Source organism: Salmo salar, chromosome ssa05 (assembly GCF_905237065.1).
Source record: "Salmo salar chromosome ssa05, Ssal_v3.1, whole genome shotgun sequence".
NCBI classification, from domain to species: Eukaryota; Metazoa; Chordata; class Actinopteri; order Salmoniformes; family Salmonidae; genus Salmo; species Salmo salar.
The window spans coordinates 74,202,006-74,346,184 of NC_059446.1; the positions used below are offsets into that span (position 1 = coordinate 74,202,006).

Genomic DNA, 144,179 nt, shown 5'->3' on the forward strand with positions numbered 1-144,179 from the left:
TTACTTTAGTGCCTTGTTGCAAACAGGATGCCTGTACAGAATATTTTCATTCTGTACAGGCTACCTTATTTTCACTCTGCCAATTAGGTTAGTATTGTGGAGTAACTACAATGCTGTTGATCCATACTCTGGTTTCTCCTATCACAGCCATTAAACTCTAACTGTTTTATTGTCACCACTGGCCTCATGGTGAAATCCCTGAGCAGTTTCCTTCCTTTCCAGCAACTGAGTTAGGAAGGACGCCTGTATCGTTGTAGTGACTAGGTGTATTGATACACCATCCAAAGTGTAATTCATAACTTCACAATGCTCAAAGGGATAATCAATGTCTGCTCTTTAATTTGTTTTACCCATTTACCAATAGGCATCCTTCTTTGCAAGGCATTGGAAAACCTCCCTGGTCTTTGTGGTTGAATACAGTGCATTCAGAAAGCATTCAGACCCCTTCACTTTTTTCACATTTTGTTACTTTACAGCCTTATTCTAAAATGGATTAAAACATTTTTTCTCTCTGTCTACACACAATTCCCCATAACGACAAAGCCAAAACGGGTTTTTAGAAATATCACATTTACATAAATATTCAGACCCTTTACTCAGTACTTTGTTGAAGCACCACCAATCTTCTTGGATATAACACTACAAGCTGGACACCTGTATTTGTGGAGTTTCTTCCATTCTTCTCAGCAGGTCCTCTCAAGCTCTGTCATGTTGGATGGGGAGCGTCGCTGCACAACTATTTACAGGTCTCTCCAGAGATGTTCAATCGGGCTCAAGTCCGGGCTCTGGCTGGGCCACTCAAGGACATTCAGAGACTTGTCCCGTAGCCACTCCTACATTGTCTTGGCTGTGTGTTTAGGGTCGTTGTCCTGTTGGAAGGTGAACCTTCGCCCCAGTTCTGAGCGCTCTGGAGCAGGTTTTCATCAAGGATCTCTCTGTACTTTGCTCCGTTCATCTTTCCCTCAATCCTGACTGGTCTCCGAGTCCCTGCCGCTGAAAAACATCACCAAAGCATGATTCTGCCATCACCATGCTTCACCATAGGGTTGGTGCCAGGTTTCCTCCAGATGTGACACTTGGCATTCAGGCCAAAGAGCTCAATCCTGGTATCATCAGACTAGAGAATCTTGTTTCTCATGGTGTGAGAGTCCTTTTGGTTCTTTTTGGCAAACTCCAAGTGGGCTGTCATGTGCCTTTTACTGAGGAGTAGCTTCCGTCTGGCCACTCTACCATAAAGGCCTGATTGGTGGAGTGCTGCAGAGATGGTTGTCCTGGAAGGTTCTCCCATCTCCACAGAGGAACTCTGGACCTCTGTCAGAGTGACCATCGGGTTCTTGGTCACCTCCCTGACCAAGGCCCTTCTCCCCCGATTGCTCAGTTCAGCTGGGCGGCCAGCTCTAGGAAGAGTCTTGGTGGTTCTAAACTTCTTCCATTTAAGAATGATGGAGGCCTCTGTGTTTTTGGGGACCTTCAATGCTGCAGAAACGTTTTGGTACCCTTCCCCAGATCTATGCCTCAACATAACCCTGTCTCGGAGCTCTACGGACAATTCTTTCGACCTCGTGGCTTGGTTTTTGCTCTGACATGCACTGTCAACTGTGAGACCTTATATCGACAGGTGTGTGCCTTTCCAAATCATGTCCAATCAATTGAATTTACCACAAACATTTACCACAAACATCTCAATAATTATAATTTGAACAGGATGCACTTGAGCTCAATTTTAAGTCTTATAGCAAAGGGTCTGAGTACTTGTGTAAATAAGGTATTTCTGTTTTTTTCTAAATTAGCAAAATAATCAACAAAATGTTTTTCACTTTGTTATTATGAGGTATTGTGTGTAGATTGATGAGGAAAAAACTATATTTAATCAATTTTAGAATAAGGTTGTAACGTAACAAAATGTAGAAAAAGTGAAGGTGTCTGAATACTTTCAGAATACACTCTGCTTGAAATTCACTACTTGACGGAGGGACCTTACAGATAATTATATGTCTGGGGTACAGAGATGCGGTGGTCATTCATATCATGTTAACCACAACTATTGCACACAGAGTGAGTCGCTGCAATTTATTATGTGATTTGTTAAGCAAATTTGTACTCATGAACCTATTTTGGCTTGCCATAACAAAGGGGTTGAATACTTATTGACTCAAGATATTTATTAATTTATAAAAAATGTCAATCTAAATTCACCATTGACATTCTAGGATATTGTGTGTAGATTAGTGACACAAATCTCAATTTAATCCATTTTAAATTCAGGCTGTAACACCAAAAAAATTGGAAAAAGTCAAGGGGGTTGAATACTTTCTGAAGGCACTGTATGTGTATCTTGGTGTCAATCTGTCAGTCCTGTGGGATCAATAAAGTTTGTTCAAATCCAAATCATCTAACTATCCAAACATCTCATCCCCTCAGCTTTGTATCCCTGGAAACCTTTTGGCTCTGCTGGAGAAGAACAGAAACAGGAAGAAGTGGAAAATAGAGAGGGAGGAAGAGAGCAGGGACCCGTCCTCCTCTGAGTTTATGGACTGGAGGTAAGAGATGTGGAATTTTGAGAGTGTTGCACAATAAGTGCATTGAACTAAAGAAAGTATTATTGTCCCAGTCGTTGACAGCACCTGTCCTGTCCTACTATAGGTATAGAAACTAGAGATTATATTACATGGCTTCCCTGGGGTGCTGCAGGCCACTCCCATTAAAAAAATCAGTGGACCTCCATACATGTTAAAATGTGTTGAATGAGGGCACCCCCATAAGATACTGATTTTGGTACAGTCCAGTATGTGTCAGGAAGGAACCCCCCAGAGTTGATGTGTACTGTACAGTATATTGTGTCTCACTATGTCTTCTTTCACTGATACTGAGTCAGGGTTTTGGACTCAGTGTTTGGAATACGGTTCACTTGAACACGCAAATCCAAGGGCCAGCAATGGCTACATTTACATAAAGTCATTTAGCAAACGCTGTACTTAGACTTAGTGGGTGGGTGGGTGTGTGTGTGTTTGCGAGCGAGCGACAGATCATGTGATTGAGGCCTTGCAGAAGTGTGACCAGTGTGTGTGTGTTATAGTAGGGTGGTGTGGGGAGGGTGTAACAACAGTGAGTGGTCTTTAAAGGAAAGAGGAACGTTTAAGATAAGACACACACACACACACACACACACACACACACACACACACACACACACACACACACACACAGGCAGTCACCCAATTCCAGTAAGTATATGAATTAGGGCATGTGGCCCCGTATATAAATTCCCCCTGTTCACAATAGGGGTTTCAGTTTCAGATACATACAGTAGGCTGAGTGGGAGGACAAGACAGGGGGAGAAAGGGGAGAGAGGGGGAGGACAAAGTCCCCCTCTTTACTCAGCATCAGCAGATTTAAGAGCTTCCTCCCTCCCTTCCTTTCCTTCTATACCTTTACTCCTTCATATCAAATGTATCTTCCTCTCATCCCCCACCACCCATTCAGTCCTCCTTTATCTGCTCAGCTCCTTCATCCATCCATACTCCCTTTCCATATTCCCTCATTTTCCCCCTCTTAGAAGGGTTGAACTTTTCGACTACTCTCTTAGCGTCATCATAGAGTTTCTGCATATGATCCATTATTCCATTCACACACAATGGTCAGAGTCAGGGACATGTTCTGTTTGGTTATTACCATATAAGGGCAGTAAAAACATCTGAACCAATACACTTCATGTAAGCCTTAATCATAATGTGGAGATGCTGTGCCACTGACTACGGTACTCTACTGAATGTTCATGTACCCCACAGCCTAGTTTGCCTCCAGTAGATCTGTCTCACTAGAGGAAGTAGTGCATATGGCGTTTCTCCTTTTTTAGTCTCCAGTTTCTGTTCTGTTTCACAGCCCTATCTCTCTCTCGACCACCGGCCTGCCAGCCTACCAACTCACACCACCCGCCTACTGCCAGGGGGGATGGAAGAGCAGGAAGTTGCAATACTTTACTTCCTGTAAAGACAGACACCCCTTAAAGATGAAAAGAGTGTTAAAAGGTAGTGACAGAGAAGATGATTTGTTTTTCTGGTAATGGTGTAAATGTTGGTGTAGATAGTGAGGGGGTGTTGCTCATAAACAGGTACAGTGAGCCAGCGGTTCAGGGAAAGAGAGACAATGACACACACCACAGAGAATCATCTCCTGTATCTTGTTGTGAAAATGACCCCAAACCTTTTAGATCAATTTTGATGAGAAATGACAGCTTGATGATGTATCTGTTGTAAGTACAGTACCATGAGAAGGCAGTATTCGAGACATTGAGAGTGCGGTATTCGATGAGCTCTAATTCTCTAAGCACCAGTAGAATGTTCCCCGTGAACGTTTGAATCTTTTGTCAAAGTGCTGTACTGCTGTAATTACTGCTGTAATTGGACGAGAGATGGGTGGGTGTTCAGACCAGTGACAGTAAGGCAGACATTCTGTTGTGTTTCTCAGAGGACAGCTGAAATAACCTCATATTCTGTATCAACCCTTTCAGCCACGAATTACAGTACAAGCAACCGCTCTCCCCCTGTTGACAAAGCCCAGAAAACACTACTACAGTATCGTCCTGATGATGTCAATGAAGTGTTCCGCCTTTTGAGCTTTACGACCTCTGATTGGGACTGTTAAACTAAACACACACTGTTCGTCACATGTTGACATGGTCTGGAGAGGATATCAGACTAACTGTCATTGTTTTTCTATACTCTAGTTTCCATTTCCCTGTCCCCTACCGCTATCAATATCTCTCTTTCTCCCTGTCCCCTACCGCTATCAATATCTCTCTTTCTCCCTGTCCCCTACCGCTATCAATATCTCTCTTTCTCCCTGTCCCCTACCGCTATCAATATCTCTCTTTCTCCCTGTCCCCTACCGCTATCAATATCTCTCTTTCTCCCTGTCCCCTACCGCTATCGATATCTCTCTTTCTCCCTGTCCCCTACCGCTATCGATATCTCTCTTTCTCCCTGTCCCCTACCGCTATCGATATCTCTCTTTCTCCCTGTCCCCTACCGCTATCGATATCTCTCTTTCTCCCTGTCCCCTACCGCTATCGATATCTCTCTTTCTCCCTGTCCCCTACCGCTATCGATATCTCTCTTTCTCCCTGTCCCCTACCGCTATCGATATCTCTCTTTCTCCCTGTCCCCTACCGCTATCGATATCTCTCTTTCTCCCTGTCCCCTACCGCTATCGATATCTCTCTTTCTCCCTGTCCCCTACCGCTATCGATATCTCTCTTTCTCCCTGTCCCCTACCGCTATCGATATCTCTCTTTCTCCCTGTCCCCTACCGCTATCGATATCTCTCTTTCTCCCTGTCCCCTACCGCTATCGATATCTCTCTTTCTCCCTGTCCCCTACCGCTATCGATATCTCTCTTTCTCCCTGTCCCCTACCGCTATCGATATCTCTCTTTCTCCCTGTCCCCTACCGCTATCGATATCTCTCTTTCTCCCTGTCCCCTACCGCTATCGATATCTCTCTTTCTCCCTGTCCCCTACCGCTATCGATATCTCTCTTTCTCCCTGTCCCCTACCGCTATCGATATCTCTCTTTCTCCCTGTCCCCTACCGCTATCGATATCTCTCTTTCTCCCTGTCCCCTACCGCGCTATCGATATCTCTCTTTCTCCCTGTCCCCTACCGCTATCAATATCTCTCTTTCTCCCTGTCCCCTACCGCTATCAATATCTCTCTTTCTCCCTGTCCCCTACCGCTATCAATATCTCTCTTTCTCCCTGTCCCCTACCGCTATCAATATCTCTCTTTCTCCCTGTCCCCTACCGCTATCAATATCTCTCTTTCTCCCTGTCCCCTACCGCTATCAATATCTCTCTTTCTCCCTGTCCCCTACCGCTATCAATATCTCTCTTTCTCCCTGTCCCCTACCGCTATCAATATCTCTCTTTCTCCCTGTCCCCTACCGCTATCAATATCTCTCTTTCTCCCTGTCCCCTACCGCTATCAATATCTCTCTTTCTCCCTGTCCCCTACCGCTATCAATATCTCTCTTTCTCCCTGTCCCCTACCGCTATCAATATCTCTCTTTCTCCCTGTCCCCTACCGCTATCAATATCTCTCTTTCTCCCTGTCCCCTACCGCTATCAATATCTCTCTTTCTCCCTGTCCCCTACCGCTATCAATATCTCTCTTTCTCCCTGTCCCCTACCGCTATCAATATCTCTCTTTCTCCCTGTCCCCTACCGCTATCAATATCTCTCTTTCTCCCCCCCCCGCTATCGATGTCTCTCTTTCTCCCTGTCCCCTACCCGCTATCGATATCTCTCTTTCTCCCTGTCCCCTACCGCTATCGATATCTCTCTTTCTCCCTGTCCCCTACCGCTATCGATATCTCTCTTTCTCCCTGTCCCCTACCGCTATCGATATCTCTCTTTCTCCCTGTCCCCTACCGCTATCGATATCTCTCTTTCTCCCTGTCCCCTACCGCTATCGATATCTCTCTTTCTCCCTGTCCCCTACCGCTATCGATATCTCTCTTTCTCCCTGTCCCCTACCGCTATCAATATCTCTCTTTCTCCCTGTCCCCTACCGCTATCAATATCTCTTTCTCTCTGTCCCCTACCGCTATCGTTATCTCTCTTTCTCCCTGTCCCCTACCGCTATCGATGTCTCTCTTTCTCTCTGTCCCCTACCGCTATCGATGTCTCTCTTTCTCCCTGTCCCCTACCGCTATCGATATCTCTCTTTCTCCCTGTCCCCTTCCGCTATCAATATCTCTTTCTCTCTGTCCCCTACCGCTATCGATATCTCTCTTTCTCCCTGTCCCCTACCGCTATCAATATCTCTCTTTCTCCCTGTCCCCTACCGCTATCAATATCTCTCTTTCTCCCTGTCCCCTACCGCTATCAATATCTCTCTTTCTCTCTGTCCCCTACCGCTATCAATATCTCTCTTTCTCCCTGTCCCCTACCGCTATCGATATCTCTCTTTCTTCCTGTAGGCATATACCGTATCAGTTAGAAACTGTCTCTTTCTTCCTGTAGACATATACCGTATCAGTTATATACTGTCTCTTTCTTCCTGTAGACATATACCGTATCAGTTATATACTGTCTCTTTCTTCCTGTAGACATATACCGTATCAGTTATATACTGTCTCTTTCTTCCTGTAGGCATATACCGTATCAGTTATATACTGTCTCTTTCTTCCTGTAGGCATATACCGTATCAGTTATATACTGTCTCTTTCTTCCTGTAGGCATATACCGTATCAGTTATATACTGTCTCTTTCTTCCTGTAGGCATATACCGTATCAGTTATATACTGTCTCTTTCTTCCTGTAGGCATATACCGTATCAGTTATATACTGTCTCTTTCTTCCTGTAGGCATATACCGTATCAGTTATATACTGTCTCTTTCTTCCTGTAGGCATATACCGTATCAGTTATATACTGTCTCTTTCTTCCTGTAGGCATATACCGTATCAGTTATATACTGTCTCTTTCTTCCTGTAGACATATACCGTATCAGTTATATACTGTCTCTTTCTTCCTGTAGACATATACCGTATCAGTTATATACTGTCTCTTTCTTCCTGTAGACATATACCGTATCAGTTATATACTGTCTCTTTCTTCCTGTAGACATATACCGTATCAGTTATATACTGTCTCTTTCTTCCTGTAGGCATATACCGTATCAGTTATATACTGTCTCTTTCTTCCTGTAGGCATATACCGTATCAGTTATATACTGTCTCTTTCTTCCTGTAGGCATATACCGTAACAGTTATATACTGTCTCTTTCTTCCTGTAGACATATACCGTATCAGTTATATACTGTCTCTTTCTTCCTGTAGGCATATACCGTATCAGTTATATACTGTCTCTTTCTTCCTGTAGACATATACCGTATCAGTTATATACTGTCTCTTTCTTCCTGTAGACATATACCGTAACAGTTATATACTGTCTCTTTCTTCCTGTAGACATATACCGTATCAGTTATATACTGTCTCTTTCTTCCTGTAGACATATACCGTATCAGTTATATACTGTCTCTTTCTTCCTGTAGGCATATACCGTATCAGTTATATACTGTCTCTTTCTTCCTGTAGACATATACCGTAACAGTTATATACTGTCTCTTTCTTCCTGTAGACATATACCGTATCAGTTATATACTGTCTCTTTCTTCCTGTAGACATATACCGTATCAGTTATATACTGTCTCTTTCTTCCTGTAGACATATACCGTATCAGTTATATACTGTCTCTTCCTGTAGACATATACCGTATCAGTTATATACTGTCTCTTTCTTCCTGTAGACATATACCGTATCAGTTATATACTGTCTCTTTCTTCCTGTAGACATATACCGTATCAGTTATATACTGTCTCTTTCTTCCTGTAGACATATACCGTATCAGTTATATACTGTCTCTTTCTTCCTGTAGACATATACCGTATCAGTTATATACTGTCTCTTTCTTCCTGTAGGCATATACCGTATCAGTTATATACTGTCTCTTTCTTCCTGTAGACATATACCGTATCAGTTATATACTGTCTCTTTCTTCCTGTAGACATATACCGTATCAGTTATATACTGTCTCTTTCTTCCTGTAGACATATACCGTATCAGTTATATACTGTCTCTTTCTTCCTGTAGACATATACCGTATCAGTTATATACTGTCTCTTCCTGTAGACATATACCGTATCAGTTATATACTGTCTCTTTCTTCCTGTAGACATATACCGTATCAGTTATATACTGTCTCTTCCTGTAGACATATACCGTATCAGTTATATACTGTCTCTTTCTTCCTGTAGACATATACCGTATCAGTTATATACTGTCTCTTTCTTCCTGTAGGCATATACCGTATCAGTTATATACTGTCTCTTTCTTCCTGTAGACATATACCGTATCAGTTATATACTGTCTCTTTCTTCCTGTAGGCATATACCGTATCAGTTATATACTGTCTCTTTCTTCCTGTAGACATATACCGTATCAGTTATATACTGTCTCTTTCTTCCTGTAGACATATACCGTATCAGTTATATACTGTCTCTTTCTTCCTGTAGACATATACCGTATCAGTTATATACTGTCTCTTTCTTCCTGTAGACATATACCGTATCAGTTATATACTGTCTCTTTCTTCCTGTAGACATATACCGTATCAGTTATATACTGTCTCTTTCTTCCTGTAGGCATATACCGTATCAGTTATATACTGTCTCTTTCTTCCTGTAGGCATATACCGTATCAGTTATATACTGTCTCTTTCTTCCTGTAGGCATATACCGTATCAGTTATATACTGTCTCTTTCTTCCTGTAGGCATATACCGTATCAGTTATATACTGTCTCTTTCTTCCTGTAGACATATACCGTATCAGTTATATACTGTCTCTTTCTTCCTGTAGACATATACCGTATCAGTTATATACTGTCTCTTTCTTCCTGTAGGCATATACCGTATCAGTTATATACTGTCTCTTTCTTCCTGTAGGCATATACCGTATCAGTTATATACTGTCTCTTTCTTCCTGTAGACATATACCGTATCAGTTATATACTGTCTCTTTCTTCCTGTAGACATATACCGTATCAGTTATATACTGTCTCTTTCTTCCTGTAGACATATACCGTATCAGTTATATACTGTCTCTTTCTTCCTGTAGGCATATACCGTATCAGTTATATACTGTCTCTTTCTTCCTGTAGGCATATACCGTATCAGTTATATACTGTCTCTTTCTTCCTGTAGACATATACCGTATCAGTTATATACTGTCTCTTTCTTCCTGTAGACATATACCGTATCAGTTATATACTGTCTCTTTCTTCCTGTAGACATATACCGTATCAGTTATATACTGTCTCTTTCTTCCTGTAGGCATATACCGTATCAGTTATATACTGTCTCTTTCTTCCTGTAGACATATACCGTATCAGTTATATACTGTCTCTTTCTTCCTGTAGACATATACCGTATCAGTTATATACTGTCTCTTTCTTCCTGTAGACATATACCGTATCAGTTATATACTGTCTCTTTCTTCCTGTAGACATATACCGTATCAGTTATATACTGTCTCTTTCTTCCTGTAGGCATATACCGTATCAGTTATATACTGTCTCTTTCTTCCTGTAGACATATACCGTATCAGTTATATACTGTCTCTTTCTTCCTGTAGACATATACCGTATCAGTTATATACTGTCTCTTTCTTCCTGTAGGCATATACCGTATCAGTTATATACTGTCTCTTTCTTCCTGTAGACATATACCGTATCAGTTATATACTGTCTCTTTCTTCCTGTAGACATATACCGTATCAGTTATATACTGTCTCTTTCTTCCTGTAGACATATACCGTATCAGTTATATACTGTCTCTTTCTTCCTGTAGACATATACCGTATCAGTTATATACTGTCTCTTTCTTCCTGTAGACATATACCGTATCAGTTATATACTGTCTCTTTCTTCCTGTAGGCATATACCGTATCAGTTATATACTGTCTCTTTCTTCCTGTAGACATATACCGTATCAGTTATATACTGTCTCTTTCTTCCTGTAGACATATACCGTATCAGTTATATACTGTCTCTTTCTTCCTGTAGGCATATACCGTATCAGTTATATACTGTCTCTTTCTTCCTGTAGACATATACCGTATCAGTTATATACTGTCTCTTCCTGTAGACATATACCGTATCAGTTATATACTGTCTCTTTCTTCCTGTAGACATATACCGTATCAGTTATATACTGTCTCTTTCTTCCTGTAGACATATACCGTATCAGTTATATACTGTCTCTTTCTTCCTGTAGGCATATACCGTATCAGTTATATACTGTCTCTTTCTTCCTGTAGACATATACCGTATCAGTTATATACTGTCTCTTTCTTCCTGTAGACATATACCGTATCAGTTATATACTGTCTCTTTCTTCCTGTAGACATATACCGTATCAGTTATATACTGTCTCTTCCTGTAGACATATACCGTATCAGTTATATACTGTCTCTTTCTTCCTGTAGACATATACCGTATCAGTTATATACTGTCTCTTCCTGTAGACATATACCGTATCAGTTATATACTGTCTCTTTCTTCCTGTAGACATATACCGTATCAGTTATATACTGTCTCTTCCTGTAGGCATATACCGTATCAGTTATATACTGTCTCTTTCTTCCTGTAGACATATACCGTATCAGTTATATACTGTCTCTTCCTGTAGACATATACCGTATCAGTTATATACTGTCTCTTTCTTCCTGTAGACATATACCGTATCAGTTATATACTGTCTCTTCCTGTAGGCATATACCGTATCAGTTATATACTGTCTCTTTCTTCCTGTAGACATATACCGTATCAGTTATATACTGTCTCTTCCTGTAGACATATACCGTATCAGTTATATACTGTCTCTTTCTTCCTGTAGACATATACCGTATCAGTTATATACTGTCTCTTTCTTCCTGTAGACATATACCGTATCAGTTATATACTGTCTCTTTCTTCCTGTAGGCATATACCGTATCAGTTATATACTGTCTCTTTCTTCCTGTAGACATATACCGTATCAGTTATATACTGTCTCTTTCTAATAGCTGACATGGTTGTTCCTCCTTTACTTTTCAGTCTGTTTTGTCATCCGTTTATCTGTCCATCTCACCTCGTGGTTGTCAGTCCTCACTGCAGAGGAAGAGGAAGCCGATCAGGATCAGTTAGTTTTGCGACATCGGTGTGTGTGTGTGTGTTTGTAGGGGTTTGTGTCTATGTGCGTGGGTGTGTATGTGTCTGTGTGTGTTTGTAGGGGTATGTGACTATGAGCATGTATCTCTGTGTATGGGTGTGTGTGTATCCCCGTCCTAGCGTGTGTTTTGCGTCATCATTCTCTGAAAAGGGAGGTCATGTGTAAGACAGAGGAACAGCTGTCGAGACCCTCCCTAATGATGTGGTAACTTCACCCAGCAAGCAGACACACACACAGTGCATCAAATACACAAGTCACACACAGACACACACACTATCACATTGAATGACACACAAGCTTTTTTCACCTGATGGTAAAAACTCACAAACTCAAACAAGTTCTGCACATAAATGGACCACTCATTCACACTCTCCGCTGTTCACACATGTAGTCTTGGGGGTTGGCTGAAACTGCTGACCAGATACAGATAGAAGGTGTGAAACCACTTTGTCAGCATGTGTTAGAACTAGTAAAGACCTCCCATACACACACACACACACACACACACACACACACACACACACACACACACACACACACACACACACACACACACACATAATCCTTTCTCAGGCCTGTGTGTGTGTGTTCCCCATCTTTGTGAAACTCCCTTTCACTGATTGCTAATGATAGCGATTGCTACCACATCTCCCCTCAGACATCTGCAGACACACACACACACCTGCAAGGACTCACTGCAGCTACTTCCTGTCACAGTCTCTCGTTCCCTCCCCCTTTCTTTCTCTCTTCTAACATTCTCTCTGTTTCTCTAACCTCTGTTCACGTCACTGTTCCTCTCCCTCTCACCTCTCTCTGCCTTTCTGTCCCCCATTTTCCCCCCCCCTCTCTTTGTAACAGAACTCTTCTCTTATTTCTTCTCTCTGACACAGGTTGTTGGTAAAGGCTTGATTTACCCCCACCCTACCTCATTCTATACCTATCTTTACATCTTGTTTTACACCCACCCCTCAGTCACTCGTTGGCTGACAGTGTTTTACCACCTCTCCTCTCCCACTCTCTGCTTTCCTGGTATGTTCTCTAGGAGCAAGTCTATTTTGAAGTCAAACAAACCTCAGCCGTATTCTTCTCACCTCCTTGATCTCCCCTCAAATCTCAGACCCCCTTTCCTCTTTCCAACCTCACATTTCTCTCTTTTTCTCCCTCTTCTCTCCTCACTCCTGTTTTGTGAAGGTTCTGTACCGTTCGTCCCTCCTGAATAAAACCCTTGATTCCCATCGGTAAATTGGGATAACATGCAAAATGTCCTCGGTGTGGTGGGGCGTGGGAGGGCTGGGTTAAGGGCCTCCGCTCTGTACTGCTCTGCCAGCCAAATGAATAATGTAATGTGTTCTTGGAACTAAGACCTCAACACACACACACACACACACTGCCCCAGTTTAGCTGAGCAGAGGGGCTGGATGCAGGTACAAAAGGATCAGAAGATTGGAACCTTTTCCTGGATATGATTTGTGTGTTTTTGTTACTCAAATGCACTTTGTCACTATTAAGAATGTCCTCCATCCTGGCAGGTCTTTATTGCATGGTTGAGGTTGAGTGCAATTATTATTCCCTATATTATCACCTAGTTTTCTCTTTATAGAATTGCTTTAGCCACGTCTTGGAGGAAATGGATGTACCGGTAATTACCATAATGTTGTCTTTTATTCTCATTATCCAGCCTTTTAACGAATTCAAATGGAGATTCAAATTCTCTCTGGCTGGGTCTGTTTTTATATCTCTTTGTAAGATGCAAATAGCCGGTTCAGGGAGAGTTATCAGTGGAGAGAGTGGAGAGGGTCTGGGTTTTATTGTACTTCAGAAACGGTGCAGGGCCAAGATAAACTGTAAATGATGAAGATGATGATGGAGGAAGAGATGGAGAATAGGGATGTGTCTCACATTTAATAACAATTCATACTTGCAATAAGCCTTCATGACATCTTGAGAATGCTTTATAGCTGCTTTATGAATGCCTGTAAATGTATTCATAATTCATTACATACAGGCGGTACATAGTGTTGCCAACTGGTGTTGGGCTGAATAAGGTTCTGTGTGGGCAGGAGCTCTTCTCATCATCCCCTCTTTTACCTCTCTTTCACCCCTCCTCTGAGAAGATGCTCCTAAACCAACACCTCTCTCCCAGCCTCCTATGTTTAAGAGGGGTAGAGAGGCTAAAACGAGTGTGTGAGAGAAGGAGAATGAGAGAAAGAGAAGGAAATAGAGAAGCACTGAGAGCCAGAGGAGCACGTGGAGGAGGAGAAACGGTATGAACAGAGAATCATGACTTCTAATTTCCTTCTCTCAGGCCTTGTTGTGTTTTGTTTGGGAACAGCAGTTGTTTGGTTCCTACTGTGCTGTTCTGGTTGTCTCATGTAAATGATACATATTTAGACTTATTCTTGGTTTAACTGAGTTCTCGTTTAGTTTGGTTTGTGTGTAGTTGTGATGGACTGAAGTGACCTAGTATTGTTAACCTCCCATGAATATTTTTCATGTTGTGTGTAAAGACACATCTCCATAGGTCTGCTGTGGTGTTCATTCAGCCAACATGGAATAATACATTTCACTGCCACCCACACCTCTCTTTAGCTTTACATAATAATCTTTATAACATATTAAGAAATTCATAAATCGTTTTATTGTATCAGAACAAAAAAGGTAATATTTTATCACACACAATTTAAATACATTTTTCAGGGTTACAAATGTTGTTTACAAATATCCTAGTAAATTGAGTTTATGTTCGTACTTTGTGTAATTATTTCCAAAAACCTTGTTTCCTTGTTTTCTTTATAGTCATTTATTTAAGCCTTCACTGGAAAACAAATGTTATTTTCTAAATTAAACTAAATGAAGAAGTAGCTATATTTTGTAAACTTACACTGCATTTTACATTTGTACAGTATTTCTGGTAAGCTGAGGATTGTTAGGGCCTGTGAAACGTGGATGTGAAATACATTTAGAGCATTAGAAGTTTGCTAAAAACACTGCGAGTGAAACGCATTTGAACATATTATGAATGAACACACACACGGAAAGCGTCTGACATCAGAATTCATTTAAACACATTTCTGTGAATAGAGTAAAGACATATTTTCCCCCTGGGCCGTTCAGAGCCGAGCAGAGCTGATATAACTGATGTGGATTGGGAGAAGTTCCAGGCTGTAAGGGAATATAAACACCACTGTAATAACAGTCTGTCTTGTTTGTGTCAACTACTATTGATCTCTCACTTGGTGAACTCCGTTCAAGTTGCAGTCAAAAGGACAATACGTTTTAACCATTATTTTGATGGTCCAATCGTTTTTTACTTATTCATTCTATCAGGACCCCATTTAAAGTGTTGTTATTTCCTGTCCAGAAATATCTATATTCATCCAATACATTTTGAGTTAGAATTGGGCAATGAAGCATTATAAGAGGTTTTAGAGAGTGAGTGACGTACATAACGAAAGCGAGGGAAGAGGAAGCCGTATTGTCGGAGGGGAGGAAAGGTAGTCAACTGTCGACAGAGGAGTGGGAGTTGAGAATCCGCTCTGAAACGGAGAGATAAGTTGGCCACCAATCATTAAAGAAAAGGGGATGACGAAGTGTTTCATTAAAAAAAAAAAAAAACTAACTTATTTACTGCGTAAACAGTTTTCAACTGGTTCCGTTGTTATAGTTTTATTTTAATTTGTTGGTTTTAATTCACTTGAAGCATGAGGAGTGTGTCTTCCAGTGTAATACTGCAGTTTATACCAATTGTACAGCATATTTCAACAATAATTCTTAATATGGGTTTTAGTTACTATTATATTCATTTGTGACATTAATTTATCTTCACTACTTCCTAATGTCTTTCACATTTCCGCTAAGTGTTTTGTAAAGTGGTGTGCCGTTATGTCAGACTGTTATGTTGAGGAAAACATGTTTTTCCACATACTTTCCACTTGGGTTGTTTTTTTCTTCATTTTTACCTCATTGTTGTGGGAAAAGGAGCTGTGATTCAAATGATTTGTACTCATTTGAATGTGTTGATGAAACACACGTCAGTGTATGTTTGGGTGGCTGTGTAATCTATAGTGCTAGATGTTAGTTAAAGAGGATCAGCAGCTTCAGCCAGAGATGTCTGTCCCTGACTGTTAGAACAGGGGCTGCTGAACAACTAGAAACTAGAAACAGGGTGACTAAGAGAGAGCGAGAAAGGACAGGGGACGAGGGGAGAAAGAGAGAGAAAGAGAATGTCTTACCGTCAATCAAAGACCATTCCTACTTTTTAACTGTGTGCAATTGTGTGTGTGTGTGTGTGTGTGTGTGTGTGTGTGTGTGTGTGTGTGTGTGTGTGTGTGTGTGTGTGTGTGTGTGTGTGTGCGTGTGTGTGTGTATTTCAGGGTGTCTTGTTATTAAGTGACTCACAGTTGTTCGATTAACAGGAATCTCTTCCCTTTTTCCGAACAACACGTATACCCTTCTGAGGAATCGAAAACCACCCCTTACAGCGTTTTTACATTTTACGCCGGAAACTAAACACTAGTATGCTCTTCATATGTCTTTTTCTCTCACTCCCCCTCTTTTTCTCTTTTCACCAACTTAATCTCTCTTTTTATCTCCTCTGATCTCTAGGAGGTGGATTCTGTTAACACTGAGTTTTGTCTTAAACAAAACCTATATCTCAGCCTAGACAGTTGTCTTTTCTATTGGCTTATTGTTTTGTGCCTCATGACAGGTTCACACACACACACACACACACACACACACACACAGTGTTTTCGGTGGGGATTTTGACCTTTCTGGCAGCACCGTCAATGTCCTCCTCGGCTACAGCATTTTCCAGGGCGTTGTTTTAGATGTGCTTACGAGCGTAGGAGACACCTCGAACAAATCTCCCTGAAATCACTTCCTACCTGCTCTGAGAGCGGCGGTGGCACAAACCCATGCCAGCGTCGATAGCTTGATGCATCAAACCGAGAATGTTACATCTTAAGATTTGTTTAGTGAACAAGCTTTCATTTGGAGAAGACTTCACAGAGTCAGTCAAAGTTGCCTTATGGGTTGTTCTAAAGTGACTTTATCATCACAGACTGTCTGTAATATGGCATGTTGTTTCATCTAATACCTACCTTGATGTCTGTGGCTGGGTCTATTATGACTCACAGCACCAATATGATTTTGGTTCTTACGTTACTTCTTCTTTGACAATTTTGATGTTGGTTGAGTTGGCTAAATTTGCACATATCTGACAATGTTGTAGGGTATTTCTGTGCTTCGTTCAAGGTCCCTCATCAGTAATGTAGGTGCATAGAGATCCTTAATTCTGTGCTTCGTTCAAGGTCCCTCATCAGTAATGTAGGTGCATAGAGATCCTTAATTCTGTGTGTAAGTGGCTGATGGCTGAAGGATGAGCCCATGGGCTGCGTCTCAATAGTCCAGCATGGCTTCCTTCCTTCCTCTTCTTTCTTCTTCGAGGAGAAGAAGCCACTTTAGACTATTGTACCCAAGTTCCCACCACCTGTGTAGACAGATGGACAAACATCCCTCCTACCTGTCCATCAGCCAAGGTCAGAGGTTAGATCTGTGGTCAGGGAGGGGCAGGCCAGGAAGTAGTGTATTTCGGAAACTTACGATCGCTCGTTTCGGAAAATGGACCCGCTGTATTTTGGAGAGAGGGGCGCGTGGGCGAGAAGGGGGGAGGGGTATCTCTCAATCTCTCTCTCCGCCACCAAACACCTTCTTTTCATAAAACAGGAAGAGCGAGAGAGCGAGCGAGAGAGAAAGAGGTAGACATCCCCAAGGATGAACGCGTAACCCCAACTTCTCTGAACTTCGAGAGTTAAAGGTTTAAGGAGAGAGAGGTGAGAATAGAAGGCTGTAATATAGAAAGGAAGAAGCGAGTAAGAGCGAGGAAGACTGAAGGACAAAAACACTTATGCCATGACACAGACACAGCATGGCCTCCAGTCGACGGTCCCTCTATCAGCCATGAAGACAGGAAAGGTAGGGGTGCCGTTTGGGTTCAGACTCAGCTGGATGGGTTGAGGTTGGGAGGGTAAGGTCTGGGTAAGGTTCTGTTGGTACAGGTGGGATTGGGGTTTCTGTTGAAGAGCGACGATATGAACGTTAGTGTGTGGACTGTATGGGTGGGGTGTGTGTGTTTTTGACATTGCATGAAGATCAACAGACCACAAACTGAACAATGGGGACTCGGGAAGCCAAGAGAGAGACACGCAACGTGTGTGTGTGTGTATTTAATGGGGTGTGTCTTGGAGCAGGTTAGTCAGGCGAAACAGAATGTACTGTCGTCGAGGAGAGCCCCTCCAGGGTGCTATGTGGACAGTATTATAGGATGGTTAGGGGGCTGTTGGTGGTTGCTATGGGAGGGAGACGGAGGTGGGGGAGGAGGGGGGAGTTAGTGTTGTTTGTGGAAAATGTGGTCTGCTCAGGTGTGAGTGGTACTGTGGAACAGGAGAGGGGTTAGGTGAGAGCCAGGGGAACAGGAGAGGGGATTAGGTGAGAGCCAGGGGAACAGGAGAGGAGAGAGCCCTTGGGTGTTATAAATAAACCTCATCGTATGGATACATAGACAGTATAGACTTCTATAGACCTGGTAACCTACCTAGAAAGTAGTCTCTGGATTAGTACAATGGAGTAAGACACAAACTTCCGCTGTAGGCCTAAATTCTCTCTCTGTTTCACACTCTCTCTCTCTCACTCTCTTCCTCCATTATACACCTCCCTTGGAGGGCATGTGTGGAAGGAAGGACACGGAGTGGGTGATGAGGTCTTGAAAAGAAGGGAGGAGAAGAACAAGCTTCTGTTATCCTCACATAAACACTTCCAGACACGTCTTGTTTTACCCAACATTAACCCTTCTCTGTTTTCACTTTCCTAAAGGAAAAGTTGTGTTTCAGGGAATACCACACCACACACTGTTAAGGTTAGACTCAGTGGGCAGAATCCTGACTTGAAATACACCCATATAACTTGAATCTTCCTTTGATGATGTGACATACGCAAAAGCTGTAGCACCTTGTGTGTGTGTGGACGTCGTCCCCAGTACAGTCTGACTCCTCTCTTTCACCGTCCTCTTTCTGTCTCTTCCTCTCCTTCATCTTTCTCTCTATTTTTAATCAAGGAGCTAATACTATCAAGCACTGTCACACACACACAAACACACACTCTCTGGCACCCCCTTCTCCTCTACCCCCTCTGATCCTCCCAGTTGTCCCCCCTTCCCACCCCCTCTGCCAAAATCACTTTTTCCTGATGTCGTAATCTGGGGTTGAGGGGGTGGAAGATGAAGGGAGGAGTGATTGAAGGAGGGATAGCACTAAGCTCTTGTTTTATATGGTCCCTCACGTGAAGGAGGGCTCCTTGTGGAAGTCACGCTAGTAATGAAAGGCTACAGTACCAACCAAAATATCTCTGCACCGTGACTGCATTAACTAACACAGTTTTACTTGACAAAGGACGCGTCCATGCACTGAGGTATTCTAGGTATGTCAGCATTTGTTTCCTGGTATTCAAAGCCTTGAAATGTGATCTATATCAAAAGCATACAGAATATTGTTTTGATGTCATTGCTTGACATTCACCACCCCAGAAGAAATGTAAAACAACTTTGTCTGATTCGTATTTTTTTCATTGTAAAAAACCATCTGTGGCCACCGAATGATTTAGATTCAGCCTGAACTTCAAAGTGTTATTCTAACCAACTGTTCCGTCCTGCAGGTGGCGATGTCTCCAGGAGAGGACGGTCTGATCGGGATCCCCTTCCCAGAGCACAGCAGCGAGATCCTGTTCTGCCTCAACGCCCAGCGCAGGGCGGGGCTACTCTGTGACCTCACCCTGACCTCGCGCGGTGCCCGCTACCCCACCCACCGCTCCGTCATGGCTGCCGTCAGCCTCTACTTCCGCGGGCTGTTTGGGGCGGAGGAGGGGGCGGAGGCAGGGGGTGAGGCGGGGGGAGGAGGAGGGTTCAGTGTGTGCCAGCTGGACTGTGTAGCGCCCGATGCCCTGGATGCCCTGCTGGAGTTTGCCTACACGGCCACCCTGACCATCCGCAGCTCTGGCATGAGAGACGTGTTGAGAGGAGCTCAGTTACTGGGGATCCAGTGTGTGGTTGATGCCTGTAGAGACATACTGGGGGAGACAGCGGGGGAGGTAGAGTGGGAGACGGGGGGAGGAGAGGGTACAGGCGGAGAGGGAGAGAAGGGTGGAGAGGGGGATGAAGAAAGGCTCCCGGAGGAAGATAGACAGACGGAGAGTCACCAAGGTGGAGTCATCGCACCACCAGCCACTGCCTCATCGCCCCAACATCAACACACACCAGCACCCCTCCACTCCTCCTCCACACCCCTCACCTGTTCAAGACGGGGCCCACTCTCATCCCTCCACCCGACCCCCCAGCCCTGTGCAGGATGAACACCCCCCCACCACGGGACAGAACGGGGGAGCGGAAGCAGGGCAGGGATGCAGGGAGGGGGAGTACAGCAGTCAACGGAGGGGTGCACTGGCCTCAGGAGCGCCTCCTCGCCCCCCACCCCCCTCTCCTCCTCTCAGACGACAGGCTGTCAGAAGACGAGGAGGAGATGGAGGGAGTGGGGAACGGTGGGGTGCCCAGCTTTACTTCCGTCCCCCTGGCAGAGCAAGGGGTGGCCACGGGAGCAGGAGGAGGGGGTAGGAAGAGGAAGTCTCAGACCCCCCAGCAGTGTCCTGTCTGTCAGAAGATCATCCACGGAGCAGGGAAGCTACCCAGACACATGAGAACACACACCGGGGAGAAACCATTCGAGTGCTCTACCTGCGGGGTCCGCTTTACGTACCTGTGTGTTAAATTCACCAGGTATGTACCTGTGTGTTTTAACACTATTATCACCAGGTATGTACCTGTGTGTTTTAACACTATTATCACCAGGTATGTACCTGTGTGTTTTAACACTATTATCACCAGGTATGTACCTGTGTGTTTTAACACTATTATCACCAGGTATGTACCTGTGTGTTTTAACACTATTATCTAAAACAGATTACAGGGCTAGCGTTGTTCTACATATGATGCTGAGCCATTATCCTCTTTCCTTTCTCTCTCTCAGGAATGACAAGTTGAAGATCCACATGCGTAAACACACAGGGGAGCGTCCGTACCCTTGCCCCCACTGCCCCGCCCGCTTCCTGCATTCCTACGACCTGAAGAACCACCTGTCTCTCCATAGCGGGGCGCGCCCCTTCGAGTGCCCGCTCTGCCACAAGGCCTTCGCCCGCGAGGACCACCTCCAGCGCCACCGCAAGGGCCTCAGCTGCCTGGAGGTCCGTACCCGGGCACGGCCGAAGCGCGGGCCTGGGGCTGACCACAGGGAAGAGGACAGAAGGGCTAGAGGAGGAGGAAGAGGGTATTCTCCAGACCAACTCGACCCGCTGGAGAATCTGGCCCTGCAGCCCCACGCCTCAGCATTCCACCCCCGTGCTGGGATGGTTGGCCTGGGGGATGGGGCTGGGGCTAGAGGTCAAATGGTGTTCCAGGAGGAGGCTGACAGGGAGCAAGCTATAGCCCTCCTAGGGCCTCACAGGTTACCCTACCCTGGTCTGCTGTGGAGAGGCCTGGAGCTGGGGGTGAGAGGGGTGGAGGGGGAGGAGGCTGGCGGGGGCCACTCTCCTGCACTTCAGCATGCAAGATCAGAGGAGGAGGCAGAGGAGGATAAGGAAGACGAGTGAGAAGAGAGGAAGAGAAGAGCGTGCATGGATGTGTATGCATGTGTTTGTGTGCGCGTATGTGCATTTGTATATGCGTGTGTGTGTGTGTGTGTGTGTGTGTGTGTGTGTGGCACCCACAGTATGGATGGGGATATCACTCAGGTGACTGGACCTGCTCCTTCTTACAAAGCGCTTAGAGAAAGACTAAACGATAGAGAAAGACTAAACGATAGAGAAAGACTAAACGATAGAGAAAGACTAAACGATAGAGAAAGAATAAACGATAGAGAAAGAATAATGGAGAACGGGTTTTCTGATTTGTTATTGTTGTTTCATGGCTCTCTGTTTTTATTTCAGTTGTCTTTTATTTCTATTTTCCATTATTTCTATTTTATTTCATGCTGTGGTTATTCTTATTATCTGTACATAAAAAGAGGCTTTATTGAGGGAATGTTTTGTGCATAGATGTGCTGAAGGGGATATGGGGTTCTTTTCTCACTCTATGCAAACTGAAGTCAGGAGCTGAGGAAAATGAGGTGTCCAGATGTAAAGAAAGAAGATAAAACAAATCATGTATTTTTGAGCAGAGAGCTGTTAGAGTAATATAACAATCACATGTTATTGAAGTTCAAACAATGTATGTTCAACATCCATCTGGGCCTACTAAACCCAACCACTCTTCATGTCACTATACTAGCACTCTCAGCGGGGTAGTAAGAAACCGGAATCATCCGGTTTTCAGTGGGAAAGCAGAGAAGACACAAAGCCTGAAAACCGGTAGCTTCCGGTTCCTTCCGACCCGCTCAGGCGTTTGTTTTACGCCTGCTAAGTTAGGTAAGTATAGTAGTAGGTGTGGAATCTGCTGTTTCATTTTGGGTGTACTGTACTACCCTCTAGTGGTTATTGGTGGAGCTAGTCGCCAATGGCAACAAGTCACACAGGTTTCCTATTGAGCAATTATCTAACAGTAACAGTCTTATTTTCAGGCTTATTATTTTGCTGTCTGTTGTAAGTAGATTTTCATGCCCTTTTATGAGGCACTGATGATACCAAAGATTTCAGTTTATTTCTTCCTAATCAATCAGTTTGATCAAGCACAGGAGCACCAGAGCTATAGATTGAGATCCCTATGGGCACGCACTGGTTGAATCATTGTTGGTTCCACGTCATTTCAATGAAATTACAGTAAACCAACGTGGAATAGACATTGAATTGATGTCTGTGCCCAGTGGGATGGCTCTAAGGGTATTCTGGGATTTTAGAGCCAAGGTTTGGTTAAAAGACCTGTCTTCATTTGCCTGGTTCTCCGCTGCAGAGTGATAGAAGGGTTGGAGACTGCTTCCATAGGTTAGATTCTCTGTGGAGCTCTAGTGCTCTGTGAAAAATGCCTGACCAAAACTAGACTACATCTGCAGGGTCATTGGATGATTGTTAATGAGAGGTGTGTGTTTGTTGCTTTAGCGTTTACTTTTTGACATCGACGGGGGACAATTCCTTTCCAAAGTTTCCTTCTTTAGAATGTCTTCTGATCATGCACTCCTTGTTTTTTGTTGATTGCAAAAAGAGCGAGAGAAAAGGAGAGAGCGAGAGAAAAGGAGAGACCAAGAGGGAAGGAGGGAGTGAGGGAGAGACCTTGATCTCTTGATTGCTTTGTATTTATTTATTTATTGTTATTTATTGTGGCTTTCCAGTTGAAACTGTGTGTGTGACCTGACCCAGGGTATCCACAGTGACCTGACCCAGGGTATCCACAGTGACCTGACCCAGGGTATCCACAGTGACCTGACCCAGGGTATCCACAGTGACCTGACCCAGGGTATCCACAGTGACCTGACCCAGGGTATCCACAGTGACCTGACCCAGGGTATCCACAGTGACCTGACCCAGGGTATCCACAGTGACCTGACCCAGGGTATCCACAGTGACCTGACCCAGGGTATCCACAGTGACCTGACCCAGGGTATCCACAGTGACCTGACCCTGGGTATCCACAGTGATCTGACCCTGGGTATCCACAGTGACCTGACCCTGGGTATCCACAGTGACCTGACCCAGGGCTATCCACAGTGATCTGACCCAGGGTATCCACAGTGATCTGACCCAGGGTATCCACAGTGATCTGACCCAGGCTATCCTTAGTGACCTGACCCAGGGTATCCTTAGTGACCTGACCCAGGGTATCCACAGTGACCTGACCCAGGGTATCCACAGTGACCTGACCCAGGGTATCCTCAGTGACCTGACCCAGGGTATCCACAGTGACCTGACCCAGGGTATCCACAGTGATCTGACCCAGGGTATCCACAGTGACCTGACCCAGGGTATCCACAGTGACCTGACCCAGGGTATCCACAGTGATCTGACCCAGGGTATCCACAGTGACCTGACCCAGGGTATCCTCAGTGATCTGACCCAGGGTATCCACAGTGACCTGACCCAGGGTATCCACAGTGACCTGACCCAGGGTATCCACAGTGACCTGACCCAGGGTATCCTTAGTGACCTGACCCAGGGTATCCACAGTGACCTGACACAGGGTATCCACAGTGACCTGACCCAGGGTATCCTTAGTGATCTGACCCAGGGTATCCTTAGTGATCTGACACAGGGTATCCACAGTGACCTGACCCAGGGTATCCACAGTGACCTGACCCAGGGTATCCACAGTAACCTTACCCAGGGTATCCACAGTGACCTGACCCAGGGTATCCACAGTGATCTGACCCAGGGTATCCACAGTGACCTGACCCAGGGTATCCACAGTGACCTGACCCAGGGTATCCACAGTAATCTTACCCAGGGTATCCACAGTAATCTTACCCAGGGTATCCACAGTAATCTTACCCAGGGTATCCACAGTGACCTGACCCAGGGTATCCACAGTGACCTGACCCAGGGTATCCACAGTGACCTGACCCAGGGTATCCACAGTGACCTGACCCAGGGTATCCACAGTGACCTGACCCAGGGTATCCACAGTGACCTGACCCAGGGTATCCACAGTGACCTGACCCAGGGTATCCACAGTGACCTGACCCTGGGTTTGACACAGTGACCCGCAACACCACTCGGCTCGGTCCCCTTCTGGCACAGTTGAAGTGCTTCGTACCTGCTTCCTTTTGAGTCTTAAGAGAAACTGCATTGTGCTTAAAGTGACGGCTAAGAAAGACCCGTACACCCAGTGCCATGTTGGGTGATAGGTCCTCTGTTGGCTATTCTTCCTCCTTTTGCATTTGTTTTGTACAACACATCACCCCCTGAAAAGGTACTACAATAATACCGGCACATTCCATCCTCCGTGGTAGAAAGAAGGGATCAGAAAAGAGAGAGGGAAAAGAGACAGACCGAGCCTTTCTCTCTCTCTTTAGAGCACAAGACAACTGTCAACCTGTAGCCGTTTCACACTTTCAGTTAAAGAGATAAGCATCAACTGCACTTAGGGAGATATCTGTGTTGTTGATTCAACATGTACTGTATGTTATTGTGTAATCTGTCAGAGCTGTGTGTATAAGTCACAGATCGGCCCTTAGGGGGCCTGTCTCTAGGAGACCAGTGGCCATCTTGGGTGGCCCATTGCAGGAGTAAGGCTACTTTGCTTACAGATAATCAACTATTTCTTCAAAGTCTGTCACTCTTTAGGTGATAGTGAGTTATGTTCTTTATTTACAACTATTTACGAGGGCTGTAACTCTAGCCTGAAGCTTATGTAGCTCTAGCAGACTGGACCTGCGTGTGCTATCCATTCCACGCTATGTAGAAGAACTTTCCTTGTTTCTGATTTATTTGCACTAAAATATTGAGAGCTTTTATGTTTTTTTCTTTCACCTCCTTATCCATTCCATGATGTCACTCAGTATCGTTTATGATTGTAAGAGAAGATATCTATATATTGTTCCTTCAATTCCTGATAATAACATTAGTCTATATTCTTTCTACTGCGTAGTGTAATAATAATGATAAGAGATTGCTATGTAAAGGGGTGAAGCTGCCTTGGACTTTTGTTTTGTTTTTGTGCTGTAACTATTCTCAGGAAATCTTGAGCAATGCACTAAGTAATTATGCAAAATTGTGGGGGAGATATGCTGTGTATATATGTAGCCTATGTATTTTCATACATGTCTGAAGAGGTAGTGACACCTTTCACTCAAAAGTACGGTTCCAATACAACACGTTGTACCACATGACTATGAGGAAGTAGGATAAAAGCAAATCGAGAAATAGTAGATATCCATTTGTATTGTAAAACATGTACAATGTAGTGTACATCAATTGAAACCAGCCAGTCACACACATTGTGCTGAAAGGTTTTTTGTGCTGAGGGGTGTTGCTACCAGCATTTAGAGAGCTTGGTGAGTGAATGAGAGGGAAACATTATGCCAGCTGTGAAGTGTGGTGTTTCTATGGAACTTTATGTAGTTTTATTTGGCTTTGGTGAAGGGATCTGGGGTCTGTTTTGAATAGAGACCCCACTATCAGGGATACATTTTTGTCTTTCCGTTTTTAGTGGACCTTCTGTCAGAGATATGAATTCATTTTCCCATCATTTGTTTCAGATAATATAAAGAAAACAGATAAATAAACAAAGATATCTATCTCTGTCTGTTTGTGTTATTTATTTGTTTGACACTAATGCATGGTTCCATATCCATAGATGGTAGCCTAGGTAGGCCTAATGTATTAGTCTACAGCCTGTTTCCTACTGTATTACATTGTAGAAAATGAGTTGTAACTTCGATCTGTCATTTGGTCTCTGAACGTTTATTTAGTGCATTTATTCATCCAATACAAGATCAGAGCCTAATTCAAATTCCCAATGCAATAGATTTCCCACAGCAAAAAGTATTAAATTATAGTAGATTATTATTCACAACAAAAGTGTATGCACTGAGTAGGCCTAACTTCTCAGCTGCAGTCTTTCACACACTGTACCCAGATTCACTTCTGCCAATGTCAACCAGCCTCGACACCGGTGGCTTTGGGTTGTCGCAGGCGGACGGAACGTCATAATCCAATTAGCAGCACTAGTTGAGTTCGCTAACCCAACTAGCTAGCCTGGCCAACAACCGACTGCACTGCTAACTAAACTGAACGTGTGAGTGGTTTGTCATTTTTGAGACAGCAGTGAACAAGTCAAGGAGAGAAGCAACAACCAAAGAGGGAAACCTTTCAGGTTATCAACATCATTGGTCATCTAATGGCAGGAAGGTGAATGGAGATTAGTTAGCTAGAACATTTTTAGCAGCACAAAATAGCAGCTAAATTAGCTCAACTAGGCTAATTTATCTGGACCAGCAACAGCAAGTGCGCTTTTTAAAATGTGTTTAGCCAAATGTACATATAATAAGATGCCATATGCTGCTTAAAATATCTTACATACAACTTTATTCAAGTATAGATTGTTAAATGAGCACTAGGGCAATAACTCTGTCGCTGGCTAACTGGACTAGCTAGTTTGCTCCAAACAAAGTTCTCTGTTCCAGGATGCTGGCGCTACGCCGGATGCTAGGGAGCACAGGTGCGCACTCGGCCGCGGCGCAGCAGTGCGTCTCGCCTCATCTGGCCCAGCGCTACAGCACCGCAGCAAAGCAACAGGTAGCCTTCTCTCACCTAGTGTAGTTTAAACAATTTCTGTTTTCTAGACTAGGCTACATCTGCCTAGGTCTCCATCTAGCCTATTATCGTTACATAAATTATTATATGTCTGTGTGTTTATCTGGGTTGCTAGGAGAATCCAAAGAAGACTAAATTTGGGCCCTTGAGTGATCAAGACCGGATTTTCACAAACTTGTATGGCCGTCATGACTGGAGGTAGTAACATCCCAAACTTAACATCACTGTGCGCATACACACTCTGGATACCATCAAATCTATGCACATACAGTGCTCTTGCCCTCTTCTTCACCATCCATAAAGTGTCCTTGTCTCCTTGTCCCCTTCCCTCAACCTACCCAAGAATACATGATATGTGAAAACAATACATACATCAGGTACATAGGTATTATCAGGTGATAGTGGTCTATTTATAAGGGGATGTATATTTGTGTCCCCAGTCTGACGGGTGCTCTGCGTCGGGGTGACTGGTATAAGACTAAAGAGATCCTCCTGAAGGGGACCGACTGGATCCTGAATGAGGTCAAGGTGTCTGGTCTGAGAGGGAGAGGAGGAGCTGGCTTCCCCACCGGCATGAAGTGGGGCTTCATGAACAAACCCAGCGACGGCAGGTAAGAAAGAGAGAGATTGAGAGAGTGTGTGTGTGTGTGTGTGTGTGTGTGTGTGTGTGTGTGTGTGTGTGTGTGTGTGTGTGTGTGTGTGTGTGTGTGTGTGTGTGTGTGCAACAGTGGCGGTTAGTACCATTTTTTTATGAGCATATTTCTATTACAGCATATTGGATGACTGTCATTCATATTCCATTCACCCAGCTCAATGTAACATCGATAGGTTTAGGCTACTACTTGATACTCAAATTTTCTCTGTACCCATCATGAGATTGCTACAACCTAGCCTATGAATAAAAAGTTTACAACGTACGCTAGGTGAACAGGTCGAGAGAAATTTGAGTAATCAAGGTGACAAACATTGATACATTCAATACCGCCTTGTACACTCGTCTGCATCTAGCTGATCTAGGGTGTAATCATTAGTCCAACAGTTCACACACAAACACAGTTCACTTTCATAGCAGCCACATACAGTACCAGTCAAAAGTTTGGACACACCTACTCATTCAAGGGTTTTTCTTTATTTGTACTATTTTCTACATTGTAGAATAATAGTGAAGACATCAAAACTATGAAATAACACATATGGAATCATGTAGTAACCAAAAAAGTGTTAAACAAATCAAAATATATTTTATATTTGAGATTCTTCAAAGTAGCCACCCTTTGCCTTGATAACAGCTTTGCACACCTTCATATTATAACCGCTAACCTCTACACACGAAATAGTCAATATAGCTACTAGAACTAATGTGTTAGTAAACCTGCTACAATCATGCAATACAGTGTACAGTCAGCAAGGAGTTTAGTAATTACACCGGCGGGCCCCAGTGGCAGTAAATTAATAAAACCAAAAGCTTACCTTGACTTGGACGAGTTTCAGTGTTGGATAGCCATAGCCAGCTAGCTAACGTAGCATCCCTCTCTGTTTGAGCTAGGTGTTTGAGTAGGCTAGCTCAAAAGTGAGAACCCCCCCCAAATATAGCTATCTCTCTCTCTCTCTTGCTTCTCATTCACTTTTTAATAAATTAGTTTGTTCAAAACTGTTCAACTATTGTCTTTCTCTTTGAGTCAACTACTCACCACATATTATGCACTGCAGTGCTAGCTAGCTGTAGTTTATGCTTTCAGTACTAGATTAATTCTCTGATCCTTTGATTGGGTGGACAACATGTCAGTTCATGCTGCAAGAGCTCTTATAGGTTGGAGGACATCCTCCGGAAGTTGTCATAATTACTGTGTAAGTCTATGGAATGGGGTGAGAACCACGAGCCTCCTAGGTTTTGTATTGAAGTCAATGTACCCAGAGGATGACGGAAGGCATACCTCCAGGTATGCCTTTGACTCTACTCTACAGAGTGCTGTTGAGGCTACTGTAGACCTTCATTACAGAACATTGTGTTTTAATCAATTCTTTGGTGAGGTGAATATATTTAGTGTAGTTGTATCTAAAAAGGACAACTTTTTAAATGTTTAACTATTTACATTTTTCTGAAATTCACTGAGGACGATGGTCCTCTGCTTCCTCCCCTGAGGAGCCTCCACTGGTGTGTAACATACAGTATCTGTGTCTGTGTATCTCAGACCTAAGTACCTGGTAGTGAATGCAGATGAAGGAGAGCCAGGGACGTGTAAGGACAGAGAGATCATGCGTCACGACCCTCACAAGCTGGTGGAGGGCTGCCTGGTGGCTGGGAGGGCCATGGGAGCCCACGCCGCTTACATCTACATCAGAGGAGAGTTCTACAACGAGTCCTCCAATACACAGGTCAGAGTTCTACAACGAGTCCTCCAATACACAGGTCAGAGTTCTACAACGAGTCCTCCAATACACAGGTCAGAGTTCTACAACGAGTCCTCCAATACACAGGTCAGAGTTCTACAACGAGTCCTCCAATATACAGGTCAGAGTTCTACAACGAGTCCTCCAATACACAGGTCAGAGTTCTACAACGAGTCCTCCAATACACAGGTCAGAGTTCTACAACGAGTCCTCCAATACACAGGTCAGAGTTCTACAACGAGTCCTCCAATACACAGGTCAGAGTTTTATAACGAGTCCTCCAATACACAGGTCAGAGTTCTACAACGAGTCCTCCAATACACAGGTCAGAGTTCTACAACGAGTCCTCCAATACACAGGTCAGAGTTCTACAACGAGTCCTCCAATACACAGGTCAGAGTTCTACAACGAGTCCTCCAATACACAGGTCAGAGTTCTACAACGAGTCCTCCAATACACAGGTCAGAGTTTTACAACGAGTCCTCCAATACACAGGTCAGAGTTTTACAACGAGTCCTCCAATACACAGGTCAGAGTTCTACAACGAGTCCTCCAATACACAGGTCAGAGTTCTACAACGAGTCCTCCAATACACAGGTCAGAGTTCTACAACGAGTCCTCCAATACACAGGTCAGAGTTCTACAACGAGTCCTCCAATACACTGGTCAGAGTTCTACAACGAGTCCTCCAATACACAGGTCAGAGTTCTACAACGAGTCCTCCAATACACAGGTCAGAGTTCTACAACGAGTCCTCCAATACACAGGTCAGAGTTCTACAACGAGTCCTCCAATACACAGGTCAGAGTTCTACAACGAGTCCTCCAATACACAGGTCAGAGTTCTACAACGAGTCCTCCAATACACAGGTCAGAGTTCTACAACGAGTCCTCCAATACACAGGTCAGAGTTCTACAACGAGTCCTCCAATACACAGGTCAGAGTTTTATAACGAGTCCTCCAATACACAGGTCAGAGTTCTACAACGAGTCCTCCAATACACAGGTCAGAGTTCTACAACGAGTCCTCCAATACACAGGTCAGAGTTCTACAACGAGTCCTCCAATACACAGGTCAGAGTTCTACAACGAGTCCTCCAATACACAGGTCAGAGTTTTACAACGAGTCCTCCAATACACAGGTCAGAGTTTTATAACGAGTCCTCCAATACACAGGTCAGAGTTCTACAACGAGTCCTCCAATACACAGGTCAGAGTTCTACAACGAGTCCTCCAATACACAGGTCAGAGTTTTACAACGAGTCCTCCAATACACAGGTCAGAGTTCTACAACGAGTCCTCCAATACACAGGTCAGAGTTCTACAACGAGTCCTCCAATACACAGGTCAGAGTTCTACAACGAGTCCTCCAATACACAGGTCAGAGTTCTACAACGAGTCCTCCAATACACAGGTCAGAGTTCTACAACGAGTCCTCCAATACACAGGTCAGAGTTCTACAACGAGTCCTCCAATACACAGGTCAGAGTTCTACAACGAGTCCTCCAATACACAGGTCAGAGTTCTACAACGAGTCCTCCAATACACAGGTCAGAGTTCTACAACGAGTCCTCCAATACACTGGTCAGAGTTCTACAACGAGTCCTCCAATACACAGGTCAGAGTTCTACAACGAGTCCTCCAATACACAGGTCAGAGTTCTACAACGAGTCCTCCAATACACAGGTCAGAGTTCTACAACGAGTCCTCCAATACACAGGTCAGAGTTCTACAACGAGTCCTCCAATACACAGGTCAGAGTTCTACAACGAGTCCTCCAATACACAGGTCAGAGTTCTACAACGAGTCCTCCAATACACAGGTCAGAGTTCTACAACGAGTCCTCCAATACACAGGTCAGAGTTTTATAACGAGTCCTCCAATACACAGGTCAGAGTTCTACAACGAGTCCTCCAATACACAGGTCAGAGTTCTACAACGAGTCCTCCAATACACAGGTCAGAGTTCTACAACGAGTCCTCCAATACACAGGTCAGAGTTCTACAACGAGTCCTCCAATACACAGGTCAGAGTTTTACAACGAGTCCTCCAATACACAGGTCAGAGTTTTATAACGAGTCCTCCAATACACAGGTCAGAGTTCTACAACGAGTCCTCCAATACACAGGTCAGAGTTCTACAACGAGTCCTCCAATACACAGGTCAGAGTTTTACAACGAGTCCTCCAATACACAGGTCAGAGTTCTACAACGAGTCCTCCAATACACAGGTCAGAGTTCTACAACGAGTCCTCCAATACACAGGTCAGAGTTCTACAACGAGTCCTCCAATACACAGGTCAGAGTTCTACAACGAGTCCTCCAATACACAGGTCAGAGTTCTACAACGAGTCCTCCAATACACAGGTCAGAGTTTTACAACGAGTCCTCCAATACACAGGTCAGAGTTCTACAACGAGTCCTCCAATACACAGGTCAGAGTTCTACAACGAGTCCTCCAATACACAGGTCAGAGTTCTACAACGAGTCCTCCAATACACAGGTCAGAGTTCTACAACGAGTCCTCCAATACACAGGTCAGACTACCTGCTTAGACTGGTTGGAGTCCTGTCCTCTCCTTTCTCCTCCACAAACGAGCACACACACACTTACAGTATGTCCTGTCCTGTCCACCAGGTGGCGATAAACGAGGCGTATGCAGCAGGGTTGATAGGTAAGAACGCGTGTGGCTCTGGGTACGACTTTGATGTGTTTGTGATGCGGGGGGCAGGAGCCTACATCTGTGGGGAGGAGACGGCCCTCATCGAGTCCCTGGAGGGCAAGCAGGGGAAACCCAGACTCAAACCACCCTTCCCCGCTGACATAGGTGAGGAAATGACCTACCACCTTTGGATTTACCTAAATCTCGCAAAAAAATAAACGACGAAAATAATGATAATATGGTGTACCAAAACCCTAACAGAAAAACCACATGATTTCACATGTGGAAAATGTGTAGTTTCATGTTATCACATGTTGCTTTACATGTTGTCATGTTATCACATTAACTTGGTTCATGTGGTTTTCTCTGTAAGGGAAGTGTACATTGCATTTCTGACAGTTCAATTGTTTTCTGTAGATTATACTGTGAAAATAAATGCTCTTCTTATTGACTTTCTCTCAATGTACCACCTTGTCTTTGGGTCTCCAGGGGTGTTCGGATGCCCAACAACGGTTGCTAATGTGGAGACGGTTGCCGTGGCGCCTGCTATCTGTCGTCGAGGTGGAGCGTGGTTTGCGAGCTTCGGGAGAGAGAGGAATGCTGGGACAAAGCTTTTCAACATCTCTGGTCACGTAAACACTCCGTGCACAGTAGAGGAAGAGATGTCCATTCCTCTCAGAGAACTCATAGACAGACACGCAGGTGTGTGTGTTCATGCAAGTGTTAGTGTGACAAGTTTTCTAGTACTGTCTATATTTGTGTTACTGTGTGTGTATCCCAGAGTGGGTTTGTGTATGAGTGTGTATATTATTGGTGCTGCTGATATTTGTGCGCCTGACCCTCCCCTCGTCTCTGATTGGTTCAGGAGGTGTGAGGGGCGGCTGGGACAACCTACTGGGAGTGATCCCTGGAGGCTCCTCGACACCCATTATCCCTCGCTCTGTGTGTGATGATGTCATGATGGATTTTGATGACCTCGTCCGTGCAGAGTCCGCTCTGGGCACCGCCGCTGTCATCGTCATGGACAAATCTGTAAGAACACACTCTATTTACTTTATATTGATGAACATTATATTTAACACAAATCAAACTAAACAAATAGTTTCATCTATTCCTCCAGACTGATGTAATCAGAGCCATCGCCCGTCTGGTTGAGTTCTATAAACATGAGAGCTGTGGCCAGTGCACCCCCTGCAGGGAAGGTAAGGAACTACACACTCAGTCTTGATAATTGAATGTCCACAGGTTTTGCTCCTACATAGCTTATTGCTCCAACATAAAACCAACATCCCACTTCTGATAATCTGAGTGCCACAAAAATGACTGGTTGGATAAGTTGATCTCATCTCTCTCTCGCTCTCCTCTCTCCCTATTTCGTCCACCAGGAGTGGACTGGATGGATAAGATGATGTGGCGGTTTGTGCGTGGCGACGCAGCCAACTCAGAGATTGATATGATCTGGGAGCTGAGTAAACAGATCGAGGGCCATACCATCTGTGCTCTGGGGGACGGGGCTGCATGGCCTGTACAGGTGAGACTACTGGGGGACGGGGCTGCATGGCCTGTACAGGTGAGACTACTGGGGGACGGGGCTGCGTGGCCTGTACAGGTGAGACTACTGGGGGACGGGGCTGCGTGGCCTGTACAGGTGAGACTACTGGGGGACGGGGCCGCGTGGCCTGTACAGGTGAGACTACTGGGGACGGGGCTGCGTGGCCTGTACAGGTGAGACTACTGGGGGACGGGGCTGCGTGGCCTGTACAGGTGAGACTACTGGGGGACGGGGCTGCGTGGCCTGTACAGGTGAGACTACTGGGGGACGGGCTGCGTGGCCTGTACAGGTGAGACTACTGGGGGACGGGGCTGCATGGCCTGTACAGGTGAGACTACTGGGGGACGGGGCTACATGGCCTGTACAGGTGAGACTACTGGGGGACGGGGCTGCGTGGCCTGTACAGGTGAGACTACTGGGGGACGGGGCTGCATGGCCTGTACAGGTGAGACTACTGGGGGACGGGGCTGCGTGGCCTGTACAGGTGAGACTACTGGGGGACGGGGCTGCGTGGCCTGTACAGGTGAGACTACTGGGGGACGGGGCTGCATGGCCTGAACAGGTGAGACTACTGGGGTCAGAGGTTAGACAGGTACAGGTAAGACTACTGGGATCAAAGGATAGCTAGGTGAGACTATTGGAGTTGGAGAAAGTGTTGAAGTAACACCCTGACCTCCTCTCCCTCCTCCCTCACTCCACCCTTCTCTTCCTTGTTTAGGGTCTGGTTCGCCACTTCCGTCCGGTCATGGAGAGCCGCATCTCGGAGTACCACAAGAAGAACCCTGCCAGGGAGGCTGACATTGAGATGATCTGAGCTGAGACAGATATCAGACTGAGACTAAACTCCCTGCTCCTAACACACTGATCTTATCACTCCTCACTTCAAATCATTTCCATTGCTCAATGACTGCTTCCGTTTTATTGGCTATTTACTGTATGTTAATGAACCTAGCACCTATTCAATACCGACCCACTTTGTTTGTTTTTATGCATGTTTGTTATTGTGTTCATGTATTTATTCATTTCATGTATGTACTTCAGATGACCTCTGAATATACAAGGTTCACCACCTCTTTCTGCAGCTCCTCCACCTCTCCTTTCAGCTCCTTCACCTGGCTCTCACTGGCACTCAGTCTGGCCTCCAAACCTGCAATAACATGAAGAGAGGCCTTTTAATCCATACTGAATAAAAAATGTGCAATCCAATCCACTGCAAACATACACTGAAATTGAAATTAATATCACCTGTTTTCTCACTCTTCAGCCCCTCCACCTCTCTCTCACTAGCTGTCACTCTGGCCCCCATGGTTGACAGTTCTGCTGCTTGGACTGGAATTATAAGAAAACTGTGTAGAGATTTTGATCTGATATAAATCCATTTACAGTAACTAGATCCTTTTCAGTACTGCAAATAATGCATTACGTGTATTTTCACTCTCCAGTGATCCTCCAGCTGGCTCTGATTAGCTGTCACTCTGGCCGCCATGTTTCCCAGCTCCACTCTCTGTTTCACCACCATGTTTCCCAGCTCCACTCTCTGTTTCACCACCATGTTTCCCAGCTCCACTCTCTGTTTCACCACCATGTTTCCCAGCTCCACTCTCTGTTTCACCACCATGTTTCCCAGCTCCACTCTCTGTTTCACCTCCATGTTTCCCAGCTCCACTCTCTGTTTCACCACCATGTTTCCCAGCTCCACTCTCTGTTTCACCACCATGTTTCCCAGCTCCACTCTCTGTTTCACCACCATGTTTCCCAGCTCCACTCTCTGTTTCACCACCATGTTTCTCAGCTCCACTCTCTGTTTCACCACCATGTTTCCCAGCGCCACTCTCTGTTTCACCACCATGTTTCCCAGCTCCACTCTCTGTTTCACCACCATGTTTCCCAGCTCCACTCTCTGTTTCACCACCATGTTTCCCAGCTCCACTCTCTGTTTCACCACCATGTCTCTCAGCTCCACTCTCTGTTTCACCACCATGTTTCCCAGCTCCACTCTCTGTTTCACCACCATGTTTCCCAGCTCCACTCTCTGTTTCACCACCATGTCTCTCAGCTCCACTCTCTGTTTCACCACCATGTTTCCCAGCTCCACTCTCTGTTTCACCACCATGTTTCCCAGCTCCACTCTCTGTTTCACCTCCATGTTTCCCAGCTCCACTCTCTGTTTCACCTCCATGTTTCCCAGCTCCACTCTCTGTTTCACCACCATGTTTCCCAGCTCCACTCTCTGTTTCACCACCATGTTTCCCAGCTCCACTCTCTGTTTCACCACCATGTTTCCCAGCTCCACTCTCTGTTTCACCACCATGTTTCCCAGCTCCACTCTCTGTTACACCACCATGTTTCCCAGCGCCACTCTCTGTTTCACCACCATGTTTCCCAGCTCCACTCTCTGTTTCACCACCATGTTTCCCAGCGCCACTCTCTGTTTCACCACCATGTTTCCCAGCTCCACTCTCTGTTTCACCACCATGTCTCTCAGCTCCACTCTCTGTTTCACCACCATGTTTCCCAGCTCCACTCTCTGTTTCACCTCCATGTTTCCCAGCTCCACTCTCTGTTTCACCACCATGTCTCCCAGCTCCACTCTCTGTTTCACCACCATGTTTCCCAGCTCCACTCTCTGTTTCACCACCATGTCTCCCAGCTCCACTCTCTGTTTCACCACCATGTTTCCCAGCTCCACTCTCTGTTTCACCACCATGTTTCCCAGCTCCACTCTCTGTTTCACCACCATGTTTCCCAGCTCCACTCTCTGTTTCACCACCATGTTTCCCAGCTCCACTCTCTGTTTCACCACCATGTCTCTCAGCTCCACTCTCTGTTTCACCACCATGTTTCCCAGCTCCACTCTCTGTTTCACCACCATGTTTCCCAGCTCCACTCTGTTTCACCTCCATGTTTCCCAGCTCCACTCTCTGTTTCACCACCATGTTTCCCAGCTCCACTCTCTGTTTCACCACCATGTTTCCCAGCTCCACTCTCTGTTTCACCACCATGTTTCCCAGCTCCACTCTCTGTTTCACCACCATGTTTCCCAGCTCCACTCTCTGTTTCACCTCCATGTTTCCCAGCTCCACTCTCTGTTTCACCACCATGTTTCCCAGCTCCACTCTCTGTTTCACCACCATGTTTCCCAGCTCCACTCTCTGTTTCACCACCATGTTTCCCAGCTCCACTCTCTGTTTCACCACCATGTTTCCCAGCTCCACTCTCTGTTTCACCACCATGTTTCCCAGCTCCACTCTCTGTTTCACCACCATGTCTCTCAGCTCCACTCTCTGTTTCACCACCATGTTTCCCAGCTCCACTCTGTTTCACCACCATGTCTCTCAGCTCCACTCTCTGTTTCACCACCATGTTTCCCAGCTCCACTCTCTGTTTCACCACCATGTCTCTCAGCTCCACTCTCTGTTTCACCACCATGTCTCTCAGCTCCACTCTCTGTTTCACCTCCATGTTTCCCAGCTCCACTCTCTGGTTCACCTTCATGTTTCCCAGCTCCACTCTCTGTTTCACCACCATGTTTCCCAGCTCCACTCTCTGTTTCACCACCATGTCTCTCAGCTCCACTCTCTGTTTCACCACCATGTTTCCCAGCTCCACTCTCTGTTTCACCACCATGTTTCCCAGCTCCACTCTCTGTTTCACCACCATGTTTCCCAGCTCCACTCTCTGTTTCACCACCATGTCTCTCAGCTCCACTCTCTGTTTCACCACCATGTCTCTCAGCTCCACTCTCTGTTTCACCACCATGTTTCCCAGCTCCACTCTCTGTTTCACGACCATGTCTCTCAGCCGCTTCAGCTCAGTCCAGATTTCAGTACTGCAAATAATGCATTACGTGTATTTTCACTCTCCAGTGATCCTCCAGCTGGCTCTGATTAGCTGTCACTCTGGCCGCCATGTTTCCCAGCTCCACTCTCTGTTTCACCACCATGTTTCCCAGCTCCACTCTCTGTTTCACCACCATGTTTCCCAGCTCCACTCTCTGTTTCACCACCATGTTTCCCAGCTCCACTCTCTGTTTCACCACCATGTCTCTCAGCTCCACTCTCTGTTTCACCACCATGTTTCCCAGCTCCACTCTCTGTTTCACCTCCATGTTTCCCAGCTCCAGTCTCTGTTTCACCACCATGTTTCCCAGCTCCACTCTCTGTTTCACCACCATGTTTCCCAGCTCCACTCTCTGTTTCACCACCATGTTTCCCAGCTCCACTCTCTGTTTCACCACCATGTTTCCCAGCTCCACTCTCTGTTTCACCACCATGTTGCTGCTAAGCACCACATGCAGGTAGAGGTAGAAACATAATGAGTGAGCATGATGAGATTAAGAGTTTTATTACTAAACGCTATATATCCATTTTAGGAAATGTTGGTAAATCAGCTTTTATAGTTTAAAAAATTATGCAAGAGATTGGTGTGTTTTTTCACTCTCTTATCAGGGCATGGGGTTGTTCAATGACAGACAAGTAATTGTTTAAAATCTATCACTTGATGGTTTCATTTGAGAGGCAAATATTTATGTTTTTTTGCTAAATGCTATACAGTACTGCATATCCACCTCATTCTCATAGAAATAAGTAGTACTGGTTTTACACAGTCAAATGTAACAAATACATATTTTTTTAATAAAGAAATGTAAAAAGCATACATTTGTTACACCAACATTATAAAAACATTTATGATTCAATACAAGAGAGAGAATATAGTAGACGGTTCGCAGTCAAAAAGTGATGTATGTGTTTTTCTGTGTCCTTTGGTTGACCTCTTGTTGACCTCTTAATGACATCCACTCAGGATGTTCACAGGATATTTACTGTGTCATTAGCTAACCTTACCCCAGGTGGTAAGGGTAGGTAACAACACATCCGCCACGCTGTTCCTTAACACAGGGGCCCCTCAGGGGTGCATGCTCAGCTCCCTCCTGTATTCCCTGTTCACTCATGACTGCACGGCCAGGCTCGAATCCAACAACATCATTCAAATTGACGATGACACAACAGTGGTAGGCCTGATCACCGACAACAACGAGACAGCCTATAGGGAAGAGGTCAGAGACCTGGCCGTGTGATGCCAGGACAACAACCTCTCCCTCAACATGATCAAGACAAAGCAGATGATTGTGGACTACAGGAAAAAGAGGACCGAGCATGCCCCCATTCTCATCGACGAGGCTGCAGTGGAGCAGGTTGAGAGCTTCAAGTTCCTTGGTGACCACATCACCAACAAACTAACATGGTCCAAGCACATCATGACAGTCGTGAAGCGGGCACGACAAAACCTATTCCCCCTCAGGAGATTGAAAAGATTTGGCATGGGTCCTCAGATCCTCAAAAGGTTCTACAGCTGCACCATCGAGAGCATCCTGACTGGATGCATCACCGCCTGGTATGGCAACTGCTCGGCCTCCGACTGCAAGGCACTACAGAGGGTAGTGTGAACGGCCCAGTACATCACTGGGGCCAAGCTTCCTGCCATCCAGGACCTCTATACTAGGCGGTGTCAGAGGAAGGGCCTGAAAACTGTCAAAGACTCCAGCCACCCCAGTCATAGACTGTTCTCTCTGCTACCACACGGCAAGCGGTATCGGAGCGTCAAATCTAGGTCCAAGAGGCTTCTAAACAGCTTCTACCCCCAAGCCATAAGACTCCTGAACATCTAGTCAAATATGGCTACCCAGACTATTCACATTTATTTCACCTTTATTTAACCAGGTAGGCAAGTTGAGAACAAGTTCTCATTTACAATTGCGACCTGGCCAAGATAAAGCAAAGCAGTTCGACACATACAACAACAAAGAGTTACACATGGAGTAAAACAAACATACAGTCAATAATACAGTAGAAAAATAAGTCTATATACAATGTGAGCAAATGAGGTGAGATAAGGGAGGTAAAGGCAAAAAAGGCCATGGTGGCAAAGTAAATACAATATAGCAAGTAAAACACTGGAATGGTAGATTTGCAGTGGAAGAAAGTGCAAAGTAGAAATAGAAATAATGGGGTGCAAAGGAGCAAAATAAATAAATAAATGCAGTAGGGGAAGAGGTAGTAGTTTGGGCTAAATTATAGATGGGCTATGTACAGGTGCAGTGATCTGTGAGCTGCTCTGACAGCTGGTGCTTAAAGCTAGTGAGGGAGATAAGTGTTTCCAGTTTCAGAGATTTTTGTAGTTTGTTCCAGTCATTGGCAGCAGAGAACTGGAAGGAGAGACGGCCAAAGGAGGAATTGGCATTGGGAGTGACCAGAGAGATATACCTGCTGGAGTGCGTGCTACAGGTGGGTGCTGCTATGGTGACCAGTGAGCGGAGATACGGGGGGACTTTACCTAGCAGGGTCTTGTAGATGACCTGGAGCCAGTGGGTTTGGCGACGAGTATGAAGCGAGGGCCCGCCAACGAGAGCGTACAGGTCGCAGTGGTGGGTAGTGTATGGGGCTTTGGTGACAAAACGGATGGCACTGTGATAGACTGCATCCAGTTTATTGAGTAGGGTATTGGAGGCTATTTTGTAAATTACATTGCCTAAGTCAAGGATCGGTAGGATGGTCAGTTTTACGAGGGTATGTTTGGCAGCATGAGTGAAGGATGCTTTGTTGCGAAATAGGAAGCCAATTCTAGATTTAACTTTGGATTGGAGATGTTTGATGTGAGTCTGGAAGGAGAGCTTACAGTCTAACCAGACACCTAGGTATTTGTAGTTGTCCACATATTCTAAGTGAGAACCGTCCAGAAGTCAGTATGTGTTGCCACCCTAGGATCACTCACTACTCATAAAGCAAATGTAGAACATTTATTATTCGAAAAACAAAAAAATACTGTCAAATACCATCATACCGTCCATTTTTTTTTTAAATACCGTGATATAATATTTTGTCCATATGGCCCAGCCCTATTTCCCAGACCAATACTAGGTGTATTGTGTCCTTCATGTCTGGGTCACAATGACAAAACCATCGATGCCATTCTTCGTGATGCACCTGATTCTTTTAATGGTGTGATTGATACGAATGATGCACCTGATTCTTTTAATGGTGTGATTGATATGAGGGATGCACCTGATACTTTTAATGGTGTGATTGATATGAGTGATGCACCTGATACTTTTAATGGTGTGATTGATATGAGTGATGCACCTGATTATTTTAATGGTGTGATTGATATGAGGGATGCACCTGATACTTTTAATGGTGTGATTGATATGAGTGATGCACCTGATTATTTTAATGGTGTGATTGATATGAGGGATGCACCTGATACTTTTAATGGTGTGATTGATATGAGTGATGCACCTGATACTTTTAATGGTGTGATTGATATGAATGATGCACCTGATTATTTAATATTGATAATATAGTATGCACCTGATTATTTTAATGGTGTGATTGATATGAATGATGCACCTGATTATTTTAATAGTGTGATAGATATGAGGGATGCACCTGATACTTTTAATGGTGTGATAGATATGAATGATGCACCTGATTATTTTAATAGTGTGATAGATATGAGTGATGACCTGATTATTTTAATTGTGTGATAGATATGAGGGATGCACCTGATACTTTTAATGGTGTGATAGATATGAATGATGCACCTGATTATTTTAATAGTGTGATTGATATGAGGGATGCACCTGATTCTTTTAATGGTGTGATAGATATGAGGGATGCACCTGATACTTTTAATGGTGTGATTGATATGAGGGATGCACCTGATACTTTTAATGGTGTGATTGATATGAGGGATGCACCTGATACTTTTAATGGTGTGATTGATATGAATGATGCACCTGATTATTTTAATTGTGTGATAGATATGAGGGATGCACCTGATACTTTTAATGGTGTGATTGATATGAGTGATGCACCTGATTATTTTAATGGTGTGATTGATATGAGTGATGCACCTGATTATTTTAATGGTGTGATTGATATGAGGGATGCACCTGATTATTTTAATGGTGTGATTGATATGAGGGATGCACCTGATACTTTTAATGGTGTGATTGATATGAGTGATGCACCTGATACTTTTAATGGTGTGATAGATATGAGTGATGCACCTGATACTTTTAATGGTGTGATAGATATGAATGATGCACCTGATTATTTTAATTGTGTGATAGATATGAGGGATGCACCTGATACTTTTAATGGTGTGATTGATATGAATGATGCACCTGATTATTTGAATAGTGTGATAGATATGAGTGATGCACCTGATTATTTTAATGGTGTGATTAATATGAGTGATGCACCTGATTATTTTAATGGTGTGATTGATATGAGTGATGCACCTGATTATTTTAATGGTGTGATAGATATGAGGGATGCACCTGATTATTTTAATTGTGTGATAGATATGAGGGATGCACCTGATTATTTTAATGGTGTGATTGATATGAGGGATGCACCTGATACTTTTAATGGTGTGATTGATATGAGGGATGCACCTGATACTTTTAATGGTGTGATTGATATGAATGATGCACCTGATTATTTTAATTGTGTGATAGATATGAGGGATGCACCTGATACTTTTAATGGTGTGATTGATATGAGTGATGCACCTGATACTTTTAATGGTGTGATTGATATGAGTGATGCACCTGATTATTTTAATGGTGTGATAGATATGAGGAATGCACCTGATTATTTTAATGGTGTGATAGATATGAGGGATGCACCTGATACTTTTAATGGTGTGATTGATATGAGGGATGCACCTGATACTTTTAATGGTGTGATTGATATGAATGATGCACCTGATTATTTTAATGGTGTGATTGATATGAGGGATGCACCTGATACTTTTAATGGTGTGATTGATATGAATGATGCACCTGATTATTTTAATTGTGTGATAGATATGAGGGATGCACCTGATACTTTTAATGGTGTGATAGATATGAGGAATGCACCTGATACTTGTAATGGTGTGATTGATATGAGTGATGCACCTGATTATTTTAATAGTGTGATAGATATGAGTGATGCACCTGATACTTGTAATGGTGTGATTGATATGAGTGATGCACCTGATTATTTTAATAGTGTGATAGATATGAGTGATGACCTGATTATTTTAATTGTGTGATAGATATGAGGGATGCACCTGATACTTTTAATGGTGTGATAGATATGAATGATGCACCTGATTATTTTAATAGTGTGATTGATATGAGGGATGCACCTGATTATTTTAATGGTGTGATAGATATGAGGGATGCACCTGATTCTTTTAATGGTGTGATTGATATGAGGGATGCACCTGATACTTTTAATGGTGTGATTGATATGAGGGATGCACCTGATACTTTTAATGGTGTGATTGATATGAATGATGCACCTGATTATTTTAATTGTGTGATAGATATGAGGGATGCACCTGATACTTTTAATGGTGTGATTGATATGAGTGATGCACCTGATTATTTTAATGGTGTGATTGATATGAGTGATGCACCTGATTATTTTAATGGTGTGATTGATATGAGGGATGCACCTGATTATTTTAATTGTGTGATTGATATGAGGGATGCACCTGATACTTTTAATGGTGTGATTGATATGAGTGATGCACCTGATACTTTTAATGGTGTGATTGATATGAATGATGCACCTGATTATTTGAATAGTGTGATAGATATGAGTGATGCACCTGATTATTTTAATGGTGTGATTGATATGAGTGATGCACCTGATTATTTTAATGGTGTGATTGATATGAGTGATGCACCTGATTATTTTAATGGTGTGATAGATATGAGTGATGCACCTGATTATTTTAATTGTGTGATAGATATGAGGGATGCACCTGATTATTTTAATGGTGTGATTGATATGAGGGATGCACCTGATACTTTTAATGGTGTGATTGATATGAGGGATGCACCTGATACTTTTAATGGTGTGATTGATATGAATGATGCACCTGATTATTTTAATTGTGTGATAGATATGAGGGATGCACCTGATACTTTTAATGGTGTGATTGATATGAGTGATGCACCTGATACTTTTAATGGTGTGATAGATATGAGGAATGCACCTGATACTTGTAATGGTGTGATTGATATGAGTGATGCACCTGATACTTTTAATGGTGTGATAGATATGAGGGATGCACCTGATACTTTTAATGGTGTGATTGATATGAGTGATGCACCTGATACTTATAATGGTGTGATTGATATGAGTGATGCACCTGATACTTTTAATGGTGTGATTGATATGAGGGATGCACCTGATTCTTTTAATGGTGTGATAGATATGAGGGATGCACCTGATACTTTTAATGGTGTGATAGATATGAGGGATGCACCTGATTATTTTAATGGTGTGATTGATATGAGGGATGCACCTGATTATTTTAATTGTGTGATAGATATGAGTGATGCACCTGATTATTTTAATGGTGTGATTGATATGAGGGATGCACCTGATTATTTTAATGGTGTGATTGATATGAGGGATGCACCTGATACTTTTAATGGTGTGATTGATATGAGTGATGCACCTGATTATTTTAATTGTGTGATAGATATGAGTGATGCACCTGATTATTTTAATGGTGTGATTGATATGAGGGATGCACCTGATTATTTTAATGGTGTGATTGATATGAGGGATGCACCTGATACTTTTAATGGTGTGATTGATATGAGTGATGCACCTGATTATTTTAATGGTGTGATTGATATGAGTGATGCACCTGATTATTTTAATTGTGTGATAGATATGAGGGATGCACCTGATACTTTTAATGGTGTGATTGATATGAGTGATGCACCTGATTATTTTAATGGTGTGATTGATATGAGTGATGCACCTGATTATTTTAATGGTGTGATTGATATGAGGGATGCACCTGATTATTTTAATGGTGTGATTGATATGAGGGATGCACCTGATACTTTTAATGGTGTGATTGATATGAGTGATGCACCTGATACTTTTAATGGTGTGATTGATATGAATGATGCACCTGATTATTTGAATAGTGTGATAGATATGAGTGATGCACCTGATTATTTTAATGGTGTGATTGATATGAGTGATGCACCTGATTATTTTAATGGTGTGATTGATATGAGTGATGCACCTGATTATTTTAATGGTGTGATAGATATGAGGGATGCACCTGATTATTTTAATTGTGTGATAGATATGAGGGATGCACCTGATTATTTTAATGGTGTGATTGATATGAGGGATGCACCTGATACTTTTAATGGTGTGATTGATATGAGGGATGCACCTGATACTTTTAATGGTGTGATTGATATGAATGATGCACCTGATTATTTTAATTGTGTGATAGATATGAGGGATGCACCTGATACTTTTAATGGTGTGATTGATATGAGTGATGCACCTGATACTTTTAATGGTGTGATTGATATGAGTGATGCACCTGATTATTTTAATGGTGTGATAGATATGAGGAATGCACCTGATTATTTTAATGGTGTGATAGATATGAGGGATGCACCTGATACTTTTAATGGTGTGATTGATATGAGGGATGCACCTGATACTTTTAATGGTGTGATTGATATGAATGATGCACCTGATTATTTTAATTGTGTGATAGATATGAGGGATGCACCTGATACTTTTAATGGTGTGATTGATATGAGTGATGCACCTGATACTTTTAATGGTGTGATAGATATGAGGAATGCACCTGATACTTGTAATGGTGTGATTGATATGAGTGATGCACCTGATACTTTTAATGGTGTGATAGATATGAGGGATGCACCTGATACTTTTAATGGTGTGATTGATATGAATGATGCACCTGATACTTTTAATGGTGTGATAGATATGAGTGACAGCTATGTGGGTTACGTGTGAAGATTTTCACACACAGCTACCTAAGCACCCCATTTCTGCCCCCAAACTGGAGTTTTTCTCCTGTGTTTCGCATGGGAGTGGCTTAAGATAAGACTTGCTCTATGTCAGATCGAACAGGCGCAGAGTGGAACCTCCCTGCCTGTGTACACGTTGTTGAATTGCATTGTATTGTTGTATGTTTTAATTCTGTAATGTATGGATTGTTGCTGCATTCTTGGCCAGATCTCCCTTGAAAAAGAGACTACGGGTCTCAATGGGCTTTGCCTGGTTAAATAAAGGTTAAATAAAATGTAATTTAAAAAAATGCAGGATTTAAACGTTCCATTACAGCTAAACAATAGATATGTAGCGTTTTGCAAAAAAACACATTTTCATACACATCTAAAATCTTAGAACAGTAATATTTTACACACACATGAAGGTACCCACCCATAAGCAATCATTTCTGATAAAACATTTTGGGGGGGGATTTATGGCGTGTTCATGTGTTAGTCGGAACTAGGAAACTCTGACATTTCCGACTTGCTAACTGGTTGAACGCGGCACGTGTATAACTACAACCAGTTAGCAAGTCGGAAATGTCAGAGTTTCCTATTCCGACTAGCACGTTAACGTGACAAACTCTTCAGATATAGCTCATCAGAGGAGGCTGGTGGGAGAAGCTATAGGAGGACGGGCTCATTGCAATGACTAGAATGGAATAAATGGAACGGAGACAAACATGTGGATTCATATGTTTGATACCATTCCATAAATTCCATTCCAGACATTACAATGAGCCTGTCCTCCTATTGCTCGTCCAACCAGCCTCCACTGTAGTCCATGGTAGTTTATAAATCGTTAAAACATTTCTGATGGGTTTCAAAGACCATGATTAAGCTTTCTACTTAACAAAATTCAAGATCATGATCATTTGTTTTAATGAGAATGTATTATAATAGGCTTGTCATGGTCTTAGGTCTATTTTCAGTTTATTGCATTTTTTGTTTTTGGTCACCTAGATCTAGGCCTGTAGATGACTGGGTCAACATTCATTGACAAGTGAAAAAAAATTGCTGCTTACCATCGTTGAATGAGATAATGCTCAAAAAGAGATTTTCAGTTATTAAAAGATCAAGAAGATTTTCCTTAATGAGTCGGGGTTTGATAAATGGGGTTTAACTTCAACGTTCATATTAAACTTCAACGTTCATAATATTCACATTAATTGAAAATATGATGAGTAAAATGTGATTCACCTATGCCCATCACTTCAGTAGGTCAAAAGGTGTCTGACCAGTCTATTGGTTAAGAGCCAGACGATGGTAAACCGTGTCTGTAAAAGGGCGTATTCGTTTTGCATGGCCCGGTGCACTGGCTGAGTGGATATTTCATTTTAGGACCAATGGAATTGTCTAAAATATGCAAAATCCGCCAACCCAGGGTACCGGGCCATGCAAAACGAATACGCCCAATTTCTGTCAGTTCTTTGCGGCGGTTCTCATTGGCTGTTGTTATAGTGTATATGCATCAGATACATTATTTTCCTAAATCCACTTGGTCAGGTCAGTCAGTACGAGAAATGCTATTTTAGACATAGGCCTAACGGTTTACATTCTATATTTCAATTAAAAGTTAGATTTATTTAGCTCGTCAATTTGTAAGGAACCAGTCATGTTTTTCTCCCCAAGCGTTTTGAATCGTCACACAGGGTGCTTCTCCACAATATGGTGAGTAGGCCAAGTTGCTATAAGATTGCGGTTGATATTTGATATGTCGGCTAGAACCGTTTCATTTGGATGAAGGAGAAATTTTAATGACGTATGGAGATAATAGATAATTCGATTCTCATTATGTTTTTGTAACTTTTTTATAATCCTACACGAGCTCCACGGCATAACCTATTTAGACTATTACCTGCTTATCATGCCTACCTAGCCTAGTGGATGATCAGTAGCTAAATCAGCCTAGACTACTTCATGAAAGATGAATGTAGTAGGCCTACCTTGCAATGAACAAGACAATAATAACTCTATTATAATAATGCAACACTATTATAATATTAGTTAGGCCTATCCTATGTATCTAAAATGGTTTTCTGATATTTCTAATTGTGTTAAATCTAGCTGCTAGTGTCTGGGGTCATGTAAAGGAGAACAGGTGCAACGACCAGACATAACAATGATAGACCAGGTAAACACATAGGAAACATAAAGAAAACATTTGTGGGCTTCTCATTGTCAACAGATACACATCAATGAATGCCGCTCTAGAATTAAACTGAGACGCATAAATTGAAAAACTTTAAACGTCTCGGAAATGATTAGAGAAGAAGGGAGAGATCTTCAGTCTGAAAGCGTGAAAGAGAAATTCGCTCTGCAAATGTTGTCCAATCAGAGCGCTTCAGAGGTTTCCGGTCGACATTACTGTCCAATCATACCGCTTCCAGTGTTTTTTCCGTATCAGTGCAGTGAAACAGAGTAGAAGCAAGGCAGGCCAGCTATCTGATTGCTGATATCCATTTGTCTGTAATGATAGGGAATGTCCATCTGTTCTGTGGTGATTTTAGGTTGGCTGCCACCAAAGGGATAAAGATCCCACGAAAAGATTTCCTGAAAGTCAATGTCCAACGAACATGGTAAGAGAGGGTTTGCCTTTGTTTGTCATTGAAAAACGTTTGCTTTCGTGTAAAGCTATCATTAGTGTTCTACAATTGAAAACGTATATAAATATAGGCTACGGCTACATTTAGTTTTTAATCATTCCTTTCTGAGCCCTGTGCTATAGCAGTCTACACTGATGCCATCATGCCATATCCCATTTGTTGTGCACCTACAGTAATGACATCATGGACTATGTGCTGGTGCGAGTCCCACCCCCGCTGCCAGGATTGCCCCGCCCACGTTTCTCCCTCTACCTGTCCTCCCAGCTCCAATATGGTGTCATCATCGTCTACCACCGCCAGTGTGGGATGCTTCTGGGTAAGAGGGAGGGGAAGGGGAAGGAGAGGGGGAGTGAGTAGGAAAAGAGAAGGTTGGAGAGAGGGATTATGCATGTAGGGGAGAATAGAAAGTGTGTAAAAGACAGTAGTGTGACAGTAGAGTTATGACCTCTGACCTGTAGTGTGACTCGAGAGTTATGACCTCTGGCCTGTAGTGTGACTCGAGAGTTATGACCTCTGGCCTGTAGTGTGACTCGAGAGTTATGACCTCTGACCTGTAGTGTGACACGAGAGTTATGACCTCTGACCTGTAGTGTGACAGAACAGTTATGACCTCTGACCTGTAGGGTGACAGGAGAGTTATGACCTCTGACCTGTAGGGTGACAGAACAGTTATGACCTCTGACCTGTAGGGTGACAGGAGAGTTATGACCTCTGACCTGTAGGGTGACAGGAGAGTTATGACCTCTGACCTGTAGGGTGACAGGAGAGTTATGACCTCGGACCTGTAGTGTAAGAACTCTGACCTGTAGGGTGACAGGAGAGTTATGACCTCTGACCTGTAGGGTGACAGGAGAGTTATGACCTCGGACCTGTAGTGTGACAGAACAGTTATGACCTCTGACCTGTAGGGTGACAGGAGAGTTATGACCTCTGACCTGTAGTGACAGGAAGTTATGACCTCTACCTGTAGGGTGACAGGAGAGTTATGACCTCGGACCTGTAGTGTGACAGAACAGTTATGACCTCTGACCTGTAGGGTGACAGGAGAGTTATGACCTCTGACCTGTAGGGTGACAGGAGAGTTATGACCTCGGACCTGTAGTGTGACAGAACAGTTATGACCTCTGACCTGTAGGGTGACAGGAGAGTTATGACCTCTGACCTGTAGGGTGACAGGAGAGTTATGACCTCTGGCCTGTAGTGTGACAGAACAGTTATGACCTCTGACCTATAGTGTGTGTGTTTCCAGAGGAGATCCAGCACATTCTGGACAGACTAGCCAAGACCAGAACCGCCCAAAAGATTGACGTGGATGAGTCTGATAGGTGGGTACAACAAAGCCAGTTTCTCAAGTCTCATGTTCTTCCTGGTGGAGAGAGAGGCGTCTGGTGAGTGCACTGACACAAATGGCTGCCATGAATTAGGATCTCTCTCTCCCTCTCTCACTCAGACACGCTCTTTCTCTCCCTGACGTGTTGTCTCTCCTGGAGGAGAGTGAGTGGGCCGCAAACCCCTTCTTTGGAGAAATACATTCTGGGTACGCCATGCCCAGCCCCAACACGCTAATACAGGTACACCAGACAGTGTCTCAAATGACTGTGTTTGTGTGTGTGTGTGTGTGTGTGTGTGTGTGTGTGTGTGTGTGTGTGTGTGTGTGTGTGTGTGTGTGTGTGTGTGTGTGTGTGTGTGTGTGTGTGTGTGTGTCTGTGTGTGTGTGTGTGTGTGTGTGTGTGTGTGTGTGTGTGTGTGTGTGTGTGTGTGTGTGTGTGTGTTCTATTGACACATCTTGTCTTTCTCTAATCTCTTGTTCCTCTTCTTGTCTGTCAGCTGGGTGGAGAGTTTAGGAGAGAAGCCCCTCCTGAGCGCCCCCTGCTTCTGAGTCCAGGTAGTCCCCCTCAGGACGGTGAGAGAGGAGGAGGGGGGAGGAGGGGGGAGTTTACTACATTAAGGGGAAATGGAGTGGAGAAAAGGAAGAGTGGTCATGAGTTAAATGGTAATCCATTGTGTTTCCTTCATTGTTGTTTAAGGTCTTATCTCTCATTCATTCCCAGGTATCACAGCGTCTCCAGACTCCATCACTCTGATAGAGACTGAACCCGTCATCATCCCCTCAGCAGAGGTACGCCTGTCAATCAGAACAGCTGTCAATCAAACTAACTTTCCAATCAAACCATCTCTCTCTATTCCTAACTCTCTCGCTGGCAGTTTGAAGGGGCGGAGCTCGCTGAGGTTACACATCAAAACATGGGGATGATTGACTTGCTAATGGACCAATTAGATCACTTCCCAGAGGGTGAGTGACAGGTAAATGATCCTCTGTCCCTGCCCCCTGTACACAGGGCAGAGGTAAACATGAGTATGTGTTTCAGGAGAGATGGAGACAGAGCGAGAGAGGGAGAGAGAAGAGAGGGAGAGAGAAGGAGAATCTGTGGGAGAAGGGGACTTGGAGAGAGAGGGAGAAAGTGAACAAGAAGTAGAAAGAGAAAGAGCAGAAGAGATAGAGAGGAGGAGAGATCTCATTGGATCCCTTATTGGGTAGGTTAATGTATACTGACACAGACACACACACACACACACACACACACACACACACACACACACACACACACACACACAGTAACTTTGGTTCCCGCTGTCTCCTCTGTCAGACTGCCGTCTACCACCCTATCCAGCGAGGACCCCACGGTGCTGCCTGGCGAGGAGACAGAGCTGCCCATGGAGATGCCTGCTGCACTGGCAGAGGAGAGGACCCCAGTGTCTGTCCCTCTGCCCCCTTCCACACCCGGTGAACCAGAGGAGCGAGGGATGGCTGGAGAGAGGGAGAGATGGAGAGATAGCCCCACCCTACAGGATGTTACTCCCCCAGTGAAGCAACCTCGTAGGAGGCAGCTGCTCTTCATCGACCAGGAAACACAGATTACCCAGGAGGCACTGCAGCAACAGATAGACAACACGCTCATACAGACCAGGCCCCTGGTACAGACACACACACACACACATTTGAATTATACACGCAAAACTGTAATAATGAACAAAGTATTCATAAACAAGTCAATCAGTTAGTGAAGGTGTGAGTAAGTAAGATGTGTGTGATCCAGGTTGTAATCAGTGGTCCCTCTAAGAGAACACTGTCTCCAGCTGATCTCCTTGGTAACCCATGCACCAGTGAGTATCAACACTCCTACTCTCTCTTTCTCACTGTTTAACAGCCTTCAATCAACCCTGAGATAATGTTAGGTCTCCATTCCTCCTCAGCCCTCCCTCCAGAGCTGCTGTTGCCATGGAAACACGTGGCGGTCGTCACAGCGCTCACTGGCTCGGCCCTGCTGGTAGGGAGGACAGAGACAGACTCAGAGTCAGAGAGAGAGAGAGGGATAGAGAGAGAGTGATGGAGGCAGAGGTGGAGGGAGACAGAGAGCAGGAGGGAGAGCTCAGCTCAAAAGAGGTGAGACGGGATCAAACAGTTTTTTAGGTGACTACCCGTGTGCACCTAATAACTGGACAATGATGGTATCAACAATTATCCCTGTGTGTGTGTGTGTGTGTGTGTGTGTGTGTGTGTGTGTGTGTGTGTGTGTGTGTGTGTGTGTGTGTGTGTGTGTGTGTGTGTGTGTGTGTGTGTGTGTGTGTGTGTGTGGTTCTGTGTGTGTGTGTGTGTGTGTGTGTGTGTGTGTGTGTGTGTGTGTGTGTGTGTTAGGTACCTAGAGAGTTCGCAGAGTCAGGCCTGTCCCAGCAGGATGTTTCCAGTAAGATATTACAATAGTGTAGTATAATTCCATAGATCATTCGTATAAGGCTGGGGGACATAGGGACCTGTGCTTGGTCATCTTGCAGACAGTACACCCTCTCCATCTCACGATAGATGTTAACTCTGTGTGTTCCTCCAGCTCGGTCTCCGCTGTCCCTGGAGGTCTCTGATAGAGACCTGTCCCGGGAGAACTCCCCCCTCCACACACCCGAGAGCAGAGGGTGAGAAAAGAGGGAGGAGAAGAGGGGAGGAAGAGAGTTGTATATTGTGTACAACTGGTAGTTACATAGTTGACACCTGATAATGTCATATTGTGTTGTGTTCAGGTCTCCTGTCCCCAGGTCAGTGTCCAAACTGAAGGACATTCCAGAGGAGGGCGAGGGACTGCTGGAGAGAGATGCAGAGGACATACCCCTGGCTGATTTATTAGCAGAGCTACTGGAGTAATAATCTAGCTATTACAGCATCAAATTATAGTTCTTTTTATTTTCTCTTCTGTTTTATTTCTTCTTTTTTATTTCTTCTGTTTTTATTTCTTCTGTTTTATTTCTTCTGTTTTTATTTCTTCTGTTTTTATTTCTTCTGTTTTTATTTCTTCTGTTTTATTTCTTCTGTTTTATTTCTTCTGTTTTATTTCTTCTGTTTTTATTTCTTCTGTTTTATTTCTTCTGTTTTTATTTCTTCTGTTTTTATTTCTTCTGTTTTATTTCTTCTTCTAAAGAACTCACTCTGCCTCTTTCTGTGTTTCTCTAGCGCAGTGACAGAGCCTCTTGAGGATCATGAAGGGGTGCTGTTCCACTCTCTGCTGCCCCCACTGGCCCAACGCAGTAGTGTCACTCACTCATTCTGGACCCTACTGGGTAAGACAATGCAGGTGTGTGTGTGTGTGTGTGTGTGTGTGTGTGTGTGTGTGTGTGTGTGTGTGTGTGTGTGTGTGTGTGTGTGTGTGTGTGTGTGTGTGTGTGTGTGTGTGTATATAACAGTCAGGTGTGTGTGGTCTCTACAGAAATGGTAACTGCCAGGAGACTCTGTGTGCAGCAGGATGAACCTTATGGTGACATCATCATTTCACCTGGACCCAACTATGAGGAGGGGAATGAGAGTGTGTAAAACACACACACACACACACACACACACACACACACACACACACACACACACACACACACACACACACACACACACACACACACACACACACACACACACACACACACACACACACACACACACACACACACACTTGAGATACTGTTTATTCAAAGATGACTTTCAAATAGATCTCACACACAGATAGTTTGAGTCTGGTAACTAAAAGAGACAACAGTTGAACTGTTCCTCTTTGTATTTTAGGTGCTTTATTTTTGTGTGTTATTTAGCAGACAGTCTTATCCAGAGCAGCAAGTGTACTTGTCCCCAGTGGGAATCAAACCCACAACCATGGTGTTGCAAATGCCATGCTCTACCAACTGAGCTCACAGAACATTTTGTAAAGGTTAAAGTTTTTAAAGTTTTAAAGCAGGTTTTGCTTAGTTTTTTTTTATATCAGTAGTCTCTTATTATATTATGTGACTAAAGACTGAATTTTATATTCAATATCACATCTCTTTTAAGCATTTTAAATGACTTTTCCACCGTTTGTATTTCTGCAGTATTTTAGTGTAATCGTAGCCTGTGCTGACATATAAAGGGCTCAGTGTGTTTCAGCGGTGGTGGTCTTTACTTGTAACAGGTGTTTGTTTCTGTGAATAAACATGTCAAACTAGTTCTCTGTGCTGTGTTTGTATCTGACAGACCCAAGTCAAAATCTAACGGGAGTTAAAAATACAGTTGTATGTACAATGAAATGTACTCATGATTAACCACATTTGGAAGAAAACCATTTAATTGAATGAGTAATGGCTCATATAGACTATAGCACACGAGTTTTCACAAATAATCTCTTGTACTGCACACTGAGATAGCCTACCAGTAGTTTAACTCTACACATTTCATGCACTTGAAATGTTGGTACAATGCTGTATTAATAAGGACACAGGACACCACAGTGTTAGCTTCAGGAAGTTATTTAGTAAGATAAAACCAGATACAGTGTACAGAACATCACTGGTACTGCATTACATCATTCTACACCTTTTAGTGATGGCAGAGGAAGAGACAACACACTTTAGAAATATGGTACAAATCTGAATTCATATATTTAGTGTTAGCTTCAGGAGTGTCTTTACTAAGATAAGTACTGTAGTACAGCATGCTACAAACACCATCAAACCTGTACTTGTCTATTGTGTACATCTGTGTAAATCACTCATAATTAATGGCTATAAAATCAAGGCATGCTACAATCAAATATAATACTTTTAGAGATTATTTACACGGTTACAAATGTATGGATTACAAAACTTCCCCACAGATTCAGGTGTAATTTTCTTTCATTCACATGACAGGACATAGACCTCAGAGTAACGTAATGAATACAAAAATAAAGAATGGAAAAGTGTTGTATATCCTTCAGGCTCTGACAGGTCTGTGGGCCTGAGGCCGCTCTCTTGGGCTGTAGCAGGGCATCTCTGACAAACTGGAGCGGTATCAGCCTAGGACAGAGAGGGAGCTCTTCTCTGTGCCAGCGGGGAGAAGATAAGAGAGGAAACTGAACTGTGATATATTGGATAACAATGTTGGATAACTTTTTTGGGAGCTGTGAGAAAAGCCATCTTTCTTATACCTGCCATATGATGCATCACTAGTGTCACATGATTTCTGAATGTAATCAGATGAATTGAGGAGATGACATGAATTGATGTTGCAACGTTTTTAAAACATTTCAAATGTTCACAGATCCCTTGAGGACTACTGTGTTTTTCCAGGTTACAGGACACTAGTATGGAGTCCACAGCAACCCAGAGCCCTGGGTAGAGGGGCTCAGTGAATCTGTTATTTAAAGTCCACAGCAACCCAGAGCCCTGGGTAGAGGGGCTCAGTGAATCTGTTATTTAACGTCCACAGCAACCCAGAGCCCTGGTTAGAGGGGCTCAGTGAATCTGTTATTTAAAGTCCACAGCAACCCAGAGCCCTGGGTAGAGGGGCTCAGTGAATCTGTTATTTAAAGTCCACAGCAACCCAGAGCCCTGGGTAGAGGGGCTCAGTGAATCTGTTATTTAAAGTCCACAGCAACCCAGAGCCCTGGGTAGAGGGGCTCAGTGAATCTGTTATTTAAAGTCCACAGCAACCCAGAGCCCTGGGTAGAGGGGCTCAGTGAATCTGTTATTTAAAGTCCACAGCAACCCAGAGCCCTGGGTAGAGGGGCTCAGTGAATCTGTTATTTAAAGTCCACAGCAACCCAGAGCCCTGGGTAGAGGGGCTCAGTGAATCTGTTATTTAAAGTCCACAGCAACCCAGAGCCCTGGGTAGAGGGGCTCAGTGAATCTGTTATTTAAAGTCCACAGCAACCCAGAGCCCTGGGTAGAGGGGCTCAGTGAATCTGTTATTTAAAGTCCACAGGTGGGTAAATATACCAGAGGACACTCCAAACAGCCTACCTGACCGCTCGGAGGTGTCCGCATGGTCCTAAACCACACCATTGCCTAGTTTATCACATTCCAGTCCCCCCCTCCCCAGTGACAGTTGCGCCCCTGGTGATTCCTATAATTTCTGTCCCATGCCACTCTACCTCCCAGTAACAACACCCAATAAGAAAAACCTGTGGACTACACAAAACCTTTCGCCAGCGTTGAAATCTGTCTGGGTGAACAGGATTAGGGTTGAATGGCTGGAGCCCGGTTACCGAGATTTACTGCCACAAAACCACTCCCCTTTCCCGGGATAAATAACTGTGAGAAACCAGTAAATTATAATAAATTATTTATATGAACAGCATTGCGTGAAATCGAACTGTTAAATTATATGCAATGTCTAAATCGATCTTCTCTATAGCGTCTGTTTGATGAATCAACACTCAAGTTGGGAACAGACATCCTATCTCAGAATGGAGCGCTGTTCACAATGCATGTAGAACTATCATTTCATCATGGCAGCGTTTTGTCTTGTGACAGGTAGGCCTACATTTGTTGCAGCATAGCCTATGCTACAGTAATATAAAGAGCGAATGCCCGTCTAATACACCCATCTCCATCTGGCTTTCAGGGGTCACCTTGTTTTTTCATTGGAAAGATTATACTTTTTTTCAATTGCAGCTGCAGTTTTAAAACAGCCAATCACTCAAATATCATTTCATTATATCAGTGCACGCGCAAGCACTCTCTCGCAGTCTTGTTCTCTCTCTCTATCAACTCCATTCAAATTACATCCAAAATAGATCATCTTGTTCTAGATTGAGATATATATATATATCCTACCTCTTTCAGGTAATACATTCAATGCAGTAATAGCCTTATATTTAGCTAAATAATGGGTTATGCATAGTAAGAGTCTAATTTACAGTACAGCCCATGTCTCTTGCGCAATACACACACACCTGTGCTCCGCTGGCCTCTCCTTAAAAAACGTTCCTTAGCTCTTCCAATCCCATGCAGGAAAAACTAGACTAGAATACCTTGCTGGGCATTATATGTTTATGATTGCTAAATACAGCAGCCAATAGAACTCACGGGTAGTTTGAAAGAAGAGCAAATGGGCGCGATAGCGGTAGGCTATATCAGTTATTTATTCAGTCATTACCATTTAATCTTCGTGAAGAGAAGTGAAAGCATTCTGCATCTAATTCTAGTCCTATATTATTCAAGGATGTCATTAGAATGATGAAGATAAGGACAACGAAAAGTATTTAATTGAACTGTTGAAAGCGAGGAAGGAATGAAGCAACAATAGAGAAAGAGTTGGTAGACTAATAACATTAGGGGAAATGTTATGAAAGGTATATATGCGTCAGCCTACTAATTATACAAATAGGCCCTATTATATTTCAACATTTAAATCTAATTCTCTAGCCTATACTTGTAACTTTGTAGGCAGCATTTGCTGCACACAAATCGCATGTTCTCTTCTGCTTTATCGTGGTTTGAACAATGTGCGTAATTCCAGTCCATATAATACAGTATAATACAGTACAGTAATACAGTTCACACTAGTTTCATTTATTTACCTAAGAGAGCATATAGCTAGCTACGTCTATGGGCTTTTATGTTTGTCTGTCGTGCGTAATGTGCAGTAGCCTATATCATACATGTATTGGATAACAGCAACACTAATCTGGATATGGTTGCTCCTCTGTCTACACAAAACCTGTGGCCAGCGTTGAAATCTGTCTGGGGGATCAGGATACGGGTTCTCCTCTGTCTACACAAAACCTGTGGCCAGCGTTGAAATCCGTCTGGGTGATCAGGATACGGGTTCTCCTCTGTCTCCCGTCTCGGTTCTGTTCCCCTCAGACGGAGAGGCGTCTGTGGGCTGTGTTTGGGTCCAGTGTCAGCTCATAGGCATCTGATGGGGGAGACAGACTAATTACATTACAAATAATCATATGTTTTTTGTGTAATTTTGACAAATTTGTTTTATTGATAGTGATCATGAGATCCAATTTACTATTTATTAATGAAATAACCGACAAGGGAGTTCACAGAATACCTCCTAAATGTGATCTCTCTTAACTCACTGTGTGTGTGTTTTTGTGATGATCAGGTCTATAGAACAAACATAATTACACATTTACATTTCTTCAGGCCAGATTTTAACCAGTGCTCTGCATTATTGTTCACACTGTAAGAGAACGAGATTCACAGGACACAAACAGCATGTGTGTGAAGTTCAGTGTGGAAAATACACACCTTAACAGGAGGGCTATGCTGTTCTAGAACTGTCAGGAGCAATCAATGATTTGTACACGTACCTTATTTAACTAAAATACCAATTTTACATCCACACATTGTATTCTACCTGAGTTTTACATTACAGTCTGGATGCTCCAGTGCAGCAGAGAGAATCATCACTCCTGAGTCTCCTATGTGACTGTAGTCCAGATTCAGCTCTCAGGTGTGAGGGGTTTGACCTCGGAGCCGAGGTCAAGGAAGCACAGCCTTCCTCTGTGATTCCACATAATAACAAACTGCAGGAAGAGAACATTCAATGAAGTATTTGGCCTCACCTAGTGGCATAGTTGCACCCCATGTCAAATATGATCACCGGTATTCAGTTGACAAATTATTTCAAAGGTATTAAGCCATTATGACAATTAATTCACATACAAACATACAATGTTTATTCAAAAAAAGTGTTATGTCACATAATACTTTACACTCCAATTGTACCCACGTAAGAACTTCCAGTTTACATTGTGGACTCCTCAGTCCAGCAGAGAGCAGCTTCTCTCCTGAATCCTGCAGATCATTATCATTCAGGTTCAGCGTTCTCAGTTGAGAGGAGCTGAGAGAAGAGGCCAGTGCTTCACAGCATTTTTCTGTCAGGTTGCAACCCATCAGTCTGAATAAGAAATGAAGACAAACACATGGCTTTAATTTGAGTTTTTACAGTATCAAACCATTAGGGCTCCCGAGTGGTGAGGCGGTTTAAGGCACTGCATCTCAGTGCAAGAGGTGTCACTACAGTCCCTGGTTCAAATCCAGACTGAATCACATCCTGCTGTGATTGGGAGTCCCATAGGGTGGTACACAATTGGTCCGGGTTTGCTGGGGTAGGCCGTCATTGTAAATAAAATGAGCTACACAAGCTTCTGATTACAAACAATATGCCATTACAGTAATATAGAGTCTACATAGGTGTGTCAGTGTCACAAACTACAGTAATTGTGTCTCTGTTTCGATCTCCAAGAAAATGTATGACAAAAATAATGCTGAAGACTTAAAACTGATAGGTGGAAAGAAATCAACCATGGAGTAATGAAACTGGTAAAAACTTTACTTCAACAGATAATTCAAATCAAATCAAAATCTAATTTTATGTTAATAAATGCGAGTGTAGCGAAATGCTTGTGCTTCTAGTTCCGACCATGCGGTAATATCTAACAAGTAATCTAACAATTTCACAACAACTACCTTATACACACAAGTGTAAAGAAATGAATAAGAATATGTACATATAAATATATGGATGAGCGATGGCTGAACGGCATAGGCAAGATGCAGTAGATGGTATAGAGTACGTATATACATATGAGATGAGTAATGTAGGGTATGTAAACATTATATAAAGTGGCATTGTTTAAAGTGGCTAGTGATACATTCAAAACTAGTATGGAGATATGAAATAAGACATTTTAACAATGTGAGATTGCTTCTCTTACAGTACATAAATAATTTTTTATAAATACATTTGAGGTTTCACAGTACTTACAGCACTTCTCTGGAGGCTTTGACCACTGTCAGCAACCTCAGCAGACCCTCCTCTGAACCAGAGTATTTTCTCAGGTCGAAAATAACCAGCATCTCTTCTGAGGTCAGCAACACAAAGACCAGAGCTGACCACTCTGCAGGTGAACGTTTGGCCTTAGAGAGAATTCCCGATCCCAGGTGCCTTTACCACTAGAGAATGGTCATTCAGCTCATTCAGACAGTAGAACAGGCTGATGCACTTCTCTGGAGAGGGATTCTCCTTGATGTTTTCTACTGTTTCCTTATGGCTCTGTGAGCTGCTTCTTGTCTGTGTTGGTAGACCTCTTAACAGAGTCTGATTGGACTCCAGAGAGAGGCTGAGAAGGAAGCTGAGGAAGAGGTCCAGGCGTCCATTCTCACTCTTCAGAGCCTTATCTACTGCACTCTTATGGAGCAGGGTTGCAGAGAATTCTTTGGACATCAGAGGGTCATTGGGCGTGGTTTCCTGCTCTGCCATCAGATTTACATTGTTGTTGTTGAACATGAGAAAGACACAGAGCAGTCAGAAACTCCTGGATGCTCAGAGGCACAAAGCAATACACCTTTCTCTGGTACAGCCCACACTCCTCTCTGAAGATCTGTGCACACATTCTGAAGTACACTGACGCTTCTCCAACATCGATGCCATACTCTCTCAGGTCTTCCTCTTAGAAGATCAGGTTGCCCTTTTCCAGCTGTTGAAAGGTTAGCTTCAACCAATGCCAGAAGTATCTTTTCATTTAATGGTGGTTCCATCTCTTGTTCTATAGCATACTTCAGATTCATCTGTGTGGTCTGAAACGTCAGGACGTGTGTGCACATTTGAGTCAGTGTTTTGGGCATCTTCCCACTCTCTGCTTCAACTAAAAGATTCTTCAGAACAGAGGATGAAATCCAACAGCATACTGGAATGTGGCACATGATGTAGAGGGTTCTTGATGACTTCATGTGTGTGAGGATTCTTCTGGCCTGGTTTGGATCAGTCATTCTCTTGATGAAGTACTCATCCTTCCGTGAGTCATTGAACCCTCGCACCTCTGTTACCTGGTCAACACACTCTGGAGGAATGTGATTGGCTGGTGCAGGTGGGAGGTCATCCAGATGCGAGCAAAAGGGAAGCAGATTTCCCTGGATGAGGTTTGTAAGACAGCACATCCACTGAGGTTGGCTTTGTGACATCACACCAGGTCTTGCTCTCAGTGTGGCCTAATCTACTTATTAGCATATGAACAAGTTAAAGTGACTCCCTTATAAATATGTGAATCCTGCTGTCATTCTTTTTTCATGGAGACAAACTTTAATAGTCAATTGGAAGTATTTCCACACCCTGGTTAGCAGTTGTGGAGAAGAATCTGGGTCAAATATATGCTTTGAAAACTTTGGGGAAGCAGCTTCAAGGGTGGAAATATTTCTAGACCATTCAAATAAAGTGGAAATCTCTGATGACATCCAACAACTCTTTTCAAACTGCAGAATACACAGATGAAGCTTCCTACAACTCTTGATTTCTAATATGCTGGTATTTCTCAGTGAATGAGAGAGTATAGGAATTCTCTCAACTCTGTGTCGACATAAAATCAATATTAAAATAGATAGCGCTTACTTTTTTCCAGTGTGTCTGCAAGCTCTTTCTGGTTAATACTCTTCAGGACATGAATTGTGATCTTCAGAGCCCCCTTGCTGGCTTTGCTCTCCTGCTCCTGATCTTCAGCATCCATCACTTCCTCATCCTCCCCCTGACCCTGGGTAATCTGGACACAGAATTATTCTATACTTCTTCAGATGAGACTTTAGATATGAGAGGGACTTGTCTTCAAACAACTGAGGAAGATAAAGTTCAAATCAGAGGAGAGCATTTGAATTGTTGTTGAATTTCAATAAATAATATGTGACTATAAAACCCACCTTGGCTATGGATGCCTGGTCTGTTTGATGACTGTTAGTCTCAGACTCTGATCCCTCCTGTTGGAATGTACAAACAAAACACAAGGTTACAGACACTACAGGTAACTATACGTAACCGATGTGAAATGGCTAGTTAGTTAGCGCTAATAGCGTTTCAATCGGTGACGTCACTCGCTCTGAGACCTGAAGTCAGGTCTCAGAGCTTTTGTGGCGCGATGGGTAACGATGCTTCGTGGGTGTCAGTTGTTGATGTGTGCAAGGGTCCCTGGTTCGAGGCCAGGTTGGGGTGAAGAGAGGGACGGAACCTACACTGTTACATTGATGCTGTTGACCCGGATCATTGGTTGCTGCGGAAAAGGAGTAGGTCAAAAGGGGGGTGAGTGTAACCGATGTGAAATGGCTAGTTAGTTGGTGGTGGTGCGCGCTAATAGCGTTTCAATCAGTGACGTCACTCGCTCTGAGACCTGAAGTGGTTGTTCCCCTTGCGTTGCAAGGGCCGTGGCTTTTGTGGCGCGATGGGTAACGATGCTTCGTGGGTGTCAGTTGTTGATGTGTGCAAGGGTCCCTGGTTCGAGCCCAGGTTGGGGCGAAGAGAGGGATGGAACCTACACTGTTACATTGCTTGCATCACATTTTCATACTGGGCACAAAATACAAAATCTGTAGCATGAAGACAACAGTGTTAGCAGTGGGCTTATGTGACCATTACATCGGTGTATGCTAGCTAACACACTTATCTACAGCAATCATATGCCAAAGCACATCCCAGAAAGCCCCTCAATCCCTAACAGGTACCATATACCCACACATGTATAAATCAGTAACGTACAGCAAACTTGTACACATTGTAAAATATAAAATATAAAACAGTATTCAGAACGTGACCTACACCTTGCATCACATTTTCATACTGGGAAGACCTGACGTTTGCGATCACCCCCTATCTGCAAGCGGGGCCAATCACAACACACCTTATTGTCATCAGTTGAACCAACCAATAAGAATGCTTGAACATTAAGTACACATTTCTTTAGAGGCAAGTGGAAACATAACCAACCCAGTTACATTCTCCCCTGCTGAATTACACTTGCACACTATAAAGAAACAAAATGAGGTATGCAATACCTTGCAATACATATGTCACCAAATATTCCAGTGCAAAGACTATTCTCCAAAGAGAATTAGGGAAATTCAAAGACCCCGTAGGAAAACATGCCTGTTACATGTTCAGTACACTCAGTGACAATAAGAACCTCAGACAGAAAAACCTTGGCCTACTTGACCTCTGACCCATGACCTCCATGGCGTCTCTTGAACGAGAAAAAAAAATGGGCTACAGACTTGGATTCTAATCCTACACCCACACAGGTATTCTAATGAATTCTGTATGAAAAACCCTCTGTGTCTGCATAGTCTCTATGAGTCTCACTGGGCGTTTCTTAACCCGATCAGCCCCTGACCTGACAGGCCTAACAGAGTTATTACGTTTAACCTGTTCACCTACAACCACCACTGGTGGGTCACTTTCCACAGTCGGTGGATAGTCAAGGTCAAGGGTTCTGTGACTGTTGCTGGAGCTTGTGCTACCAGCAGCATCTTCAGAATGCCTTTCTTCTTCAGAGGGTTCGGATATTTCTTCTCCAAAGGTTAGCTCTGACACGCTTGTGCCACCAGCGGCACCCTCAGAATGTGGTGAGTTCTGAGGGTCCCTCGCCAGTGGCCCATCTTCCAGCACACCTGGGGTTTCTTTTTCAGAGTGCTCTGGCTGTGCTTCCCCCGAGGTCTGTTCTGATACCCACACACTAGTCCTCTCACCAATGTCCATTTCTGGTATATCGTTCATGGATGAGTCCTCCATCTCCTCACTCGGATCCTCACGGTCTCCCGTATTAGGTGTCTCCAAGGCAGTGTCAGGTAGAGGCAAGAAGTTTACAGGCATTATCAGATTACGGTGGACCGTTTTCTCCTGGCCAGTCAACATGTTCTGTATCTTGAAGATGTGGATGTCGCTATTCTTCTCCGTAACAATATAGAGGTTGTTCTCCCAATGATCCGCCAGCTTCCTCTTTCCACGTTCACCCTTATTCGCCAGCAGCACCCGATCACCGACCTCCACCGGAGCTCCTCTGATCTTCCTGTTGTAGAGACCTGCATGCCTCTTCAGCTGTTTGGTTGCCGACACCTGTACCGTCTCCATGGCCTCCCTCAGGTCTCTCGTCAGGGACTTTATGTACTCGTCACAGTCTACAACCTCTGAGTCTTGCAGCACAGTACCAAACATCATGTCGACAGGCAAACGTGGGGTTCTCCCAAACATCAGCTGGAAAGGGGCGTAGCCCGTGGTTTCATGGACCGTACAGTTGTAGGCGAAGGTCAACGACTTCAGCTTCTGGGGCCACCTGTGCTTCGCTCTTGTAGATAAAGCCCTGATCATGTTTCCCAGCGTTCTATTGAACCTTTCGACTCCCCCGTTCCCCATCGGATGGTAGGGAGTTGTGTGCGACTTCTGGACTCCTGCAGCACTCAACAACTCAGCAATCAATTTACTTTCAAAGTTGGCCCCTTGGTCAGAGTGGATACGACGAGGAAAACCATACACACAGAAGATGTTGTTCCATAGCTGAAGGGCCACTGCTTTAGCTGATTGGTTCGGACACAAGAAGGCATGGGCCATCTTAGTAAAATGGTCAGTGATGACCAGGACATCCAAGGAATTGTTGTTGGAGTCTTCAGCAGACCATAAGTCCACGCACACCAACTCGAGGGGCTCAGTCGTGATGATGTTCTCCAGTGGAGCTCTGGCCTCTGGCTCGGGGGCCTTACTGAACACACACCTCTTGCAGGTCTTGACATACTCTCTGACATCCGACTCCAGACCATGCCAGAAGAACCTCTGTCTCGTCAAGTACAACGTCCGCTGTTGCCCCTGATGACCGGCTTCATCGTGGACACCCTTCAAAACTGTCGCCCTCATTGAGGTGGGTACTACATACTGGTACGTCTTCTTCTTTGACAGCAAACTTTTGGTAACGCGATACAGTACACCCATTTTCAGAGTGAGCTTCTCCCAGGTCTTCAGAATCCGCAGAGCCTCGAGTGGTTCATGGCCACGTTCCCTCCTAGAAGGTCTACGGCCCCTGTCCACGTAGAAGACAACTCTGGCGAGAGCGTCATCCTGGCACTGCTTTGATATTAGGTCATCACGGGTTAGCACTCTCACATCTGACATCTCAGATGGCACCAGTGACTGAGTGAGCTGTGGCAGTAGCAGCGCACAGTTCTGTAGACCAGCCTCCCCTTGTGACCTCAGGACTGCTGACACCGCTTCCTTTGACAGAGGACCAGGAGAAGGATAGGAGGTAGTTTGGCAGTCCATGACAATTTCACAGGCATCTGCCTCAATTGACGGTGAGCAGCTTTCGAGGTCGAATGGGTGGTTCGACCAGCGGAACACATTTTGCACCTTCTCAGCACGTACTCCCGCAGCTTCTTCCAGCAAGGCCTTGTATGGAACCCTTGTGATGCGGTGGAGAGCGCTCGGCTGCACAAATGGCTGTCTACTGAGTGCATCAGCAATGACATTTTTGGGACCGGGAATGTACTTGATGTCAAACTCGAATGGAGCAAGTTTAGCAACCCATCTCTGTTCACAGGCGTCCAATTTGGGCTTGGACAGGATGTACGTTAATGGGTTGTTGTCTGTCCATACAGTAAAAGGCTTGCCCCTTAGCCAATGACTAAACTTCTCACAGATGGCCCACCGTAAAGCAAAAAACTCTAACCTATGGGCAGGATACTTTGACTGTGCATAAGTAAGTGATTTGCTAGCGAATGCTACCGGTCTGGCTGCAGACCCATCCTCTGGCACCTGGGAGAGGACAGCACCTAATCCATTACTAGATGCGTCTACAGACAGCAAGAAAGGTCTACTAAAATCAGAGTGGGTTAGCATGACCTGATCGAGGAGAGCTTGTTTCAACTGACTAAAGGCCTGTTTGCACTCACCAGTCCAGTCTGCTGCTGTGAGTTTCCTATGTATTCCTCTTTTCCTCTTGCCTTTCCCGTGGCGTGGTGCCTTCGTCCCCATTGTCAGCCCATGCAGCGGCTTAGCGATGGTGGAGCACCCCTCAATGAACTGCTGGTAATAGACTATCATTCCGAGAAAGGAAAGAATCTTCCCCTGGGAGGGCACGTCCGTGTTATCCTCCATGAGATCCTTCTCTGTCATCCCTGCAATAGCCTTCACTTTTTCTGGGTCTGTGGCCACACCTCCTTCACTGATGTCATGCCCCAAGAACCGCACTGACCTCTTCATGAAATGGCATTTCTTTGGAGACAATTTCAGATTATGGGCTTTGAGACGCTCAAAAACTGACTCCAAGCGTTGCAATCCAAGTTCTTCAGTCGGGGCAAAAACCAGCACATCGTCCAGGTAGCATAGGAGGCTAGAAAAATGTTGATCCCCAAAAATGCTCAACATCATCCTCATGAATGTAGCTGGGCTGTTGCATAGTCCTTGTGGAAGACGGTTATATTCATATAACCCAAAAGGAGAAGTGAAGGCTGTAAACTTCTTGTCGTCTTCATGCACCTCCACATTGTAGTAGCCGGAGGTCAAATCCATTGTAGAGAAGAAAGCATTGCCACCCAGGGCCGCCAGAGCATCAGCTTGGTGAGGTAGAGGGTGAGCATCCTTTATGGTGCGAGCATTGAGCCATCGGAAGTCTGTACACAGTCTCAGATCACCAGACTTCTTCCAGACCAGGACGAGTGGGGAGGCATACTCACTGCTGGATTTCCTGATTATCTCTCGCTCTTCCATCTCATCCAAGGCCTGCCTGAGCTTGTCATAATGGTTAGGGGAGAGCCTACGGTAAGGTAGCCTAAAAGGCTTAGTGTCACTGAGTCTGATGCGATGGACACACACCTCTTTATATCACTCACATAGGTGAACACACTCGTTTCTCTACTCACAACAGTACCCTTTGCTATGGACACCATTAAAGGTACACTATGTTGTCATTTGAGTCTTTGTAATAAAACAACGTATAGCTTCAAACTATGTTAACAGCAATCATATTGATCTCATCTGTTAGTCCCATCCATAGCTCCTTCTGCAAATTTGAGAAGTGGTTACATTTCTGAAACAGCCAACACCCCCACCACCTGGTTTGCTGTAAACATGAGGGAATGGGCAGTTGGTTTTAAAGATAACCCCATATAGACACACCACAACAGTTTCCTGTTTACACTCTGTATCCTATTATTCATTAGATTAGACTAAAGAGGGCATCTATACTTCTAAAGTTCCTTTCACAAAGTCATACAGTAAAGCTTGTCCAAAATACCTTAATACAACCTGAGCCACTCACCTCTGTTCAGTAGGAAAGACTCCCTCACTGAAGTTTAATGGAATTACTATTGACTGGTCACTCTTCATGGACACACAGCTGGGAACAGGTGAGTCTGCTCTCTCCTGCTGGTCCCTGTTAAAATAATTACAGCTTACTAAATACCAGAGTTTACATTCTGTATTTGTATCCATGCTTTTTTACAATGACGACTATCATTCTCCGTGTTATAAGGTGAACATTCGGCATACACTTTTTACTTTTATATTGTGCCATTTACCTCACTTATCATTGCCATTCCATACTGAGATTAAACAAGGGAAATGGGACATTAAAAGGTCCACTGTGATATTTACAGCAATTCTTGTTCATTTAACTTAATGAAATATATCCACTGATTCTAGAAGAACATCATGTTTTAACACCTCATGAGTTTAGTTCAACTGTTTAGACCGTGTTGTTACAGCATTCAACAATGCATTTAATGTTAAAAAAAGAATGGAAACCGAAACCTGTGATTACTTTGGAATCATTGAACCAAAACCGAACCAACCTCAAAAATAACTAATCGCTAAACAACCAGAAGAGGAAGGCCTACATGAGAAAAAAACAATGAGTTAATAATTCTGGTACGGCGGCCAGGGCAATAGAGGTTGTAAGCTTACCATTTAGAAGAGATGCCATCGAGTCAATCGCATCCAAACTCCCTCACAAAGGAAGCTCAATCACCTCAAGAAACTCCACAGTGTCCACAGTCTTCCTAGCTGCTCTGTATTCATAACAGTGGGCATTTCTTGTTCTTAGTGTTTGTTTGGTCTTCCATAAAATCATGCTTTTCAAATGCTCTTTACAAGAGGCATGCTTCCCCAGTCCTTTAGTGATGTCACTGGCATGTTTCCATATTGAGTAGCCAGTTTGAGTGAAAGCTCTGTCCGAATTAGCATTTAAGTCACTCTCTAGTCTAGCATTCAAACCACTCTCTGTGATTGAACCAGGCGCTAACTACAAAAGACCTGCTTTTCCCCACTGAACATGCGGCTCGGGTAAGTGTCAAGACAAACAGGTGCTTGTTGTGGTGGTACCCTCGTGCTGCAGGTGCTAGGCCCAGGCTCTTTTTGATCAGCAGGTGGTGTGGGGGATGGGCGGGTGGTGTGGGGGATGGGCGGGTATTGTGGGGGTGGGCGGGTGGTGTGGGGGATGGGCGGGTGTTGTGGGGGATGGGCGGGTGGTGTGGGGGATGGGCGGGTGGTGTGGGGGATGGGCGGGTGGTGTGGGGGATGGGCGGGTGGTGTGGGGGATGGGCGGGTATTGTGGGGGGTGGGCGGGTGGTGTGGGGGATGGGCGGGTGTTGTGGGGGATGGGCGGGTGGTGTGGGGGATGGGCGGGTGGTGTGGGGGATGGGCGGGTGGTGTGGGGGATGGGCGGGTATTGCTGCTCGGCTCCTCGTGGTCTGGCTAGCAGAATGCTTGGTGAGCTCGGCATCGCTCGAGGTTTGGTGGTCCTCAGTTTTTATTTTCTTGTTTTTTTTCTTAGCATAGCCATTAACTAGCTGTAATTATTAAGCGCTACCAAAACTTAACGAAGCTGGTTACTAACTAGCATAGAATCTGTAGCTAGCTGTCTGTAAAAGTGACTGTTTTCCCTCTGTGAGAAAAAAACGGTCAAAAACAAGGTAATGAAGGCGGTACCAGTGCCAAGTCAGAATGTATTTTTTGATTTAACTACTAAATATTACGTTATTATATCGCCCCTTCCGCCCCCTCCTCAGATTGTGAGATTGTGCACTACTGGCAGGCCTGGAAGCTCTACATTGGCAAAACCGGGCATGGTAATTAATAATAATTTGGGGTTGCTTATATTTATCTTGTTACACACAAGTGTTTATTGAAAATGTGTTTTTTTGCAAATCCCAACACCCCCTGAGACACCCGCAGGGAGTGGGGTCACGGCCAGTGTCGCCATTGTACAGCACCCCTGGAGCAATTAGAGTTAAGTAAAGTTACCTTGCTCAAGGACACAGGAACAGATTTATATATTTCTTTTTATGGGGAAACAACTTGGGGGACACAAAGTCTATCTGGAGGGGCCATGCCCGACTTTGCCAACCCATAGCGCCGGCGCTGTTTGTCCACAAAGCATAACCCTGTCTTCACCAACAAATACATGGTAAGATTACTTAAAAAGGACACCACAAAGCAGTTATTAACAGAATATGCCCCTAAAAATAAAAAAAGATTTTAGAAAAGGATGAACTCAAAATGGATAATTTGATAATTCTAGCTAGTAAATAGTTCCTGAAATACTCAACATAATCAAGAAAGGTAGTGGACACCAGGGCCAGGTCCCCAGCAAGCCAAATTTGGCATGTGACATCTATCCAAATAGATGGCATCTATCCAAATTACAACTTTTTTATTTATTTTTTGGTTTAGAACATGTCACATAACTATACTATATAACTACCAACTGGTCTACCCCTGAAGACATCATGGAAAGTAAGTACTATTTTATACATCCTTTTCTGGTTACTAAAAAGACGTGAACAAAACCTGACCATGACGTCAGAAAATATATCATAATGACGTCATTGCAACCAGTTTGTCCGCTGGGTCAGTACCAGCAGACAGTCAGTGGGTTAGTGTTGCGGCCCTCCATGTACGGCCCGGGGCAGAGGCATAAGGAACACGGGGAGACGAAGCTGCACCATGAGGAGTGGAGGAGAACCATGCTGTCTGCATCATAGAAGGACACCCTCTCCCTGTCACAGTCTAGGCACAGCCCCACCCTACGAGGCCCGACCTGGGCCTCAGCCTGAGTACCTGGGTCACCACCAGCAGCCATCAGGGGCGTCTCCACACCATCATGGCTGAACACCAGGCCCTTCTCAGGCTTCAGGTGCAACATTATCTCCCTCTCTGGAGACAGGACTGACTGTTTGCCGGAATCTTCCTTCACCTTCAGCCCCACCCCCCAGTCCAGCTTCCCCCCCACCTCCACTTCCCAGTAGTGCTGCCCTGTTTGGACGGTTTCTGTGGAGACGACGGTGGTGGTGGCGGCGTAGTCACGGTAGTACTTGAAGCCGAAGCCGCCCTTCCGGTCTGCGTGCCTGACACTGGCCCCACCCTCTGATACCTTTAAATAGGAATCATCACTGCTGCTAAGGGTGAGGCGCACAGGAACTGAAGGGAAGAGTTCAACAGACAGAGAGAAAGATGGAGTTAGAAACACACACTTTCCCCTGTTCTCTTCCTCACCTGGTTTCCCCAGTCAGTCCTCATTCTCACCTGGTTTCCCCAGTGAGTCCTCATTCTCACCTGGTTTCTTCAGTCAGTCCTCACTCTCACCTGGTTTCCCCAGTCAGTCCTCATTCTCACCTGGTTTCACCAGTCAGTCCTCATTCTCACCTGGTTTCCTCAGTCAGTCCTCATTCTCACCTGGTTTGACGACCTTTAGCATCTCCTTCCACATGCAGAAGGGCAGGTGAGTCTCGTAGAGGCCGAGATTGAGAGAGTCAGGGGTCACAGACAGACCTCTAACCCTTGACCTGTAACTGAGACAGACAGGGTTGAAACCACCACAAAAAGTTTACCATTATGGAGTTAGACTGTCTGGAACAAACATTTCCTATCACAGCAATACTTCATCATAGGGACACTGGTGGCCATATTGGTCTAAAAGACACGACACATCTCTCAGAAGGCAGGACAGGACATATACATACAGTACCAGTCAATAGTCTGGACACACCTACTCATTCCTGGGTTTTTCTTGACTTTTACTATTTTCTACATTATGGAATAATAGTGTAGACATGAACGAGGAAATAACACATATGGAATCATGTAGTAACCAAAAAAGTGTTAAACAAAACAAATCCAAATATATTTTATATTTGAGGTTCTTCAAAGTAGCCACCCTTTGCCTTGATGACAACTTTGCACACTCTTGGCATTCTCTCAACCAGCTTCATGAGAGAGTCACCTGGAATGCATTTCAATTAACAGGTGTGCCTTGTTAAAAGTGAATCAGTGGAATTTCTTTCTTTCTTAATGTGTTTGTGCCAATCAGTTGTGTTGTGACAAGGAAGGGGTGGTATACATAACATAGCCTTATTTGGTAAAAGACCAAGTCCATATTATGGCAAAAACAGCTCAAATAAGCAAAGAGAAATGACAGTCCATTATTACTTAGACATGAAGGTCAGTCAATGCGGAAACTTTCAGGAACTTGCAAAGTTTCTTCAAGTGCAGTCACAAAAACCATCAAGTGCTATGATGAAACTGGCTCTCATGAGGACCGCCACAGGAAAGGAAGACCCATTGTTATCTCTGCTGCAGAGGATAAGTTAATTAGAGTTAACTGCACCTCAAATTGCAGCCCAAGTAAATGCTTCACAGAGTTCAAGTAACAGACACATCTCAACATCAACTGTTCAGAGGAGACTGCGTGAATCAGGCCTTCATGGTCGATTTGCTGCAAAGAAACCACTACTAAAGGACACCAATAAGAGAAGAGACTTGTTTGGGCCAAGAAACATGAGCAATGGACATTAGACCGGTGGAAATCTGTCCTTTGGTCTGATGAGACCAAATTTAGATTTTTGGTTCCAACCGCTGTGTCTTTGTTGTGAAATGCAGAGTCGGTGAACAGATGATCTCCTCATGTATGGTTCCCACCGTGAAGCATGGAGGTGTGATGGTGTGGGTGGGCCTTGCTGGTGACACTGTCAGTGATTTATTTAGAATTCAAGGAAAACCTACCCAGCATGGCTACCACAGCATTCTGCAGCAATACGCCATCCCATCTGGTTTGCACTTAGTGGGACTATGATTTGTTTTTCAACAGAACAATGACTCAAAATATACTTCCAGCCTGTGTAAGGGCTATTTGACCGGGAAGGAGAGTGATGGTGTTGCATCAGATGACCTGGCCAACACAATCACTCGACCACAACCCAATTGAGATGGTTTGGGATGAGTTGGACTGCAGAGTGAAGGAAAAGCAGCCAACAAGGGCTCAGCATATGTGGGAACTCCTTGGAAAAGCATTCCTCATGAAGCTGGTTGAGAGAATGTCAAGAGTGTGCAAAAGCTGTCATCAAGGCAAAGGGTGGCTACTTTGAAGAATCTCAAATATAATATATATTTTGATTTATTTAACACTTTTTTGGTTACTACATGATTCCATTATGTGTTATTTCATAGCTATGATTTCTTCACTATTACTCTACAAAAATAGTAATAATAAAGAAAATAAAGAAAAATCTTTGAATGAGTAGGTGTGTCGTCTGTGATCTGAATGACCCACAGGGGGAAAAAAAGAAATAATACAAAGTTGGACACGAAAAAATACATTTAACACTCAGTCAGCCTGTACTGCTGCTGTCAACACACAAGACAGGCAGAGAGGAGGAGGAGGAGGAGGAGGAGAGGAAGGACAGATGTTTTGTTTAAAAACTTCTTAGGGATAAGTTTCAGGTTTGAAACTTCAAAAACGAATAAGAAATATCAGTTTTAGTAGAGGGACACAGTCTTGAAAATTCGTGTTTGCTCAGGCCATGAAGACATTACGCTCCTGCTAAAATCGGTTTCCTATTGAACATACTTCTTTCCGAAACAAATATTATAGTTTGATTACATTTTAGGGTATCTGAGGAGTAAATACAAATGTATTTTGACTTGTTGAAAAAGTTTAAGGGTAGATTTTCGGATTCCTTTCTCTGTATGTTGAACGAGTGGATTACTCAAATCGATGGCGCCAACTAAACTGACTTTTTGGGATATAAAGAAGGACTTTATCTAACAAAATGACACTACCTGTTATAGCTGGGACACATTGGATGACAAATCAGAGGAAGATTTTCAAAAAGTGAGTGAATATTTAATCGTTATTTGTGAACGTATGAAACCTGTGCCGGTGGAAAAGTATTTTGATGTGGGGTGCCGTCCTCAAACAATCGCATGGCATGTTTTCGCTGTAATAGCTGCTGTAAATCGGACAGTGCAGTTAGATTAACAAGAATTTAAGCTTTCAGCCGATATAAGACACTTATATGTACATAAATGTTTAAAATCCATAATATTTATGATTATTTATTTGAATTGCTCCAGTTTCATCGGACGTTGTGCCGCTAGCGGGACTCCTTGAACATAGACTGCTGACACCCTGTGGAAGCCATAGGAATTGCATCCAGGGAGCTAATTTTCAATATGACCTTTCTCCTGCAATTCTAAGAGGATGGTCTCTCTCTCAAAAACATTTTGGTTGTTTTTTCTTTGGACTTTCTCCTACCATATCTATTGTGTTATATTCTTCTACATTATTTTAATGTTTCTATAAACTTCAATGTGTTTTCTTTCCAATGGTACTAATTATATGCCTATCCTGGCTTCAGGGCCTAAGCTTACAGGCACGTCATTCAGGAAGTGGAGAAAAAAAGGGCCTAGCCCTAATTAACACTTTTTGGGTTACTACATGATTCCATATGTTATTACATAGTTTTCATGTCTACACTATTATTCTATAATGTAGAAAATAGTAAAAATAAAGAAAAACCCTTGAATGAGTAGGTGTGTCCAAACTTTTGACTGGTACTGTATATTTGCTCATGTCATTGTATTCACGTGTGTATATTTAATGTTTTTGCACTTAGGTTTGGCTGTGTCCTTCATCTTCATCCCCTCAATAACAGGAAGGCCTCTCTCACTCCACCACTGTGAACACACATACACACACACACACACGTATCAAATGACTAATTATGAAAGGCAGACCACAAGACAACCAGTAACTAGACTCTGTGAGACTCCTCTCACCTCTAGAAAGTGGTCAGACTCAGGTATCTCCAGAGCAGACTGCAGAGTCACTTCCATCTCCCTCCCAATCATCAGCCTGTTCTCTATCACACAATCATTCTTCAACATGGCCGCCACAGTTGTCTTCTCTTCCCTCTCCTGCTCCTCCTTCAACTCCTCCTCCCTCCTCCTCAGGAACTGGTGCAGCTCCTCAAAGCAGGAAGAGATGTGAGCCGACAGGCTTTTAGACTTCTCCTGTGATGGGATGGAAATGTTTGACTGTATGACACACCACTTTCTTCAAGCTTTACTAAAGTCACATTCACAGATTAGTAAATTATTCAATACAATAAATACATACAATACAACTTTATTGTCCAGTAGTTACAGCCAACAGAAATGTGTCTACTGCTCCGTTCTCAACCCCCACAAGACAGCACACATCACACATACAGTTGAGACGAGCACAGGGTCAAGCTGCAGTGCAGCGCCATTGGATGGAGAGTATGTTGTGGCGTTAAGGGCCTTGCCCAAAGGCACAACGGTAAGGGAATGTCTTGAGAATGTGAACCCAGCAGCCCTCCAGTTGCCAGATCAATTCAGTTAGTTTTGGGCAAGATGAAATCTATTAGCGTGGTTGGGTTGATAATTGACATGTTCTATGCAGTGTTGCATGTTTTCTGGACTATGTGTAGGTGTGAGTGAGAGAGAAAGAGATGCCCTCACCTTGGTCTTGATGATCTCAGAGGCCTGCTGTTGGTTCAGTCCTTCTATTTCACGGTTCTCTTTCACCAGGAACCCCAGAGCTCCCCTCAGAATATTCTAACAACACAGAGACCAGGATTCAATCAAATGCCCCCCTACCAAGCAAGAATTTTTTTTAAATAAAAAATGTCATGTAATCTACTCATTTTGCAATGGGGCAGGGATACATTTTTGACGTTTTAAAGCTAATTTACTGCAATTCTACACATTTTACAGTGACTTATGCCATGTTAATGATATCTGAGTGAGAGTGACTAACAAAATCAATGGAGGCACCCTGGAGGTCAGGACCCCTGGGCATGTGCCCTGCGTGCCTGGTCGGTATTCTGCCGACTAACTGACCCTCATTAACTGGTCAACGAACGGTAAGAAAATGTCCAACCAGTAAAATGATGTGACCAACAGAAAATACTATCAGAGATATGTATATACATTTTTTATTTCACCTTTATTTAACCAGGTAGGCAAGTTGAGAACAAGTTCTCATTTACAACTGCGACCTGGCCAAGATAAAGCAAAGCAGTTCGACACATACAACAACACAGAGTTACACATGGAGTAAAACAAACATACAGTCAATAATACAGTAGAAAAATAAGTCTATATACAATGTGAGCAAATGAGGTGAGATAAGGGAGGTAAAGGCAAAAAGGCAAAATGATGAGATGCTTATGTTTCCGCCCTAACAATGGGAGTCGTCCCAAGGCGGGAAGGCAGGCGACAAGATTAGGCCCAAAATAAGCCCATAGAAACACATTGGACTTATTTTGTACAGATTTTGGCGAGAGTGAACCTCTCGCTTCGCCTCTTCCTCTCTGATACTATGCATGCATACAAGGGCCGGACATTTTTCATTAAGCGCTTAATGGAAACATGCAACAATAGCGAGCCTATCGTCTTACAGTCAAAAGGCTATAGCCCGGCCTCCCGAGGGGCGCAGTGGTCTAACATCCTGACCAGACCGGACACGTCGCCTGCGTGAGCGTTGCAAAATAAAGGTGCACATACTGTACATGTTATTCAATCATCGCACCCACACTGCTCACACGCATCAGCGAATGTCTGCGTGGACATGCGCTAAAATAGAACTTGGTTCTATTTGTGATGCTCAACACGCTGCAAGTCCTGCCTCTCCCATCTTCTCATTGGTTTTCAGGAGAATATACCCTCATGGGTGATTGAAAGATGAACTGAGGTTCACACTCCAGTCGGTTCTTGTAATGTACCTTACAGTTGGTTGCCAACCGCCAAATCAAGACCAAATAAGAAGAAGAAGTCTGAAGGAAGGAGGAGAGATGACTAGAAAATAATTTGGTTTACCGTTTTATCAGTGAATTAATTGTCAGAGTAGAGGACCTTGTGCATTTCAGGTAAAATAACAACCCAATGTTTATATCCCAGAACAAATGAGCTAGCAACAGCAAGCTAGCTAGCTAAATTGCCATAAATGTTTATTGCTTTTTGGCCTGTCCCCAAATTAATATAATTGGTTCAGAGTTTGTTTTGATATTTCAACCTGCGTGTCCTGATAGCGTCTGGTGTGGGGGGACAAAAATCAACATGTGCGATGGCGCACGCAGACGCACACGTGCGTGCGGTCTGGTCAGAATGTTAGGCACTGCATCGCAGTCTTGCGGCGTCACTACAGCCTGGGGTTCGATCCCAGGCTGTGTCACAACCGGCCATGACCTGGTGTCCAATAGGGCGGCGCACAATTGGCCCAGCGTTGTCCAGGTTAGGGGAGGGTTTGGCCAGGGGTGTTTTCCTTGGCTCATTGCGCTCTATCGACTCCTTGTGGCAGGCCGGGCACCTGCAAGCTGACAGCGGTCGTCAGTTGAATAGTGTTTCCTCTGACACATTGGTGAAGCTGGCTTTCGGGTTAAGCAAGTGGATGTTAAGAAGAGTTGCTTGGCGAGTCATGTTTCAGAGGACGCATGACTCGACCTTTGCCTCTCCCGAGCCCGTTGGGGAGTTGCAGCGATGAGACAAGATAGTAAAGATCGTATTTGGACCGCAATTGGATTTCATGAAATTGGGGAGAAATAGGGGGGTATAATGAAAAAAATGAAAAAAGTCTATAGCCTATTATTGAACATGCAATTCCTGTAATGAAGTAGCTAATTAAACGACATGCCTCATTATTTAATAAAATGTTTTAGGTTTCAAACTATTTTTTGGCCTCCCAAGTGGCGCAGTGGTTTAAGGCTGTGCCACTCGAGATTCTTGGTTCGAGTCCAAGCTCCGTTGCAGCCGGCCCAGCGTCGTCCAGGTTAAGGGAGGGTTTGGCCGGCAGGGATGTCCTTGTCCCATCGTGCACTAGCAACTCCTGTGGCGGGCCAGGCGCAATGCACTCTGACACGGTTGCCAGGTGTACAGTGTTTCCTCTGACACATTGGTGGGGCTAGCTTCTGGGTTAAGCGGGCATTGTGTCAAGAAGCGGCTCGGCTGGGTTGTGCTTCGGAGGACGCACTGCTCTCGATCTTTGCCTCTCCTGAGTCTGTACGGGAGTTGCAGCAATGGGACAAGACTGTAACTACCAATTGGGGAGAAGAAGGGATAAAAAAAAGGTTTCAAACAATTTTACTGGCTTAAGCTCACATTGCAAAGTGGTGGATGATGCGCTGATAGTCAACGGTAGGCATGCTATAGCCTATGCATCCAAATGGTGAATGGGAGGCACGCTTTACGAGTTGAGATTGAGAAATAGAAATACCTACTTTTTAATGGTCGCCACAAGTTTTTAACACACGATTACATATAGAATTGTTATTTTTTTGGGCTTACAAAAGCTGGTTTCACTCCAGTAGCCTACTGGCTTTTTGAGGAGCTACTCTCATGCTGTCTGACAGGTGGTAGGCTATTCCGCTCCTCAAACTAGGCTCTCTGTATGTGTGATAAATAAAATGCATGACGACTAACGAAAATACAAATGAGCCAATTTAATTCCACAAAATGATGCAAATGAACCTATAGACTGATAAGCTTGACTGGTCAAATGTATTTTCGGCAGCTTTAACGGTTAACCGTTAACATCCCTAGTTGGGGGTCCCCCTAGCGACCGGGGGCCCTAAGTGACTGTTTATGTCGCTTATGCCTTTTTATTTATCTCACATTCAGAGAGCCTGGTTTGAGGAGCGGAATAGTCTACAATGCACCACCTTTGACATCTGAAGATCATTTTCCGCTTGAGGCGACATCGGCAGCATTTATTGTGAATGTGTTCTCTGTGAACATCTGGGAAATTGACTTTAAAAAGTGCATTGTTGGTATGCAATGCCCTTGTCTACAACGCACATTTGATTGAATGCTGGCCAGAGAGCCAACAGAGCTCTCGAACAGATACATATGACAAAGCTCCTTGTGACCGAGAGAATGCATGGCATGTAGCCTACTTTGGCATGGGTTTAACAGCATTTACAGATTTAAAGATTATATTTAGGACAGAGGGCGAGAAAGAGAGCAAGATTGAAAGATAGAGATTAAGAAAGAGATTAAGAGAGAAATTAAGAGAGAGAAAGAGATTTTGCAAGATTTATCAAGTTACTTACTGTTGTATAGAACATTAAAACACAGATTGAGGAAATTAAACATATATAGACTTGGAAACCTACAGACAAGCAAAGTTATATAATAAACATCTCTTACCATTTAAGAGGTTCACACAGCAGTATAAGCACAATTATAAGGTTTAAAAAGAACTGTGCTGCCATAGATCTTTGCTGCCTCTTTCACAGGTGTGAACTTGTGTCCCCGGTGCTTTTCTCCATCTCTGCAGATCACACACACCAACCTCTGGTCTGTCTCACAGAACAACTTGAACTTCTCGTCATGCTCTGGACACACCAGCTCTGAGGCTATAGTGTGTCCCTGCGGTGCCTCTGGTTCCCTCGCTGCGAGGCCGCTCTCCTCCTCCTCTCGGGCCGCATCTGCCATATTGGTCAAGACACGGTGAGCCCGGAGATCCTTCTGGCTGAAAGGGCCGCGGCACTCTGGGCAGCGGCTCTGGCTCTTCGCTGAGCTCCGCAACAGGTGAGCGCTGATGCAGGGGCGGCAGAAGGTGTGGTTGCACGGTAGACTCACCGGGTCGGTGAAAACGCACAAACATACTGGGCACTGGAGCTGCTCGGACAGGACTGATGTCATATCTGTATTAAAGTTCTGGTACACCTTTACTATTATTTAAATGTTTTTCTGTCTTTGAAAACCTCACTGTCTTGATCCTGGGTGCTCAACAGGTGAAGAAAGACATTTAAGTTTCACTGTCAATTCCCTTTGTTCAGAGTTCATACGTCGCACAACACATTCTCTCGCACCCTGTAAAACTAGCTGGACTGGAAATGTTCATGTTGGGGCCATCTGTTTAGGCCTAACTAGTCTTAGATAAGAGGAACCCCTATGAAACCTGTTACCACTGCCAGGTTATTGGTTCATTCCTAGGCTACCTATCAACTTTTTAAAGCAACACAATACTGTAGTGTCCCTCCAGGCTATCCTCCTGGACAAGCTTATCCCATTGAGGCCCAAGATAAAGCCAGTCAGCATACTATACCAATCCATCCACTTACTAAAAAGGCTAAAGTAGGGTAGATCAGCATTAGACAGACTTCTATAAGCAATCTTTAAAGTAAAACGGAGTGATCTTGAACAGGTTTGACTCTCCCATGGTTTTAAACACCCCAAACTTTGGAGGACATTGTATGAACTAATATTTTACCTGTGTTCTGTTACATCACACAGTCTTTTGATATGAACTCAAAATGTTCCACCAAGGACAACTGTTAAATTCCCAACGTATTGGTTCAACAACACCACTGCATTCAGAAATTACTACTTTACTTTTTCCACATTTTGTTCTGTTACAAAGTGGGATAAAAATTGATTTAATTGTCATTTTTTGTCAATGATCTACACAAAATAAAAGTGGAATAAAAATTCTAACATTTGTAAATAAGAATTGAACCCCCTGAGTCAATACATGTTAGAATCCCCTTTGTTAGCCATTACAGCTGTGAGTGTTTCTGGGTAAATCTCTAAGAGCTTTCCAGACCTGGATTGTGCAACATTTGCCCATTATTCTTTTCAGAATTCTTCAAGCTCTGTCAAATTGGTTGTTGATCATTGCTAGACAACCATTTTCAGGTCTTGCCATACTGTAGATTTCTAGCAGATTTAAGACAAAACTGTAACTCGGCCACTCAAGAACATTTACTGTCTTCTTGGTAAGCAACTCCAGTGTACATTTGTCCTTGTGTTTAGGTTATTGTCCTGCTGAAAGGTGAATTCATCTGCCAGTGTCTGGTGGAAAGCAGACTGAACCAGGTTTTCCTACAGGATTTTGCCTGTGCTTAGCTCTATTCCGTATCTTTTGTATGCTGAAAAACACCCCAGTCCTTAATTACTGTATTCCAAGCATACCCATATATGATGCAGCCACCACTATGCTTGAAAATATGTAGGGTGGTACTTAATGTGTTGCATTGGATTTTCCCCAAACATAAGTCTTTGTATTCAGGACAAAAAATGAATTGCTTTGCCACATTTTTTTGCTTTAGTGCCTTGTTGCAAACAGGATGCATGTTTTGGAATATTTGTATTCTGTACTGGCTTCCTTCTTTTCACTATCAATTAGGTTAGTATTGTGGAATAACTACAATGTTGATCAATTCTCAGTTTTCCCCTATCACAGCCATTAAACTCTGTAACTCTTTTAAAGTCACCATTGGCCTCATGGTAAAATCCCTAAGCGGTTTCCCTCCTCTCCAGCAACTGAGTTAGGAAGGATACCTGTATCTTTGGTGACTGGGTGTATTGATACACCATCCAAAGTGTAATTAATAACTTCACCATGCTCAAAAGGATATTCAATGTCTGATTTTTTTTTACCCATATACCAATAGGTGCTCTTCTTTGCGAGGCATTGGAAAACCTCCCTGGTATTTGTGGTTGAATTTGTGTTTGAAAATCACTGCTTGACTGAAGGACCTTACAGATAATTGTATGTGTTGGGTACAGAGATGAGGTTGTCATTCAAAAATAATGTTAAACACTATTATTGTACACATAGTCCATGCAACTTATTATGTGACTTGTTAAGTACATATTTACTCCTATACTAATTTAGGTTTGCCATAAAAAATGGTTGAATACATATTGACTCAAGACATTGCAGCTTTACATTTTTAATACATTTTTTAACATTTCAAAAAACATAATTCCACTTTGACATTATGGGGTATTGTGTGTAGGCCAGTGACGACAACACCTCAATTTAACAATTGTTTTCTTCAGGCTGGAACACAACAAAATGTGGAAAAAGTCAAGAGGCGTGAATAGTTTCTGAAGGCCCTGTATCCAGTAGACTACATTAGATCTGAAGAGACATTGTTTCAGAATGAGGGGTGCTGTAGCTCTGCTGGTGTTGCTGTACTGTCTGTCTGGGGTACATCAGTGTTAGACCTTCCAGAATCACCTTTATTCAAATATATTTGCATGTACAGGAATTCGACTGTGTGAAATGATGCTGCCACAATAAACAGAATATACAGACAATAAACAGAATATACAGACAATAAACATAATATACAGTGTGAAGAAAATGTTATTATGTGAAGAGACAGCCTTGAAAATGTTCATATTGTATCGTGTCATAAATAATCCTTGGTTCCTGCCTTTGCTTGGTAAAGATATGAGGGGGGCGACATGACCCCTCCTTAGGACCATCTGTCAGAACGCCCAGAATATGGCCTATAAGTTAAGTTAGGAGACGGTGCCAGACACATGCAGGAATCAACCCTATGAGCCATGCCTATGTAACTTGTCTGTGGAAGCAGTATTTAAGAGATCAAATGGGTCTGGCCCGACAGAGCTGACTTCTGACCGGTACTTTATGCATCTAAGTTTGACTGTGACCTCTCCAGCTTGCTGACAATAAATAATGATTCATTTAAGATTGACTTCAGGTGTCCCTGGTGTTGAATTTCCACAACAACTGACAAACAGAATATAGAGACAAAACAGAATATACAGACAACAAACAGAATATACAGACCAACAGAATATACAGACCAACAGAATATACAGACCAACAGAATATACAGACAACAAACAGAATATACAGACCAACAGAATATACAGACAATAAACAGAATATACAGACCAACAGAATATACAGACAACAAACAGAATATACAGACAACAAACAGAATATACAGACAACAAACAGAATATACAGACAACAAACAGAATATACAGACAACAAACAGAATATACAGACAAACAGAATATACAGACAAACAGAATATACAGACAAACAGAATATACAGACCAACAGAATATACAGACCAACAGAATATACAGACCATAAACAGAATATACAGACCAACAGAATATACAGACAACAAACAGAATATACAGACAACAAACAGAATATACAGACCAACAGAATATACAGACCAACAGAATATACAGACAACAAACAGAATATACAGACCAACAGAATATACAGACAGAATATACAGACAAACAGAATATACAGACAAACAGAATATACAGACCAAAAGAATATACAGACAATAAACAGAATATACAGACCAACAGAATATACAGACAACAAACAGAATATACAGACAACAAACAGAATATACAGACCAACAGAATATACAGACCAACAGAATATACAGACCAACAGAATATACAGACCAACAGGATATACAGACAACAAACAGGATATACAGACCAACAGAATATACAGACCAACAGAATATACAGACCAACAGAATATACAGACAACAAACAGAATATACAGACCAACAGAATATACAGACAACAAACAGAATATACAGACCAACAGAATATACAGACAACAAACAGAATATACAGACCAACAGAATATACAGACAGAATATACAGACAAACAGAATATACAGACAAACAGAATATACAGACCAAAAGAATATACAGACCAACAGAATATACAGACAACAAACAGAATATACAGACCAACAGAATATACAGACAATAAACAGAATATACAGACCAACAGAATATACAGACAACAAACAGAATATACAGACAACAAACAGAATATACAGACCAACAGAATATACAGACCAACAGAATATACAGACCAACAGAATATACAGACAACAAACAGGATATACAGACCAAAAGAATATACAGACCAACAGAATATACAGACAACAAACAGAATATACAGACCAACAGAATATACAGACAACAAACAGAATATACAGACCAACAGAATATACAGACAACAAACAGAATATACAGACCAACAGAATATACAGACCAACAGAATATACAGACCAACAGAATATACAGACAACAAACAGAATATACAGACAAACAGAATATACAGACAACAAACAGAATATACAGACCAACAGAATATACAGACCAACAGAATATACAGACAATAAACAGAATATACAGACAGAATATACAGACCAACAGAATATACAGACCAACAGAATATACAGACAACAAACAGAATATACAGACAAACAGAATATACAGACCAACAGAATATACAGACAAACAGAATATACAGACCAACAGAATATACAGACCAACAGAATATACAGACCAACAGAATATACAGACAACAAACAGAATGTACAGACCAACAGAATATACAGACCAGCAGAATATACAGACCAACAGAATATACAGACAATAAACAGAATATACAGACCAACAGAATATACAGACCAACAGAATATACAGACCAACAGAATATACAGACCAACAGAATATACAGACAACAAACAGAATATACAGACCAACAGAATATACAGACAATAAACAGAATATACAGACAATAAACAGAATATACAGACCAACAGAATATACAGACAAAACAGAATATACAGACCAACAGAATATACAGACCAACAGAATATACAGACAACAAACAGAATATACAGACCAACAGAATATACAGACAACAAACAGAATATACAGACCAACAGAATATACAGACCAACAGAATATACAGATAAACAGAATATACAGACAACAAACAGAATATACAGACCAACAGAATATACAGACAACAAACAGAATATACAGACCAACAGAATATACAGACAAACAGAATATACAGACCAACAGAATATACAGACCAACAGAATATACAGACCAACAAAATATACAGACCAACAGAATATACAGACAACAAACAGAATATACAGACAACAAACAGAATATACAGACAACAAACAGAATATACAGACAAACAGAATATACAGACCAACAGAATATACAGACCAACAGAATATACAGACCAACAGAATATACAGACCAACAGAATATACAGACCAACAGAATATACAGACCAACAGAATATACAGACAACAAACAGAATATACAGACCAACAGAATATACAGACAACAGACAGAATATACAGACCAACAGAATATACAGACCAACAGAATATACAGACAATAAACAGAATATACAGACAAACAGAATATACAGACCAACAGAATATACAGACCAACAGAATATACAGACCAACAGAATATACAGACAAACAGAATATACAGACAAACAGAATATACAGACAAACAGAATATACAGACAACAGACAGAATATACAGACCAACAGAATATACAGACAACAAACAGAATATACAGACAAACAGAATATACAGACAACAGACAGAATGTACAGACCAACAGAATATACAGACCAACAGAATATACAGACCAACAGAATATACAGACCAACAGAATATACAGACAAACAGAATATACAGAAAACAAACAGAATATACAGACAAACAGAATATACAGACCAACAGAATATACAGACAACAAACAGAATATACAGACAACAAACAGAATATACAGACAACAAACAGAATATACAGACAAACAGAATATACAGACCAACAGAATATACAGACCAACAGAATATACAGACCAACAGAATATACAGACCAACAGAATATACAGACAATAAACAGAATATACAGACAATAAACAGAATATACAGACAGAATATACAGACAAACAGAATATACAGACCAACAGAATATACAGACCAACAGAATATACAGACAAACAGAATATACAGACCAACAGAATATACAGACCAACAGAATATACAGACCAACAGAATATACAGACAACAGACAGAATATACAGACCAACAGAATATACAGACAACAAACAGAATATACAGACAACAAACAGAATATACAGACAACAAACAGAATATACAGACCAACAGAATATACAGACCAACAGAATATACAGACCAACAGAATATACAGACAATAAACAGAATATACAGACAATAAACAGAATATACAGACCAACAGAATATACAGACAAACAGAATATACAGACCAACAGAATATACAGACCAACAGAATATACAGAGCAACAGAATATAGAGACCAACAGAATATACAGACAGAATATACAGACCAACAGAATATACAGACCAACAGAATATACAGACAACAAACAGAATATACAGACAACAAACAGAATATACAGACAACAAACAGAATATACAGACCAACAGAATATACAGACCAACAGAATATACAGACAACAAACAGAATATACAGACCAACAGAATATACAGACAACAGACAGAATATACAGACCAACAGAATATACAGACCAACAGAATATACAGACAATAAACAGAATATACAGACCAACAGAATATACAGACCAACAGAATATACAGACCAACATAATATACAGACCAACAGAATATACAGACCAACAGAATATACAGACAACAAACAGAATATACAGACCAACAGAATATACAGACCAACAGAATATACAGACAATAAACAGAATATACAGACAATAAACAGAATATACAGACCAACAGAATATACAGACAAAACAGAATATACAGACCAACAGAATATACAGACCAACAGAATATACAGACAACAAACAGAATATACAGACCAACAGAATATACAGACAACAAACAGAATATACAGACAAACAGAATATACAGACAAACAGAATATACAGACAACAAACAGAATATACAGACAACAAACAGAATATACAGACAACAAACAGAATATACAGACCAACAGAATATACAGACCAACAGAATATACAGACCAACAGAATATACAGACCAACAGAATATACAGACCAACAGAATATACAGACAACAAACAGAATATACAGACAACAAACAGAATATACAGACAACAAACAGAATATACAGACAAACAGAATATACAGACCAACAGAATATACAGACCAACAGAATATACAGACCAACAGAATATACAGACAACAAACAGAATATACAGACAGACAGAATATACAGACCAACAGAATATACAGACCAACAGAATATACAGACAATAAACAGAATATACAGACAATAAACAGAATATACAGACCAACAGAATATACAGACAAAACAGAATATACAGACCAACAGAATATACAGACCAACAGAATATACAGACAACAAACAGAATATACAGACCAACAGAATATACAGACAACAAACAGAATATACAGACCAACAGAATATACAGACAAACAGAATATACAGACAACAAACAGAATATACAGACCAACAGAATATACAGACAACAAACAGAATATACAGACCAACAGAATATACAGACAAACAGAATATACAGACCAACAGAATATACAGACCAACAGAATATACAGACCAACAGAATATACAGACAACAAACAGAATATACAGACAACAAACAGAATATACAGACAACAAACAGAATATACAGACAAACAGAATATACAGACCAACAGAATATACAGACCAACAGAATATACAGACCAACAGAATATACAGACCAACAGAATATACAGACCAACAGAATATACAGACAACAGACAGAATATACAGACCAACAGAATATACAGACAACAAACAGAATATACAGACAACAAACAGAATATACAGACAACAAACAGAATATACAGACCAACAGAATATACAGACCAACAGAATATACAGACCAACAGAATATACTGACCAACAGAATATAAAGACCAACAGAATATACAGACCAACAGAATATACAGACAATAAACAGAATATACAGACAGAATATACAGACAAACAGAATATACAGACAATAAACAGAATATACAGACAATAAACAGAATATACAGACCAACAGAATATACAGACCAACAGAATATACAGACCAACAGAATATACAGACAAACAGAATATACAGACCAACAGAATATACAGACCAACAGAATATACAGACCAACAGAATATACAGACCAACAGAATATACAGACAACAAACAGAATATACAGACCAACAGAATATACAGACAACAGACAGAATATACAGACCAACAGAATATACAGACCAACAGAATATACAGACAACAGACAGAATGTACAGACCAACAGAATATACAGACCAACAGAATATACAGACCAACAGAATATACAGACCAACAGAATATACAGAAAACAAACAGAATATACAGACAAACAGAATATACAGACAAACAGAATATACAGACCAACAGAATATACAGACAACAAACAGAATATACAGACAACAAACAGAATATACAGACAAACAGAATATACAGACCAACAGAATATACAGACCAACAGAATATACAGACCAACAGAATATACAGACCAACAGAATATACAGACAATAAACAGAATATACAGACAATAAACAGAATATACAGACAGAATATACAGACAAACAGAATATACAGACAAACAGAATATACAGACCAACAGAATATACAGACCAACAGAATATACAGACAAACAGAATATATAGACAAACAGAATATACAGACCAACAGAATATACAGACCAACAGAATATACAGACCAACAGAATATACAGACAACAGACAGAATATACAGACCAACAGAATATACAGACAACAAACAGAATATACAGACAACAAACAGAATATACAGACCAACAGAATATACAGACCAACAGAATATACAGACCAACAGAATATACAGACAATAAACAGAATATACAGACAATAAACAGAATATACAGACCAACAGAATATACAGACAAACAGAATATACAGACCAACAGAATATAGAGACCAACAGAATATACAGACAGAATATACAGACCAACAGAATATACAGACCAACAGAATATACAGACAACAAACAGAATATACAGACAACAAACAGAATATACAGACAACAAACAGAATATACAGACCAACAGAATATACAGACCAACAGAATATACAGACAACAAACAGAATATACAGACCAACAGAATATACAGACAACAGACAGAATATACAGACCAACAGAATATACAGACCAACAGAATATACAGACAATAAACAGAATATACAGACAAACAGAATATACAGACTAACAGAATATACAGACCAACAGAATATACAGACCAACAGAATATACAGACCAACAGAATATACAGACCAACAGAATATACAGACCAACAGAATATACAGACCAACAGAATATACAGACAACAAACAGAATATACAGACCAACAGAATATACAGACCAACAGAATATACAGACAATAAACAGAATATACAGACAATAAACAGAATATACAGACCAACAGAATATACAGACAAAACAGAATATACAGACCAACAGAATATACAGACCAACAGAATATACAGACAACAAACAGAATATACAGACCAACAGAATATACAGACAACAAACAGAATATACAGACAAACAGAATATACAGACAACAAACAGAATATACAGACCAACAGAATATACAGACCAACAGAATATACAGACAACAAACAGAATATACAGACCAACAGAATATACAGACAAACAGAATATACAGACCAACAGAATATACAGACCAACAGAATATACAGACCAACAGAATATACAGACCAACAGAATATACAGACAACAAACAGAATATACAGACCAACAGAATAACAACAACAGAATATACAGACAATAAACAGAATATACAGACAAAACAGAATATACAGACCAACAGAATATACAGACAAAACAGAATATACAGACCAACAGAATATACAGACCAACAGAATATACAGACCAACAGAATATACAGACCAACAGAATATACAGACAACAAACAGAATATACAGACCAACAGAATATACAGACAACAGACAGAATATACAGACCAACAGAATATACAGACCAACAGAATATACAGACAACAGACAGAATGTACAGACCAACAGAATATACAGACCAACAGAATATACAGACCAACAGAATATACAGACCAACAGAATATACAGAAAACAAACAGAATATACAGACAAACAGAATATACAGACAAACAGAATATACAGACCAACAGAATATACAGACAACAAACAGAATATACAGACAACAAACAGAATATACAGACAAACAGAATATACAGACCAACAGAATATACAGACCAACAGAATATACAGACCAACAGAATATACAGACCAACAGAATATACAGACAATAAACAGAATATACAGACAATAAACAGAATATACAGACAGAATATACAGACAAACAGAATATACAGACAAACAGAATATACAGACCAACAGAATATACAGACCAACAGAATATACAGACAAACAGAATATATAGACAAACAGAATATACAGACCAACAGAATATACAGACCAACAGAATATACAGACCAACAGAATATACAGACAACAGACAGAATATACAGACCAACAGAATATACAGACAACAAACAGAATATACAGACAACAAACAGAATATACAGACCAACAGAATATACAGACCAACAGAATATACAGACCAACAGAATATACAGACAATAAACAGAATATACAGACAATAAACAGAATATACAGACCAACAGAATATACAGACAAACAGAATATACAGAGCAACAGAATATAGAGACCAACAGAATATACAGACAGAATATACAGACCAACAGAATATACAGACCAACAGAATATACAGACAACAAACAGAATATACAGACAACAAACAGAATATACAGACAACAAACAGAATATACAGACCAACAGAATATACAGACCAACAGAATATACAGACAACAAACAGAATATACAGACCAACAGAATATACAGACAACAGACAGAATATACAGACCAACAGAATATACAGACCAACAGAATATACAGACAATAAACAGAATATACAGACAAACAGAATATACAGACTAACAGAATATACAGACCAACAGAATATACAGACCAACAGAATATACAGACCAACAGAATATACAGACCAACAGAATATACAGACCAACAGAATATACAGACCAACAGAATATACAGACAACAAACAGAATATACAGACCAACAGAATATACAGACCAACAGAATATACAGACAATAAACAGAATATACAGACAATAAACAGAATATACAGACCAACAGAATATACAGACAAAACAGAATATACAGACCAACAGAATATACAGACCAACAGAATATACAGACAACAAACAGAATATACAGACCAACAGAATATACAGACAACAAACAGAATATACAGACAAACAGAATATACAGACAACAAACAGAATATACAGACCAACAGAATATACAGACCAACAGAATATACAGACAACAAACAGAATATACAGACCAACAGAATATACAGACAAACAGAATATACAGACCAACAGAATATACAGACCAACAGAATATACAGACCAACAGAATATACAGACAACAAACAGAATATACAGACAACAAACAGAATATACAGACAACAAACAGAATATACAGACAAACAGAATATACAGACCAACAGAATATACAGACCAACAGAATATACAGACCAACAGAATATACAGACCAACAGAATATACAGACCAACAGAATATACAGACAACAGACAGAATATACAGACCAACAGAATATACAGACAACAAACAGAATATACAGACAACAAACAGAATATACAGACCAACAGAATATACAGACCAACAGAATATACAGACCAACAGAATATAAAGACCAACAGAATATACAGACCAACAGAATATACAGACAATAAACAGAATATACAGACAGAATATACAGACAAACAGAATATACAGACAATAAACAGAATATACAGACCAACAGAATATACAGACCAACAGAATATACAGACCAACAGAATATACAGACAAACAGAATATACAGACCAACAGAATATACAGACCAACAGAATATACAGACCAACAGAATATACAGACCAACAGAATATACAGACCAACAGAATATACAGACAACAAACAGAATATACAGACCAACAGAATATACAGACAACAAACAGAATATACAGACCAACAGAATATACAGACAACAGACAGAATATACAGACCAACAGAATATACAGACCAACAGAATATACAGACAATAAACAGAATATACAGACCAACAGAATATACAGACCAACAGAATATACAGACCAACAGAATATACAGACCAACAGAATATACAGACCAACAGAATATACAGAAAACAAACAGAATATACAGACCAACAGAATATACAGACAACAAACAGAATATACAGACAACAAACAGAATATACAGACAACAAACAGAATATACAGAAACAAACAGAATATACAGACAACAAACAGAATATACAGACAACAAACAGAATATACAGACAAACAGAATATACAGACCAACAGAATATACAGACCAACAGAATATACAGACCAACAGAATATACAGACCAACAGAATATACAGACAATAAACAGAATATACAGACAATAAACAGAATATACAGACAGAATATACAGACAAACAGAATATACAGACAAACAGAATATACAGACCAACAGAATATACAGACCAACAGAATATACAGACAAACAGAATATATAGACAAACAGAATATACAGACCAACAGAATATACAGACCAACAGAATATACAGACCAACAGAATATACAGACAACAGACAGAATATACAGACCAACAGAATATACAGACAACAAACAGAATATACAGACAACAAACAGAATATACAGACCAACAGAATATACAGACCAACAGAATATACAGACCAACAGAATATACAGACAATAAACAGAATATACAGACAATAAACAGAATATACAGACCAACAGAATATACAGACAAACAGAATATACAGACCAACAGAATATACAGACCAACAGAATATACAGAGCAACAGAATATAGAGACCAACAGAATATACAGACAGAATATACAGACCAACAGAATATACAGACCAACAGAATATACAGACAACAAACAGAATATACAGACAACAAACAGAATATACAGACAACAAACAGAATATACAGACCAACAGAATATACAGACCAACAGAATATACAGACAATAAACAGAATATACAGACAATAAACAGAATATACAGACAAACAGAATATACAGACCAACAGAATATACAGACAACAAACAGAATATACAGACCAACAGAATATACAGACCAACAGAATATACAGACCAACAGAATATACAGACAACAAACAGAATATACAGACAAACAGAATATACAGACAAACAGAATATACAGACAACAAACAGAATATACAGACCAACAGAATATACAGACCAACAGAATATACAGACCAACAGAATATACAGACAATAAACAGAATATACAGACAGAATATACAGACCAACAGAATATACAGACCAACAGAATATACAGACAACAAACAGAATATACAGACAAACAGAATATACAGACCAACAGAATATACAGACCAACAGAATATACAGACAACAAACAGAATATACAGACCAACAGAATATACAGACAACAAACAGAATGTACAGACCAACAGAATATACAGACCAGCAGAATATACAGACAGAATATACAGACCAACAGAATATACAGACCAACAGAATATACAGACAATAAACAGAATATACAGACCAACAGAATATACAGACCAACAGAATATACAGACCAACAGAATATACAGACAACAAACAGAATATACAGACCAACAGAATATACAGACCAACAGAATATACAGACAACAAACAGAATATACAGACAATAAACAGAATATACAGACCAACAGAATATACAGACAATAAACAGAATATACAGACCAACAGAATATACAGACAAAACAGAATATACAGACCAAACAGAATATACAGACCAACAGAATATACAGACAAAACAGAATATACAGACCAAACAGAATATACAGACAAAACAGAATATACAGACCAAACAGAATATACAGACCAACAGAATATACAGACAACAAACAGAATATACAGACCAACAGAATATACAGACAACAAACAGAATATACAGACCAACAGAATATACAGACCAACAGAATATACAGACAAACAGAATATACAGACAACAAACAGAATATACAGACCAACAGAATATACAGACCAACAGAATATACAGACAACAAACAGAATATACAGACCAACAGAATATACAGACAACAAACAGAATATACAGACCAACAGAATATACAGACAACAAACAGAATATACAGACAAACAGAATATACAGACAACAAACAGAATATACAGACCAACAGAATATACAGACCAACAGAATATACAGACAAACAGAATATACAGACAACAAACAGAATATACAGACCAACAGAATATACAGACCAACAGAATATACAGACAACAAACAGAATATACAGACCAACAGAATATACAGACAACAAACAGAATATACAGACCAACAGAATATACAGACAACAAACAGAATATACAGACAAACAGAATATACAGACAACAAACAGAATATACAGACCAACAGAATATACAGACCAACAGAATATACAGACCAACAGAATATACAGACCAACAGAATATACAGACAATAAACAGAATATACAGACAATAAACAGAATATACAGACAAACAGAATATACAGACCAACAGAATATACAGACAACAAACAGAATATACAGACCAACAGAATATACAGACCAACAGAATATACAGACCAACAGAATATACAGACAACAAACAGAATATACAGACAAACAGAATATACAGACAAACAGAATATACAGACAACAAACAGAATATACAGACCAACAGAATATACAGACCAACAGAATATACAGACCAACAGAATATACAGACAATAAACAGAATATACAGACAGAATATACAGACCAACAGAATATACAGACCAACAGAATATACAGACAACAAACAGAATATACAGACAAACAGAATATACAGACAAACAGAATATACAGACCAACAGAATATACAGACCAACAGAATATACAGACAACAAACAGAATGTACAGACCAACAGAATATACAGACCAGCAGAATATACAGACCAGCAGAATATACAGACAGAATATACAGACCAACAGAATATACAGACCAACAGAATATACAGACAATAAACAGAATATACAGACCAACAGAATATACAGACCAACAGAATATACAGACCAACAGAATATACAGACAACAAACAGAATATACAGACCAACAGAATATACAGACCAACAGAATATACAGACCAACAGAATATACAGACAACAAACAGAATATACAGACAATAAACAGAATATACAGACCAACAGAATATACAGACAATAAACACAATATCCAGACCAACAGAATATACAGACAAAACAGAATATACAGACCAAACAGAATATACAGACCAACAGAATATACAGACAATAAACAGAATATACAGACCAACAGAATATACAGACAAAACAGAATATACAGACCAAACAGAATATACAGACCAACAGAATATACAGACAACAAACAGAATATACAGACCAACAGAATATACAGACAACAAACAGAATATACAGACCAACAGAATATACAGACCAACAGAATATACAGACAAACAGAATATACAGACAACAAACAGAATATACAGACCAACAGAATATACAGACCAACAGAATATACAGACAACAAACAGAATATACAGACCAACAGAATATACAGACAACAAACAGAATATACAGACCAACAGAATATACAGACAACAAACAGAATATACAGACAAACAGAATATACAGACAACAAACAGAATATACAGACAACAAACAGAATATACAGACAAACAGAATATACAGACCAACAGAATATACAGACCAACAGAATATACAGACCAACAGAATATACAGACAACAGACAGAATATACAGACCAACAGAATATACAGACAACAGACAGAATATACAGACCAACAGAATATACAGACCAACAGAATATACAGACCAACAGAATATACAGACAATAAACAGAATATACAGACCAACAGAATATACAGACAATAAACAGAATATACAGACAATAAACAGAATATACAGACCAACAGAATATACAGACAAACAGAATGTACAGACCAACAGAATATATAGACAACAAACAGAATATACAGACCAACAGAATATACAGACAACAGAATATACAGACCAACAGAATATACAGACCAAAAGAATATACAGACCAACAGAATATAGAGACCAACAGAATATACAGACAGAATATACAGACCAACAGAATATACAGACAGAATATACAGACCAACAGAATATACAGACAGAATATACAGACCAACAGAATATACAGACAGAATATACAGACCAACAGAATATACAGACAACAAACAGAATATACAGACCAACAGAATATACAGACAGAATATACAGACCAACAGAATATACAGACAGAATATACAGACAGAATATACAGACCAACAGAATATACAGACAGAATATACAGACCAACAGAATATACAGACAGAATATACAGACCAACAGAATATACAGACAGAATATACAGTACTCCCTCCATCAGTCTGGTTCCTCCCAAGGTTTCTTCCTACATGGAGAGTTTATATTGCTGTAACAAACATGTTCTTGCTCGTGATTCTTGCCCAGGTTGTTTCTAAACATTTGAAGGCAATGCATTTTTAAAAAGCATTATACACAGTATAACATTACACTGATGAATTGATTACTTTAATGTTTATTGATGGGGTTTTTCGACCCAAGCAGCAGCAGAACTGTCCACCATTGGGGCCAGAGTGAGAGCTAGTGAGGGAGAGGTGGAGGAGCTGAAGAGAGAGAATTCAGGTAGCAAACATACAGTATGTCTAACTATGAACGAAGGATTTGTTTTCATTGGTTGAAATAAGGATCAACTGACGTTTGTTTTGCTCCCCATGCTCCCAGTACAAGCGGCAGAACTCTCTGCCATGGGAACCAGGATGACAGCCAGAGAGAGAGGTGGAGCTAGAGAGAGAAAGCAGGTGTAGTGCTGAATAATATTTAACAATCTACATTTAATAAATCTGACCATCTGACTCCATTTAATTTTATAGTAAAACCATGTCCAATCATTGTGAGTTTAGCTGACTAAGATTAATCAATTTGTGGCAAATACTTATGGCAAATGTATGGAACATTTGTAGATTCCCTTACAAGTCATAACGTTTAAGTTACAAGGCATAACGTTTAAGTTACAAGGCAGTACTGACATTAACAAAGCATAATTCTAGGCATGCTGATACTAAGGTTCATTTACAAGACATAGCATGAACTAATCAGACCCGCAAGGCCACAGGCCTATTGGCTAACCTAAAAGAGAGAAGCATTTTCAAGCAACCTTTTTCTATGGGCCGGATACAAGATAAGAGGAAGAAGAAATGACTTTCATTCCATGCATATCAGATCTGACTTGTTTATATTCAAAATCAATTGTTGACCAATCCCCAGACCAAACCAAAGATTATAAAAATAAGACATCCAATGAGATCGGACCAGCCAACATCCTCTAGGAAGGGGGGTGTGCCAAGTACAGTAGATCGCTGAATTCCTAAAGACAATAAAACCTTCTTGCATACAGCGTTGAGAGTTCACCCTAAACAGTTACAAGTTACCACAGAGATCATACATCCATATTGTTTTTTGTTGGGCCATTTGCAATGCGGCCAGAGGTGACAGAGAGCACACAAGTTAGGGCTGGGCCAACACAGGTAAAACAAACAGATGTTCAGAAGAGTCATCTGTCACCTTGTCTTGCAAAAAATAGTACCTGCTATTTCTTATAGCAATGGGAGCATAGAATACCTTTCTCAACAATGCTCACAAATGAATGATAATGTTTCTCCCCGGTGTTGAGACCAAAGGTGTCTTTTCTAGTTTAAGTAACACTGCAGGACCATTCAATACTGACACCACCCTGGTTCACACAAACTTCATCACCAACATCAGCCAAGCCTACAGCCCAGTTACAGGTACTGCTTACACCAATATACACCGAACAAAAATATAAACGCAACATGTAAAGTGTTGGTCTCATGTTTCATGAAATAAAAGATCCCCGAAATGTTCCATACGCACAAAAAACGTATTTCTCTCAAATTTTGTGCACAAATTTGTTTACATTCCTGTTAGTGAGCATTTCTCCTTTGCCAAGATAATCTATCCACCTGACAGGTGTGGCATATCAAGAAGCTGATTCATTACACAGGTGCACCTTGTGCTGGGGACAATAAAAGGCCACTCTAAAATATGCAGTTTTGTCACACAACACAATGCCACAGATGTCTCAAGTTTTGAGCGAGTGTACAAATTGGCATGCTGACTGCAGGAATGTCCACCAGTGCTGTTACCAGATAATTTAATGTTCATGTCTCTACCATAAGCTGCCTCCAAAGTTGTTTTGGAGAATTTGACAGTATGTCCATCCAGCCTCAGAACCATGTGTAACCACACCAGCCCAAGACCTCAACATCCGGCTTCTTCACCTGCGGGATCATCTGAGACCAGCGCCCAGACAGCTGATGAAACTGTGGGTTTGCACAACCAAAGAATTTCTGCACAAACTGTCAGAAACCATCTCAGGGAAGCTTATCTGCATGCTCGTTGTCCTCACCAGGGTCTTGACCTGACTGCGGTTCTGCGTAGTAACTGACTACAGTGGGAAAATACTCTCCTTCGATGGCCACTGGCATGCCGGAAAAGTGTGCTCTTCAAGGATAAATCCCAGTTTCAACTGAATGGTGTCGTGTGGGCGAGAGGTTTGCTTATGTCAACGTTGTGAACAGAGAGACCCATGGTGGTGGTGGGGTGATGGTATGGGCAGGCATAAGCTATGGACAACAAACACAATTGCATTTTATCGATTGCAATTTGAATCCACGGCGATACAGTGATGAGATCCTGAGGCCCACTGTCGTGCCATTCATCTGCTGCCATCACGTCATGTTTCAGCATGATAATGCACAGTCCCATATCGGAAGGATTTGTGCACAATTCCCGGCAGCTGAAAATGTCCCAGTTCTACCATGGCCTGCATACCCACCAGATATGTCACCCATTGAGCATGTTTGGGATGCTCTGGATCGACAGCGTGTTCCAGTTCCCACTAATATCCAGCAACTTCACACAGCCATTGAAGAGGAGTAGGACAACATTCCACAGGCCATAATCAACAGCCTGATCAACTCTATGCGAAGGAGATGTGTCGCACTACATGAGGCAAATGGTGGTCACACCAGATACTGACTGGTTTTCTGATCCACACCTATACCTTTTGTTTTTTAGGTATCTGTGACCAACAGATGGACATCTGTATTCCCAGTGATGTGAAATCATTCATTATGGCCTAATGAATTTATTTCAATTGACTGATTCTTATATGAACTGTAACAGTAGAATCTTTGAAATTGTTGTGTTTATATTTTTGCTCAGTGGACATGTATGAAGACACGTCCACAGGGGCTCATCTACAGACACTGAGTCCAACATCACTAACAGGCTACTCCAGTGTCCATGAAAGTGGCTTCCTGCTTTCCTGAGGGAAACACTACTACAGCTGTAATGAGCCCAAATGATATCTAGGCCTGCAGTACACTGAAATCCTTCTGTATAAAACATAATTAAAAACTATGTGGAATGTGTGGAAAACAGGATTTTATTCAGTTGTGAGAAGAGCACAGTTTGGTCTGAATTCACAGACAGTCAAATACAACTGGGCATACAGACAAAACAGTAAAGAATTACAATGTCAGCAATAGGCAGACAAACAATTCAGAAAAAAGAGAGGGGGAGGAACAAGAGAGAAACGTGGACAGACTCGTTGGTGCAGGTGTCCCATCTTCTCTAATGACATAGTAAGGGAGGTTAACATAGTGTCCTTACAGCAGGCATCTTCTACACTCAGAGAGGAGACGGAGTTAGAGAGGTCTCTTCCAGCAGAACTCCCTCTGCACTCCGAGATAAGATGAAGAAATTGAGGGATGAGATGGAGGTATAGAGGGTGGTCTCTTATAGCAGTCTTCCTCTGCACTCTGTTGAGCCACAGCAGCACAGTAGCTCCTTCCCCTCCACACTGCCAACCTCGTAGTTATAGTCCCACGTTAACTCTGTCCCCGCCCGGATACGCCTGCACGCACACACACACACACACACACACACACACACACACACACACACACACACACACACACACACACACACACACGTTAGTGGATGACTCAGTGGTCAACATTCACAAGTGCTCAGCACAAAACCACGTTTCAAATAATACATGTTTCTTTATCAGAGTAACAGGCTTCTACCAAGTCTATGTAACCATGTCTAATACAGAACACTCACTTGCTGGCGAAGAAGGCTACCCAGGGGAAACGCAGATCATGTGTGTCTACAAACACATTCTGGACAAACAGGTTAGCACTGCAGCTATGCTGTAAGGGGGAGAGATGAGAGGGAAGAGAGGAGAGAGAGCTTCATTCCCCTTTGTCAAAATGCATATTGTCTCCATTGCAAACTGAAATGCTGCGCGCTGATGAAACATGCCTTCTGTTTCTGTTTGATGCCAGCGTTCAAATCAACTGGGTACTCGGAAATCTCTGACTTCAGTGAGTTCAAGATAAATGGGAACTGGAGAAAAAACTAGCTCCAATTCGGAAAAATTGTTATGAATGGTCATCCAACTCGGGTCTGTTTCTAGAGCTCCGACTTTCCAACCTGAAGTTCACGGACGTCATGATTTGACCTTGTATTTTTACGAGTTCCCAGGTGTCTTGAAAGCAGCACAAGATGCTGCAGCAGCAGCTCTTCCGCTATCTGACAGATTTTCCACTAAAAGACTCTGTATCTGTATGCTGTACGCGTGTGATAAATAAGATGCATAACTAATATACTGTACATACGAGCCAATTACATTCCACTAAATTATGCAAAATGTCCCTATAAACCGATAAGCATGACCAGTCAACTGTATTTCCATCGATGAAAAGGCAAAAACTTCGCACTGGGATTTTTTCTATTGGCCGGCGGTAATTTTATTTAAAGGCTTTTTATGCATTTATTTTTTAATCAGACAAAAGCCAGCTATTACCGGCTAATAGAAAGTGACACACACATATTACACTCACGTTGAGGTAGCGTCCCAGGTTGCCCTCCAGCTTGGCGTCGATGATGTAGCAGGACTCCTCGCCATCGAAGAACAGCCGTGTGTTTTTAGGTCCACTGTCTCCCCCGTCCCCACCCTTACCCTGTGCCCCTCCGTGCCCCCCCGGGCCTCCCCCTGGCCCTATCCCAGCCCCTCCAGTCTTCACCATCAGGCCATGGGAGTTCTTCAGAGCAATGCCTCGTGTGGACTTCACAGCCACCTGCCTCTTCACCGCACCTGAGACAGGAGGCAAGGAGATGGAGGAGAGGATGAAGGGGAGAAGAGAAAGGGTCAATTCAGGGAGAAGCACCACATGAACGGGTCTGGCAATACCTGATAAAGCACAGAGGTCTATGAACCCACAGCCCCAACTTCCCTCTCTCCTCACCTTGCATGTGTTTTCCCCTCTCCCCTGCCCCCTCAACCCCTACCTCTCCTCCTTCTCCCTCCAATTTCCTCCTAAACTGGTGCATGTTTTCCTCCGCCTTCCCTTCTCCCCGTGTGCATTTCCCTTCTGCCTTCCTCTTTTCCCCCATCCTCTCCTCTCCCTACCTCCCCCATCTTCACCCTGTGTGCGTTTCTCTCTCTCCTTGTTGTCATCAGATCCAGAGCTGATGGTCTGGACGTCATCACTGTCCGACAGCGTCATCACATCCTGTCTCTTCCCTCCCTCCGTCTTCACTGATTGTTGACTGCAGAGGGCGCAAAAACACACACTTACAGACTCACTCAACGTTATCGAATGTTATTCATATGGCACATTTTACCAAGTACATTGATATTGTGCAACACAGGCCTAAAAGGGCCAAGCCAGAGTTAAATAGGTTGAAATTCCATTTCATAATCATTCATTACGTACCTTTTCTGGTCTCCGGGCTCCTGGAACAGAGATAACAGGAGAAGGTGTATCAATATCCAACCAGAGCACCGGAACACAAATCACTCATTAATAAACATGAGAAGGAATCAATCATTACATGAGAGGGTGTCCAATCAGAACACCAGGAGATGAAAGCAAGAGATCGAGGCTGATCGAATTCTCCTAATATATGTAAGCGGATCTACACAAAATAGCTAAGATGGATATGGACTACTCTCCCCCCTCCCTCTCCCTCACCTTCTTCTCTATCTTCAGTCCCTCCATCTTAACGGTGGCCTGGGAGGTAGAGGGTTGGTTGGTGAGCCAGGACGCTACTTTACTCTTCCCACTCTCCTCTGGCATGGGGGGCGGCTTCCTGTCCTCCTTTCCCCCCACTGACACACCATCCTTACTGTCCTGGCTCCCTGGATGGGGGGGACAGATCAAATAAATAGCATTTTACATCACGCTGCTACATGTAAAAAGGTTCAATGAAGCTGTTTTTCTCAATATCAAATATATCTGGGTAACAATTAAGTATCTTACTGTGATTGTTTTCAATTAAAATAGTAAAAAATTTAATAAAAGTTTCTAGAAAATGGAAATTTCTCAAGCATGAACCTTGCTAGGACTGTCTGGGAGTATGTGTGTATTTATTAAGGATCCCCAGTTGATCCTGGCAAGTGGGAAACAGATAACTAGCTGTTATTAGAGAGATGTTTGGAACACTTTCTTATTAACTCATTTACCACCTGGTGATGTCATCAGGCAGGACAAAACTCCATCCCACCACAACAGGCTGACATTGCAGGCGGTCTTTTCAAATAGCTCTTACACCAACCTCAGTGTGGAAATATATATATCACATTTTTGACTGCACTGGGCCTTCAACACAACTTCCTACTGCAGTCCCAGCATTACAACTGAGGGTTCAGTTAAGTGCACACACACCTTCCTTAACGCCCTTGGCCTGGCGACGGGTGGTGTAGCTCCTCCACACAGAGCTGGAGCTGTAGTAGGGGTCCTTCACAAACGTGTCGTCTGAACTTTTGTCGTTGTTCGACTCTTCATCACTATCCCCATCCTTAGAGGAGTCGCCACCAGCACCCCGCGCTGAATGAGAGAAGGAAGTCGTAAAACGGCAAAGGGTGTCATTTCAGACTAGGTGAGTCCTAAATGGCACCATAATCCCGATATAGTGTACTACTTTGGCTCTGGTCAAAAGTAAAAGCCAGACTCTTTCTAGACTACTAAACTGTGACCCCTCACCTTTGCCAGCGGGGTTGGCAGCATTGGTTCTCTGGGGGGGTTTGGGAAGGCTCTTGTTCTGCAAAGCCAGGGAGGACGAGGGGGGGTTCTTCAGCCTGGACATGTCCACCCCGCTCCCGTCACTGTCTGAACAGTGGGCCTCACTCTCATACCCTTCCTTGAAGTTCTCCACACTCTCTATGTGGTCCAGGTTAGCAAAGTACTCATCACCCATCTCCAGACCCTCCTTGTCAGCAAAGTCATCTGTCAGAATCTTACCTGGGAGAGGAGAGAGGGAGGAGAGAGTGAGAGAGAGGAGAGGGAGACAGAATAGAGGGAGGAGAGAGAGAAGAGAGTGAGAGAGAAGAGAGGGAGGGAGAGAGAAGAGAGGGAGGGAGAGAGAAGAGGAGAGAGAGACAAAACCACACGAAAACAACACTAGACACCATGGAACACAAAGGTTTTACTATCTCATCCTGGAATATACAAGGTCTGAGGTCATCTGCCTTTGGTCTAAAGAACAGGAACCCAGACTACAAATAATGTGGAAATACAGACATTGTAATCGTCAAGAAAAATGGTATAGAGGAGACAAACCCGCTAGAGGGGGAGATCAACCATTCCCAGGCCCAGGGACATGTACTAGTCTGTGGTGACCTAAATGCCAGAACTGGACAGGAACCTGACACTCTCAGCACACAGGGGGACAAACACCTACCTGGAGGTGACAGTATATCCTCCCACAAATCACCCCCTAGACACAACTATGACAAATCAACCAACAAAATGGGTCCCAACTCCTGCAGCTCTGACGCATGCTGGGTCTGTACATAGTCAGTGGTAGGCTTCGAAGAGACTCCTATGGTAGATACACCTACAGCTCATCCCTTGGCAGTAGAAAAAACATCTGTAGAAAAAGTCTCAAGCAGACAACCAAAGAAAATTCAAAGCAATGACAAACGGTTTGATGAAGAACGCAAAAACCTAAGAAAGAAATGGAGAAACCTATCCAACCAAAAACATAGAGACCTAGAAAACCTGAGTCTACGCCTTCACTTTGGTGAATCACTAAAACAATACAGAGAAAGGAACAGCACGTCAGAAATCAGATCAATGTAATTGAAGAATCCATAGCATCTAACCACTTCTGGGTAAACTGGAACACACTAAACAAACAACAACACGAAGAGTAATCTATCTAAAACAGAGATGAATGGATAAACCACTTCTGCAATCTTTTCGGCCCTATAACAAAGAACAAACAGCAAAAACACATACATGATCAATCACAAATCTTAGAATCAGCTATTAAAGACTACCAGAACTCAATGGATTCTCCAATTACATTGAATGAACTACAGCACCAAATACAATCCCTCCAACCCAAAAAGGACTGTGGTGTTGATGGTATCCTCAATGAAATGATAAAATATACAGACAACAAATTCCAATTGGCAATACTTAAACTCTTTAACATCATCCTTAGCTCTGGCATCTTCCCCAATATTTGGAACCATGGACTCAGTACCTCAATCCACAAAAGTGGAGACAAATTTTACCCCAATAACTATTGTGGGATACGCGTCAACAGCAACCTTGTGAAAATCCTCGGCAATATCATTGACAGCAGACTCGTACATTTCTTCAATAAAAACAATGTACTGAGCAAACGTCAAATAGGCTTTTTACCACATTACTGTGCGACAGACCACATATTCACCCTGCACACCCCAACCAAAACTCATGCTTTGTTGATTTCAAAAAAGCTTTTGACTCAATTTGGCATGAAGGTCTGCTATACAAATTGATGGCAAGCAGTGTTGGGGGGAAGAAAAAAAACATTCATTATAAAATCCATGTACACAAACAAGTGTACAGTTAATATTGGCAAAAAATACACACACACATTTATTTCCACGGGGCTGTGGGGTGAGACAGGAATGCAGCTTGAGCCCCACCCTCTTCAACATATATATCAACGAATTGGCGAGGGCAGTCTGCAGCATCCGGCCTCACCCTACTACAATCTGACCTGGGCCCTGACAGTAAATCTCACTAATATAAAAATGCTGTTCCAAAAAAAGTCCAGATGCCAGGACCACAAAGACAAATTCCTCCTAGACACTGTAGCTCTAGCACACAAAAAAACAATACATACCTCGGCCTAAACATCAGCACCACAGGTAACTTCCACAAAGCTGTGAACGATCTGAGAGACAAGGCAAGAAGGGACCTTCTATGCCATCAAAAGGAACATCAAAATGTAACATACTAATTAGGACCTGTCTAAAAATACTTGAATCAGTTATAGAACCCATTGCTCTTTATGGTTGTGAGGTCTGGGGTCCGCTCACCTACCAAGAATTCACAAAATGGGACAAACACCAAATTGAGACTCATCCAAATAATGCACGCAGAAGCGAAATTATGCCGATACCCGCTAATGATCAAAATCCAGAAAAGAGCCATTAAATTCAACAACCAGCTAAAAGGAAGCGATTCCCAAACCTTCCATAACAAAGCCATCACCTTCAGGGAGATTAACTTAGACAAGAGTCCCCTAAGAAAGCTGGTTTTCGGGGCTCTGTTCACAAACCCCAAGGACAACAACACAATTAGACCCAACCAAATCACGAGAAAACAAAAAGATAATTACTTGACACATTAGAAATAATTAACAAAAAAACAGCAAACTAGAATGCTATTTGGTCCTAAACAGAGAGTACACAGTGGCAGAATACCTGACCACTGTGACTGACCAAAATGAAGGAAAGCTTTGACTATGAACAGAATCAGTGAGCATAGCCTTGCTATTGAGAGAGGGCACCATAGGCATGACCTGACTCTCAAGAGAAGACATGCTATGTGCACACTGAGCTGCACTTCCTAACCTCTTGCCAAATGTATGACCATAGAGAGACACATATTTCCCTCAGATTATACAGACCCACAAAGTATTTGAAAACAAATCAAATGTGGATAAACTCCCGTATCTATTAGGTGAAATACCACAGTGAGACACCACAGCAGAAAGATTTGTGACCTGCTGCCACAAGAAAAGGGGATCCAGTGAAAAACAAACATTGTAAATACAAGCCATATTTACATTATACAGTTATAACACTGTAGATAGCCATAATATGATATTTCAAATGTCTCTAATCCTCTGAAACTGTAATGTTTACTGTTAATTGTTGATTTTACTTTTGTTTATTATCTATTTCACTTGCTTTGGCAATGTAAACATGTTTCCCATGTCATTAAAGCCCTGAATTGAATTGTGAGGGGAGGAGAAAGAGAGAGAAAAGAAGTGAAGTAAAGGAAATAGGGCAAGACTTTCTACGTTAGTATTCATTCTGCATTCATCTGTAGGCATTTAAACAATTACATACACTGACAAGGAGCCATGTGCTGTTATGAATGCTTATGACAAGTCCACTTCCTACATGTAATGCAATGTGAATAGCGGTACATTCTGTTATCCATGTGTAACACTGTTCTGTCTCCTCCCCCACCACACCACCTAGTGACGTACCGGCGTAGATACAGACGAAGGATCCCTTGGCCACGTCGTCCAGACAGCGGATGCCCCAGCCTTTGTTCTGGGTCTTAAAGAGCTGCAGCCTCACCTGCAGACCGTGCTGCACCAGACGGTTAGTACACATCTGACTGCAGCACTTACAACGCTTATTACACTCATAAATCCTGAGAGAGGGAAGGACGGAGAGGGGGAGAGATTAGTAAGAGGGATGTCTGTGTTTGTGTCTGTGTGTGTGTTGTCTGTGTGTGTGTTGTCTGTGTGTGTTGTCTGTGTTTGCTGTCTGTGTGTGTGTTGTCTGTGTGTGTTGTCTGTGTTTGCTGTCTGTGTGTGTGTTGTCTGTGTGCGTCTCTCACCCGGTGGGCAAACACTCCTCCAGTCTCTTTTGTGTGTATCCAGCCGTGTGGTTGATCTGTGCACCAGGGGTACAGGCGGTGGCCTGCAGGGTCAGCTGGTGACACGAACACTTGGACCTGCACAACACACACAATCCCCATGTCAACACTTTCAATTGACTAAATGAGTTAATCCCTGATTTAACAATTGGACAGGTGAAATCTATGTAGTGGAAGCCATGCAGAAGACAGAGCCCAGATGAGGGGGGTCACAGGAAGGTCAGAAGGTCAAGAGTCATAGTACTGACTTGTCCCTGCAGCCGTCGGTACAGTCACAGCCCACCAGGAAGTCTGGACTGGTGTTGATGAACACTCCGTCTTCAGGGATACGCTCCTTACCTGGGAACACATAGACATCCATCAGTCACTGACGTCTTCAGGAATTCTTCACCAGAGAATTAGAACTAATCCCACTCATCCCAATGTTCCAGTTCTATGACTTCATCTCAACTGAGTATCAAGTGACTCCCTATTCCAGGTAGCCTAGTGGTTAGAGTGTTGGGCAAGTAACCGAAAGGTTGCTAGATCGAATCCCTGAGCTGACAAGGTAAAACTCTGCCGTTCTGCCCGAGCAAGGCAGTTAACCCACTGTTCCCCGGGCACTGAAGACGTGGAATGTCCGATTATAGCAGCCCCCCCACACCTCTCTGATTCAGAGGGGTTGGGTTAAATGCAGAAGACACATTTGAGTTGTACAACTGACTAGGAATCCCCCTTTCCTTACGTGTTGTGTAGCTAGTGCACCCCCATTGGCCCGTACTATACAGGAAGACCTAGTGCTCTGATGGGTAATCGTTTGATTGAGGCCTCTATAGTAACTCAAGGCCTATATACTGATTGAGAAATCCCTCTCCTCACTGTAGGCCACGTCGGGGGGCGGTGTGATGTCGATCTCGTTGACGCAGGACAGGGGAATGTCCTCGCGGCCGTTGGTGATGTCTCGAATGTAGTAGTAAGGCTTCTGGGGCTGGAAGCGCCGGTCGACCAGGACATAGGGGTCCAAGCAGAACATCTCCAGGAAGATGAAGTCACAGCGCGTCTGGAACAGGTAGCGCTGGATCTCCGCCATGCTGCGCAGACACAGCCCACAAGGAGACTTGTAGATCACATGGAACGACATCTAACGGGGGGGTTGGGGAGAGAGAGAGGGGGGGGTGAAAGATAGTTAATACTAAAATCTGTCCCCCCTATAATAATCCAAATCCTGCTTCCTCAAAGATAAAATACTTCTCAAAACTATTTTTCTGTCTTTACCTTGCGGTTGACTCTCCGTCGCCCCGTCATGCGTCTGAACTCGTACAGTAGAGGGGTGAGCAGGGGGTTCCTGCCCCGGTGCATATCTGGTCTGGAGGGCCGGATACGGTTGAGACAAGCAGGCTGGCAGGTGTGAGGCAGGTAGAAGATGCGGTCTGTGGGGGCGCGGTACGAGGGCTCGTGGGGAATCCGGTCGTTACTGATGGTGTATGGGGTCACTGCAGGTGCGGTGGGAGGGGCTTGGGGAGGAGGGGGCAGAGACTGCTGCTGGTGTTGGATAGGCTGTAGGGACGTGAGAGTCTGGATGTTGCCAGTCTGAAGGACATACATTCTGGAGGGGGGTGCGAGAGTGAAGTAGAGTTACGAATAGATTCCTATAAAACTGCATATTTGTGAGTGTGGCTCTTTAGTAAGAGATTATGTTCAATAGCAGTAGGAGAAGGGAACTAATTAATGCAGATTTAATGATTATTTTATGATCATACATTTCCTGTCCCCTCTCTCACCTGGATGAGTTCCCGGGAGAACCAGTTGAAGGTTGGGGCTGCATGGCTTTAGGGGTGTGGCTATTACTGGCCAATCCAGTGCGAGAGCCTCCTGGCGTGGGAATGTATGGAGAAGTACTCTTCTTAGCCATCTGATACTTAGGACTGTTGAGGGTGGGGGGGGGTGGGGGGGGGGATCAGGGAGAAAAGGGGGAAATGTAGCAGCGAGAGGGGAGAGAGAATGTCCATTTTCAAGGAATGTCACAAGATTTACACTGTGTGTGTGTGTGATACTCACTCTGTTCGTGCAGGCTGATTGAGCTGGGAGGGTGTAGGAGGGATGGAGGAGGGTGGGGAGAGGGGATGGGGGGATTTAGTGGGGGTCCCGCTGGGGGTTGTGGTGTTCCCCCCACTGTGATACTGGACCACGGGGCCCTTGGTCCTCAATGCTCCTACAGAGAGAGAGAAAGTGGTTACCGACATCACAATGAAGTAGAGATTAGAGTTATCCAATGAAGGACAAGTCAAGGTTCCGTCGTGTACAGTATAATATGTGGTCCCACTGGGTTATTAAAGATGGATTGATTGGTTAAGTGATTGGTTTGTTTGTTCATATATTCATTGATTGATTGACTAGAGTGAGTGTTACCCATGCTGGGGCGCGTCCTCTGCTGGCCAGCCATCTTCTTCTCCTGGGTGTTGGCACAGTTGGTCTTCAGGTTGAACATGGGCTCCAGCCTAGTTGAACCACGATAGATCCACTCACTACGCTTGTCATCCTGAAGGAGAAAAAACAAACCAGAAACTAAACTATCCCTGTTTATAACATATGCTGCGACCGTCACGTTAAATCAGACTATAAATAAAGTTTGCTGGTAATCAAATCCCAGTGATGATGTCATCATACCAGGAAGAGGATCTTGACGAGGCTGCCGTCCACCTCCTCCACTCTGCTCCTCCACCACGTCCCCTCCCACTCTGTCTTGATGACCTGGCCTGCCTTCAGCAGCACCATGGGCCTGTTGGGGTATGACGTTATATACTCCTCTATGAAGTCTTTACACGATGCATCCTCTATGTCCTCCCATGTACGCTTCACTGGGGGAGAAAATATGATGGGGAGAGGCAGAGGAGAGATGGTGAGAGAAGATGTGAAGAGGGTAAGCTGAGGTCACATCCCAAAACCAGATTGATAGGAGAAGAGAGAGCATTATGAAAGGAAAGAGAGGACATGAAGACAGAAAGGAGGGTTCTTACTTGGTCTGCAGACAGGGTAGAGCTCAGGCAGGGTCACGTAGGAGGCATAACCGTCGTCAAAGAAGATCAGGAACCTGAAACACACAGACAACGGTTGAAACAGCTTCACAACCCTTCACCAAACACACAGAGGATATCTGAAACAGCTTCACAACCCTTCACCAAACACACAGAGGATATCTGAAACAGCTTCACAACCCTTCACCAAACACACAGAGGATATCTGAAACAGCTTCACAACCCTTCACCAAACACACAGAGGATATCTGAAACAGCTTCACAACCCTTCACCAAACACACAGAGGATATCTGAAACAGCTTCACAACCCTTCACCAAACACACAGAGGATATCTGAAACAGCTTCACAACCCTTCACCAAACACACAGAGGATATCTGAAACAGCTTCACAACCCTTCACCAAACACACAGAGGATATCTGAAACAGCTTCACAACCCTTCACCAAACACACAGAGGATATCTGAAACAGCTTCACAACCCTTCACCAAACACACAGAGGATATCTGAAACAGCTTCACAACCCTTCACCAAACACACAGAGGATATCTGAAACAGCTTCACAACCCTTCACCAAACACAGAGGATATCTGAAACAGCTTCACAACCCTTCACCAAACACACAGAGGATATCTGAAACAGCTTCACAACCCTTCACCAAACACACAGAGGATATCTGAAACAGCTTCACAGCCCTTCACCAAACACACAGAGGATATCTGAAACAGCTTCACAGCCCTTCACCAAACACACAGAGGATATCTGAAACAGCTTCACAGCCCTTCACCAAACACACAGAGGATATCTGAAACAGCTTCACAACCCTTCACCAAACACACAGAGGATATCTGAAACAGCTTCACAACCCTTCACCAAACACACAGAGGATATCTGAAACAGCTTCACAGCCCTTCACCAAACACACAGAGGATATCTGAAACAGCTTCACAGCCCTTCACCAAACACACAGAGGATATCTGAAACAGCTTCACAGCCCTTCACCAAACACACAGAGGATATCTGAAACAGCTTCACAACCCTTCACCAAACACACAGAGGATATCTGAAACAGCTTCACAACCCTTCACCAAACACACAGAGGATATCTGAAACATGCTCACACACACACAGCTTCTCACCTCATGCGGTTCTTGTTGTTGGGCATCTCTGCCACGATGCCAGCGTAGAGCCAGACCTGGTTGCCGTCCTTGTACTTGGCGACCACCCTGGCTCCCACGTATAGCCTCTCCAGAGTGGGGTGATAGTGAAACGCTATGTGGTTCCCAGACAGTAGACTCTTCCCCTTGTTCTCAAACTTCACCTTGTACTTACTGTAACCGTTACCTACAAACACACACATTCAATGTCAAACTTCACCTTGTACTTACTGTAACCGTTACCTACAAACACACACATTCAATGTCAAACTTCACCTTGTACTTACTGTAACCGTTACCTACAAACACACACATTCAATGTCAAACTTCACCTTGTACTTACTGTAACCATTACCTACAAACACACACATTCAATGTCAAACTTCACCTTGTACTTACTGTAACCATTACCTACAAACACACACATTCAATGTCAAACTTCACCTTGTACTTACTGTAACCATTACCTACAAACACACACATTCAATGTCAAACTTCACCTTGTACTTACTGTAACCATTACCTACAAACACACACATTCAATGTCAAACTTCACCATGTGCATCAGTGTGTGTGTCTGTGTGTGGAGAGGTGTGTGTGTGTGTGCGTGTGTGTGTGTGGAGAGGTGTGTGTGTGTGTGTGTGTGTGTGTGTGTGGAGAGGTGTGTGTGTGTGTGTCTCACCGACAGGGTTGATGGCGATGAGCATTCCGCTGTGCCAGGTCTTGGTGCGCTTCTTTCCCAGAAGACTCATCTCCAGTCTGATTTCATCATCTTTCAGGGAGGGGTTAGGCTGGGTGGGTGTGTTCCTGGGCGTGGCCTGGGACACAAACACCGCTGGCATGGGCACTGGGCCCCCTACACAAAATACAAAACGCACGTGAACGTTTGTGCAGTATGTACACACACAAAGACACTGCCATCATGGGCAACACTGAAGAGAGAACGCCACCTAGTAACCCGGAGGTATACATCAATCACAGACATATAGAATTGCACATTGGTGCCATTACCTGGCTGTTGTATAGCAGGCCCAGAAGAAGAGTTCTTGTTGACTGTCTGGGCCAGCTTCAACACCTGCTGGGAGGAACGCTGGAGAGCTGCCGACGCCTCCTTAAACTACCACACACACAAACAATTAACACATACATATGGATATTGTTCAAACACAATTAACACATACATATGGATATTGTTCAAACACAATTAACACATACATATGGATATTGTTCAAACACAATTAACACATACATATGGATATTGTTCAAACACAATTAACACATACATATGGATATTGTTCAAACACAATTAACACATACATATGGATATTGTTCAAACACAATTAACACATACATATGGATATTGTTCAAACACAATTAACACATACATATGGATATTGTTCAAACACAATTAACACATACATACGGATATTGTTCAAACTTCTTTCTGAATTTTAACTACAACCAGTGTTTGTTTGTTTGTTTGTTTGTTTGTTTGTTTGTTTGTATGTGGAAGAGAGAGAGCCAGGGCGGGAGAGAGAGAGAGAGAGACGGAGGGAGCAGGAGAGAGAGAGACAGCGAAGGGAGAGAGAGAGAGACAGCAAAGGGAGAGAGAGAGAGACAGCAAAGGGAGAGAGAGAGAGACAGCAAAGGGAGAGAGAGAGAGACAGCAAAGGGAGAGAGAGAGAGACAGCAAAGGGAGAGAGAGAGAGACAGCAAAGGGAGAGAGAGAGAGAGACAGCAAAGGGAGAGAGAGAGAGAGACAGCAAAGGGAGAGAGAGAGAGACAGCAAAGGGAGAGAGAGAGAGACAGCAAAGGGAGAGAGAGAGAGACAGCAAAGGGAGAGAGAGAGAGACAGCAAAGGGAGAGAGAGAGACAGCGAAGGGAGGGAGAGAGAGAGACAGCGAAGGGAGGGAGAGAGAGAGACAGCGAAGGGAGGGAGAGAGAGAGAGACAGCGAAGGGAGGGAGAGAGAGAGACAGCGAAGGGAGGGAGAGAGAGAGACAGCGAAGGGAGGGAGAGAGAGAGACAGCGAAGGGAGGGAGAGAGAGAGACAGCGAAGGGAGGGAGAGAGAGAGACAGCGAAGGGAGGGAGAGAGAGAGACAGCGAAGGGAGGGAGAGAGAGAGACAGCGAAGGGAGGGAGAGAGAGAGACAGCGAAGGGAGGGAGAGAGAGAGACAGCGAAGGGAGGGAGAGAGAGAGACAGCGAAGGGAGGGAGAGAGAGAGACAGCGAAGGGAGGGAGAGAGAGAGACAGCGAAGGGAGGGAGAGAGAGAGACAGCGAAGGGAGAGAGAGAGACAGTGAAGGGAGAGCGAAGGGAGGGAGAGAGAGAGACAGCGAAGGGAGGGAGAGAGAGAGACAGCGAAGGGAGAGAGAGAGACAGTGAAGGGAGAGCGAAGGGAGGGAGAGAGAGAGACAGCGAAGGGAGGGAGAGAGAGAGACAGCGAAGGGAGAGAGAGAGAGAGACAGCGAAGGGAGAGAGAGAGAGAGACAGCGAAGGGAGAGAGAGAGAGAGACAGCGAAGGGAGAGAGAGAGACAGCGAAGGGAGAGAGAGAGACAGCGAAGGGAGAGAGAGAGACAGCGAAGGGAGAGAGAGAGACAGCGAAGGGAGAGAGAGAGACAGCGAAGGGAGAGAGAGAGACAGCGAAGGGAGAGAGAGAGACAGCGAAGGGAGAGAGAGAGACAGCGAAGGGAGAGAGAGAGACAGCGAAGGGAGGGAGAGAGACAAGCTTCAACACTGGCTGGGAGGAACACTGGAAAGCTGCAGATAACAGGGTCAATTAATACACATTCAATTAACACGAGTGTGTGTGTGTGTGACTAATTATTTGTTCTCACCATTGCATCCTGAATAGGTATCCCAGGTTTCTTGGGTGGAACCACTGAGAGGAAAGAGGTCAGAAAAGAGAGAAAAGAAACCAGGTTAGACATTCACTCCTGTGTCTTCAAATCAAATCAAAGTTTATTTGTCACATGCGCCGAATACACCAGGTGTAGACCTTACAGTGAAATGCTTACTTACAGGCTCTAACCAATAGTGCGAAAAAAAGGTGTGTGTGTGTGTGTGTGTGTGTGTGTGTGTGTGTGTGTGTGTGTGTGTGTGTGTGTGTGTGTGTGTGTGTGTGTGTGTGTATGTGTGTGTGTGTGTGTGTATAGGTAAGTAAAGAAATAAAACAACAGTAAAAGTACTGTCTTATCCTGGAGCTGCCCCTCTGGACAGGTTCTCTTTGGTAAACATATTGTTTAGCTCACTGGGAGGAAGTGTCAGTACGTACGTAAGCCCACAGCGATGACATCATCATCGTCATCATCATCGTCAATTTCTATGACATCAGAGGACTGAACCCCTCCCACTCCCCCCTCATCCTCTGAAGAGCTCTCCTTGTAGACCAGACCCATTTTACTGTAGGTGGACTTCACCAGAGCCTCACACTCCACTATGGACCTGAAACACACACACAATGGAGAGAATCACACAGACGTTAACACACACACCATTCCTATTTTACAGTAAGCCGGGCCTCACATTCTTCTATAGACCTGACACACACACACACACACACACACACACACACACACACACACACACACACACACACACACACACACACACACACACACACACACACACACACACACACACACACACACCCTAAAGTCTTCCACTCTACTATGGACCTGAGAAAGAAAGAAACAAAACATCATCCCCACACACACACTCACTGGTTGGCATTGTTGAAGAGTTTGTCCACCACCTCCTCTTCCTTCTCTTTCTGCTCCACCCATTCTTTGAGCTCAGCCAGCTGGGCCTTCCTCTGGCGGACTGCCTCGCTCCTCTCCACCTCCTCCTCAATCCACTTACTCAGCTCCTCCAGAGACACACCCAGCTCCTCCTCCAGACCAGAGTCCCAGCCCTCCACCTCCATCCTGGGGGGAGACAGGAGTGAGAGAAATGGAACGGGGCCAGGCAGAGAGAACGATGGAGAGACCGGGGTTGAGACATACAGGGAGGGAGAGTAAGAAAGCAACGGGAGTAGCGTAGAAGGGGAGGAGGCAGAGAGAGGAAACGGTGTGAAGATGAGGCAAAGAAAGCGAGAGAGATTTTATAGACTTTGTTAAGATTACATTATTACTGATCAAGCTAGTGTTAGCTAACTAGCTAGCTAGCCAACTACACGGTATTCTGAACCTTGTTTTAGTTTCAGGGCCGATTAAACACGTTGGAACTAAAACTCACCTGTACAATCTGTTTAAAATATCACCCTAGGTAGTTTATATTGTAACAAAGGTCATGCATTGGAAGTGTTTTCAATTTCATGTGATCGTCGCATTGTTTTGAAATGAGGGACCATTGTGCAGGGACATCGACAGTGCTCGTGGTAGTTGTAGTCTTGAAGATTCTAAAAGAAACGTATTTAACTAATCTTAGAAGATCCAAATAAACATTTGAAACTCGTTATTTGGAAAGAAAGCCATTGCAATCAAAAACCTTTTACACCATTTGTATACCATACTAACATAGGGGGGAAGACACTTAGTGAACAATTTAAACTACAACTACCAAACGTCACATCGGCAAAAGGTTAGCACACAGCGGTGCGCGGAGAAGACACGTTTAGCGGTCAGAAATATTGTACTCTAGTAGCTTTAAATAAAATTCCTGGGGGAATGCAATTTTTAAAGTAAGTGATTTTGTGCACATAATCACAGTGGATCTTCATTTATCGGACAAGTTGAGTTTATTCAAGCAATCTTGCCAACTCTGAAAGTTACCTCGCTAGCAAGCTAACGTTACTGTGCTGGGGAGGCAGACTAGCTAGCTATGCTAACAAGCAGTTCAGTCTTTTGTAGTTGCCTTCTCTAAATCTATATCTGCTCCCCGTATAATGCATCTGCAACTAAACACTGTTTATGAATCGAGACAATTTTTATTGTAAGTTAATGAACTCACCCATCATTATTGTCCATTTATCCAGTCATTCAGCTAGAAAACTACAGACCACTCATTATACCCCGCATACAACTTCTTCTTCCTGTGGCTTTCCGGCAGACTAGACGCTGTGTTGCGAATTGCTGCCCTTAGCAGGTCGGAATGCGGATTGCACATTTTGATCAAAAAAGGGGAATGGGATAAAATGTATTTTGCACCATCAAACCCTACTATACACTATTCCCAAAAACCATCAGCCCATCCCACTACTTTGGCCCTAAACGATCCTACAGCAGGCTGTCAGTCTGGTCAGATGGAACCCTTCTCTCAAAACTTCCTGTAGATCTTCTACACTAAAATCTCTGACACGCAAATATTTCTCTGCTGCTCCAACTACTATCTATCTTTTGTGATTTTAAATATAAATATATATATTTCACCATTATTTAACCAGGTAAGCTAGTTGAGATCAAGTTCTTATTTACAACTGCGACCTGGCCAAGATAAAGCAAAGCAGTGCGACACAAACAACAACACAGAGTTACACATGGAATAAACAAACATACAGTCAATAATACAATAGAAAAAAAGAAAGTATATATACAGTGTGTGCAAATTGTGTGAGGAGGTAAGGCAATAAATAGGCCATAGTAGCGAAGTAATTACAATTTAGCAGATTAACACTGGAGTGATAGATGAGCAGATGATGATGTGCAAGTAGTGATACAGGTGTGCAAAAGAGCAGAAAAGTAAATAAAAATAATATGGGGATGAGGTAGGTAGATTGGGTGGTCTATTTACCAATGGGCTGCGTACAGCTGCAGCGATCAGTTAGCTGCTCAGATAACTGATGTTTAAAGTTAGTGAGGGAAATATAAGTCTCCAGCTTCAGCGATTTTTGCAATTCGTTCCAGTCACTGGCAGCAGAGAACTGGAAGGAAAGGCGGCCAAAGAGGTGTTGGGTTTTCCACTCTATCAGTGCAGTTGATCACCACCATATTACGCAATAAATCCAACCTTTCTAAAACTCATCTTCTCTTGCTCTCTCTCTTCAGGCCTACTCACTGGTGGCCTCCCAGTCGACTCACTCGCTATTGGGCTATCCTCTACTCTCTTCACTGCCTCAGCATGGGAAACTTTCTGACCCACTTGAACTCTGGCAATCTCAACCTGGCTCCCTTTCACAGGGCACTTCGGATCCACAGCTGCATGGGAATCCCCACAATTGACAGACAGTGCTTTCTCTATGCCAACTGTACACTCCCTCTGACTACCCTCCTGCACATTTTTCACATCGTGGGATCTCCCTTCTGCACACTGCTGCAATGTGTCCGAATCTTTGGCACTTAAAGCACCAAAGTGGGTTCGAAACAGGCCCTCGCAGAATATCAAATATAACCTAACCAGACCTTATGAGGTAGAAACTCTGTGTCAAAGCTCAACAAAACTGACAGGGTATTGTCAGTCTCTCCATTACCACCAGGTCTACGTCTCACCAAACAGCGGGCGTCACAAACACTAGGAATATTCCTGTTCATTTGATCCACCTCTACACTCAACACTACCCCACTGATCACCCCTTTTAGCGGTACCCTGCTCCGTAGAACAAAGCACACCACAGGTTGAGCCCCGGGCCGCGTGACTCGAAGCGCCCGCTCTGTCGCTGCAGGTAATCCTGGACTGGCTCAACCTCAGAGTGCTCACCACTGCTGTCTGACTCCATTTAGAGATCATCAAGATTCTCAAGAGTGCATGAAGATCTAGAAGTAATATTACTTGGTTTGTAATCAGGAGACATAGGTATGTACACCTCGAACGAAGGTGTATACCCAGGAAACAAATCTCTGATCTTAACAGCGCAATTCTTACGCTATCGCATCATCATACCTCCCGAAAAGAAATAAACTGGACCACTTTCCCTCCACCAATGCTCTGCTTACAGTCAGACTGGAATACATGTTGGCTCCTTCTTCAATGGTTGTGTTCTTCCCATTACCTCATCCCTTACTCTTAACTCTCACTAATTATTGGCAATTAAGGTGCATTATGTTTATTCAAAATGACATGAAATCATTGACCATCCTCTGACCAGCTCCCTATACTCAAGCCATGAATTGACCCTTTCCATCTTCAGAAGTTGCAGCTTTCAAAGACTTGGCCTCTATTGCTTGACCTGTCATGATATTATATTATATTGCTAGTTCGTTTTTTGCTCTTCAAGTGCTTTGAGACTCTATGGAAAGCGCTATAGAAATGTAATCAATTATTATTATTATAACCTAGACTGCATATTGTAAAAACATCACAAATGAAACAGACATTTAACTATGCTTTTTATTGTCATGTCATTTTCTCTCATGGCATAGCCTGTTTGTTTTAATGGAAAGCAGATGTGAATATGACAGTGGCTGATTAGGAATACAAAAACTAAAATGGTGGTCATTCCTACGTTTATCTGACTCTGGTCCATGACATGCTGACAACTGTAGACTTTCCCAAAAGCACATTGCCTAAACAAACTGTACTGTAACAATTTGAAATCCTCATGGTCCCATTTGCTCCTGTTTTCCAGGTTATCATGGTGTGTGATGTTCATCTCCAGATCTGTGGACTGATGAATTCTCCAAACGTTTAAGTCCCACTCCCTTCATGTGCTTTCTGCTCCTCTTGATTCCCACAAGTTTAACTACGAAACCAAACTTCCCACCTTCAGCACACTAGCCACAGTCGGGCTAGGGTTCTTCCACAATGCTCACATTATTTCCTGCCCAGTATGGAGTGAGGTCACTCCTCAGTTTGTTCCTCCGTATTCTGGTATGCGGCGACAGAGATGGCGCTGTAGGGGTTCAGGACCATCTGGGCACAGCGCACTATGGTGAACAGCAGGAAGGAACAGAGTAGGAAGACAAAGAAGAGGGCAAAGCCCAGGTCCACGTCCACCTCCATCCTGGCCACCGGCAGGAGAGGAGGGTCCATGACTTATCGTATCCAAATGAGACTGATGCAGACTGACAAAGGTAAAAAAAAATATAGGTAGAAAACTTTTTTTTAAAGTGTCCTTTGCTGCTTGGTGTTGGACAACACTGCAATCCAAACTCTCTCTCTCTCTCTCTCGTCCGTCCTTGCTTTTGTGTCTATCTACTTGTTCTAACAACCTAGAATCGTAGCTTGTTCTAATGAAGGGTCTTCATGCTGTCTATGCTTCTCTAGAAGACGTCTCTTTAGTCTTCTCTCTATCTACGTCGTGTTAGGATCTGTTTTCCTGTTCAGTTTAAGTTAAGTTGTGTGAATCTCCTCTCGCTTCAATGCCTTTCCCTCTGGACCATACTGCTCAGGGTCCAGCCCCCTCTCTCTCTCGTTCTCTCTCTGCACTCTCTCTCTCTGCTCTCTCTCTCCTCTCCCCCCTCTCTCTCTATTTCTCTCTCTCTCTCTGCTCTCTCTCTCTCTGTTCTCTCTCTCCTCTCCCCTCTCTCTGCTCTCTCTCTCTCTCTCTCTCTCTGTTCTCTCTCTGCTCTCTGTCTCCTCTCCCCTCTCTCTCTCTCTCTCTCTCTCTCTCTCTCTCTCTCTCTCTCTCTCTCTCTTATTTGCATAGGGTTGATGTACTCTCCACTTGTGTGTGTCTCTCTAGTGGCATCAGAGTACACGAGGCAATCTGCATCTTTTTGGTCAGGATCAGTTTCCACCACCGTCTCAACTGAATTGCCACCAAGGCATCATATCCTTTTTCAATTCCTCTACCTTTATTTTGTCCTGATCAGCTTTTCTTTCATTTTGATTGTTTTGTTGTCAAACTAAGTCTAAATTCTATATTCTATGGCTCTCTCTCTCTCTCTCTCTCTCTCTCTCTCTCTCTCTCTCTCTCTCTCTCTGCTAGGAGTCCTACTCAATGGCCCCTACTTTATCCCCCAATGTCCCTACCACCCAACCCAATCCACTCTACTGTAGGCCAGCTATTCTATGGGCTTCAGCATGCAGAGGACACGTGTACTCACACCTGTGTCAGGCAATGGTATATCTATAGGAAGGTGAATGTGCATTACAGTGTTTAAACACCTCAGCAAAACACTAACACACAACACAGCTACAATGTCTCCTCTCCTTACTGTATATACGTATACATCCCTATGGACGAACCCATAGGCGCAGAGGTCTAATGTACAGTCATGGGTTTGTTTAACCACAGATTGACAGTTGTTTGCTTTGTTTCTCCCTTCCACCCAAGTCTACGTTTCCAAGTCTACGTTTCCTCCACAGGGTAGGCATCATTCCACGTGCTGTACCCCTAGTCCTGCCTCCTGCCCCTCCTGCTGGTTGTTGTTGCCTCCTGGGGAGGTCCAGAGCCCTGCCTGTTGCCTGGACTGAGTCCTGCTGGTTGTTCTAATCTCAGTTATGGCCTGATCGTCACCAAACCCCTCTTTAACTATTCATGGGACACAGGTGCCAAGTGTGACTGAGTACGTCCATCTGTTTGTCCATCCCCAGGGGGGTTGGGAGTGGCGTCCAGGAGAGGTGAAGAGAGGGACGGAGAGAGAGAGAGAAAATGAAGGAGTAGGGGAATAATTCTCATGTCATATTCATGTTCAGACCACTAATGATGTCACACAGACTGGATGTCACACAGAAGAGCGTAAGATGTAAGGAACATCCAGGTACAATCCCACCAGAGTGATACTACTGACCAACCTGAGAAGGAAGGAGTAATCCTATCTGCCCTACTCCAACTCCTCCAGCATTCCATCCGATTTCACCCCCAGGCTGTGAACGAGAGAGGAGGAGGAGAGGAGGAGGGGACGAGGGGAGAGGAAACTGATCCGTGGCCATAGATCTCTGTGTTTCTCTGACCACTGATAAAGTAGGAAGGGATGGAAATGGATACAACCCAATCAAGGCAGAGTTGGATTTTGTTTCTTTTCCAATTAAGTAACACAGACCACATGTAAAGAAGTGAATCAATGGATGATAGATGGATTGATATCACTTAATGAAGTTGCAGCAAGTTCAGAGCCTCTGCTGCATAATCGGTTAAAGTATATTATAATGGCACATCTTTGTTTATATGTGTGTACATAGGGAAGTAGAAACTAGGGCATCTTGGGTCTATCAGCTCTTTTCCTCTACCTAGTCTTCATCATGTTTTAGTTTGAACCTTTATTTAACTAGGCAAGTCAGTTAAGAACAAATTCTTATTTACAACAACAGCCTACCAGGGAACAGTGAGTTAACTGCCTTGTTTTGGGGCCAAACATCAGATTTTTACTTTGTTAGGTTGGGGATTTGATCCAGCAACCTTTTGGTTACTAGCCCAACGCTCTAGCCACTAGGCTACCTGCCACCCCAGGATGTGTTGTGTACTACACCACTTGTCCTACAGCACTGTTTAGTGTGCATCATGTGTTCTACACCACTTGTCCTACAGCAGTGTCTAGTGTGCATCATGTGTTCTACACCACTTGTCCTACAGCAGTGTCTAGTGTTCATCATGTGTACTACACTACTTGTCCTACAGCAGTGTCTAGCGTTCATCATGTGTACTACACTACTTGTCCTACAGCAGTGTCTAGTATTCATCATGTGTACTACACCACTTGTCCTACAGCAGTGTCTAGTGTTCATCATGTGTACTACCATACTTGTCCTACAGCGGTGTCTAGTGTTCATCATGTGTACTACACCACTTGTCCTACAGCAGTGTCTAGTGTTCATCATGTGTTCTACAACACTTGTCCTACAGTAGTGTCTAGTGTTCATCATGTGTACTACACCACTTGTCCTACAGTAGTGTCTAGTGTTCATCATGTGTTCTACACCACTTGTCCTACAGCAGTGTCTAGTATTCATCATGTGTTCTACACCACTTGTCCTACAGCAGTGTCTAGTGTTCATCATGTGTACTACACCACTTGTCTTACAACAGTGTCTAGTGTTCATCATGTGTACTACACCACTTGTCCTACAGCAGTGTCTAGTGTTCATCATGTGTATTACACCACTTGTCCTACAGCAGCATCTAGTGTTCATCATGTGTACTACACAACTTGTCCTACAGCAGTGTCTAGTGTTCATCATGTGTACTACACCACTTGTCCTACAGCAGTGTCTAGTGTGCATCATGTGTTCTACACCACTTGTCCTACAGCAGTGTCTAGTGTGCATCATGTGTTCTACACCACTTGTCCTACAGCAGTGTCTAGTGTTCATCATGTGTACTACACCACTTTTCCTACAGCAGCATCTAGTGTTCATCATGTGTACTACACCACTTGTCCTACAGCAGCATCTAGTGTTCATCATGTGTTCTACACCACTTGTCCTACAGCAGTGTCTAGTGTTCATCATGTGTACTACACCACTTGTCCTACAGCAGCATCTAGTGTTCATCATGTGTACTACACCAGTGTGAACATCACACTGACCGAAGCAACATCGTCATTCAACTCCTTTATTTTGATGCTTAATGTATTTACAGCTGAATTCAGACAAGCAACAAACACTTATACACACACACCACAAGATACACAACCCAGACACCAACAATCCTCCCCTTGCACCCTCACACACTCATCAACAACACACACACACACACACACACACACACACACACACACACACACGCCTTCCACTGGCAAGGAATGTGCAGGGCTGATTTCAGAATCACATGGTTTGGACTATACAGTCTTCAATTCCAAATTGTGTGACATGTTTCTACTATTCCTTCCTCTCTTTTGGAGGTGTGTCTCGCATGGCAGTTGCAAGTGATGATGTCATCCTGAACGCAGTCCAGCTGTACCCATGAGGCCCTGAAGTTAGGACAGGAAGGGCAGAACGTGGATGGAAAAGAGTACCATGCATACAGGTAGACCATAACAGACCATGCATTCACCCAAAAGGCCATGCAGACAGACACATGGACCAGAGCAGAGGAGGCTTGTGGGAGGAGCTACAGGCTCATTGTAACGGCTAGAATGGAATAAATGGAACGTAGTCAAACGTGTGGTTTCCATATGTTTGATGTGTTTGATACCGTTCTATTATTCCATTACAGCCATTATAATGAGCCTGTCCTCCCATAGCTCCTCCGACCAGCCTCCTCTGGACCAGAGCCATAGAGGCACTCATCCATGCCCTTTGACAGGGAGGGTGGAGTGTGGTTGGGGGGGGGTCGTTTATGGAGGTCTCTGATTGGTCTCAGACTGAGGAGGGGACAGGATCTTCTTTTTTTCCTGGTTCAGAGGTCGTGTTGAGGGCCACGTCCTGTTTCAGCTCCTTCCCTGGCTCCTTAGTCCTACATGTCAGAGGGCACAGGAAGTCTGACTCATCAATGGAACTACATGGCATAAAAGCTCATTGATCCTGCTGTATGTCATACTCTCCCTGTTTTCACTGTATTTTGTAGCAGTTTACTCAACCATCCAGCAGAGTGATACACTAAATGACAACAATGGATAAAGGTATTGTGAAGACAGACAGACAGACAGACAGACAGACAGACAGACAGACAGACAGACAGACAGACAGACAGACAGACAGACAGACAGACAGACAGACAGACAGACAGACAGACAGACAGACAGACAGACAGACAGACAGACAGACAGACAGACAGACAGACGTCCATTCAACGTCCATTCCACGTTGACGTGGAAACAACATTGATTCAACCAGTGTGTGCCCAGTGGGAAGTTACAGCATTAAAAAGCTATTGAGAGGGTGAAAATGTGCTATATTAGTACAACGCTGGATTTAAAGACACAACAGTCTACTTTAAACAAATGAGTGGTGAAATTTCCTAGAATAACAGGATTACAGGAATGGATTAGGATTCTTTAGGATAACACGTGATGTTGGAATTTCTAGAGTCCCAGTCCAAAACAACTCCTAGCCCCGACCACCTTGGTGTTTACAGATCTTAAGGAATTAGATTGGTAAGTAAAATGGCTAAAAGTAAAACGAGCTCAACTGAGCCCGATTTTAACGATACATCTATGCGCTTTCTTCAGATCTGGAGGCTACACACCAACGTTTAGGGGTGCTAGGAGTTATCTCTAGCCAGGGACAGAAGGCAGATGATGGGGAGTAAAATCAGGGATTTGGGTTAAAGGGGTGAAGGTCAAAGGTCATAATCTGATTGGTGACCTGGGCACGGGGGCGGGCCGGACGCTGGGCAGGACGTCCCAGCTAGAGGTGGAGCTGTTGTGATGAAAACACAGTGTCATGTGACCAGGAAACACAAACGATCACATCACAGACAGACAGAATCATGTTAAAAGGGCAACAATCATGACCCGAACCGACCCTTCATCCTTTTCCTCTGCACATTTTCTAGATTTGAAATAATGAGATAGTTATTGGCAGTATGGTGTGGGCTGGGTGAACCTTTTGCCATATTCCTTACACCTAGCCAATCATCTCAGATCTTTAGTCTCATTCCTAACCATGTGTCTTTAGCATTAAGCCTGGCAAGCGAGGCTGTTGGTTCTAAATCTAAAGTGCATAATGTAGGGACTAAGGGTCGATTAAGAAGTGCGCAATTATCACACAGTCAGAGCAACAATCAGACGGTAGAGGATGAAGTTGCCCCTGAACACTGATCTAAGGTCAGTTTTTTGTTTTTACCTCCTGATGGTTACGGTTAGGATTGGAGTAACAAACTGATCCTAGACCTGAGCATATAGGCCAGGGAATCTACCAATCACTGGTGGTTAAACATAGTAATGTTATTTTTGAACAGGGTTGGAATTACACATTGACTCTAGGAGGTACACTGGGGGTGCCCACATTGATGTTTTTTTTACAATTCAAGAGGTGAAACTTTTAGTATAGGCATGGTTAGCATCTCGAAACATCCCCGGAATTAGAACCCTGTCACAGAGAACACTGGCAGTAGTATTTATTTGGTTTATGAACATGTAGTATTGGACATGAATGCAGTAGGTATCAGGTATTATGGAGGATTCCACCTGTTTACCAAGACCCTTTCATTATGCAGGTGTTTGAAAAATCTGCCAAGAGAAATGTGAAGATTGAGACACCAAGAACAAAAAGAAACCCAGGACATTTTGGATCAAAGCATACCACAGTTTCATATGATAAACACAGGTAACCAGGTAACCAGCACAACAGAAATCTGTTTGACCATACTGTTTTCTACTTCAGATAACTCTGTAGTTGGCTTAATCAGAAACAGAATAGCACTCAGGCAGGCTAGTAAGCTAAGAAACCCCATTTAACAGCTTAGTGCCTTACCGTATAGTCTTCACTATGAAGCGAACGATGACAGCCAGACCAACACAGCCACACAGAGCTCCTATTACTATCGCTGTGATCTCTCCTGAGACAGACAGAGAAATATTCCAACTAGTTCATCAAACATGAAAAGATAGACATTGACCAGAGGCCTACTCTAATAATGAATCAACTATGAAGGTCCACATCTTACCGGCAGTGTACACCTTCACTGATTCTGCAAGTGGGAAAAGGAATATGTTATTTAAAGCATTGTCTTATTACCTGTACGTCTGTCATAAGGCCTACATAATAACAGGCTTGACATGATCGTGATGTCATGACAGAGGGTTCATGTAAAAATACTGCTGTGCTACTTTGTTTATGCAGTCGATAATTCAGTTGGAATTAATGTTCAATCAACTTCTAGTAGAACTTCAGGGAAAGGATCATACGTCTACAGTGTGTTCTGTAGTCTTTGGAATGAGTGTTGTCCACGGGAGGCTGGTACCTTAATTGCGGAGGATGGGCGGAATGGAATGGTATCAAACACACGGTTTTCATGAGTTTGATACCATTCCATTCACTCCACCCCAGCCATTATTATGAGTCGTCCTCCTCTCACCAGCCTCCTGTGGTGTTGTCATAGGCCACCCTATCAGTTTTGCACAAATTCTTTCTCCTTTGTCTGTGTTCCACTCTCTCTCTCTCTTGCTCTCCCTTTCTCCTCCTCTCGCTCTCCCTTTCTTTCTTTCTCTCTCTTCCTCTCTCTCTCTCACTCCCCCTCTCTCTCCATTTCTCCCTTTCTTTCTCTGTCTCTCTCTTCCTCTTTCTCACTCCCTCTCTCTCTCTTCTTCTCTTGTCATGTGACAACAACAGTGTCAGTGTTTAGAGAAGAGATTTTGCAAAAACAAATCAGCCATCACGTAAACAGACCTCCCCTCATTTACAGCTCCTCTTTCTCTGCCCCACTACCCCTCTCTCTCTCTATCTCTCTCTTTCTCTCTATCACTCCCTCAATCCCCCCCTCTCTTTTCCTCTGTCCTGCCCTCTCTATCTCTTTCACATCTTTCACAGTCAGTAACCCTTGACATTCCCACAGTTCTCACCACATTCCTCTCTTTAGTGTTTAATGCTAGCCTTCCTCCACATGTCCACCCTGAGAGCCCCTCACTGTGTCCACTAATACTGTTTGATGAAATGTTATTAGTGGTCACGGTACGAGGCTAGCCCGCCCCATGCCCTTCCTGCTGATGCTGCTGTTAGGTACGAAGCTAGCCCACCCCATGCCCTTCCTGCTGATGCTGCTGTTAGGTACGAGGCTAGCCCGCCCCATGCCCTTCCTGCTGATACTGTGTTAGGTACAAGGCTAGCCCGCCCCTTGCCCTTCCTGCTGATTCTGCTGTTAGGTACGAGGCTAGCCCGCCCCATGTCCTTCCTGCTGATACTGCTGTTAGGTACGAGGCTAGCCCGCCCCATGTCCTTCCTGCTGATACTGCTGTTAGGTACGAGGCTAGCCCGCCCCATGTCCTTCCTGCTGATACTGTGTTAGGTACAAGGCTAGCCCACCCCATGCCCTTCCTGCTGATGCTGCTGTTAGGTACAAGGCTAGCCCACCCCATGCCCTTCCTGCTGATGCTGCTGTTAGGTACGAGGCTAGCCCGCCCCATGCCCTTCCTGCTGATGCTGCTGTTAGGTACTAGGCTAGCCCGCCCCATGTCCTTCCTGCTGATTCTGCTGTTAGGTACGAGGCTAGCCCGCCCCATGTCCTTCCTGCTGATACTGCTGTTAGGTACGAGGCTAGCCCGCCCCATGTCCTTCCTGCTGATACTGTGTTAGGTACAAGGCTAGCCCACCCCATGCCCTTCCTGCTGATGCTGCTGTTAGGTACGAAGCTAGCCCGCCCCATGCGCTTCCTGCTGATACTGCTGTTAGGTACGAAGCTAGCCCGCCCCATGTCCTTCCTGCTGATACTGTGTTAGGTACTAGGCTAGCCCGCCCCATGTCCTTCCTGCTGATTCTGCTGTTAGGTACGAGGCTAGCCCGCCCCATGCCCTTCCTGCTGATACTGCTGTTAGGTACGAGGCTAGCCCGCCCCATGTCCTTCCTGCTGATACTGTGTTAGGTACGAGGCTAGCCCGCCCCATGCCCTTCCTGCTGATGATGCTGTTAAGTACGAAGCTAGCCCGCCCCATGCCCTTCCTGCTGATACTGCTGTTAGGTACGAGGCTAGCCCGCCCCATGCCCTTCCTGCTGATGATGCTGTTAGGTACGAAGCTAGCCCGCCCCATGCCCTTCCTGCTGATGCTGCTGTTAGGTACGAGGCTAGCCCGCCCCATGCCCTTCCTGCTGATACTGTGTTAGGTACGAGGCTAGCCCGCCCCATGCCCTTCCTGCTGATGCTGCTGTTAGGTACGAGGCTAGCCCGCCCCATGCCCTTCCTGCTGATTCTGCTGTTAGGTACAAGGCTAGCCCGCCCCATGCCCTTCCTGCTGATGCTGCTGTTAGGTACGAGGCTAGCCCGCCCCATGCCCTTCCTGCTGATACTGTGTTAGGTACGAGGCTAGCCCGCCCCATGCCCTTCCTGCTGATGCTGCTGTTAGGTACGAGGCTAGCCCGCCCCATGCCCTTCCTGCTGATTCTGCTGTTAGGTACAAGGCTAGCCCGCCCCATGCCCTTCCTGCTGATGATGCTGTTAGGTACGAGGCTAGCCCGCCCCATGTCCTTCCTGCTGATACTGCTGTTAGGTACGAGGCTAGCCCGCCCCATGCCCTTCCTGCTGATGCTGCTGTTAGGTACGAGGCTAGCCCGCCCCATGCCCTTCCTGCTGATGCTGCTGTTAGGTACGAAGCTAGCCCGCCCCATGCCCTTCCTGCTGATGCTGCTGTTAGGTACGAGGCATGCCCGCCCCTTGCCCTTCCTGCTGATGATGCTGTTAGGTACGAAGCTAGCCCGCCCCATGTCCTTCCTGCTGATACTGTGTTAGGTACGAGGCTAGCCCGCCCCATGCCCTTCCTGCTGATGATGCTGTTAAGTACAAAGCTAGCCCGCCCCATGCCCTTCCTGCTGATACTGCTGTTAGGTACGAGGCTAGCCCGCCCCATGCCCTTCCTGCTGATGATGCTGTTAGGTACGAAGCTAGCCCGCCCCATGCCCTTCCTGCTGATGCTGCTGTTAGGTACGAGGCTAGCCCGCCCCATGCCCTTCCTGCTGATACTGTGGTACAAGGCTAGCCCGCCCCATGCCCTTCCTGCTGATGATGCTGTTAGGTACGAAGCTAGCCCGCCCCATGCCCTTCCTGCTGATGCTGCTGTTAGGGTACGAGGCTAGCCCGCCCCATGCCCTTCCTGCTGATACTGTGTTAGGGTACGAGGCTAGCCCGCCCCATGCCCTTCCTGCTGATGCTGCTGTTAGGTACGAGGCTAGCCCGCCCCATGCCCTTCCTGCTGATTCTGCTGTTAGGTACAAGGCTAGCCCGCCCCATGCCCTTCCTGCTGATGATGCTGTTAGGTACGAGGCTAGCCCGCCCCATGTCCTTCCTGCTGATACTGCTGTTAGGTACGAGGCTAGCCCGCCCCATGCCCTTCCTGCTGATGCTGCTGTTAGGTACGAGGCTAGCCCGCCCCATGCCCTTCCTGCTGATGCTGCTGTTAGGTACGAAGCTAGCCCGCCCCATGCCCTTCCTGCTGATGCTGCTGTTAGGTACGAGGCATGCCCGCCCCTTGCCCTTCCTGCTGATGATGCTGTTAGGTACGAAGCTAGCCCGCCCCATGTCCTTCCTGCTGATACTGTGTTAGGTACGAGGCTAGCCCGCCCCATGCCCTTCCTGCTGATGCTGCTGTTAGGTACGAGGCTAGCCCGCCCCATGCCCTTCCTGCTGATTCTGCTGTTAGGTACAAGGCTAGCCCGCCCCATGCCCTTCCTGCTGATGATGCTGTTAGGTACGAGGCTAGCCCGCCCCATGTCCTTCCTGCTGATACTGCTGTTAGGTACGAGGCTAGCCCGCCCCATGCCCTTCCTGCTGATGCTGCTGTTAGGTACGAGGCTAGCCCGCCCCATGCCCTTCCTGCTGATGCTGCTGTTAGGTACGAAGCTAGCCCGCCCCATGCCCTTCCTGCTGATGCTGCTGTTAGGTACGAGGCATGCCCGCCCCTTGCCCTTCCTGCTGATGATGCTGTTAGGTACGAAGCTAGCCCGCCCCATGTCCTTCCTGCTGATACTGTGTTAGGTACGAGGCTAGCCCGCCCCATGCCCTTCCTGCTGATGATGCTGTTAAGTACGAAGCTAGCCCGCCCCATGCCCTTCCTGCTGATACTGCTGTTAGGTACGAGGCTAGCCCGCCCCATGCCCTTCCTGCTGATGATGCTGTTAGGTACGAAGCTAGCCCGCCCCATGCCCTTCCTGCTGATGCTGCTGTTAGGTACGAGGCTAGCCCGCCCCATGCCCTTCCTGCTGATACTGTGTTAGGTACGAGGCTAGCCCGCCCCATGCCCTTCCTGCTGATGCTGCTGTTAGGTACGAGGCTAGCCCGCCCCATGCCCTTCCTGCTGATTCTGCTGTTAGGTACAAGGCTAGCCCGCCCCATGCCCTTCCTGCTGATGATGCTGTTAGGTACGAGGCTAGCCCGCCCCATGCCCTTCCTGCTGATGCTGCTGTTAGGTACGAGGCATGCCCGCCCCTTGCCCTTCCTGCTGATGATGCTGTTAGGTACGAAGCTAGCCCGCCCCATGTCCTTCCTGCTGATACTGCTGTTAGGTACGAGGCTAGCCTGCCCCATGCCCTTCCTGCTGATGCTGCTGTTAGGTATGAGGCTAGCACTTGCCCTGCTGCCGTTAACATGTTAGCATTATGCCAGTCTCTCTGACACCTGTCATCATGAATCGGACATGGGGTTCATTGTGTTCTGAGGGTCAGACAGGTTGTGTTAGAGAACCCCCCCCGACCTAATGGGAAGGATGAGAGGATGGTCCGGTCGTTAAGTGGTTGAGGTGTACGGTAGTTGTCCTGCATGACGACGCGGTCAGCGTCCTCCTTACTGGCATACAGCACTGTCTCCAGCTTCATCAGCTGAGGAAGTAGGGAGGACAGAGAGGAGGAAGAGAAGAGGAAAGAGAGATGAGGAGAGGAGGAAAGATGGTGAAGAGGAGGAAGACAGGAGGGAAGAGGGGGAGAAAAGAAGAGGAGGACATAGTGATGCTTTGAATTCAAGCATAAGTATATCACCATCACACACACACACCTTCCCTCACCTGTGTGTGTGAGATTTTGACGGTCTCTGTGAAGAGGGTCCAGAGGACACTCTGGAAGCAGGGAGGAGTGGTGAGGGAGCCATTGTATCGATAGTACCGCCCCAGGTCAGAAGGCAGGAGGGACTGGACATCAAAGGCTGGGATGGACACACTCTGACCTGACCACGGAGGGAAGAATGGATGGGTGGATGGACAGATGAAAGTTAGAGGAGATGTACAGGGTTTGACTCCTAGGTGCACATAGTGGTGCTGTTTGGCACTTCCATAAGAAATCAGAGAATCTGCATAAACTACTGTAGTTGTGGTAACATTGCTAGAAGGTAGCTCTAGTAATAATGCTGATTGGTTAAGGTGTACTTTGATTAAGCTATCTGGGGCGACAGGTTGACACGACTGTTTGTAGGAACGGACCAAAGCACAGCGTGGGTATCGTTCTACATCTTTATTTATATGTGAAACTATGTAAGACATACAATAAACTATAAACAAAACAACAAACCGTGACGAAGAGGTGCAACATGCACTAACTCAAAATAATCTCCCACAAACACAGGTGGGAAAAACAACTACTTAAATATGATCCCCAATTAGAGACAACGATGACCAGCTGCCTCTAATTGGGAATCATACCAAAACCCCAACATAGAAAAAAGAAACTAGAAACTAACATAGAAGAATGAAACTAGAATAAACCCCCCAGTCACGCCCTGACCTACTCTACCATAGAAAATAAGAGCACTCTATGGTCAGGACGTGACAGTACCACCCCAAAGGTGCGGACTCCGGCCGCAAAACCTGAAACAAAAAGGGAGGGTTGGGGAGGTGTCTAGAGTTGGTGGCGGCTCTGGTGCAGGACGAAGAACCTTCTCATCCTGCGGATCCGCCAGCATTGGTGGCGGCTCTGGTGCAGGACGAAGAACCTTCTCATCCTGCGGATCCGCCAGCATTGGAGGCGGCTCTGGTGCAGGACGAAGAACCCTCTCATCCTGCGGATCCGCCAACATTGGAGGCGGCTCTGGTGCAGGACGAAGAACCCTCTCATCCTGCGGATCCACCAACATTGGAGGTGGCTCTGGTGCAGGACAAAGAACCCTCTCATCCTGCGGATCCACCAACATTGGAGGCGGCTCTGGTGCAGGACGAAGAACCCTCTCATCCTGCAGATCCGCCAACATTGGAGGCGGCTCTGGTGCAGGACGAAGAACCCTCTCCTCCTGCGAATCCGCCAGCATTGGTGGAGGCTCTGGACTGCCGACCGCCGCTGGAGGCTCTGCACTGCTGACCGCCGCTGGAGGCTCCGGACTGCGGACCGCCGCTGGAGTCTCCGGATTGGGGACCGTCGCTGGAGGCTCCGGACCGGGGACCGTCGCTGCAGGCTCCGCGCCATGGATCATCACTACAGGCTCCGCGCCATGGATCATCACTAGAGGCTCCGGGCCATGGATCATCACTGGAGGCTCCGGGCCATGGATCATCACTGGAGGCTCCGGGCCATGGATCATCACTGGAGGCTCCGGGCCATGGATCATCACTGGAGGCTCCGGGCCATGGATCATCACTGGAGGCTCCGGGCCATGGATTATCACTGGAGGCTCCGGGCCATGGATCATCACTGGAGGCTTCGTGCCATGGATCATCACTGGAGGCTTCGTGCCATGAATTACCACTGGAGGCTCCGGGCCATGGATCATCACTGGAGGCTCCGGGCCATGGATCATCACTGGAGGCTCCGGGCCATGGATCATCACTGGAGGCTCTGGGCCATGGATCATCACTGGAGGCTTCATGCCATGGATCATCACTGGAGGCTTCATGCCATGGATCATCACTGGAGGCTTCGGACCATGGATCATCACTGAGGCTTCGTACGTGGAGCCAGAACAGGTCTCACCGGACTGAGGAGACGTACTGGCAGCCTGATGTGGGGAGCTGCCACAGGGCTTACCAGGCTGGGGAGACACACTGGAGGCCTGGTACGTGGAGCCAGAACAGGTCTCACTGGACTGGGGAGACTAACTGGAGGCCGAGTACGTGGAGCAGGAACAGGGCATACCAGGCTGGAGAGACGCACTGGAGACTGGGTGCGTGGAGCAGGCACAGGATATACTGGGCCGTGGAGGCACACTGGAGGTCTAGGGCGTAGGGCTGGCACAACCCGTCCTTGCTGGATGCTCACTTTAGCCCGGCAAGTGCGGGGCGCTGGCACAGGACGCACTGGGCTGTGAAGGCACACTGGCGACACAGTGCGTAGAGCTGGCGCAGGATATCCTGGACCAAGGAGGCGTACTGGAGACCAGGAGCACTTAGCCGGCCCAACCCGTCCTGGCTGAATGCTCACTTTAGCCCGGCAAATGCGGGGAGCCGGCAACGAGCGCACCGGGCTGTGAATGCGCACTGGGGATACCGTACGCATCACCGCATAGCACGGTGCCTGACTGGTCACGCTCCCCACAGTAAGTACGGGGAGTTGGCTCAGGTCTAAACCCTGACTCTGCCAATCTCCCCGTGTGCCCCCCCAAAACAAATTTGGAGCTGCCTCTCGGGCTTCTTCCGTCGTTGCCGTGCTAATTCATCGTATCGTCGCCGTTCCTCTCTCGCTGTCTCCGCCTGCTTCCATGGCAGGGTCTTGTCCCCTGCCATTACCTCCTCCCAGGTCCAGGATGTCCTCCACTCCCTTCTCTCCCGGGCCAGGAATCCCTGCTCCTCCTGGGCACGCTGCTTGGTCCTTTGGTGGTGGGAGATTCTGACACGACTGTTTGTAGGAACGGACCAAAGCGCAGCGTGGGTATCGTTCCACATCTTTATTTATATGTGAAACTATGCAAGACATACAATAAACTATAAACAAAACAACAAACCGTGACGAAGAGGTGCAACATGCACTAACTCAAAATAATCTCCCACAAACACAGGTGGGAAAAACAACCAGCTGCCTCTAATTGGGAATCATACAAAAACCCCAGCATAGAAAAAAGAAACTAGAAACCAACATAGAAAAATTAAACTAGAATAAACCCCCCCAGTCACGCCCTGACCTACTCTACCATAGAAAATAAGAGCACTCTATGGTCAGGACGTGACACAGGTAGCCTAGTGGTTAGAGCGTTGGACTAATAACCAAAAGATTGCAAGATCCAATCCCTGAGCTGACAAGGTACAAATCTGTCATTCTGCCCCTGAACAAGGCAGTTAACCCACTGTTCCTAGGCTGTCATTGAAAATAAGAATTTGTTCTTTAACTGACTTACCTGGTTAAATAAAGGTAAATAATAATTAACAGCTGTCTCACCTGCATGTCTGATGCGACCCAGGTAGTTGAGAATGTTCCAAAAAGCCTGGTTAGCCTCCTCACCTGTCTAACAGATCACACATCTTCTCTTTAGGTCAAGTGTGCAGGCTTTACTATACATTCACAAAGCCTTTCTTACTAATCTGGTGATGTGTAGATTTTCCTACTGAAGAAATAAAACGTAAATAAAGGGAATTTGTAACCTATTGTAAAGAATACAAATACAACACTTATGAAGTATGTAATATCTCCAGTGGTTGATGTGATTGTCAGGGAGTTATGATGTAATAGTCCTACCTCTATGAGGACTCCCAGGACTGCCAGTCCATCCTGCTGGGTCATAGCCACTGACATGTTAGGGTACAGCTCTGAGTTGTAGTGCACCACATGCAGCTACACAGAGAGGGAACATGGTTAGCATGTGTGTGTGTGTGTGTGTGTGTGTGTGTGTGTGTGTGTGTGTGTGTGTGTGTGTGTGTGTGTGTGTGTGTGTGTGTGTGTGTGTGTGTGTGTGTGTGTGTGTGTGTGTGTGTGTGTGTGTGTGTGTGTGTCTAATCTTTAGAAAATCCTTCTTGAGTTTGAATGAAAAGTGCTGCTACATTCGTTTACATAGGGGTCAGATGGGAGAAAAAGAGAGTGAGGGAGAGGGAATGAGAGAGGGAGGGAGTAGGGGAGGGTGGAGAGATAAAGACTAATTGTCTGTCTTTATGTAATAGTGTGTAACCAGAGCACAGAGCCTCTCCTTCATGTTTTCAAACTCTCTCACTTTCTCTCTCTCTCGCTGTCCCTCCCTCTCATTACCCCCCCTCTCTTTCTCTCTCTCTCTCTCTCTCTGTCCCTCCCTCTCGCTCTGTCTCTTTTGGCATACCTGTGCAGTAGCAGATGGACAGAATCTGACTTATTCGTCCAAACACTCTCTCTCTCTCTCTCTCTCTCTCTCTCTCTCTCTCTCTCTCTCTCTCTCTCTCTCTCTCTCTCTCTCTGTCTCTCTCTCTCTCTCCATCCCTCACTCCTTTACCTCTCCACCCATTTTTGCAGATCCACTGCATGTTCTACATTCCCTTCCCACAGAGAACTGGACAGTGTTTCAAGTTCCAAAAGTGTGTGTGTGTGTTTTTAGGGTACAGTAAATACACTGCCAACCTGAGAAAGTTGGTTCCCCTTCCTATGTATACTGTAGGTGTTTGAGAGGCTTTTATTTGTCATGCTTTCTAATCCTGAATTCTTTACAATAATTTCAATCAGATTTAATTCCACTCCCCAATTAATTAACATCATTCAAACACTTGTTCTCCAATAACCTTTCTTTTCATGTTTGTTTTCTCCTGCTATGACTAGTGTTAACCAGATTAGCTAAGAGTCTAGATTGCTGTTTAGTGTTTCTGTATAGTATTTAATGGGATCATAGTATGGTTTCTCAACTGAAGTGCTTAATACTGCAATCTGCCTGGATATACAGCATGACACGTACGCATGTCCTTGCACATGCAGGCTTAAAAACTCTCACCCACCAACACCCCCCACACCCCACCCCCCTCCAAACACACACACAGTCCCTCACCTCTGCAGCGGAGCTCTGACCGTTGATGGTGTGTTCGCTGCCCCCGGCCTCCGGGGCTCCGTTGCCCCAGTGCAGGTGCATTTGGACAGCTGTGAACTGCCAGGGCAGCCCCCCTAAACCCATCCAGCCTGGGAGAGGAACCACCACTGTGATGGAGAGAAAGCATGGTTGCTGTAGTTACCTGTATGGTTGTTGTTAGTGATGGAGTCAGCATGGTTGCTGTAGTTACCTGTATGGTTGTTGTTAGTGATGGAGTCAGCATGGTTGCTGTAGTTACCTGTATGTATGTTGTTAGTGATGGAGTCAGCATGGTTGCTGTAGTTACCTTGTATGTTGTTAGTGATGGAGTCAGCATGGTTGCTGTAGTTACCTGTATGGTTGTTGTTAGTGATGGAGTCAGCATGGTTGCTGTAGTTACCTGTATGTTGTTAGTGATGGAGTCAACATGGTTGCTGTAGTTACCTGTATGTTGTTAGTGATGGAGTCAGCATGGTTGCTGTAGTTACCTGTATGGTTGTTGTTAGGATGGAGTCAGCATGGTTGCTGTAGTTACCTGTATGTTGTTAGTGATGGAATCAGCATGGTTGCTGTAGTTACCTGTATGTATGTTGTTAGTGATGGAGTCAGCATGGTTGCTGTAGTTACCTGAATGGCTGTTGTTAGTGATGGAGTCAGCATGGTTGTTGTAGTTACATGTATGACTGCTGTTAGTGATGGAGTCAGCATGGTTGCTGTAGTTACCTGTATGTATGTTGTAAGTGATGGAGTCAGCATGGTTGCTGTAGTTACCTGTATGTTGTTAGTGATGGAGTCAGCATGGTTGCTGTAGTTACCTGTATGTTCTTAGTGATGGAGTCAGCATGGTTGCTGTAGTTACCTGTATGTTGTTAGTGATGGAGTCAGCATGGTTGCTGTAGTTACCTGTATGTTGTTAGTGACGGAGTCAGCATGGTTGCTGTAGTTACCTGTATGTATGTTGTTAGTGATGGAGTCAGCATGGTTGCTGTAGTTACCTCTATGTTTTTGGTGATGGATTCAGCATGGCTTCTCTAGTTAGTTACCTTTATATTGTTAGTGATGGAGTCAGCATGGTTGCTGTAGTTACCTGTATGTATGTTGTTAGTGATGGAGTCAGCATGGTTGCTGTAGTTACCTGTATGGTTGTTGTTAGTGATGGATTCAGCATGGTTGCTGTAGTTACCTGTATGTTGTTAGTGATGGAGTCAGCATGGTTGCTGTAGTTACCTGTATGTTGTTAGTGATGGAGTCAGCATGGTTGCTGTAGTTACCTGTATGGTTGTTGTTAGTGATGGAGTCAGCATGGTTGCTGTAATTACCTGTATGTTGTTAGTGATGGAGTCAGCATGGTTGCTGTAGTTACCTGTATGTTGTTAGTGACGGAGTCAGCATGGTTGCTGTAGTTACCTGTATGTATGTTGTTAGTGATGGAGTCAGCATGGTTGCTGTAGTTACCTCTATGTTTTTGGTGATGGATTCAGCATGGTTGCTCTAGTTAGTTACCTTTATATTGTTAGTGATGGAGTCAGCATGGTTGCTGTAGTTACCTGTATGTATGTTGTTAGTGATGGAGTCAGCATGGTTGCTGTAGTTACCTGTATGGTTGTTGTTAGTGATGGATTCAGCATGGTTGCTGTAGTTACCTGTATGTTGTTAGTGATGGAGTCAGCATGGTTGCTGTAGTTACCTGTATGTTGTTAGTGATGGAGTCAGCATGGTTGCTGTAGTTAGCTGTATGGTTGTTGTTAGTGATGGAGTCAGCATGGTTGCTGTAGTTACCTGTATGTTGTTAGTGATGGAGTCAGCATGGTTGCTGTAGTTACCTGTATATATGTTGTTAGTGATGGAGTCAGCATGGTTGCTGTCGTTACCTGTATGTTGTTAGTGATGGAGTCAGCATGGTTGCTGTAGTTATCTGTATGTATGTTGTTAGTGATGGAGTCAGCATGGTTGCTGTAGTTACCTGTATGTTGTTACTGATGGAGTCAGCATGGTTGCTGTAGTTACCTGTATATATGTTGTTAGTGATGGGGTCAGCATGGTTGCTGTAGTTACCTGTATGTATGTTGTTAGTGATGGAGTCAGCATGGTTGCTGTAGTTACCTGTATGTTGTTAGTGATGGAGTCAGCATGGTTGCTGTAGTTACCTGTATGTTGTTAGTGATGGAGTCAGCATGGTTGCTGTAGTTACCTGTACATTGTTAGTGATGGAGTCAGCATGGTTGCTGTAGTTACCTGTATGTATGTTGTTAGTGATGGAGTCAGCATGGTTGCTGTAGTTACCTGTATGTTGTTAGTGATGGAGTCAGCATGGTTGCTGTAGTTACCTGTATGTATGTTGTTAGTGATGGAGTCAGCATGGTTGCTGTAGTTACCTGTATGTATGTTCTTAGTGATGGAGTCAGCATGGTTGCTGTAGTTACCTGTACGTTGTTAGTGATGGAGTCAGCATGGTTGCTGTAGTTACCTGTATGTATGTTGTTAGTGATGGAGTCAGCATGGTTGCTGTAGTTACCTGTATGTATGTTGTTGGTGATGGAGTCAGCTTGGTTGCTGTAGTTACCTGTATGTTGTTAGTGATGGAGTCAGCATGGTTGCTGTAGTTACCTGTATGTTGTTAGTGATGGAGTCAGCATGGTTGCTGTAGTTACCTGTATGTATGTTGTTAGTGATGGAGTCAGCATGGTTGCTGTAGTTACCTGTATGGTTGTTGTTAGTGATGGAGTCAGCATGGTTGCTGTAGTTACCTGTATGGTTGTTGTTAGTGATGGAGTCAGCATGGTTGCTGTAGTTACCTGTATGTTGTTAGTGATGGAGTCAGCATGGTTGCTGTAGTTACCTGTATGTTGTTAGTGATGGAGTCAGCATTGCTGCTGTAGTTACCTGTGTGTTGTTAGTGATGGAGTCAGCATGGTTGCTGTAGTTACCTGTACGTATGTTGTTAGTGATGGAGTCAGCATGGTTGCTGTAGTTACCTGTATGTATGTTGTTAGTGATGGAGTCAGCATGGTTGCTGTAGTTACCTGTATGTTGTTAGTGATGGAGTCAGCATGGTTGCTGTAGTTACCTGTATGTTCTTAGTGATGGAGTCAGCATGGTTGCTGTAGTTACCTGTATGTTGTTAGTGATGGAGTCAGCATGGTTGCTGTAGTTACCTGTATGTTGTTAGTGACGGAGTCAGCATGGTTGCTGTAGTTACCTGTATGTATGTTGTTAGTGATGGAGTCAGCATGGTTGCTGTAGTTACCTCTATGTTTTTGGTGATGGATTCAGCATGGTTTCTCTAGTTAGTTACCTTTATATTGTTAGTGATGGAGTCAGCATGGTTGCTGTAGTTACCTGTATGTATGTTGTTAGTGATGGAGTCAGCATGGTTGCTGTAGTTACCTGTATGGTTGTTGTTAGTGATGGATTCAGCATGGTTGCTGTAGTTACCTGTATGTTGTTAGTGATGGAGTCAGCATGGTTGCTGTAGTTACCTGTATGTTGTTAGTGATGGAGTCAGCATGGTTGCTGTAGTTACCTGTATGGTTGTTGTTAGTGATGGAGTCAGCATGGTTGCTGTAGTTACCTGTATGTTGTTAGTGATGGAGTCAGCATGGTTGCTGTAGTTACCTGTATATATGTTGTTAGTGATGGAGTCAGCATGGTTGCTGTAATTACCTGTATGTTGTTAGTGATGGAGTCAGCATGGTTGCTGTAGTTACCTGTATGTTGTTAGTGACGGAGTCAGCATGGTTGCTGTAGTTACCTGTATGTATGTTGTTAGTGATGGAGTCAGCATGGTTGCTGTAGTTACCTCTATGTTTTTGGTGATGGATTCAGCATGGTTGCTCTAGTTAGTTACCTTTATATTGTTAGTGATGGAGTCAGCATGGTTGCTGTAGTTACCTGTATGTATGTTGTTAGTGATGGAGTCAGCATGGTTGCTGTAGTTACCTGTATGGTTGTTGTTAGTGATGGATTCAGCATGGTTGCTGTAGTTACCTGTATGTTGTTAGTGATGGAGTCAGCATGGTTGCTGTAGTTACCTGTATGTTGTTAGTGATGGAGTCAGCATGGTTGCTGTAGTTACCTGTATGGTTGTTGTTAGTGATGGAGTCAGCATGGTTGCTGTAGTTACCTGTATGTTGTTAGTGATGGAGTCAGCATGGTTGCTGTAGTTACCTGTATATATGTTGTTAGTGATGGAGTCAGCATGGTTGCTGTCGTTACCTGTATGTTGTTAGTGATGGAGTCAGCATGGCTGCTGTAGATATCTGTATGTATGTTGTTAGTGATGGAGTCAGCATGGTTGATGTAGTTACCTGTATGTTGTTACTGATGGAGTCAGCATGGTTGCTGTAGTTACCTGTATATATGTTGTTAGTGATGGGGTCAGCATGGTTGCTGTAGTTACCTGTATGTATGTTGTTAGTGATGGAGTCAGCATGGTTGCTGTAGTTACCTCTATGTTTTTGGTGATGGATTCAGCATGGTTTCTCTAGTTAGTTACCTTTATATTGTTAGTGATGGAGTCAGCATGGTTGCTGTAGTTACCTGTATGGTTGTTGTTAGTGATGGATTCAGCATGGTTGCTGTAGTTACCTGTATGTTGTTAGTGATGGAGTCAGCATGGTTGCTGTAGTTACCTGTATGTTGTTAGTGATGGAGTCAGCATGGTTGCTGTAGTTACCTGTATGGTTGTTGTTAGTGATGGAGTCAGCATGGTTGCTGTAGTTACCTGTATGTTGTTAGTGATGGAGTCAGCATGGTTGCTGTAGTTACCTGTATATATGTTGTTAGTGATGGAGTCAGCATGGTTGCTGTAATTACCTGTATGTTGTTAGTGATGGAGTCAGCATGGTTGCTGTAGTTACCTGTATGTTGTTAGTGACGGAGTCAGCATGGTTGCTGTAGTTACCTGTATGTATGTTGTTAGTGATGGAGTCAGCATGGTTGCTGTAGTTACCTCTATGTTTTTGGTGATGGATTCAGCATGGTTGCTCTAGTTAGTTACCTTTATATTGTTAGTGATGGAGTCAGCATGGTTGCTGTAGTTACCTGTATGTATGTTGTTAGTGATGGAGTCAGCATGGTTGCTGTAGTTACCTGTATGGTTGTTGTTAGTGATGGATTCAGCATGGTTGCTGTAGTTACCTGTATGTTGTTAGTGATGGAGTCAGCATGGTTGCTGTAGTTACCTGTATGTTGTTAGTGATGGAGTCAGCATGGTTGCTGTAGTTACCTGTATGGTTGTTGTTAGTGATGGAGTCAGCATGGTTGCTGTAGTTACCTGTATGTTGTTAGTGATGGAGTCAGCATGGTTGCTGTAGTTACCTGTATATATGTTGTTAGTGATGGAGTCAGCATGGTTGCTGTCGTTACCTGTATGTTGTTAGTGATGGAGTCAGCATGGCTGCTGTAGATATCTGTATGTATGTTGTTAGTGATGGAGTCAGCATGGTTGATGTAGTTACCTGTATGTTGTTACTGATGGAGTCAGCATGGTTGCTGTAGTTACCTGTATATATGTTGTTAGTGATGGGGTCAGCATGGTTGCTGTAGTTACCTGTATGTATGTTGTTAGTGATGGAGTCAGCATGGTTGCTGTAGTTACCTGTATGTTGTTAGTGATGGGGTCAGCATGGTTGCTGTAGTTACCTGTATGTATGTTGTTAGTGATGGAGTCAGCATGGTTGCTGTAGTTACCTGTATGTTGTTAGTGATGGAGTCAGCATGGTTGCTGTAGTTACCTGTATGTTGTTACTGATGGAGTCAGCATGGTTGCTGTAGTTACCTGTATATATGTTGTTAGTTATGGGGTCAGCATGGTTGCTGTAGTTACCTGTATGTATGTTGTTAGTGATGGAGTCAGCATGGTTGCTGTAGTTACCTGTATGTTGTTAGTGATGGAGTCAGCATGGTTTCTGTAGTTACCTGTATGTATGTTCTTAGTGATGGAGTCAGCATGGTTGCTGTAGTTACCTGTGTGTTGTTAGTGATGGAGTCAGCATGGTTGCTGTAGTTACCTGTATGTATGTTGTTAGTAATGGAGTGAGCATGGTTGCTGTAGTTACCTGTATGTATGTTGTTATTGATGGAGTCAGCATGGTTGCTGTAGTTACCTGTATGGTTGTTGTTAGTGATGGAGTCAGCATGGTTGCTGTAGTTACCTGTACGTTGTTAGTGATGGAGTCAGCATGGTTGCTGTAGTTACCTGTATGGTTGTTGTTAGTGATGGAGTCAGCATGGTTGCTGTAGTTGCCTGTATGTTGTTAGTGATGGAGTCAGCATGGTTGCTGTAGTTACCTGTATGTTGTTAGTGATGGAGTCAGCATGGTTGCTGTAGGTACCTGTATGGTTGTTGTTAGTGATGGAGTCAGCATGGTTGCTTTAGTTACCTGTACGGTTGTTGTTAGTGATGGATTCAGCATGGTTGCTGTAGTTACCTGTATGGTTGTTGTTAGTGATGGATTCAGCATGGTTGCTGTAGTTACCTGTACGTTGTTAGTGATGGAGTCAGCATGGTTGCTGTAGTTACCTGTATGTATGTTGTTAGTGATGGAGTCAGCATGGTGTCTGTAGTTACCTGTATGGTTGTTGTTAGTGATGGAGTCAGCATGGTTGCTGTAGTTACCTGTATGTTGTTAGTGATGGAGTCAGCATGGTTGCTGTAGTTACCTGTATGTATGTTGTTAGTGATGGAGTCAGCATGGTTGCTGTAGTTACCTGTATGGTTGTTGTTAGTGATGGAGTCAGCATTGTTGCTGTAGTTACCTGTATGGTTGTTGTTAGTGATGGATTCAGCATGGTTGCTGTAGTTACCTGTATGTTGTTAGTGATGGAGTCAGCATGGTTGCTGTAGTTACCTGTATGTATGTTGTTAGTGATGGAGTCCGCATGGTTGCTGTAGTTACCTGTATGTTGTTAGTGATGGAGTCAGCATGGTTGCTGCAGTTACCTGTATGTTGTTAGTGATGGAGTCAGCATGGTTGCTGTAGTTACCTGGCTGTTGTTAGTGATGGAGTCAGCATGGTTGCTGTAGTTACCTGTATGTATGTTGTTAGTGATGGAGTCAGCATGGTTGCTGTAGTTACCTCTATGTTGTTAGTGATGGAGTCAGCATGGTTGCTGTAGTTACCTGTATGGTTGTTATTAGTGATGGATTCAGCATGGTTGCTGTAGTTACCTGTATGTTGTTAGTGATGGAGTCAGCATGGTTGCTGTAGTTACCTGTATGTTGTTAGTGATGGAGTCAGCATGGTTGTTGTAGTTACATGTATGACTGCTGTTAGTGATGGAGTCAGCATGGTTGCTGTAGTTACCTGTATGACTGCTGTTAGTGATGGAGTCAGCATGGTTGCTGTAGTTACCTGTGTGTTGTTAGTGATGGAGTCAGCATGGTTTCTGTAGTTACCTGTATGGTTGTTGTTAGTGATGGAGTCAGCATGGTTGCTGTAGATACCTGTATGGCTGTTGTTAGTGATGGAGTCAGCATGGTTGCTGTAGTTACCTGTATGTTGTTAGTGATGGAGTCAGCATGGTTGCTGTAGTTATCTGTATGTTCTTAGTGATGGAGTCAGCATGGTTTCTGTAGTTACCTGTATGTTGTTAGTGATGGAGTCAGCATGGTTGCTGTAGTTACCTGTATGTTGTTAGTGATGGAGTCAGCATGGTTGCTGTAGTTACCTGTATGTTCTTAGTGATGGAGTCAGCATGGTTGCTGTAGTTACCTGTATGTTGTTAGTGATGGAGTCAGCATGGTTGCTGTAGTTATCTGTATGTTGTTAGTGATGGAGTCAGCATGGTTGCTGTAGTTACCTGTATGGTTGTTATTAGTGATGGATTCAGCATGGTTGCTGTAGTTACCTGTATGTTGTTAGTGATGGAGTCAGCATGGTTGCTGTAGTTACCTGTATGTTGTTAGTGATGGAGTCAGCATGGTTGTTGTATTTACATGTATGACTGCTGTTAGTGATGGAGTCAGCATGGTTGCTGTAGTTACCTGTATGACTGCTGTTAGTGATGGAGTCAGCATGGTTGCTGTAGTTACCTGTATGGCTGTTGTTAGTGATGGAGTCAGCATGGTTGCTGTAGGTACCTGTACGTATGTTGTTAGTGATGGAGTCAGCATGGTTGCTGTAGTTACCTGTATGTATGTTGTTAGTGATGGAGTCAGCACGGTTGCTGTAGTTACCTGTATGTTGTTAGTGATGGAGTCAGCATGGTTGCTGTAGTTACCTGTATGTTGTTAGTGATGGAGTCAGCATGGTTGCTGTAGTTACCTGTATGGTTGTTGTTAGGATGGAGTCAGCATGGTTGCTGTAGTTACCTGTATGTTGTTAGTGATGGAATCAGCATGGTTGCTGTAGTTACCTGTATGTATGTTGTTAGTGATGGAGTCAGCATGGTTGCTGTAGTTACCTGAATGGCTGTTGTTAGTGATGGAGTCAGCATGGTTGTTGTAGTTACATGTATGACTGCTGTTAGTGATGGAGTCAGCATGGTTGCTGTAGTTACCTGTATATATGTTGTTAGTGATGGAGTCAGCATGGTTGCTGTAGTTACCTGAATGGCTGTTGTTAGTGATGGAGTCAGCATGGTTGTTGTAGTTACATGTATGACTGCTGTTAGTGATGGAGTCAGCATGGTTGCTGTAGTTACCTGTATATATGTTGTTAGTGATGGAGTCAGCATGGCTGCTGTAGTTACCTGTGTGTTGTTAGTGATGGAGTCAGCATGGTTGCTGTAGTTACCTGTATGGTTGTTGTTAGTGATGGAGTCAGCATGGTTGCTGTAGTTACCTGTATGGCTGTTGTTAGTGATGGAGTCAGCATGGTTGTTGTAGTTACCTGTATGTTGTTAGTGATGGAGTCAGCATGGTTGCTGTAGTTACCTGTATGTTGTTAGTGATGGAGTCAGCATGGTTGCTGTAGTTACCTGTATGTTGTTAGTGACGGAGTCAGCATGGTTGCTGTAGTTACCTGTATGTTGTTAGTGATGGAGTCAGCATGGTTGCTGTATTTACCTGTATGTTGTTAGTGACGGAGTCAGCATGGTTGCTGTAGTTACCTCTATGTATGTTAGTGATGGAGTCAGCATGGTTGCTGTATTTACCTGTATGTATTGTTAGTGATGGAGTCAGCATGGTTGCTGTAGTTACCTGTATGTTGTTAGTGATGGAGTCAGCATGGTTGCTGTAGTTACCGGTATGTTGTTAGTGATGGAGTCAGCATGGTTGCTGTATTTACCTGTATGTTCTTAGTGATGGAGTCAGCATGGTTGCTGTAGTTACCTGTATGTTGTTAGTGATGGAGTCAGCATGGTTGCTGTAGTTACCTGTATGTTGTTAGTGATGGAGTCAGCATGGTTGCTGTAGTTACCTGTATGTTGTTAGTGATGGAATCAGCATGGTTGCTGTAGTTACCTGTATGTTGTTAGTGATGGAGTCAGCATGGTTGCTGTAGTTACCTGTATGTTGTTAGTGACGGAGTCAGCATGGTTGCTGTAGTTACCTGTATGTATGTTGTTAGTGATGGAGTCAGCATGGTTGCTGTAGTTACCTGTATGTATGTTGTTAGTGATGGAGTCAGCATGGTTGCTGTAGTTACCTGTATATATGTTGTTAGTGATGGAGTCAGCATGGTTGCTGTAGATACCTGTATGGCTGTTGTTAGTGATGGAGTCAGCATGGTTGCTGTAATTACCTGTATGTTGTTAGTGATGGAGTCAGCATGGTTGCTGTAGTTACCTGTATGTTCTTAGTGATGGAGTCAGCATGGTTGCTGTAGTTACCTGTATGTTGTTAGTGATGGAGTCATCATGGTTGCTGTAGTTACCTGTATGTTGTTAGTGATGGAGTCAGCATGGTTGCTGTAGTTACCTGTATGTTCTTAGTGATGGAGTCAGCATGGTTGCTGTAGTTACCTGTATGTTGTTAGTGATGGAGTCAGCATGGTTGCTGTAGTTATCTGTATGTTGTTAGTGATGGAGTCAGCATGGTTGCTGTAGTTACCTGTATGGTTGTTGTTAGTGATGGAGTCAGCATGGTTGCTGTAGTTATCTGTATGTTGTTAGTGATGGAGTCAGCATGGTTGCTGTAGTTACCTCTATGTTTTTAGTGATGGATTTAGCATGGTTGCTGTAGTTAGTTACCTTTATATTGTTAGTGATGGAATCAGCATGGTTGCTGTAGTTACCTGTATGTATGTTGTTAGTGATGGAGTCAG

At 43.6% G+C, this 144,179-nt stretch overlaps 6 protein-coding genes, 2 long non-coding RNA genes and 1 pseudogene across 15 annotated transcripts in view; 3 read left to right on the forward strand and 6 right to left on the reverse strand.

Annotated features, from left to right (window-relative positions):
* The first annotated feature begins 17,472 nt into the window (after positions 1 to 17,472).
* Positions 17,473 to 22,022, forward strand: LOC106605788 (zinc finger and BTB domain-containing protein 7B-like; annotated as a pseudogene).
* Positions 22,023 to 26,375: 4,353 nt separating this feature from the next.
* On the forward strand, positions 26,376 to 34,762 carry LOC106605799 (NADH dehydrogenase [ubiquinone] flavoprotein 1, mitochondrial). The gene is made up of 11 exons (XM_045718854.1): positions 26,376 to 26,644; positions 26,920 to 27,031; positions 27,165 to 27,247; positions 27,490 to 27,660; positions 29,242 to 29,425; positions 32,076 to 32,265; positions 32,590 to 32,802; positions 32,966 to 33,132; positions 33,221 to 33,302; positions 33,486 to 33,631; positions 34,371 to 34,762. Exons 1-11 carry the CDS (start codon positions 26,634 to 26,636, stop codon positions 34,464 to 34,466), a joined length of 1,455 nt encoding a protein of 484 aa, XP_045574810.1. The 5' UTR covers positions 26,376 to 26,633; the 3' UTR covers positions 34,467 to 34,762.
* Positions 34,763 to 48,346: 13,584 nt separating this feature from the next.
* LOC123743049 (meiotic recombination protein REC8 homolog) lies at positions 48,347 to 53,021 on the forward strand. The gene is made up of 13 exons (XM_045717752.1): positions 48,347 to 48,479; positions 49,413 to 49,488; positions 49,614 to 49,734; positions 49,991 to 50,066; positions 50,215 to 50,282; positions 50,369 to 50,456; positions 50,503 to 50,509; positions 50,812 to 51,139; positions 51,262 to 51,313; positions 52,051 to 52,132; positions 52,238 to 52,354; positions 52,665 to 52,771; positions 52,918 to 53,021. The coding sequence occupies exons 1-13, from the start codon at positions 48,347 to 48,349 to the stop codon at positions 53,019 to 53,021; spliced, it is 1,359 nt and encodes a 452-aa protein (XP_045573708.1).
* Positions 53,022 to 53,961: 940 nt separating this feature from the next.
* Positions 53,962 to 67,714, reverse strand: LOC106605798 (uncharacterized). Of its 2 annotated transcripts, none has more exons than XR_006769975.1 (7): positions 67,155 to 67,714; positions 66,511 to 66,624; positions 61,139 to 61,195; positions 60,837 to 60,984; positions 58,179 to 58,346; positions 57,804 to 57,972; positions 53,962 to 57,350 (listed from the first exon to the last, which is right to left on the reverse strand). It is a non-coding gene; the product is annotated as an uncharacterized lncRNA (long non-coding RNA). The 2 variants fall into 2 exon arrangements; XR_006769974.1 differs by having other exon boundaries at positions 60,837 to 61,054; positions 67,155 to 67,711.
* A 1,176-nt stretch (positions 67,715 to 68,890) lies between these two features.
* LOC106592219 (nuclear factor 7, brain) lies at positions 68,891 to 77,970 on the reverse strand. Of its 2 annotated transcripts, none has more exons than XM_045718856.1 (6): positions 77,694 to 77,970; positions 74,010 to 74,105; positions 73,305 to 73,538; positions 73,138 to 73,202; positions 69,924 to 70,033; positions 68,891 to 69,668 (listed from the first exon to the last, which is right to left on the reverse strand). In XM_045718856.1, exons 1-6 carry the CDS (start codon positions 77,694 to 77,696, stop codon positions 69,100 to 69,102), a joined length of 1,077 nt encoding a protein of 358 aa, XP_045574812.1. In that variant the 5' UTR covers positions 77,697 to 77,970; the 3' UTR covers positions 68,891 to 69,099. The 2 variants fall into 2 exon arrangements, with proteins under 2 accessions (XP_045574812.1, XP_045574811.1); XM_045718855.1 differs by having other exon boundaries at positions 69,924 to 70,039.
* Positions 77,706 to 78,191, reverse strand: LOC123743165 (E3 ubiquitin-protein ligase TRIM41-like). Its single transcript, XM_045718857.1, has one exon. The coding sequence runs from the start codon at positions 78,189 to 78,191 to the stop codon at positions 77,706 to 77,708; it is 486 nt and encodes a 161-aa protein (XP_045574813.1).
* Positions 78,192 to 97,989: 19,798 nt separating this feature from the next.
* Positions 97,990 to 114,763, reverse strand: LOC106574986 (histone-lysine N-methyltransferase SETDB1-B). 3 transcript variants are annotated; one of them, XR_006769977.1, is made up of 25 exons: positions 114,651 to 114,763; positions 113,423 to 113,626; positions 112,975 to 113,144; positions 112,538 to 112,581; positions 110,712 to 110,817; positions 110,383 to 110,556; positions 109,683 to 109,887; positions 108,526 to 108,599; positions 108,176 to 108,366; positions 107,918 to 108,047; positions 107,567 to 107,720; positions 107,290 to 107,433; positions 106,784 to 107,114; positions 106,388 to 106,649; positions 105,778 to 105,868; positions 105,491 to 105,607; positions 105,132 to 105,301; positions 101,618 to 101,875; positions 101,300 to 101,461; positions 100,607 to 100,773; positions 100,349 to 100,368; positions 100,057 to 100,181; positions 99,473 to 99,726; positions 98,691 to 98,779; positions 97,990 to 98,478 (listed from the first exon to the last, which is right to left on the reverse strand). It is a non-coding gene; the product is annotated as a histone-lysine N-methyltransferase SETDB1-B (long non-coding RNA). The 3 variants fall into 3 exon arrangements; XR_006769976.1 differs by having other exon boundaries at positions 100,042 to 100,181; XR_006769978.1 differs by lacking the exon at positions 114,651 to 114,763 and adding an exon at positions 113,937 to 114,196 and having other exon boundaries at positions 100,042 to 100,181.
* A 2,186-nt stretch (positions 114,764 to 116,949) lies between these two features.
* On the reverse strand, positions 116,950 to 117,950 carry LOC123743166 (cortexin domain containing 2). Its single transcript, XM_045718858.1, has one exon. It carries the CDS (start codon positions 117,603 to 117,605, stop codon positions 117,414 to 117,416), a length of 192 nt encoding a protein of 63 aa, XP_045574814.1. The 5' UTR covers positions 117,606 to 117,950; the 3' UTR covers positions 116,950 to 117,413.
* A 3,104-nt stretch (positions 117,951 to 121,054) lies between these two features.
* The window catches only part of LOC106575022 (carbonic anhydrase 14), a 36,019-nt gene continuing 12,894 nt past the window's right edge, over positions 121,055 to 144,179 (reverse strand). For 2 of the 4 annotated variants that reach the window (XM_045718860.1, XM_045718859.1), the window contains 10 exons: positions 133,951 to 134,096; positions 132,687 to 132,782; positions 132,390 to 132,456; positions 129,101 to 129,258; positions 128,795 to 128,918; positions 124,066 to 124,089; positions 123,873 to 123,957; positions 123,587 to 123,628; positions 122,763 to 122,816; positions 121,055 to 121,911 (listed from right to left, as the gene is read on the reverse strand). In XM_045718860.1, coding sequence (XP_045574816.1) covers positions 121,815 to 121,911; positions 122,763 to 122,816; positions 123,587 to 123,628; positions 123,873 to 123,957; positions 124,066 to 124,089; positions 128,795 to 128,918; positions 129,101 to 129,258; positions 132,390 to 132,456; positions 132,687 to 132,782; positions 133,951 to 134,096 — 893 coding nt within the window. In that variant the 3' untranslated portion in view covers positions 121,055 to 121,814. The remainder of the gene's footprint in view (positions 121,912 to 122,762; positions 122,817 to 123,586; positions 123,629 to 123,872; positions 123,958 to 124,065; positions 124,090 to 128,794; positions 128,919 to 129,100; positions 129,259 to 132,389; positions 132,457 to 132,686; positions 132,783 to 133,950; positions 134,097 to 144,179) is intronic. The other 2 variants (XM_045718861.1, XM_045718862.1) reach the window with 2 other exon arrangements.

Excerpts from the sequence above, each read along its gene's own strand:
- LOC106605799 (XM_045718854.1), top strand. Across the intron at positions 27,661-29,241 it reads AACAAACCCAGCGACGGCAG|ACCTAAGTACCTGGTAGTGA; the intron begins GTAAGAAAGAGA and ends TGTGTATCTCAG. Across the intron at positions 32,803-32,965 it reads ACTCATAGACAGACACGCAG|GAGGTGTGAGGGGCGGCTGG; the intron begins GTGTGTGTGTTC and ends TGATTGGTTCAG.
- LOC123743049 (XM_045717752.1), top strand. The coding sequence starts at position 48,347 with ATGGACTATGTGCTGGTGCGAGTCCCACCCCCGCTGCCAGGATTGCCC. Across the intron at positions 49,489-49,613 it reads GACGTGGATGAGTCTGATAG|ACACGCTCTTTCTCTCCCTG; the intron begins GTGGGTACAACA and ends TCTCTCACTCAG. Across the intron at positions 51,314-52,050 it reads GTCTCCAGCTGATCTCCTTG|CTCGGTCTCCGCTGTCCCTG; the intron begins GTAACCCATGCA and ends GTGTTCCTCCAG.
- LOC106592219 (XM_045718855.1), bottom strand. Across the intron at positions 73,539-74,009 it reads CTGAGATCATCAAGACCAAG|GAGAAGTCTAAAAGCCTGTC; the intron begins GTGAGGGCATCT and ends ATCCCATCACAG. Across the intron at positions 70,040-73,137 it reads AAGGACACAGCCAAACCTAA|TTACAGGTCAAGGGTTAGAG; the intron begins GTGCAAAAACAT and ends TGTCTGTCTCAG.
- LOC123743165 (XM_045718857.1), bottom strand. The coding sequence starts at position 78,191 with ATGACATCAGTCCTGTCCGAGCAGCTCCAGTGCCCAGTATGTTTGTGC.
- LOC123743166 (XM_045718858.1), bottom strand. The coding sequence starts at position 117,605 with ATGGACCCTCCTCTCCTGCCGGTGGCCAGGATGGAGGTGGACGTGGAC.